Raw genomic sequence first — 144,179 nt, forward strand, 5'->3', positions numbered from 1 at the left:
TGTGTCAAGGTGTGGAAGTGCAATGGACACTGACAGTAAATGAGGTCCAGGGGACTCGGGGCTGCATCTCAATTTCCCAGTGTTTTAGTTACTCTTTGCAGCCTCTGCTCTGATACAGCAGTGATGATACCAGCCAGACTTGGCAGAAATTACTGTAAAAGCTATAACTTTTTATAATGAATCCCAAGTTCTTACCAGAGGTTGTAATCATACTCTTAGTACTTCTACAGCCCCTCATAAAAAAAAACATTCTGCACCGAGTTGTTCTCTATTAAATTGTTAGACAATCTTTTATTAAAACAGTGTGAAAGCTTCCTGGAAAGATTAAAATGAAAGAGTGAGGTAAGCTTTAATCCTGGGCTGTTGGTAAGGTCAGCATTTGGGAGGATAACCCGTTTAACCAGCAGGTGCAGTGCTGAGGGAGGGAGTGTGTAACAGCGTTAGCACCGTACAACCCACAGTGCCTCATAAGGGTTTGGTGTGCCTCAGCGAAAATTCATTCCAGAAGAATTCAATCACTTCTTGGGAGAACTTTCTGACAGGTGAAAATAATTGAGTGCTTGACACCCAGCTTCAGAGGTCAACCACTGAAAAGGCAATATCTTGGCAATAAATTGGGATGAAATTGTCGAATTTGAGTTGCGAGGCGAGTTTGCGGTTTTTGTGGAGCAGATGGTTCAGATGATGTGGGGTTCAGGGAGTGATTTCCTGCTCAGACAATAGCACACCAAAAGCAACGTGTTTGTGGGGGTTTTCCCATCTCGTGAGGTTTTAAATTAACCATTTTAGGCTGAGCTGGAGCCTCACTCAAGACAGGAGAGACTTGCTTTTTTAAATCAATCCTGTCAGACCTCAACTTTGTGTGCTTTTTCTGTAGGGAAAAAATGGGTCTAATAAAAAATATTATCTCCTTCTCACAGTGTGGCCACTGGGTAATAATAAGCCACTATTATGCACTCAGAAATTATTATGGCTGTGGAATCATAGAATTATCAGAGTTGGAAAAGACCTCCAAGATCATCAAGTCCAATCCTCAACTGATTGCTACATGCCCAGTAAGCCATGCTGTAAAGTCCCACATCTACTCAGTTTTAAACACTTCCATGGATGGGAACTCCAGCCCCTCCCTGCACAGTCTTTTCCAGTGCTTGGCCAGCCTTTCAGTGAGGAAATTTTCCCTAATATCCATCCTGAACCTCCCCTAGTGCCACTTGAGGCCTTTCCCCTTGTCCTAACACTGGTTACCTGGGAAAAGAGCCCAACTCTCTCCTTGCCATAGGGAGCTGGAAAGGCATCTGCACTAATTCAATTGCAGGTGTTATCTATTCTAATTCTGGTGTTATTTTGATTTATGAGTTCGTAAAAAATGTCATAGTAATCAGGTATTTCATAGGATTTCTCGAGTGACTTTTTAAACAAAAAGTTTGTGCAGACCCTTGCAGACACAAATAGCAGCTTTAACATCTCCTTTGGTAGGTTTCCATATTTTATTTGACTTTGTTCCTTCTTTGGAAAGGGAGCATATAGAAGGTTTAGTAATTTTTCTTTACCAGCTTAAATGGGATTTCTACCCATCTAGTTACAATCCTAGAGCAAACCAACATTCTCCAGTCTGCCCAGTGCCCTGCTGCCCAACCGAATTGTGGAACAGAGATAATACTCCTTCGTGTAAATGAATTATCACGTATGTCCTGCTCACAGGCAATTTCAATCCTACTCTACAGAAGTCCAGAAGGGGGAACAGCAGGTTTGTCTCTGCATCCTGCCATAGGGGAGGTACTCAGGTGTATTTGACGCTGCTATTAGAAAAGCATAAAAAGCAATAGTATTCCTTTTCTATACTGTAAAAGGCCTGGAAGTAAGGAATGAAGGAATTTGTTTTTGCTGAGTGACATTTTCCATCTGCCAATCGTGATGGAAAAGGCAGGAGCAGTTTTAAACTAAGAGAGGGAAGATTTAGATGGGATATTGGTGAGGAATTTTTCCCTGTGAGGGTGGGGAGGCCCTGGCACAGGGTGCCCAGAGAAGCTGTGGCTGCCCCTGGATCCCTGGAAGTGTCCAGGGCCAGGCTGGATGGGGCTTGGAGCAACCTGGGACAGTGGAAGGTGTCCCTGCCCATGGCAGGGGTGGCACTGGATGGGTTTTAAGGTCCCTTCCAACCCAAACCATTCCATGATTCCATGATGTAACCAAAACATCAGTACAGATTGCAAATGATGAAAGGCTGTAATCCTATAGACCAAGGAATATTCTTAAAAATTCCATCTAAGATATGGAGAATATTTAATCAATGGAAATTTCACAGGTCAAGAAAGGTGATCCTGTTCTTTCAGAAAAAAAATTGTCTGTGGCTCTTTTGAGTACAATTTTTCTGGATTTTTTAGACCCTCAAAGGATAATCTGACATAGGAAACTTGAGAATTCCCTATTCCAACATCGCAGCTTTGATTTTCTGCTGAATGTAAGAGTATAATTTCAACTTTTTATTTTATTTTTTTTTCTAGTAATGCTTTCCTGTGCCTCTCATGAAGTCTTCATTCATCCTTACCTGAGTTTAAATGTGAATTTGGACTGCATGGCTTCAATAATGCTATGTGTGGTTTGTTTTTTTATCTATTCCATTACTTAAAGCAAATCCTTTGCTTTTTCTGGAAAATATCATAAATTTCATTTTCTTAACCTTAACCAGAAGAGGTTGTTTTTTTCTCCTTTGGGGATTAGAGTAACATTCAGTGTTGACACCTGTGACTTTTTTCTTGCAACTCCCATTGCAAAAACAGCAACAGATAACAATGTGAAAAGCCCTTTTTTAGTAAGAACCCTCAATTATTTTCCATGGCATTTCAAGAGTCCTGTTGTTCAACTTTCAAAGCTTGCTGTAGAATCCAAATTCAGAAACTACCAGTGCAAATACTACATCTAATTTTCCTATCACATTCACCTCAGCACAAGAAATCAATCCATCAGGAAGGGGAAGATTTGAAAATGGACAGCAGTGGCAATCCAATAAAAACCATAAATAAACAGGGGGAAAAACCCTGTGTCAAATGTGGATTTTCAGATTTACTAAATATATATAAACAAACCTGCATTGTGACTTGGGTGGCACTGAGATCACTACTTCAGGGGTTTCAGAGCATATAAATTCAAAATTGGGAAGAGGACAGAGAAAAAATAGTAAAAAAAAAAAATTACCCCAAATTCTTGAAATCACTAGTATTAATAATAATAATCACTACGATTTTATCAGGCTGGTAAACTTTAAAAACCTAATTAATAAAAATATCATGGTAACTACGTTTTAAATGTTTTTTCCCAAAGGTTTTTTGAGCAGCAGAGTTGCTGGGGGCTTTCTTTGTTTGTCTGCTTTTTGCTCAAGAAATCCACAATATCCAAAAGAGTCCTCCCGGGATTCCATAATGCAGACAGTTTCTGCTCCAAGTACTTCCAGCAATTGTTGGCATCTTTTAGGACTGTCTGGCTGGAATTTATTAACATATATAGCCAGAGCTCTCTCCTCTATTGAAAGGCAATATAACACACGTTCCCTGACAGATTAAAGCAAGCTGCACTATAAATTGTGCAGATTGAGCCCTCTTACACGGCTTATCCTAATCATAGTTCTGCCATTTGCTTCTCATGACAGGATACAAATAAAAGTACCATAAAACTAAAATAAAATAGACAGCCTGCCATTCCTCCTTTAGAAAACATTTGTCAGAATCTCCTCAAAATTAATTGGGAAGAAAATGTGCTGAATTCTACAATCTATTGAGTCATTTTTAAAGCTTGTCCAGGCATGTTAAAAGGCTGCATTCTTTATATCAGCTAGCTTGGGAGAGGATGTATTTTACATTGTCAAAGCCCTTTCAGAGGTTTTTTTTTTTCACCCTTAAGAATAAGTTTCCCTTGACTTTAAACTCAAATATTTATCTGGCGAGCAAAAATCAGTGAAACATTTGGGTTCACTCACTGTGCCAGCCTTCAGTGATCTAAACCCTGCTTTCCCCTGCAATTTTTCTGTAGTCTCACAATTTACTTATTTTTTTTTTCCCTTTCTGCAGTGTCTGCATTTGAACTGTTGCTGCTAAGGAAAGCAGTGTGTGAAAGTCTTCTTTTGCCTGAGATATACATATTAAAAAGGCAGCCTATGACATATTTTTCAGCCTTTTATAAAGAGAACTCTGAAACCTGAACTCTGCTGGCACCTTCAGCAAGGGCAGTTGCTTCCCTTGCTGGTAAGGAAATGGTCACTCTGCAAAGGATGAATTCTGGAAAGTCAATATTCAGCTGTAATCACAAAGATTGACACCCGGAGGTGTTGTGACAGTCCAGTGACAGATATATTTAAAACAAGGGTTGGTTTGAATATCTCTTCACTAGCGGGGGTGGTAGGGAAAGAGGCGAGCTCCAGAATTGTCCATTTGCTGCACCAGGAGAAGGCGCGGTGCTGTCCCTGGGCTGTGAGCACAGCACATGGGATGAGGAGTGCAGCTTGTGCCAGCTCAGCTCAGCTCTGTGCAGCAAGGCAATGGCGTGGGCACAGAGCTATCCCCGGGATGGACATCCTCTTCTGTGCTTTTCCTTACCAAAAGGAAATAAATGCGTCTTGGTAAAGGACAAAAAGCACCAGGTGTAAGGTATTGCTCCTACAAAGGACAGATGGTGACATCTGCTTTATGACATGGAGATTTAGATGGGATATTGGAAAGGAATTCCACCCTGTGAGGGTGGGGAGGCCCTGGCACAGGGTGCCCAGAGAAGCTGTGGCTGCCCCTGGATCCCTGGAAGTGTCCAAGGCCAGGCTGGATGGGGCTTGGAACAACTTGGGCTAGTGGAAGGTGTCCCTGCCCATGGCACAGCCTGATATTTAAGATTTCTTCCCCCCCAAACCAATCCATGACTCCATGATACCTACAATACAGTTACTCTGTGTCTGATACAGAAAGCAACAAATTAAACAGCTTTGTTTTGGCCTTTTCAAGGGCCAAGAGTGGCTCAGTACTCGAGAGCTCACCATCAGATGTCCTTCTTCACAACTGCAGACAACATCCATTCATCCTGGTTTTGGAAAACCTTCAGCTCTACCAGCACTTCTGTAAGGTCTTGTGATCAAAAAAGGTGCAGTTTTGTCAGCTACACAGGATTAATCTAAAATAATAATTTACATCAATCTAAACTGCTTGAGCCACTTCTGTGGTACTTCAGTTCCTTCTTTTTACTGTCCCTGTGTTCAGGAATCTGCACTGGCAACCTTCCTTAACAATTTACACTTTCCACACTGCTCCAGAGAAACTGAGCAGAGAGGTTGGTGTCAGCCAGGGTCCAGCATAGTCAGAACCCTGTAATGACACCAAATCAGCAAAATAATTGAGGCAGAGAATAATAAAGGCAGCCTTACTGGTGCTTGGCTTCACTACAGTTTGTCACAGGTGACTGGATGAACGCCTCAGCCAGGAGCTGCAGGCAGGGCAGGGAGTTTAAAAGGAGGAGCAGTTGTGAGACAGGACTGCCTGCCTCATGTGCAGAAACTCTGCTGGCATGGAGGAGGTTCAGATTATAAACACAGGAGCTCTGCTTAGGCACTGGAAATTGGTCACATGGACCAGGCTGGGAAATGCACGGGAATGAAGGATTGGTGCTGGAGGAGCTCAGCACCCACCTCAGTGGCTGCAGGTTCCCTTTGGCCGAGCTCAGGAGGATTTTGCCTTTTCCTTTGGAACAGCCTGGCACACACGGAGCCTCTCAGCCCACACCACTGCCCTCTGTGTGAGCACCAAGACATTCCCAGGCTCGCAGGGCTGGGCTGCCACCCCATGGGCTGCAGCTCCTGCCAGGCCTGCTCAGGGAGCCCGGGCAGCTCTGCACACATCTCCTGGCAATGGCTCCTTTGGGAGCAAGCAGGAGCCCGAGGCTGCACACACAAACCAAGCGGCTGCTTTGCTCTGCACCCCAAGGACAGGCAGTGTCCAGCCTTGCAGACCGTGGCACCCTGCAGTTTCCAGCTGGACAATGGCTCTGCCCAGCACGCGTCCTCTCAGCCTCGCCGGCTCAGCAGATTTTCACCAAGGCAGCAGGAGCTGCATTTGCAAATGCATTTTAGTGCTGCAGCACCTCTGGGGGCTCCTGACACAGCGATGGGATCCAATCTCCTGGCAGGAAAATCACTGTGTGCCTCCCAACCATTGTATTGCTTATCAATTCCTGTGGCTCTAGAGAGCTCCTAGAAGAGTGAACTACATCTTTGTAATGCTGTTAAACATTCTTCATTCTTCTTTCTTTACCTTCCTGGGAACACAAATGTAAATGTTCTAGCACAAATTTAATTGTGATTTAATAAAGAAACTGACTTCTAAGTCCTTCCTCCAGTGCATCATGGTACACGATCTTTTTTCCACCATATGTGATTTCGCCTAGGAGTCAGCCCCACTAATTATTAGCAAAGGATTTCTCAAGTTAATCATCTTCTTAGAAGACTTTTGGGACCTTAACCAGTGTTTACTGCAGGGCCTTTTGAAATGCAAATCACTTTTGCAAACTTCAGAAAGCCCCAAACTCTATTTGGATTCATTTGTAAGTAGTTAAAGATCAAAGTCACTCCAGCCTAGAGAGAAGATACAACATCTTTTTGTTCCAAAATGTTGATTTATTTTCCCCACAAACTTTCACAGCAGTGTTTGGTCTCATACTTTTTGGTACCTGCAAACAGCAGTCAGAAATCCTTCTGGCTGTTTCTCTAAAGATTAATGAGTTGCAAGATGCATTTCTTTATATGATAACCTTTACTATCACAAGAGGTCACTCAATCTGTGAAGGTGACAGCTTTGGACATAACTTTACAACATTAAAAATGTGTGACCCACAGTAAATTACACAACTTGTTCTTTTTGTGGGCAGTGCTGTCAGTGTTTTTCATCTGTGGCTTGTCTGCAGACCGGGAGAGCTCTTGCAGCCCCATTTGTCATGTAGAGAGCTCCATGGTGGAGCCCGTTAAAAAATTCTCATGGACCACTTTGTCAGAAGTGTCTGAACTTATCCATTACACAAACTCAGGAGGAACTGTAGCTGCTTGAAAATACATCAAGTCATTTTAATGCAGACCCCTATTTGAAGCTATTCCACTAGTTCCTAATAGGCATTAGAGAAATCATTCCAGCATGTGAGTTCTGGTGCCATCTGGATTAATTAATTTCAACATGCTACCCCTGTTATAGTTTCAGACATAATGATTCAGTTGTTGGTACATTGATTTTCCAGCTTCTTTTTCACTCTCTACTAAAAAGAAATGGCTGTGAAAGTCTTTATATACAGTTTGGATTATTTTAAATACTAGAAACATCTGAAGTTGTTATTTGTAACTGTTGTAACACACAAAGGAACCTCCTGCTGCACCTGTGAGAATGGTTTGGGTTGGAAGGGAACTTAAAGCCCATCCAGTTCCACCCCCTACCATGGGCAGGGACACCTCCCATTAGCCCAGGTTGTTCCAAGCCCTGTCCACTTGGACACTTCCAGGGCTCCAGGGGCAGCCACAGCTTCTCTGGGCAATGTTATAGGATGACTGAATCATCCAGGTTGGAAAAAAGACCATCAAGCCCAAGCTGTGCCCCATCCCCACCCTGTCCCCAGCCCAGAGCTCTGAGTGCCACGTCCAGCCCTTCCTAGGACACCTCCAGGGATGGGGACTCCAACACCTCCCTGGGAAGCCCTTTCCAATCCCTGACCACCCTTTCCAGGAAGAAATTCTTTCTAATATCCTCCCTCAAGGCTGTTCCCTCTCCTCCTGTCCCTGTTCCCTGTTCCCAGAGCCCAATCCCCCTTGGCTGTCCCCTCCTGTCAGGGAGTTGTGCAGAGCCACAAGGTTCCCCCTGAGCCTCCTTTTCTCCAGGCTGAGCCCCTTTTCAGCTCCCTCAGCCTCTCCTGGTGCTCCAGCCCCTTCCCCAGCTCTGTTCCCTTCCCTGGACACTCTCCAGCCCCTCCAGGTCTCTCTGGCCATGAGGTCCCAGAACTGGACACAGCACTCAAGGTCCCTCAGCAGTGCCAGCACAGAGGGACAGTTGTGACAGGTGTGCAGCCTTTCTATAAAGCAAAACAGCCTGGAAGTGGGAAAAAAATGGTTTATGAAACTTCAGTATATGATAGTTTTAAATTAAAAAGAAAAAGTGGAAAATGTCCATAATAAAAATAAATAAATAATTAATTTTAGAGCCCATTTATCTTAACCAGAACTCGATTACTCTATTACTGAGTAGAGGGGTGGGTTTTTAGTCCTGTCCAAGTCACTGATGCCAAACTCAGTAGATTAAGCCAGCAAGTATTTCAGGAGGCATTATAAAACTCAGATCAGAGAAGAAAAGAAGAGGATATAAACTCCAGGTCATTTCCATGCATGGATAGGAGACTGAGGTACCAGCTATAATTAGCTGAGACTAGAAAGCATGGCTAACTTTCCTGCTGGAATAAATGGGCACAGATCTACCAAAGCCAGCACACCTATGACATTCACACTGGCAGAATATGTGACCCACATTCCCCCTGGTCCCTTCATTTTGCTCTGCTAACTCCATTATTTCCATCCATCCTGCTGCCATCCTTACTGCTGCCTCTCCATCCTCCCATCTCCCAGCTTTTGCCATAGTAACCCCATTTACAATCCATATTTACCTTCCTTGCTGGGGGATAGAGCAGATGGATTAGCATGATTCTGAACAGATAATTTCAGGGACATATCTCCTTCAAAGAGGATATGAAAAATGGTGCAGTAGAGCTGGAAAGATACTTCTAAAATAGCCAGAAAAGACAGTCAGTGCTCAGCATGGGGGGGAGGAGGGAGGGTGGAAAGGTTAATACACTCCACAGAGCCATTGCTTAAATTAAACCTGGCCTCTGAATGCTATCTCGCTCCAAGATACACCGGATACTATCTCAAATTGCCTTGGCCTTGCTATTTTCTACTCTCCCTTTCATCCATTCACTGAGTCCTGACTCCTGTCAAAGGCACCTGACAGAAAGATTGAACTCCAAAGCGTTCCCAGAAAAGAGCTCAGATGAGCTTTCTCCCTCTCCACCCCTCTCTCTTCCCCCTCTCCCACACATTTTTCCACTCACACCTTGGCTGCAAGCTGCCAATTCCTGAGCAGGAATGTTCAGCCACAGCTCTTCCTGGGAAAAGCAAAACACTGGCAAGCACCTGGAAAACTTAAGGAGCAGGGAAAGACCAAAGCAGGAAGAGAGGAAAAGTGAGCAAAGCTTGCTCTGATTGCACAGGTAATACATGTTCAGCTGACCCTTGATGTTGAGGCACATGGAAAATCTAGGGACCATAATGAGTTTTCTTAATTGGGAAGCACTGCACAGCATCTGAATAGTTACTCTGGGGAGGAAATCACTCAGTGCTCTAATTGCTTGCTGAAATTGGAGACCTCAGCTTGGGCACCAGGAAATTCTCTGGGTGTGTCTTCTTTTCTCCTTTTTCTCGCTTCCCCTTCTCCCAGAGGTCACAGAATTACAGAATATCCTGAGTTGGAAGGGAACCACCTGGATCATCCAGTCCAACCCCTGGCCCTGCCCAGACACCCCAGCAATCCCACCCTGTGCATCCCTGGGAGCATTGTCCAAACACTCCTGGAGCTCTGGCAGCCTTGGGGCTGTGCCCATTCCCTGTTCAGTGCCTGACACCCTCTGGGAGAAGAATCTTTTCCTGACCCACCTGACTCTCCCCTAGGACAGCTCAGGGTGAGGCAATCAGGAGCTTGAAAAAGTTATCAATAAACTTCATGGGCTCAGTCTTCCCATGGGCATCCAGAAGGTTATGTGAGCCACAAAAGGCTCCTCAAATTGTAGGATTTCCGAGCATTTACAAACTTCCTAATACCCACACCATAGCTAGCGATTCCAAGATAATTATGAACTGACAAACATCATAAAGTCCAATTGCTGGGATTTGAATGGAATAATCCATCTCTAATTCAATAAAATTGCCACACTTACAATAATTAAATATTATGTGCATGTATAATTAATAGATGTCTAAACCATCCAGAACAACAAATCCATCTTCATTTCAATTTAACAACAGAGGGCGTTTAAATGGAAGCTGATTGATGCAATGGAAACTGATGGATGCAATCACAGTATTTACCTTTTTTTTTTCCCCCAGTTCTTGAAAGCAATTCTTTACAAGCTCATGGCAATGAGAAACTCCACTTCCATGGAATTTAATGGCAAAATTCCACACGAGATTACCATGACAATGGATAATGACAGCACAAACCCAGTGCTTTGAAAACTCCATCCTAATGTTTCTTCCAGGATGTGTACAGGCTCTCACAATGGGAATTTTCATATCCAGTGGCTTAGTTTTATGACATTTTTATACTCAAGCTATTACCAGCTTTACAATGGCTACAAGTATTGGACAGAGATTCCTGAGAAACACACCTGATTCAGGTTACAGCTCAAATTAATGCAGGAAGCAGGCAGGCTTCCATTCACGCTGATTACATTCCAAATGGGCCTTCAGTGCATAATGATTAATATTTCACTATAATTATTTGTTCCAATTAAATGTAGCATGATTAAGCGACATTTTCCCCTGTGAAGCTAAACTGCATTTTTTCTTCTTAAAATAAAAGCAATGATAAAATTAATTAAGGGAGGTTGGACTTGCTTATTTTGCCATTTAAACTGCTCTTCTTTTTCCGTTGCTAATTGAGAAATTTAATTTCTCCAGGATAGTTCTATTGTACACAAACGAGGCTGCAATCTGGTAATTAAAAGGAAAAAGGAATATTGCTCCCCGGAAACATTAAAAATAGAGAAAAGCCATTCAAAATGATAAGACCAATAATAGCTCCTGTTGATTTGGTCACCAGCTTTAGATTTGACAATAAGTTCTGAATACTTGGTTTATGAAAGGTATTCGATACCAGAGCAGGAAGAAACAGACTCTTTATACCATTATTTGAAATTTCCATGAAATAAAAGTTGAGTAACATGAAAGGTGCTTAAAACCCCCACATGTTCTTAGTACTTTTCTCAGACAGGAACTTCTGAAGAACTGTCAGAGTGGTGTTTTTTTTTTTCTGGAAGAAACCTCAATTGTGACTCCTGACTACACAAAGCAGCAAAGAGGCTCTTTAGCAGAACTTTCACAGCAGAGAAGTTCCAACTTGCTCTGGAACTTCATTCCCTTGGATATTCATTATCTTCTAGCTGATATTTTTAAACCTGCCTATGGGATTTGGATGCCCAATTCCCATTAAAATTAGAACGGGAAATGAGTAACCAAATTATTAATTGAATTAAAATTAATGAGAGCTGGGCATTCATATCCTTTAGGTAAGTTTGAAAATTCCAGCCAGTCAAGTTTTTTAGGACAATGCATACATTTCAGGACATTTGTATGTGCTCTGGATGTACATTGACCTAGAGGAAACAGGGAAAGGTGTTTCTGCCAGACAGTGAAAAACACTTCTCTCAGTGTGGGAAAATATCTCCAAACACTGACCAATGCTAAAAAACGACAGAATTAAATCCCCTCTATATCTACATTCACATCCTAGGCAATGGCTGTTTGTAATTCAGATAGTAAGAACTATCAGAGCATGATTTAGAGCTGCAGTTTGATTTTTAAAGAGGGATTGTCATAATATATTTAAACACTAGTATATATTATTATTCAGAGCTTCCCACAGATTTTCCTGTCACTTCAAACATTATTATTTTATATTTCTAGAAGAGATCAATCACTTCCACTTAATATATTTTAAATTACTGATTTCCACCCCCCATACCCTGCATATCTCTCCTGTCATAAAAAACAGGCCCGAAAGTTTATGGGTCAGCAAGAAGCTGGCTAATAACACAAATCATAGATTTATATTAGCACTAGAAATAGGATTTGGATCTCCCAGAAGTATTTATACTTTTGCTGACAACTAAAATCACACAGCAATAGAAACAGCAATGTATCTGTGGCAGCCTAATGGACTTGGGCTTACTTTGTTTTGCAGTTTTTAGAGTGAACTCTCATTTACCAGAAGACTTTAAACCGAGTTTTTAACTACTCCACTCTCATTTTTGGTACAGTGAAGAATTTAATGGATGTTCAGGGATCTTACTACCAGTCACCCAATTCTTAAAACAAATTCCCTTCCTGTCAAAGCAAAGATGTCATATTTCACTGACACAAACAGAATTTTTCTGAGAGCTGAAGGTATGGCAAACGTGAAACCTGTGTTTTATCAAAGAAAAGAACTTGCTATTAAATAATCCAAGTATTCATGGAAATATAATAGTTGGTCAAGCAATGTATAGTTAATGTCTTAACACTGACAGTTCTGTCTCTAGGTAGAACTTCAGATTTCCTTCATGCCTTTCAAAGAGTCTCTTAATCTTCTCTAACTTGAAGTGCACATTGGCAAAGCAGCTCCAGGTGAATCACTGCATCCAAAATCCTGGATGTGCCCACACCTTGTGCTACCCCTGGAAGGGGTGACTGACACCAGCTTGGAGGGGGTTTGGAGCAATCTGGTCTGGGGCATAAAGGTCATCCAGTTCCACTCCCTGCCGTGGGCAGGGTCACCTTCCATACTGCAGGCTGCTGCAAGCCCTGTCCAGCTGGTTTGAACACATTCAGGGCATGGCTTATAGGTACTCTCCTCCCTAATCCATTCACATGCAAACCCAAGAACTGCTGAGTGGGACACATATTGAGAAAGCAAGAAAATTACAGCCTGAAAAATATTCCAGGCTGGAGCTTCTCAGCTCTGTTCCCAGCCTGATGAGCTGGTCCAGCTCAAGGTTAGGGAGAATTTCTCCCAGGGTGATGATTTGGTCAAAATAAAAAGGAATTAATAACAAAGATAGAACACCTGTTGTGGTGTGTGCCCAGGCCCTGGCAATGGGGTGTCTTCTCTCTGAACCAATCATCCTTTTTCTACTCTTGGAATTGGGAGTCATGCTATAAAACCAAGTGTGTTTCTGAATAAACTTGGCTTTTTCTTTCTATCATAAAAGAGAACCATGTAGCTGTGCATCTTATTTCCTATACACTTAAAGGGTTAAAACCCCTTTCCACAGCTACACTGCTGGTGGAAACAAAAACCTTAACAAAATTAAGAGAGTTTAGGAAAAATCCTGTAAAAACACAGAGGTTATTCACTGTCCTGTGATGACCTGTGATATACATCATTATTGGCTGCATCTCTCTGTTCACTGCCCTGCAACTTCTCCAGCTTTCTCTCCTTCTGCTCCATGTTTTATTAGTTTCTTTTTATCACCACACGCATCCAAACAAGAAGCTGTGTCCTATTAAGCACTTTACAGGATTTACATTATACAGCCATTACTGGAAATGTTGAGTGTCATTAATAAAACTGCTGCTAATTTTAAATAAACTCCACTGTTTCACAGAGGAACATGAGCAGACATAAAACTTGGGAAAAAAATCAGATTTATAATGTCATAAAGGATAATTACCGAGAACATTATCAAGGCAAAATTTCTACTCTTCTCCTTGTAATTAGTGTCCAAGGATCTATTTAGAACTTCTGCTTCCTCAAGGTAACATAACAGTGGTTTCGAGGATACACAGCACAACTCATTGATGCAGATCTGGAGGGGAATTTGTATGAGGAGTGGCTGAGGGCACTTGGCTTGTTCAGCCTGGAGAGGAGAGACTGAGGGGAGACCCACTGAGTGCTGCAGGACACAAAGGAAGGGCTGGAGCTGTGCCAGAGAGGCTGGAATTCAGAAAAATGTTCTTCCCCAGAGGGTGCTCAGGCACTGCCCAGGCTCCCCAGGGAATGGGCACAGCCCCAAGGCTGCCAGAGCTCCAGGAGTGTTTGGACAATGCTCCCAGGGATGCACAGGGTGGGAGTGTTGGGGTGTCTGTGCAGGGACAGGGGTTGGACTGGATGATCCTGGTGGTCTCTTCCAATTCAGGATATTCTGTGATTCTGAGATTTTTCAGTGCTAGAGAGATAGAAAACAAATAGTCTCCCAAATAACTTCCACTTCAGTTTTCAGCAGGTCCAAAGATTATTTGGGTTTTTGTTGGGGTTTTTTGTATTTTTTTTTTTTTTTTTAAGAATCCCTGCACAGGAAATGATGACACCCACCAATGCAATCACCGAACAAAGCTTGGCAGTTGTCAGATACAATAACCTAAGAAGAAAGCTGTGAAAATTTCTCCTTTAGAATTTCTGTATTGTGCTCCCAAGTGGCTCTAAGTTGTTGCAGATGTTCTTTGCAGTGCCTTTGTTAATTCTTCACACTGCCCTGGGCCAGGCACTGCCGTGATGGGCTAAAAAAGGGGAAAATTACATTCTCAGCCAATTCACATCACCACTTCCCTAAATTCCTGGGAGACACTGGCAGGGTAGGATCTGCAACAACAGCCTCTCCTGGGAGAGCAGCAGTTAAATGTCCATAGATGTTCCAGTGTTCCAATCCAGGCCGATCTGTAGGGATGACACTGCACTCACTAAGCTGATAGCAGCCTGCGACAACCCTCCAGAGACCTTTATTTACTGCACTGTTATTCTTCCCAGAGCCCACATAATTGGAGCAATCCAATTTACAGTCTGTCTGACAACAGAGAGACGTGTTGGGGTGTTAGAGGAGACCTTTGGCTTGACCTATCAGTGAACTGTATCTGTATTTGAGGAGAGGTTAAAGCCAAGTCCAATCTGCATTTTCCCTAGGGAATTTTATGGTACTTTCCAAACCACAGACTTGTCCCATATTTCACCCTTGCTGCAAGCACCAGCTGATTTATTCACTAAACATGCTGCTTAACTGTTTCTTTCCGGCTCTTTCACATGTGCCTGTTGCTTTTCCACCAGCAAATCCTGAGACATTGTCCTTAGGAAATCAGCACAAAATCATTGCAGTGTCCACGGTGGAAAGTGTTTCCTCATTGCTTGCACACTGGCTCCTTAGTCCTGTGCACTGAGGGCACTTTCAATTTAAGAATATTGGGCAGAATGGAAGATTTGGACACGGTTTATTAGGGTGATCCTCCTGCTGAGTCACAAGGTGCAGCAAAGACCCCGTGGCTTCCCTAAGTTCTTCTCAGAAGGAACTCTGGATGTGGCTGGATCCAATCCCAGCCCCAGGCTTGGTTTGTCTCAGGGATTGTACAGGTGTAATTGAGCCTTTTTATGGGATGGAAACCCAAACATAGCTATATGAATAATAAAATTACTTATTCAAATTGATGTTGATAATAAATACCTTAATCAGAATTATTTACTACAAAGTGTAGTAGATAATAAGTCAGCTCTGACTATGAGCACAGGGCACTATTTATTGAAGCAATAGAAAAACAATTATTAAGTAGGGATTGGTGTCACTCACCCATCCCAATGACCAAATCTCTTTCCTCAGCCTCAAGGAATGACCTTGAGGTTGTCCCCACTGCAGGCAGGAATCTCCACACACTCCTAGAAGGGAAGTGTTACACTCTCGTGTTAAAAAGTGGGGCTGGGTTTTTATGGCCTAAAGTGACTGATGTCAGTGTTTCCCATAAATTCATCTGACAAATGCTGAATATTTTAAAATATTAAGAAAACTATTCAATAACAGAAGGGCTCAGCCTAGATTTTGGCTTTATATCAGCAGATATTTTTTCCTAAGTGTGTGCACACAAGACCAACAAAACAGCCTCACATTGTCTAATATATGTTAATCAGCAGTGCCTGAAACCAGCTAAAAGCTGAAAAACAGGTATCTGAAAGAGCTTCTCTCTGTCTCAATAAAAACATCTGATAAGTAATAATTTTCCTAACAGGGAGCCTGCTTAAAAAAGCTTGCATGTTCCTCGATCACCTCTGTGCTCTTCAGAGATTTCTCTCCATATTTCTCCCAGAATTTTTACACAAAAAGTAGAAGACAATCAAGTTCTGGTTAGATTATTTTTTGTAGGCACAGAAAATGACAAGTCAGGTGTGATGATGCCTGGACTGATCTCACACACCTTGACCATGCTTTTGAAGAACACAGCATCCTGTAGATCCTCATCTTTGTGGAGCTGACACAAAGTGTAACACCTTCCAGCTGCATCTCAACACAACATCCCTCACTTTTCCCATCATATCTCTGTGTTTTGGTCAAAATAGAAACAGATTTATGTAAAATTTATAGAGAACATGGAAAAATAGAACAGAATCATTCCATTGGAAGGAACTGGAAGTGCTCATCTTGTCCAACTTTCTCACCAGTTCAGGGCTGACTGACAGATTTGTGAACAAGCAGAGGAGGTTTTACACCAGATAAAGACCTTTGAACATCAGGATGAATCTTACTTGGTCCAGCTGTTCTTATGTCACCAGAAGAAACTAAGTATTCCAAAGTCTTATTTCACTTATTATGAGATCATAGGAATACTTATTTTCTTTCAGCATTTTTCTTTTTATGACTACAAGCTTATCCAGCTTATACCTTCCCTTTCACCTCCTTACACTGTCGCCTAGGTTTAGGGTGAGCATAAGTCAAAATAGCTCCATACATTTATTTTTATTACCAAAAAGCCTTGAAGGCTCAGGAAATGCAGCACTTGCTGTGGAAATGCTGGAGGTTTTCATACTGGCATAGTCACAATCTCTAAAAACTTTCCAATTTGACATAATGAAAAGTGTAATGAAATACTCGATATAAAAGCATGGCATTAAACTGTGATTTTTATTAAAAAATAGTACTTCAGGAAGCAGTCAAATTTGAAGTTATAGTTAATTAGATTATTCAAGTCAAATTGCTTGTTCTAGGAAGCATGAGTAATGAAAGCATTCTTGTTATATTTTAATTTTTATACAAGTCAAATATTTGTTTCAGAAATTTCCCAGATACAATAAAAAGGCATTAAGCCAGAAAGAAACTCTAAGAGCAAAATTCAATTGTTGAGCTGAACCTATTTCTTCTCCAGCTTTTTGGTTTTTCGTTTTTCCTGCTTTACCAACAATTCTCACCTCATTATTGATGATTTTTCATGATTTTTCACTTTAGCCAATGAGCCAGAACAGTCAATCAGCTTTACTGTCCTTCCAAAATCTTTGAAGTCCCAGAAAATTCCAGCCACGGATATTGAGCAATTTGCTCAAGGTCACAGAAGGAACTAGGAAATTATTTGAGTCACAGTCCAATGGCTTGGACCTCCTCCCTCAATAGACCTCATTAATAAAAACTGGCTGGATTATATTATTAGGAATTAATTTTTTCCAGGCTGGAGATGCATTTGATAGGAATAGGATACAACTGGCTCTCTGTGGCATTCCTAACCCTTAACTAAAATATGTGTGTGTCAGGCTGTGACAAATGAAAGGACTCACGTGAGCATTGCTCTGAGAGAAAAATTAAATATGTAGGTCAAGAGGCAAGCAAAGATAAACCAGGTTCATGCATTTGGGCCACACAGTAGAAGTTTTATTTGCTCAAATTGTATTGTTTTATTTGCTGTGCCACAACAGGGCTTTTATGCAGGCTCTCCCTCATGCCTAATCACTAATGAATTTATGACAACTATGGTGTGACAGATGAACATCATTCAGCATCCTTTGACATAGCATCATAATGGTCCCTTTGGTTCTGTTTTACAGTTTGAAGCTTCTATTTCAGTTTCCCTGCTCCTTTTTCTGCCAGCCTTTTCTACCCAGCAATGTGCATTCTGTGCCAATTAATAAGCAAATTGCCATGACAAAAGTTCCTCTGCTTTTAGTTTAGAAATTTCCCATCTAGATTTCCTTTACCTTCTTCTCTGAGCTAATGACAGCCCTTATCAGATTTTTTTCCCTTTGTCAATCAGTAGATTATGAGCATTCATCTGAGACAAGAGTTACTCACTAAAGCAGACAGGAGTTTGAATGTAAACAACCTGCTTAATTTCTCCTGGTAAGAGCCTGCCTGGAAATGCCCATTCATTAAACTGGAGGTTACAGAACCTGTTTTCATCCAAAATATCAAAACTCTCCCCATTTCTTATCCATCTCCCCACCATTAGTGCAAAATCCCAGAGCATACAATGTGCTGGCACAGATTATGTCTATAAAAACTGCATACTGAGTCTTGTTCTAAACTTCCTCCGAACTTAAACTGACTTCTTAAAGATTTTAATGAAATCAGCTTGAAATACCCCAAAAACTAAACCAGGCAAACCCAAAGATCACCCAGATATGACTGAAGTAACAGGGCTACTAAAAGTATCCAAAATTAAGTAAAATCAGATTCTTCCAAGGTTGCCACCACACAACCATTGAGTGGAAGTTGGCATTCCCAAAGATTCCTACCCCAGTGGTGAGATCTCCATCATAACCACAACTCCACCCAAACACGTAGGTTGCAGTTAATCACTGCTAATCTCAAAGTTAAGCAGCTGTCTTCCACTGGGGGGAACTGGGAGGAATTCTTTCAAAAGTAGAAGGTCTAGGACGAAATTGAATCAACTGAGACAACCTCATATATGAGAACCATTTATTGGTAACGAAAAACCAACATTAAAAAGCAGTTGCTCTATAAAGAGCACTAGAGAAGACAGAAAAGGAGGAAGGAAAATGGAAAAGGCTGGATCAGAGGCAGGCAGGGTAGGGACAAAGCAGGCAGGGTGCTGGTCAAGGACACAGAGGCAGGACAGACACAAGGGTGAGAAAGAGCCAGTGAGGGCAGAAGAGACAAAAGGTGTTGGATCTCAGGAATCTGGAGTGTCTGAGCTTTCTGTGCTTCCAGGCACAGACCCCCTGGAAAACACTGCTCTGGACCTGAAACCTTGGAGAAGGCTTGGAAATATAAATGAGTTAGAAATCACAAATGTGTAGTGATGCATTTTAACTTTGAGGTTTTTATAGTATAGTGGTGGATATGGGAGAAGATGGAGAATTTGGGGTGGTGTCTTTTTCTTTGTGCATCTTCTTCCTTCTTCCTCACAGAACTCAGGCAGTGATCTTTGGTTGGTCAGTCAAAAGTCACTCTAAGGGTTGTGGGAATCTATTATTGAGTCAAAAGGATAAATAATGTAGGTGTTAAACTTTTATTGGTTTGTTGAGCTTTAAAAGGCCTTGAAGCAGGCTCAGCTGGAGCCATTTTTCCCACTTTTAGCAAGGAGCTGGAGGTGCTGTCATACTTTCTGTAATTTCTGATAAGATGTAATAAACATCCAAGCCTGAACACGAGAATCACCTCAATCGTGTTTCTAATAACCCTGGCTCAGAGGGAAAACAGAGGAGACTGATGACAAACCACTAATGAGGGTGCAAAGCCCAGCACACACCCCCACAAAAAGGCAGGCTGGCACCAGGACAAAAAGGGCAAAACCAGTCTAGGGTGAGAGCAAGAAGGAGACCTCAGCAGGCTGGAGCCAAAGCAAAACCACAAGACCCAAAAAACCCCCTAGTCAAAAAGCCCAGAAGACAATACACTAAAATAACCCAGTCACCAAGCCCCCAGAGCTTCTGATACAGTCACTTTTATGGCCCTGTCTCCTCCCAAAGTCTTCCTGCTGACAGGAGAGCACTGGCCCAGTCTAGCCTTCCCCTGCAGTCCCTTGGTGGAGAAGCCTCTCTGGAGGGTGCAGTGCTCTCTGCTCACTGCCTGTCCCATGTCAGGGGTGGGATGGGTGCTGGCACAGCCTCCTCAGAGACAAGGCTCCCTCCCATCTTCTCCTGACTCCTGCAAGTGGCACATGTGCAACCTCTCCTCCACATGCCTCTGACAATCAGCCTCCAGGAACAGCAAACCCGAATTGGCTCCTCACAGTATCCCAAACTTTCCAAAGTGATAGAAGAAAGTTACCTTTTGATAACTCCCTGGGCCCTGTAATTAACTTTCCTCAGTACTGCCCACAAAGTGTAAATCTGTAACCACTGATACCTTTAGTGCCCTGGATAATTCCTAAACATTAAGAGCGCCCTGGATAATTCCCAGACATTAAGCCTCTCCTACAGATGATAATATAAAGAAATATAAGGCTTGTGATTTTTTTTTTCCAGCTGATTTAACACTCGATTCATTCCCAAAACACTCAGAACTTTGAGAAAGTTATTATTTGATCCCACCCACTTCAAATACTTGGGAATTTGAATATCTCTGCCCATCCATATCTATAATTCTGGCTCTTTGATCACTGCTGCACACTGGACTAATGGATAAACGATATCAGAAACAGAAAACCTGCTCCAGTTTTCTTTAAATGTATCTTAATGCCTTCTTCTGAAGGTCTTTTTCAGCTGCATAAACAAGAAAGGAATTATTTGAAGTTTCTCCACTCCAGAGCACCGATTCTGCCCCCAGAGCAAAGTTTTCATGTCTTTGTTTCTGTCCTAAAGTAACTCGTGTTCTAGAGTGACCAACAATTTCTCATTTCTATCTCTGCAAGATGAGTTTGTTCAGTAAGAAGGGAGATTTTGAGTCAGGCTTGATTATATCAATGAGATAAACTCCTGCCTGTGTTGTCTCAGATGTAAGCCCATAATTTTTAGCATATTGTCATTCACACCTCAGCTATAATAAAATATTGGAAATAATAATAAAAAAATACAAAAAGGTTGGAAAAGACCTCCAGGATCATCAAGTCCAACCTTTGAAATTACCTGAAGTCACTCTTGCCACAATGCCTAACTATATCAGGACTCTTCAGGTATGAGAGAAGGAAGAAATGTCTGGGATTCAACATGGCCTTCAAAATTACTTCCTTTTTAATTAAAAAGGGCTCTTCTGTAAGGTCTTCTAAAAGGAAAGGGTTTAATTAAAAAGAAAAACAAAGCAACGCTTTATTCCTTTTGCTTCAACTCTACCTAACAATTTATTTCCAACACTTACTTCACCATGAACTTCCTGTTTGGAATGACTTAGCTATTAGGAACAGGTAAAATTACATGTCCCTTTTTTCACATAAATACACACCCAAAGTGCAGGTAACATAGAAACAACTTTCTTAATAATTGTCATATCAATTTCTTCCTCCCCAAATAATTCCATATTGAAAGACCTTCCTTACCTTGTGCTACAACAGAGCAGGGCTTTGTTTCCTCTTGGAAATCACTGATTTGGTTAAGACTTTTAATCTTAAAACCAGCTAAATTGTGATAACAATTAGGTTTATTTCCTTCCCTCTGCAAGTGCTATACAAAACCCCATCAATCAAGGTGTATCTAATTATGAAACTAAGTTAGGAGGTGTTTGAACAAGATGGCTCAGGTTCTCAAGGGACCCAAGAATTGAATTGGTACTCGAGATATATCAAATTAGTTAATGATTTGGGGACCTTTATTCTGCAAGAGCATGGAAATTAAAAAAGAATAATGAAATTCATTAAAGCTTGGGAACATGCAGAAAGGAGGACATTTGGGCCTCGCTGCATGTGAAGTTTAGGACCTACTTTATCTTGGTAGAATGACAAGTGGTGGTGAGGGGAGCACTCCTGGTCTCACAATTCACCTTACAGGTGACCACAGCACTGCTCACCTCATTAATTATCAGATTAACAACTCAGTCCTCAACTATTCCAAGCACTCACAATCAACCACGGCTTGGAGCTGGGGGGGCTTTTCCCCCTTTTTAAAGGAGGAAGAAGGAGAAGCTGATTCCAGCCAGATGGCCCCAAACAGGGCTCGTGTTAATCTCACATTCCTTGCTGCTGTACTCACTGTCTGCTTTATCAACTGAGCTCACTCTGTGCCTTCATTTTCTGGCACTGCATGCTCTGAGTCTGCACAGCCCCTGCAACACAGAAAACTGAGAATTTCCTGGTGTTGAGGAGCAAAGGGCTTCGAACAGGGCTGGAAATCTCTGCATTTAAGTGACAGGGAGTCTGGTGAAACATTTTACCTCACACTCTGCACCGAGTCCATTTAAAACACCAAAATATCTCCTAATTCCAAATTCAGTCCTTCAGTTTGGGAATCTTTTACCTGATCAGCATCTCTTTTAGCAATACAGAATCATGGAATCCCAGAATGGTTTGGGTTGGAAGGGTCCCCAAAGCCCATCCAGTGCCACCCCCTGCCATGGGCAGGGACACCTTCCACTGTCCCAGGTTGTTCCAAGCCCCATCCAGCCTGGCCTTGGACACTTCCAGGGATCCAGGGGCAGCCACAGCTTCTCTGGGCACCCTGTGCCAGGGCCTGCCCACCCTGACAGGGAACAATTCCTTCCCAATATCCCATCTGACCCTGCCCTCCTTCAGCTTAAAGCCATTCCCCCTTGTCCTGTCACTCTTGTGCTACTCCTGAATTACAGTATTATAAAAATGAATTTTTTAAAAAAAAGTTCCATTGCCTATGTTTTTTTTGTTTGTTTTTGTTTTGTTGTTGTTGTTGCTTTTTAAACTAGAAAATGCAACATATAAAGTTTAGCCAGAGCTCAGAAGTTGCTTTTAGATGAGGAAAAAGCAATCAGGTAAAAAAATTCCTTGGATAGTGGTACCTGCTGTAATAGACTGGTGCAGAAACACTGTTGGTATCAGTTCATACAGTTCCTCTGAGTAAAGTAGAACAATTTCAAACCACAGGAGTTTTAGAACTTGGTCTTTTTAAGGGTCTGTTGTGACTAAGTATTTTGGGCTTAAAATTGGGCTTTTACTATTTTTCCTTCAGCAGAATCCTGAAATGTTGAAAAACGTTCCCATTTCAGAGACAGATTCCTCCAGCCTTACAAACCAAAATCAGATTTCAAACAGTAACAACCACATTCCTCTTTCTCAGGCCATTCAGAAGAGTTTTCATAATAATAATCTTGTAAATGACATATTTACAATCTACTGAGCTAAAGCTGAAGGTTCAGGAGGGTTTTCAGATCTTGGGGTTAGCCTGAAAAGCCCAGACAGATTTGGCAGAATTTAATGACATGGTATAACACCAATTTCACTTTTGAGGATCCTTCACTTAGGTCAGATACATTTGCAATACTTGGTTGTCTAGGGTTATCAAAAACATCACAAGATTTATTTCCCAATAATTTTTCTTTGTAAAATTAAAGGCAATTCTTTAAGTGCCTTTTAGGAAGACATTAAACCCAGACATTTCATACACAGGGATTTAGAGCATGGGCAAGGAGCTGCTCACACAACTAAACAGTCATTGCTTGAAAAATAAGGATTAGAGAACCAGCAAAAAATAACCAGGCTAATTAAATCTGCTAAAAACCAGGAGAACAGAGGACAAAATTCATGCAGCCAGCAGAATTGCACACAAGGTTTCTAAGATAGATGAGGTGTTTATTGAGAGTGGCTTGAAAGGTTTTAGCCAAAGCAAGGAGTTTTAAACATCTGCTATTTTCTTAATTAAATATGTTTAAGAAAATTATTACAAAAGTCCATTTCTGGTAGCTTTGGAACTCATCCAGAAAGAGCCTGCTGAGCAAACATGCTGTTAATCTATAATAGCTGAAAAGTGTTTTTCAGTCCCCAAGCATGCTGTCATCCACCACCTTGCCTTACTGAGGAAAACTAACTTAGGTGGCTTGAAAATCCCCTTTCAGCCTTAAACCTGGTCCAAGGGTGGCAAAGATGAACCTAACACCATCAAGGGATCAGTAACAGAATTAATTGAGATCATTCCCCTAGGAGCCAGATTTCACTGTGTTATTTGGTCTTAATTTACCCAAATGCTTTCACTCCCTGGGTGTGCAATAATGGCTTGACCTGGTGCATCCCCTCACACTGAGCTTTCCCAGTTGTTTCCTTACAAAATCATTAAGGCTGAAGAGACCTCCAAGGTCATCAAATCCAGCCTTTAACTGAATATCCCTGGGCTCATTTTTTTGAATCTCATCCACTTCCATGGATGGGGACTCCCTCCCTTCCAATGCCTGACAGCCTTTCCATGAAGAAGTTTTTTCCCAGTATTCAACCTGAACCTCCTCTGGCTGCAATTTGTGGCCTTATTACCTTATCTATCACCTTATCTATCACCTTATCCTGTCCCTTGTTCCCTGGGAGCAGAGTCTGGTCCCCACCTGGCTGCACCCTCCTGTCAGTGAGTTGTGGAGAGGGATCCAAGACTCCCCTGAGCCTCCTTTTCTTCAGGCTGAACTCCCTGAATATTCCCAGCCACTACTCAGAGGATTTAGGTTCCAGACCTTCCCCAGCTTTGCTGCCCTGTTGAATGCCATTTTCTAATTTTATGGATTCTTTTTCTCTTTTTTTTCAGGATGACCTGACAAGAAGTAGGATGGATATTGGCATTACTAAGCTGTGTTAAGATGTAAAATTGTAAAAATTTTGCCATCTTCCCTTCTCTGTATCTATTTTCGCTCAATACTTGAAAAAGGTGTTCTTTTTTTCCTACAAAAAACCTAGCACTGTGTTCAAAACTCCTGGAACAGAATCACCACAGGCACTGGGAGTTATTCCATTTTCTTAGGGTAAAGAACTTGAGGACATAGAAACATTTTTCCCTGGCATAAATCAGACCTCTCAAACAAAAATTTCTTTCCCCCACTTTTTGATATTTTGTTATTTCTTTTTGTGGAGACAAATCATGCACAAGAAGAAAGTTGAATTCCATTATAGTAACTGAGACTAAGAGGATAAAGATACCTCACATTTGTTTTTATCTTTAATGTTCTCTTTAGCCTAAAGGGATATAATATTTGTATAATATTTGTAGTTTTGAGATAACTCATTCTGGGGCTTAGAAGAATTTTGAAGAGAATCTTCGTATACATGAGTAGAAACTAACATCGTGCAGTATTAGAAAAATCCTCTCATTTCGTGGTTTTGCAAACTTCTGTATGAAATGCATTCTGATAAAATGTTCTAATAATGCTGCACTGAATGCCTTTCTTTGTCTCAATGTATTAATATTTATTTCGGGGTCAAGCAAATCACTGAGTTTGCTGTACCTGTGGAGATTTATCAAATATTCAAGACCAGGTTGGATGGGGCTTGGAGCAATCTGGGATAGTGGAAGGTGTCCCTGCCCATGGCAGGGGGTGGCACTGGATGGGCTTTAAGGTCCCTTCCCACCCAAACCATTCTGTAATTTTGTAATTTGCTAACATTTAAAACATTTTCATAAAACTTATCTTTTTTATAAGCATAATTCCCTTTCATTCACTCATTGACAGCTATCGAGACACAAAGTGAATTTGTATGGTGAAAATCATATTAGCTGAAATATATACAAAATTACATAAATTAAAATACGTGTAATAGGTAAAAGTACATTAATTAAAACAAATTGCATAAAATACTGCATTTCATGAAATAAATATGTTTTCACAGGACTCCATGCCCTGGCCCTGATGCTGCTGAGACTCAGCACTGTGAGTCAGGAAGGGAGTGCTGCCAGAGGACAGCCCTGCTGTGGAATTTAGGAGTGCAGCTTGTCCTGGGGTGCAGCTCCTGGCAAAGCCTGGAAATACCCTTCTAGCCAATATTTCACACTGTCAAAGAGAAAAACAAATAACGATTTTTTAAGCACTCTTGCCAAGGCTAGCAGCATAATGTTGAGTGCAAGAAAGGCTTAATTTTGTTAATTAATTCTAATTTACATTACTGTTCTGGGCACTGCTTTGTAGGGTAAAGGCTTCCCTAAATTTCATGACTACTGGAGATGGATTCTATTCTAATGGTGTTCGTCTAGAAAGAAAAGATAGGACTATAATATAGTCCTCTTTTATTATTATAAAATAAAGCTAGAATTCAGCATCATTAATAGTAGTAGCAATAGTACTATCATCATTAGTAGCAGTATCTGAGCATGTTGCTGTCTGGAATTGGGAACTGAAAAGAACAGAGACATTGTTTCTGTATTGGTTCTCCATTAAAACACTTCCATGAAGATACTGGAGGTGAAAAAGAATCTGCTTTTTGAACTAAATAAAAAGACAGGTTGATGAGTTGGCCTGAAATTGGCAGAACCTTTGAAAAGGGTCTGTGGAGGAAAACCCTTCTTCAGTTTGTTCTGAAAAGCACATTTTGTTTCATGGCCAATCTGAAAGGGGCAGAATGAGATGGGAAACTGCAATTCCAGCAAAAGAAATCAATTTTCATATGCAAATATAAACAATAAAAGATCTCATTTTGCTTCTTTTCCTTGGATCCTCATCACTCAGAGGTTTTTCCTTCGTTTCTCTCTATTCACGCTTGAAAAGCAGGAAGATTTGTACTGGGACATCTGACAGATGTGAAGGATTTTGGGTGCCCTGTGCTGTTTATAAACATTATTGTATCAAAATTTGTTTTGCCAAAGGCAAACATTACCTCTGGAAAGAATTCAGCTTTCATGCGAGGAGGAAAGCAGTATTTCAGGAATTATCTACAGAATTTCCATTATCCACGGGCACACCCCATGGATCTCCAAGGTTACCTGCTCTGCACATTGCAAGGTTTCCATGTTCCTGACAGGAGCAATTACAAATGCCATGCAAGAATAATTCCATACAAAGAATTGAAACAGGCACCAGGAACTCTCTGAGGTGGCATTTATAAATGCTAATGCTAACGATGCAAAACCAAAAGAGTGACTAGGAATAAAGAGGTATTTATGGTTATCTTAGAACTTAACTGGAGGATTTTATAATAGTGCATGAAATAGGTGCTATGTGACACAGAAACATGGAATTCTTTAGATTGGAAAAACGGGATTATGCAATGTCTTTCTCGTCATGAGGGATCCAGAGCTGCCCCAAAGATTCCAAGTGTGGCCTCAGCAGTGCCCAGCACAGGGGAAAAGGAATAATTTTAGTAACAATATTCACCTTTGGATACAAACTCTTCATCCTGAGTCTTTTCCAGCAGCACCAGCGAGAGCTGCCCAGAGTCCCCTTCAGACTGGCACCCATCACACCAGCACTGCTTGCTGGAAAGCAGAAACACGGGGACAAGAGCAGCTCCTGTAAGAGCCAAAAATGAGGGATGTGGGGCTCCGGGCAGCTCTTTAAAATGCTGTTTATTCTATCCAAATAATACAGCAATTCACAGGTCATGGGTTACAAGAGCCCAGCCAGAGGTGTCAGCCTCAGCTGTGGGTTTGTGTGAAGCCAGCTCTAGTTCTGGTTACAATTCATTCTATAATTTCATTGCAGAGCATCTTAAAGCATGCCAACCAATCCATACCTTTACTATTACCTACAGCCTATTGTAACTACTAACAGCACCATATTCATGGCACTATTTTCCAATTACAAAAAGTTGGTATGTTCTAGTTTAAGCTAGAAGTTGTTTTCCAGTTTTCTTGCAGTGGAAAATTCTGAGATCTTTTTTCTACTTGCAACATTGGCTTTCTTGTTTGTCTGTGAAAATCTTTTTGCTTGGTAAAAACATCTTTTCTTTGAGGTGGATTTATCCTTCGCACTAAGTCAGAAAAGCCCCTTCCAACTCACTTTGCTCTTTGCCTTCTAGTTACCCAGTCAGACTGGCTCAGCAATTCTTTTTTTCTATATCAAAACTTGCTATCATTTCTATTCCTTCTTCAGATTCTACATTCAAAGATCTTTCTGTTATACAGACACCTGTCTGAGACCTTCCTGTCAAATCCTTATCCTTCCCAACAAGCTCCCTTGGATCCCCTGGGATCTGCCAAGCTGAGCAGTTAGTGCACATTCCCTCCATGGGATTGGATTCCTGCTTCTTCTGCTGAGTCAGTGTGTGGTTTATAATTCCTAACAGAGCAATGGGATATGCAGAACACTCAAGTGCTGTGTTAGCCTTCTGCAGGAATATTAAGAAGATATTTTAAAATATATTTTGAAATACAGCACTATGAATAAAACATGCTGTTTTTCACCAACTATTTTCTTTCAGACAGAGGATATCCCTGGCACCATAGATTCATTTTGTAATTTCGCTCTGGACAGCTCCAGGATATTTTGGCACTTTTTTCACTGCCTTTTCCCCTCAGCTTGTGTGTCTGTGGAGTGAGGGATAGCCAAGCAGAACTCTCCTTTAATAAAGGACAGAATTGGAGCATGGAAGATGGATAGGTCAGTGCTGACATAACTTACCTGATCCAGTCTGGGCATGCTCTGGAGGTTACCAGCATTCCAAGATGAGGTGGAAAACGGGCACTGAGGGCTGGTAAAGGTGCACCAGCACATGGTCTAAAGACAAGGTTAATGGAACAGCCTCTCCCACCATACAGGACAAGGGGGAATGGCTTTAAGCTGAAGGAGGGCAGGGATGGATGGGATATTGGTGAGGAATTGTTCCCTGTGAGGGTGGTGAGGCCCTGGCACAGGGTGCCCAGAGAAGCTGTGGCTGCCCCTGCATCCCTGGCAGTGTCCCAGGCCAGGCTGGATGGAGCTTGTCCACCTGGGACAGTGGAAGGTGTCCCTGCCCATGGCAGGGGGTGGCACTGGATGGGCTTTAAGGTCTTTTCCCAATCCATGGATCCATGAATTTAGCCTATTTTCAGTCATGCTTTCCTGCATTTTGCATTCTTTAAGGTTCACCTATTTTTATTGCCCCCCACCAACCACTTGGTGCAACAGAATTTTCCCAGAGCAAATCAAGATCTCGTCAAGAAAGTGATGGCTTTTAGAAGCTGTACAAGTTCACAGGAAGGCTCTGTGGGATCAGGGAAGTTTGGGATTCATAGGGAAGAGAGAAACTTAACTGCACTCTAACTGGAAAATGAGAGATCCCATTCCAAGAGTACCTTCATCCTCATCTAGAGAGGGCCATGAAGCTGCACATAGTGATGATTTCTGATTTCTTGTCAGAGATGGAAGTAAACCCTTCTACATTTAGGTTTTTTCCCTTTTTATTTTTTTTTTGTGCCATTATCTCTTCTCTAGCAGCTCTCCTCCCTCATTCACTGCAGGCAAGCAGATAGAATATTCACATTTTCAATGCTCCTCAATTTTTTTTCCTTTTTTTGGGAAGGAGTTTATGTGTGAAGCCTCCCACACATGAGCTACCCAAGCTCCCCAAACATAAAGCAGCATTTCTCAAACACTGTATTAAAATCCCAGCTCTATTCAAAAGGACATAATAGTAACCCTGCCATCTCAGCATAACAAACCAATGCCAGTTTTATTTTGTTAAGAAATCTACATTCTGCAAGGAATGTAGATTTGGTGGGGGGGACGGACGGGGTGAGTCAGCCACTGGGAACTCAAAGCCAGTTTTGAGCTGCAGCATTTTTTAACAACTTAAAGCCTCTCCTGGAGCTTTAAAATTTTTAAACCTCAAAATATTTTCTTTTTTGGCCAATTTACACCCCAATACGCATTAATTTCCACATTTAAATGCAGCAGCATAAACTTTATATACATTGACATTGTCACCTGGGAGGAAGCTGTGAGGTCAGCTGATTTTCCCTTGGGAAATTCACAGACCTCCATTGTTTCTCATGAGCTTGGAAATTCCTGAGGAGGATTTGTTCATCAGCATTCCCACAAACTGAGGTGAGCTGACTGGGCCATATCCTGTTCTTGCCCATCTTCTGAAGAATTAAGAGTTTAAAATTTCATAGAATCACAGAATCATTAAATTTGGAAAGGACCTCCAAGATTCATCAAGTCCAACCCTCAGCCCATCATCAACACCATGTTCACCACTAAAACCTGTCCCCAGGTGCCACATCCACTTGTTTTTTGAGCACTTCCAGGGATGATGATTCCATCACTTCCCCAGCATCTCCTTCCAATTCTTGACAACCCATTTACAGAGGGAAGAGCAATCAGGGACAAGAGTAGACAGTGAAACTTAAGATTCCTAGACAGTATCATTTTATTCTAATTTACCATCTAAATAAAGAGTTTTAATTCTTCTCTGTCCCTTTGCTAGCCCTCACAGGATTGCAGGTACAATATATTCTCCAGTCTCACAGTACCACCTGTAAAGCTTCTGTTTTCAGCAAACACACCACTCAGGTAACAAGGACACCAAGTAACTCCTCCTCTAGCCATGTTTTCCACAGCCAGACACTGCATGAGCTTCCCAGCCTTTTCCAATCCTCCTGCATGTACCCCTTGGATGGGGCTCCACCTCCCCCCATCTGGATGGGATCATTTGGGAATTGTTTCTGGCCATAGCCCCAGTCCTTGTTTAATGTAACCCCAGTGAATCCATTCACTGCAGGCACCTCTGAAGGATAAGCCAATTGAGGTAAATCCAACATCACCTGCAAAAATTTATTCTTCCACCTACAGTGGCAAAAAAAAAAAAAAAAAAAGGAGGGGAAAAAAGGATTAAAAAAAATCAATCAAAATAATAAATATGTTGTTGACCTAACCTTTAGTCCCTCTTCACAGAACTGCCTAGCTGCTGCCTGTTTGCCTGGGAGGGCTCAGGCTGGGCTGCTGCTATTTATGAGAACCTGAAAGCTCAGTCAATGAGTAGGCAGCAGCTTCCTGCCAAACTCCCTCTTGTCTTGAGTTTTGGAAACTAATAGTTTAACATCTTCCTTATTTTTCCTAGGGAGCATCTCGGGATGAATAAACCATTCCAACCCAGGCTGAAGCAACTATCTCGTTTCCAGTAGCCAGACTTCTGAACCCTTTTCTCCCCAGGAGCTTCTTTCTGCACTTTCTCTGGTTTAATTCTGTTCATTCAAGCAGGATTTGAGAGGGTTTGAAATGTAAGTACAGGAACAAATACCTCCTGCTTGTTTCACAGTTTCGTTACAGAGCTTTGACATCTACATGGAAATTTATTCCAACGACTTAATTAGTTTTGAAACAGGTAGGTTTCAGATAAAAGCAGCCCATTGTCATTATAAGTAGCCAAGAGACGTTTTAGTGGTGCAGAAAAGTTTCTAAAGCCAGTCTCACTTGTTAACTTGGGATTACTGTATAATTTTAGTGTCTAAGTGCAGCAAGTAATCCAACTAATCAGGCAGATACTGAGAGAACACTGTTTTTGAAAATTCACACGGCACAAAAATCTGCTCTGTGAGTCTTCCATGAAAGGAATAAAAAGCCAGCAGCAAAAATCTGTTTATTAAATGCCTAGAGATGTTCCCAAAGATGGTGTTTCAGAAAATTCTGTTATTTCCACTGGCACCCTGAAAGATTGTTTTGATGACCCTGGCAAGGATATTAATCATTTATGGGTGATACTGTACAGGGAGAGGAAGGATTTGCTGATGTAAATAATTCCTCTTCCTTTGCTTTTTTGCATTTTGAGTGGCTTTTTTTCAAAATGTACCACATCAGCTCATTGTTCCACAGAAAGTCTCAAGAGAGAGGATGTGGAGCTGGTGGAGCCAGGATGACCAGAGGGATGGAGCAGCTCTGCCATGAGGAAAGGCTGGGAGAATTGGGATTGTTCAGCCTGGAGAAGAGAAGATGACCTAATTGTGGCCTTCCCATGCTTGAGAGGAAACTACAGAAAACATGGAGAGAGACTCTTTACAAGGGCCTGGCAGGGGAGAAGGTCTTCAAACTGGTGGAGTAGGTTTAGATGAGATTTTGGGAAGAACTCCTTCCCTGTGAGGGCAGGGAGGCCCTGGCACAGGGTGCCCAGAGAAGCTGTGGCTGCCCCTGGATCCCTGGAAGTGTCCAAGGCCAGGCTGGATGGGGCTTGGAGTAAACTGGGACAGTGGAAGATGTCCCTGCCCATGGCAGGGGGGGAGCTCTGAGGTCCCTTCCAAACCAATCTGAGATTCTAGGATTATAAATGTAGTAGATTTCCTGTTAAACCTGCAATTTTCCATGGATTAATGGGCTATCCTGTGTTTTTCCTGGACACTCCTATACACTGATAAGCATTTGGAAAATGTGTCATAGGACAATGTATTTTAGGCACAGATTTTTTTTTATGTTCAAGAATCCACCGTGCCTTGAGTTTGTTTGCTGCTGTCAGCATCTAGAAATGCAGGACCCACTCCCTTCGAGTGCCTCCTGTTTTTTGATCTCAAACATTCATGGAATAGTCAGTTGTATATTTTGGATATCTTGTATTGACCCACAGGCACAATGAGATTTTCTTTAATAAGGTAGAGCCTCTTTGTTCCAGCCAGTCAGAAATAAAAAAATCCACGTTTAATGTTCTGTTTTGTTTAGAGAAAGAGGCTGAGGGTTCCTAAACCTTTCAGAGCCATCTCAGGCCAGACCAGTGCTCTGGGACTTTCTTATGTCCCCCCAGATTTGGTATCTTTAACCCTGAGGATTAAGTCTCATTTCTCATGAAAATTCAGATAAATGCCAACTATTTTTTTCCTCCTTATATAGGGGGAAAAATTGTATCACATGTAAGACGTTGTCATGTTTTTCTACTTCACCATCTGCAGGATTCTCACAGTCCACAAAAAGCTAATAAAGGCTAAAATCAGCAAAATGGTCTGCTCTGATAGCTGATATTTTGTAAAGATTAGATCTTCTCTCAGAGTGGGTCTAAGCAACATTTTGGCTCCAGCATTAATTTTGTTTAAGTTATATGGGCATTATTTCTTCACTAGTGCAAGCCAACGCTTGATGCCTGCCCTGCTTTCGGATATTAAAAACCATCTTGCTTATCATTATCATTTCTCTTATCTAAAACTACAGCTGCTCATTTCCTGCCCCTCACCCCTGGCCTGACAGGAGCTGGATGCTGCAATATCAGGGTCCCTCTTCTGGAATCTTTGCAGGCCATGGCAGGGCCCCAGCCAGATGGAAAAGAGAAAGCAAGAATTAGATGGAACAAGCCAAATTCCCCTTGAGACTGATCCAAAAATTGGAGTCTAATCACACTGCAGGGATAGATCCGAATTAGGAGAGATCTGAAAACAGGAACAACTCTTTTCCTTTGACAAGCTGATCAATTGCAAGAGCGTTCAGCATTCACTTTAATATCACCCTGGTGAAAGGAACAGGGGGAGAAGTCTCAGGTTAAAAAAAAAAAAAAAAGAAAAAAACAAAGCAAAAAAAAGATTTCAGTTTCAGTTTGCACTCCAGTCACATCTTGAAAACAAGCAATGATTTCATCTTTGGAGATAAAAGCTTTGATTTGAGAGTTCCAGTGTAGAAAAAAACATGAAAACAGCACTTAACAAGACAGTACAAGCCAGACCAATCTGACTGACATGGGACAGGCTGAGCAAGTGAAAAGACATTATTTACAAATGGGTCCTTGTGGGTTGGAGCCTGGGAAAACAGAAAGGAAAGAATTAATAAAGAAAAGTTGCACCTGCTGTTGTTGACATTGTATGTGTGTGAGAAAAGCATGTTTTGTAAGAGGTGTTGCCTTCCTTGGTCCAATAAGCTGATCCTGTTCTTGGTTCAGTGGAGTAGTCTATAAAATGTGTGTAGATGTGTGTTTTTCTGGAATAAAGAGCTTCTTCTACCCCTGAGGAAACCATTGGGTTGCTGGGTTTTTCTTTCCCTGCTCCTACAGCAATAGCAACAGGTCCTGGTAATTTATGTCATCCTGTTTAATTAATGGACAGAGCTGTGCTGACACCCCAGCTGTGACACCCAAGCCAAATTTCCCCTGCAGCTTGCCCCAGGTCTAACACTCTTTCTCATGTGTGCATGGCCTCCCAACCCAGCCAGCTCCCCAGATGCACACTGACCAAAGAGCAGCTGCCAGAATCTCCAAGAAAGAGGAATTCCCATTCTCTGCGGGTTTACAATCCACATGTGGAATCCTTTCTGACCTGGTGTTTCATGGTAAAATAAATGCCAGCCGTTTTGTGGTGTCTTTGCTGTGTGAGAAGCCAGCCCTGTGTTCCCTGAGCCCTTCAGGATGGGTTGGGAACTCTGTGTGTGTTTAATCTGTAGAACCCAAACCTACATTCTGCACAGCCATGCTGGGTGATAGACAATTACACCAAAAAGTGTTTTCTAATTTAACAGCCTGTCTCTTGCAGATAAGCATTATAATAATGGTGCAAAAAGAAATAACAACTAAACCCCAAACAGAAACCAACAGCCCTGCAAGGCAGAAAAAGAAGTGCAGTTAACAGCCACAATTAAGAGTTTAAACTTCGTTTTAAATGTTATACTTTGTCTATAGAATGTTTTTATCAGGATTAGGAGGGGTGAGACATGCTGTCTGTTCCCCTGCAAGAAATGCCACACAAGAGAGTGGAGAGTTGTGAACAAACCCCAAATTATGTCACGTTATCATATTTAGATTACTAAAGTGCTCAGCCCAGTAGGATGTCTGGGAAAACATAATGTAAAATTGTCAGTTCCACGAGGTGAATTCAGGGGCCACCACTGAGAGTTTGCCACATTTATCCCTAACAACAGCAGGAAAAAGGAACAGAAAACCAGTGAAGACCACTGGGAAAATGATGGAGCTTAAGGCCTGTACTGGAGCAGTCATGACATGGGCTGTAAATGAGTCATGGCACAGAGCAAGAAGATTTAGGGAGATAAAGTGTATTTTCCATACAGTGGACAAGGCCATGAAGCCTTTTCAGTGTCTTTAGCCCATTATTAATACAGTTGTGTGATTTTTGAACACGAGCTGTCACTCCAGGAGGGAATTTCTGGAACTACCTGGCTTTTCACTTGGGAAATTACAGTGATAGAATAGGGATAGAGATGGGAAAACTGAGAATATTTCTCACGTTTCCTTCTCTCCTTCATTTCCAACCTAAAGATCTGCAATCCACAAAATAACAGAAACATCTGGTGCATGTGAACACCTTCATAGCACCAGGATTTGTAAGAGAGGCAGTCAGAGACATTTGCTATGCCATGCTCCCTGCTTTCATGACCTGCCAGCCTCAGGATTCTTTTCCAGCATTTTTTTCCTCTCTAGAATGGTGTGGGCCTCTGCTCTATGCAAGTGCTGCACGTCTGTTGGCAAACCAAAGTAGAAGGACTCTGTGCAAGCAGGAATTTAAATACTGGTGGTTTTGGAAATAGAAGAAAAGAGCACAAACAGGTTTCTAAAACATAGCCCTTACAGGCCTCTTAAGGGGGCTAAGTGGCAGAGGGAGGGGGTTTTATTAGCATGTCCCTCTGTTTTATATCAACATTCCTGTAAAGCAGTGTTGAGACTAATGACTCAAATGTATAAACCTAGCTCCCCTTCAGGAAAACCGATTTAATTAAAAAAAAAACAAAAAAACAAGCACTTAAATAAAGAATCACTGCATGAATTTCCATGTACAATCCATGATTTAAAAAGCCTTAATTGTATCTACAATACAATTGCTCCCTAAAAGTCTGTGGTGAGTTGACCCTGGACAGCTGCTGGGCTCCTACCCAGCCACTGTCTCATTGCCCCTCACAAAAAGGTTAAAAAGGGTTGGGGTAAAGACAAAGACATAACTTGCTGATTACCTTCATGGGCAAAACAGGCTTGACTTGGGCAAAATTAATTTATTTGATTGCCAATACACTACCTTTGGATAGTGAGAAGGAAAGACAAACTAAAACATCTTTCTCCTAAAGCACCTTATCCCAGGCTCAGTTTCATCCCTAAATCTTGTTTCTCCTCCCCAATCCCAGTTTCAGTTTTAGGCCACTAAGCTTCAGAAAGCAAAACCTTTACAAGTTGTGAAAGACACACTAAAGGAGCTCCTCTATGAATTAAAGTTGATAGAATAATTTTGTAGGTTTAGATTACAGGGATTTTCAAGTTTGTTCTCCCCAAGCCCTTCCTTCCCATAGCCATGAGAATCAGCATAAAACTGCAAAATAATCCTGGCTCTCCTGCCTCGCTCAAACATGAAACACTGCTTGCATGTGGCCTTCAATTAAACCTGACATTTCCCGGAGAAAACGCTGGGTTTCCTACACGGAGGCAGAGCCAAGCGGGAAAAGAATCCCCGGGGAGAATTAAAACTGCGAGGCTTGCTGGAGCTGTTAGGGATAAACCAACATTAGCTCATTTTCTCTCTGGGGGTGGGCTGGGGCTGCTGCCTGGTGCTGCTGTTTGCTTTTGCTGCCGTGCCAGCTGGAAGACGAGCGGGATTCCCAGCGCCAGGGAGGCTCCCGGCAGCAGCAGCCGGGATGCACGGCTGCCTGGAACAAGCCCTGGCTCACAACTCCCCCATCCCTCCATCCTGCTGCCCACTGTGAGCTCACACACAGCCACAGCTCTTCCCTCAACAACTCAGCTCAAGTGTGGCCAACTGCAGCCAGCAGATAAAGAGAGGGAAAAACAGGAGGATGAGACTGGATGGGAACATGGCCAAAGAGAAAATGTTTTATGTTTCTGCTCCAGTTTGTCAGCACTTCGCAGGTGGAGAAGGATCCATCCTGCCATGCCTGTTCCATTGTCTTGGGGAGACCTCAGACTCGGAATGCTGTGCTTGCCTCTGAAGTCATCAGGATAAATTTTTCAGGATGTGTTTCTAAGAAAACTGCCATGGAAAACATCTTCTTACCCCACTGTTGAGCTGAGGCTTTTGTCCTTGCTGTCTCCTTAGCCATCTTACAAGGATTTTTTCTGCTTTGCTGATCTTGTCCTCCAGATTTGGATTCCCAGGGCTCTGTCTTGGCCCTGCCTGAACACCATGGGGTCATTCCTGAATGCCACTGCCAGGAGACCTCCCTGCTCCCCTCCCTGGGATAGTGGCCCTGGGTGGGAAGAGCACTGCCAGCCCCTCTGCATCCCTGGCTCTCTTTGCCTCACACAGCAGCCAGCTCTCACTGCTTGCTGCTTTGGCATTTCCCAAAATTCATGGGCTGTATCCTCACATCATCTTCGCCTTGAAAGTGGGGGACAGGTACCAAGAGACTCAGGGAATTCATTCCCTATTGAAATCCTCAGTGTTATCCATTCTGGTAAAGTTTCCCATCTCTACAATTTATTTTCTGGTTCTACTTAAGCCATTTCTCAGCAAACTGGTCTAGCAAAAGAAATCTCTTATTCTGGGAAAAGGGGAACCTAATATGGAAATAAAATAATATAATAAAATGTTGCTGGAGATGCAACAGGACCGGACCAGCTGGTGGCAAATGATATAGGGACGAGTCTGATTAAGTAAGCCCAGAAAAGAACTTTAGTAAGCCCAGAAAAGAACTTTAATAATACCAAGACAACAAAAGAACATAAGCTGAACACAGTACGAGGCAACCTCAAGAAGACCAGACAATGGGGTGAACATAACAATATATAACCTTCACAACAGAACTTTGAACTAATGAACATTAATGTTACTATGTAAAACCTGATTAACCAATCAACAACAAGAACTCAGAACATTACCTCATCTGTAAACAATATATTAACATATCTACTCCCATAATCCCATCCTTCTCTCCATGACCCAACCAGATGTTTCCCTTCCTACCATCCTGCCTCTCAGGGCCTCAGACTGATGTCTACTTCATGGTTGGCCAAGACCAACTCACTGTCAATCCCTACCAGTCCAACTCCCACAGTCAAATGTTCCTATGCAGGAACATTAACTGACATGGTAAAATTGCTGTAGCAGTATAGTCCCATTGAAATAATTTTTTCCATGTAAAAACATTAATCTTAGAATGGTTTGGGTTGGAAGGGGCCTTAAAGCCCATCCAGTGCCATCCCTGCCATGGGCAGGGACAGCTTCCACTATCCCAGGTTGCTCCAAGCTCCATCCAACTTGGCCTTGGACACTTCCAGGGATGGGATTCTTGTGTGTTGGCATCCTCAACTGAGGTGATTAAACCTCCTGAGCTTTCCTGGTGCCACCTGCTTCCTAGGAAGTCACACTGGGAGAAAGATGGACCCCAGGCTGGGAGGAATGTGGCAGAGATTCTGCATTTAAGCTCCTGCCTAAGTAAAGCAAATTATATTGACTTTATGTTTTAGTGCAGGGTTGCTCAGTTTGCAAAAGTTACACAAAGCCTGGGCTCTACTAAACCAATTTTTTTCATCCAGATCTACCTTTTTGTTCTCAGCTGAACACACCAGCCTCAATCCTTCAGCACATGGCTGCAGTGCTCCTAAGACAACTTAAATTACCTGAGCATGTGGCAGCTGCTCACCTCAGTCTAGACCTAATAGAAATGCTTAGATTGGGATGAAAATCTTGGCTGAATAGTGGAAACCACCAATACCAGCAGATTTGAGGCTCAGCTAGAGATTTATATGTTTTTAAATAAATAAGAAGAATGAAAACAAAAGTAAGGATATGTAGTTTTTGTTACTTGTTGTCTCATGGGCAGCTGGAGTTGATATTACCTATCATATATCATCTGGGGGCCAAGTCACTTTGCCATGAGGCTCATGTGAAAGGAAGGCTGGCAAAGTATTTGATTTTTTTTTCCCCTGTGACTGGGGGAAATTGTTACTCTTTCTTTTCCAAGTGTGTCTTGCTGACAGAAGCCCGTGTGGCCCTGCCTGAGTGAGAGCCTGGTGCTGCTCCACACATCCATCAGCCCAGGGTGGGTTAGAGGGATGCTAAGGGAGATGGATAAATGGAAAAGGCACTGCTGGAGGTCCTGAATCACCCCAGAGAAGGACATTTAGAACACGTGTCACTGACGAGGCAGCATGGGACAGGTCACGTAGTGAGAACTCCCATGTAAGGAAATGCTGTGCCTTGAAAAGTGTATAAAGCTCATTTCTCTGAATAAATTATTCAGACTCTCTGCCAGTCTGGGTCTGTGTCTCAGTCCTTACACTGCACTGTGCTGTTGGCAGAGAGACTGGACGTGTGCTGCAGCATCAGGGAATCAAGGAATAGCCCAAGCTGGAAGGGACCCACAAGGTTGATCCAGTCCCAGCCCTGGCCCTGCTCAGACACCTAACAGTGCATCCCTGTGGGATTGTTGTCCAAACACTCCTGGAGCTCTGGCAGCCTTGGGGCTGTGCCCATTCCCTGGGGAGCCTGGGCAGTGCCCTCCACCCTCTGGGGAAGAGCCTTTCCCTGATCTCCAGCCTGACCCTCCCTGGCTCAGTTACATCCCTTCCCTGGGGTGAGCAGTGCACGGCACACAACACCAAGCTGTTTCTGGAATCTGCTGAGCCTGCAAACAGCTATTATGGGAAATGAAAACTGGATACAGTGCCAAAGTATTTTTGTTTGTTTTCAAATGCTTTCAGTGATCATTTATGGGCAGGTATGCATGCCTACCATGCTGACTTCCAAGGGATGTTGACTGCAGCAGTGGCCAGGGAAAGGCACCTGAGCTGGAAGCAAAGCCACCCTCAAGTGGTTTTCTCATTCCTATATTATCTGCTTTTTAACTTGTTTGTGACTCCAACGCCAAAAGATACAGGGGGAATAAAGCCAAACTGTGAAACAAATAAATTTATAAACTCTCCAAGCTTATGGATGTCTTCTTCTAGTCCTCACAGTGTGTCTTAAATCCATGTTTGTTCCACTCATATAAAACACCTTCCTCTCTAATTCCCTGCTCTTCCCTTTAGCAGTAGCAGGAGACTTGTTCAGTGTCTCCTTGGGGAATTTGCAGGTTTCACTTTCCTTCCATGCCTTTATCCATTGCTCCCAATGAGTTTGTTTGCTGCAAAGATTATTTTTTTAACAGATATAAAATGCCTGCAAATCCCACAGCAGCCTGTCACATCCATAACAGTCACAGATGTCATAAGGTCATTGTAGGTTTTATTTACAAGGGTGTGTTTTTAGAGGACAAAAATAAATGCTTTAAACTGAAAGAGAGGAATTTTAGATTGGATATCATGAAGAAATTGTTCTGGCACAGGGTGCCCAGAGAAGCTGGGGCTGTCCCTGGATCCCTGGCAGTGTCCAAGGCCAGGCTGGATGGGGGATTGGAGCAGCCTGGGATAGGGGAAGGTGTCCTGAGCCCTTGTGCTGCAGCTGCTCAATAATCTCAGGGGAAGAAGCTGTACCTGGGGCTGTATTAAACCCACAGTTCTGGGGACAATCTCCTGTGAAAGGGAATTACATCAGTTATATTAATTGCCAGCTGCAGTAATTAGAAGCCCTCAGAAGTTAGTGATAGTCCAACTCATAAATCTGAATGATGTCCTTTCCCTTGAACATTAAGGCTGCCAGCCCCTCTCAGGGCTCTGTGTTACCTAACAGGGATTAATTGCTGTGCAAAAATGACAGCAGGACAAGGCCATAAACTCCAGTACATATCCCAAAAAACTAAAGAGGATGAAAAGAACCCAGAGCAAGAAATCATTCCTCCCCCCACAAACAGGAAAAAAGCACAAAATAAACAGGAATACAGGCAGGACATGTTTTACTCCATCAAGATTTAATTGCACCATTACTTTGGCCCTTTATGGGCCAAGATAATAATCTTTTTAGGTGCTTATGGCAGGTGGAATCAATCATTAATTTATAATATGTGTTTTGTAACCTGCTTCTCATTTCTTAACTATCAGTTACCTGAATTGCTCCACAATGTTAAATACATAAATATTATACTGCATCTCCTCAGGGTGCCAGGGATATTCTTAGCTGTTAATCAAGCTGCCTCATTTCCTGATTTTATTTTTCCAGTAATTGTTTGTTTGACATTAAGATGAGGAGTTTAGAGACCAGCAGGTGACACTGGTAGCAGCAGCAGCAATGCCTGCTAAACACATAGAATCCAAAAACCTCTCATTTCTGACATGAGAGAAAACACTTCCTGCTATAATTTTAAACTCTTTAATGGAAAAATAGAGTTTTGAGGAGATGTTTGTTTCTTTTCCTTTAATTTCCCTTATTACAGTTCTGTTATCAGGGAGACAGGTAGTGAATTATAGTCCCATATTCATGTTCTCTATCCCACTCATGATTTAGAAATCTTAATCCTACCCCAAGCCTGGAATGTCATTCCCTGCCTTTGATGATCCTTTCCGCCTCCTTTGCTCATTTTCCAACTCTCTTCCTTTTTTTATTTTGAGGCAGGGGATCAAAACACAAATAATACTTGAAGTGCAGGGACAGTACAGTTACATGCAGTGCAGCAATTACATATTTTGGGAAGCTTTTGCCCATCTGTTCCTTTCCTAAAAATTCTTAACATTGTTTGATTTGGTCTGTCATTTGTGAAAAAAATGATGTGATGATTTCATAAGCATACACATCATAATCTTTCATGGAGTAATATTTTGGAGCTCAGCATTGATGCCTGGACTGTTTTTCTTGCGTGCCTCACATAATATTAATAATTTTAATCCTTTCTGGATTTTCTCTACTCCCTTGGAGAAGTGCACACATCTGTCAAGTACAAGACAGCTCTATAAGAGCCACTTGGACTATATTATTTTAAATTTACCCATGAGGTCCCTAATTTTTTTCCTGACTCTAGAGCCAAAAACCTGAGTTATAGTAACTTTCTCAGTCATGGGCTGAGAGAGTTAATGTTTAAATTTTGTCCTCACTGGAGCTCCTGCTTTTCTTTCAGCATAACAAACAACACAGGGAAGAAGTTTTGAAAGTGCAAATTGAAAAAGTCTGCTTTTTTTCTTTTTCCAAAAAGGAGCTTCTAGCATTAATATGAAGCCTGTTAATTTATCTCCAACAAGGAGTAGTCACACTTACCTAAGATCACTCTTCACCAATCACTATTTGAAGACTTTTAAAAACATTATCGTAAATAGCACAAAACACTTTTTCTTCCCAAATACTCGATTTTCTCTACTGTAAGACAGTGACTATTTCCCCAGACACTTCTCTTTCTATTAACACATTAAAAACATCTTTTAAATGGGCATGAAGTAGTGAATTGCTGATTTTTCATTTTGCTTCATTTCAATAGAGCTTTGAAAGTAATGCCTGGATCAGGTTTGTGTGAAGAACTGAAAGGCTGTGGAAATAACAAATCTATCTGGAGAACCAATTAAACCTTCCATAAGGTTATATAAGGTTATTATGCTGAAAAGAAGTGTTGTTCTGCACCTTTTTTTTTCTTTTTTATTTTCAAATTTACAAAAAAAAAGCCCTAAGGACTGATATTTAAATGCCTTAATACCACCTGCTGAGCAACATCAATCGCAAAGTGAAATGTTGAAAAGAGTGTCTTGGTGGTTTTGGGACTGTTTGATATTTGAAGACGGGATGTATTTACCTTTTTCTAACACGATAAATGTACACGTTGAACACTTCAAATTAGAACTGAGTTGCTATTTATACAGGACTGCAATAGCTACAGGCAAAAAATCTTTGTGGTTTTTTTTTTTTTTTTTTTGAGACACAAGAGACTTTCCTTTCCTTTCCTTTCCTTTCCTTTCCTTTCCTTTCCTTTCCTTTCCTTTCCTTTCCTTTCCTTTCCTTTCCTTTCCTTTCCTTTCCTTTCCTTTCCTTTCCTTTCCTTTCCTTTCCTTTCCTTTCCTTTCCTTTCCTTTCCTTTCCTTTCCTTTCCTTTCCTTTCCTTTCCTTTCCTTTCCTTTCCTTTCCTTTCCTTTCCTTTCCTTTCCTTCCCTTCCCTTCCCTTCCCTTCCCTTCCCTTCCCTTCCCTTCCCTTCCCTTCCCTTCCCTTCCCTTCCCTTCCCTTCCCTTCCCTTCCCTTCCCTTCCCTTCCCTTCCCTTCCCTTCCCTTCCCTTCCCTTCCCTTCCCTTCCTCTCCTCTGGGTTTTCAGTGCCTCAAGAGGCTCCTTTCCCTTGCTCACTCACTCATCACAGAATCATTAAGTTTGGAAACAACTTCCAAGATCAGCAGCCTGACCTCTGACTGAGTCCCACCACGTCATTAAATCATATCCCAAAAATAGCTACCTGCTCGTTTTCTGTCTGTATGGTGACAGCCTCCAGGACAGAGGCACTTTTTCCCTGTCTGGATAAATCAGGCCACACTGGATCTGGGTTGCAGGCTGAGGCTCCCACCAGGAGATGCCAGGGAGCTGATGGAAAGCTCCCTGAGGTGCCCGTGCAGACTCGCAGCTGCACTGCCTGACTTCTCACAGGTACTGGAGTGACAAGACACTCTTGCTTCATACTGAATATATTTTTTTTTCATGTGTGGCCTCACACGCAAAAATATTCATAATATTAAATAGAAAAGTACCTTTTTTTTTCACCCTTTAAGCGGAGAACAACCAACCAAAGAACCAAGACATCCCTCTCTTCCTCCTCAATACCCCCAGATTATTGCTGGTTCCAATTTTGATAGGAAAGCTCATCAGCCATATAAAATTTAGGATGTTATTTAGAACAACAGCCACACCAAAGGAACTCTTTTCAGAGAAACCTCAAATGATTTATATTGGATGGGACCTTGCAGCCCATCCAGTGCCACCCCCTGCCATGGGCAGGGACACCTCCCACTATCCCAGCTTGCTCCAAGCCCCCTCCAACCTGGCCCTGGACACTTCCAGGATGAAGAGGCAGCTTGATCTGAAGAAGCAACTACTGCTCCCATTGTAAGCAGCAGAGAAAAATCACCAATTCATTATTACACAAGGGAATAAGTAATCCCAGACAATAATTCCAGTGTCTTTCCCTCAAGCCAGTCAGACCCACCCTGGCAGAGGCACAGGGTTCCTCACATGGGACACGTGTGGCAAATGGGGCACATCAGTGGCTCTGGCAGCTTGCAGAGTTCTGTCCAGTTGCCTAAACTGAAATTTTTAAACTAAGTGAATTTCTGTGCTAGCCTTTCAAAAGTGCATTTGGATTATTCTCTGCATGGTTTTGTTATAAGTGATATATATTGTATAATCAAGAGGAAATAAATTTAATCAATTTGATTGTTTTAACTGATACTAAGAGATCTCTTTTCTACAGGCTCATGAGTTCTTGGGTTTTTTGGTAATTAATTATTTACATATATATATTTTATTTTTTTTAAGATGTGCTAATTTGAAAGTTTTTTTCTTCCCTGTAATCACAGAGGATATTGTAAATAAATTTGGGCTGGACTTGGCAGAGCATCATCCCTAGTAGCTCCTTCTGGGCACTGACTGCTTCTAGAGCTGTGTTTCCCTTTCCTTCCTGTTTGTTTATTTGCCAATCCAGCAGCTCCAATCTCAATCCACTTTCCTCTAAACCACATCCTTTTGGATGTCTGCTCATAGTTTTTCTGTTCTTTTGGCAACATAATTTTTTTCTGCTTATATTGATACATTCTCCTAGAGAATACACAAAATGCTTTTAATAACATGTACAAGCACTTAGTGAATTCAGGAACTACAGGACTCAGGGGAGGGATCCTCTTTTGTTGGTATCATTTTTAGGTAGGGCTGTTTTCTATAATGCAGCTACAGCTACAGAAATGTAATGACCATGGAGACCCAGACTGGAGAGGTCAAAAACATCTGTTTTCTTATTTGCCTCACCCATCTACAAACAGCACAAGGTTTCTCTCTGCTCCCCATCCTCAGGAATTTTAATTTTCCTCAGTGAAGAATCCCCAAAGACCCCCTAAAATATCTATGTGCAGTTAGGTCAGTTCCAGCAATATGTTAGGACTTACTGTAAATGAGAAAGGGGCCCTTGGAGGATCGGAGATATTGAAGTGTTGCCTTTCAGGCTTATTGTAGCTAAATAAAATTCAATAGTTTTCTCTGACTGACTGCTCTTAATCCAGCAGAATGAAAAAGCATCTTATTAGAAGGTATTAGCCCTCTATTGAGCACATGATGCACTGTTTGGGGGATTCCAGCTGACTAAAAACTGCTGAACAAACCCTTTACTTTGTTCTCACCTGGTACAGCAACTCTGGATTGTCAAAACTTGCAGAGACATCCCAACCTCCATTCCCACCCCAGAAACCACCAAAGCAGATTTTGTCTTGGGTTCCTGGTGACTTAGGGATAGAAATGCTGTTCCCTTGGCTCTTCCAGCTTCCAAGAGAGGGCAAAAAGAGGAGGCCATTGGGCAGGGCCCTGCAGTGGTGCACCCAAAGGTTCAGTGAGTGGCAATGACACCTAAAAAAACACAGGAAACAGATCATCTTCCTTATCATGGAGTCATCAAGGTTGGGAAAGATTTCTTGGATGGAACCTGCATAGTCCTGTCCCTAAACTCTCCCATCTCCTTGGGTGGAAGCTGCACAGTCCCACCCCTGCCACTTCCCTGCAGTGACATCCATCACCTCAGGTTTCACCAGGACAAGAGGACAATAAAGTTGTTGTCTTCAAAGAACGTGATAATTATTTCAGCCTGTTATTTCAAGTCTTGATGTGGCAGCTCTTGGAAAGTGCTTTTTTTCCACAAGAAATGAGTGGGCACAAAGCCAAACAGTGACTGAAGCTTGCCAGCATTTGGAAATGGAAGGAAGCACTGGGCTGATGTGGCTCTGGCTAAACCTCCAAGAACACACAGCAAAAATCCCAAAATAAGGTAGGAAATTACAGTCTCAGTGTGAAAAGCTCAGTGTTGGATGGCTGCAATCTTTTTGGGTATCAGGAATCTAAATCTGTTCTAACAAACAGCCTTGACATTGTGACCACACTCACAAGGGGCAGCCCAAAACTGCAGTAACCAGAGACAGCTGAATGTAACAATTCTTTCTGAACTGAATTGCAGCACAACTTTCAAACCTCCATGAAGAAATGGCACGTTGGGTTAAATTTAAAATATTCAGTTTGTCTTGCACGTGACTGCCTCACAGTTTCAGGCATATGCACAAATAAAACAAAGATGATGCCTTTTATTCAGTATATTTGTGAAGCAGTAAAGACTTGTCATAGCAAATTCTCCTAATTTGACCTCTCTTACCTCATGGTTATGTCTGTTTGCACATACTCAGAGTAGGCTAATCTAGTAGGTGGGTAACCTCCCCACATCCACAGCTGAGACAGCTCTTGGTTTGAGCCTGGGCTAATTCTGCAAAGTGCTGCTGATTCTCTGCTGAATCACTGCATTTTTTGAAAGACCAGACAATGGCCTTTCAAAAGCACTAATGAAAGCAGATGGCTCACATCAAACATCCAAGATGCCAACATTTCAGAGGAGAAGAATTCAAAGAAAAAATCCTATACTAATTAGCTATGGGATTAAGAAGGAATTCTCCCATGTGAGTGTGGGGAGGCCCTGGCACAGGGTGCCCAGAGAAGCTGTGGCTGCCCCTGGATCCCTGGAAGTGTCCAAGGCCAGGTTGGATGGGGCTTGGAGAAACCTGGGATAATGGAAGGTGTCCCTGCCCATGGCAGGGGGTGGAACTGGATGGGTTTTGGGGTCACTTCAACACAAACCATTCAGGATTCTGGGATTCTGTGAATTCCAGTGTGAAGAAAATAGGTCTAGGATACACATAGCAAAACCTAAAAAATTATATTTTTGGAAGGCTATCAAGAGACTTTCTTTTTGACCATATGTGATGAAAAGAAATTTGTGTCAACCACAGGAAAAAAAAAGGGGGGGGGAAATAAAAAGAGAAAGGGATAGAGTAAGAAAACGAAAGAGAAAGGGAAAAGGAAAAGGAAGAGGAAAAAAGAGATTTAAAAAAGAAAGAAAGGCAAAAGACTGGGAATTCTCTTAGCTATAATAAAAAAACAGAAGGAAAGTGGCTGTATGTGATTAAATGGATGCCACTGTTCTGCCATTTGGAGGAAAATTGATCCTAGACCCTGAATCCAGTCACATCAGGCCAGATGTCCTCCTGCTGCATTGGATAATTCTCTGCTCTAGGAAGCAATGGAGGTGCACCCACTCTCAGAATTCCTTCCAGACATCTCCAGAAGGAGAGTAACACAATTTGCAAACTCCTTACCTGACACTTCATCACATCCTGGCAGAAAGGCACAGTTTTCCCTCTCTAACACGATTTTAAAAGGGTGACCAGTAATGAAAGAACAGACACAGGCACACGCACATCTCTCAAAGTGACAAATCTGTGTTAACCCCCTGCTTTAACAACCATTGATCAGCAAATAATTCCTTCCTTGGAAGGGCTCCGTAGGCTGGACAAGGTGTCCTTAGGTTGGCACATTCTGTCATGCTTCAGATTAAACTGCAGAGAGACATAAAGATACCTCCTGTGAAAGTGATGCTTGTGTGGTGCCTTCCTCAGCTCAGGGGATGTCCTTGAAAAATTGATTTATCTGTGCAAAGAAACCTCAATGGTCCTACAGGTGTGTGGGGCTGAGATAAGGCATCAGCACTGGGTGGGGCTGACCTGGACATTATCCACTGCACACAAACACAGCCCCAACTCTGCCCTCCCACACAATTCCCAACCTAAAGGCAGCTGGTAAAGGACAGGCACAATTTTAATATATCAACATATTCCTCAGTGGGCTGAATAGATGGAGATCCCTGGCTGGACTTTATCAATACAGCAGGTTCTGGGCAGTTTATGGTAATGAGCCACCAAGGTTTGCATTTGATTTACCATTTGTGTGGCACCAGAATTTTAAGACTACTGAAAGTCGTATTTCCAAGAACTCAGTGGCTTCCCTGAGCAGTGCAACCCTCCTGTAAAAACCTCCCAGGATGCAGTAATTCCTATCAAGACCAAAAAAAGGCTGAATTAATTTAAATCATTTGAGAAGCTGGTTTATATGTTGAAACCCAGACAGTACAAACTTAATGAAGCTGTTCTATAACTTGGACAACACAACTTCTCTGTGGCTGCATTTTTGGGAACTGATAGGGGCTGAGGTCACACAGTGCCTCTCCCTCACAAAGGTTTCTCACTGTCACCGACTTTCCCAAGACTTGCAGAAATTCAGGATTTTTGGTCTGTGCCCTACTGTTTGTTTGGTTGCACTTTGAAGTGGGATCTTCCACCCAGCACCGTGCTGGGATCTCTTTGCTCTTGTGTGGCAGAGTGTGATCACAGTTTTGGGAAAAAGCCCCTCATACTTGTGTTGTAAAGGACATTCCTTCCCAAATGTCCTTCCTGTGGGCACCCCCAGAAGTGTCCAGAGTCTTTCCCCTTTCAAAATCAACCTTCCCCACCAATGCCAGCACCTTAAAAATAAATCAATGCACGACACGTGTTGAAGTGGGAAGTGCTGGTTCTTTCCAGTCAAGCACGAAAGTGGTTGGGTGATTTCAAATTACTTAACACCACTCTCAGACTCTCATTTCTCCTTTTCAAGATGAGCAAACACAGATTTACAATAACTTGTCATAACATCTCAGTCTAATGAGAAGAGAGCAGGAGCAGCTGAATATACAAACAGAGTTATGACCCAGCTCCCCCGAGCGTGGCTTGTGACAGAATTCTATACCAGTTGTGTCAAAGAAGACAAAAACATCATACATGAAAATGTGTATCTTACTACCTGGAATGGCACTTTCCTTTCAATGTTGTAAACTTTGGAATATACTGAAAATGAATTTAACTCTTGGAAAGCCCCTCTTGCAGCAGAAGCAGAAAAGTAGCTGAAAAATGTCTGAAAACGATCTTTAAAAATAATTTCAATTGTAATTAAACAAACGAGTATCCAGGCAAGAGGAAACATCTGCCATGTAGAGAAAATGTTGCACCCTTAAGTACCTTCACTGGAAATTTAGTTTTCCTTCATGGCACGGGAGCAACTGGAGCTATAAAAGCATAATTTAGCATGCCAGTAAAAATAAATTGTAATGCATTTATTCCATATCATATTTATTATGAATGGTGCTGCTCAGCGGGCTAGTTAAAAATTAACATACTGTAAGTCACAGAGGGGAAGTTTAGGAGACAAGAGGTGAATGTGTCCTTTGCCAATAGATCTAAATTTTAACAGAAACCAGGCAGGCTGCTGAGATCTGACTTTATTCCACCAGGAAAAAAAAAAAAAAAGTGGAAGTGTCAAAGAACTCCAGGTTTTAGGGTTGAAGGCTACACAAACTCTGGTTTTCCATGCATACATTGAGGTTTTGGCTGATAGCAACAAACAAATCCATCCTATGAACTAATCCAGCCAAAGCAGCTCCTGACACAAACTTTGCTGTCCACCCTGAGGAGGACTGAGGGTTTTTTGCACCATCCCAGAGCCCCCAGGGTCAGTGGTGCCTGGACTTCTTCTGGAAGCCCTGTTGAGATGGAAAGAAATGCAAAATCATGGATGGTGACTGCTTGGGCTGTTAATGACGAGGACAGTGGAAGGATGAAGATGAAGCATAAATGAGAAATAAGAAATTGATCCTGTTCCCTCATCTCTGTGTCCTGCTGTGCAGCTTCTCTGGTTGCCTCAGGAATCAGCTTCTGTTGGAGGGAATTGGTGTAACTCTTTCAGTCATAAAAGGAGTGGGGGCACTTGGCTGGTTGGTTTAGGTTTTGTTGGGTTTTTTTTAGCTGTTGTTTCACCATCTGGAAATTGTAAAGCGCCTCCCGGAATGCTGAATTTCCCAGATCCAGCACAAGAAAGGACAACTGGGCAGCAACTCCAGAGCTGTTGGCCAAGGGCTGACTGAGGAGCCTGGCACTGTCCCTGCAGCCATCCCTCTGTGTGCCAGGGAAATCCCTGAAAAATAATGACATTTAGACCAACATGATGCCAACATGAAATTCTGTCCCAGAATTACATCCAATATCAAAATCAGTAGTGTAGTATTTATAGCCCTGGAGTAAAGGAATAAATAAAATAATTAATAGCATTAGAATGATGATTATGATAGTGATGATATTACAATAATAATAGCAATAATAAAATAATATTTCCAACTCATTTTTACCACCCAATTCTGCTAATTTCACTCCAAATGCAAACTTATGCCAGCTGGATGTTTGTTTGCAGCAGAACACCCAAGGAGGTAGGGTGGAATTTTGTGAAAAAGATTTTGATTTCCCATGAGAAGAACAAAGTAATCTTGAATCACCTTCTACCACTGTCTCTTCAGGAGGGTGCTGGAGAAAGTATCAATCATTTAAAAGCTGGATTGCTCAGAGCATTTGGTTTCTCATAGTTTCTTCTGACTTCTGGGAAGAAAAAAGCCTTTAAATTACCTTCTGTTTTTCTCTAGTTCCAGGCATATCTTTTTGTGCTTTTTTTTCCCCATCTCTGCTTTTATTCATGAGTTGTTACAAAAGTAGGAAAACAAGTAGAAAACAAAGAAAAACAAAACAGGAGATAGCTCTGAGAGCTTGACAACGAGCTCTGCCCCAAGGCCACTAGTTCAAACCCATCAGAAGTCAGCAGCAGCTCAAGTATCTGAGATTTAATGGTTGTTTGACGACCTCGGTAAAGTGTGGAGCCTATTGGTTTCTCACACTGTCACAGCAAGGAAGTCTATGCAGAGAATTTGGAAAGAGCTCTTGCTGCGTAGGTGATGCTTCGGGTCAGTGATGAGGAATGTGTTATGGAGAACAGGTTAGAAAAGCTGGTGTTCCTCAGAAAATACACAAAAAACACTGCTCAGAAGCCTGGAGCACAGCTAGGCTCACCCCACATAGAAGGAATATGTAGAGAGGGAGGTCAGAAATTAATATGTATTTTAAAAAAGCAAACTAAAACACAGAAGTCAGACTCTTAAATTGGTTTTTAATTACACTAAAGTTGCTGTATTCCACCATGGCTCTAAATGCCACTAAAAATATGGGATTAGTAGGAAAGAATCAATGTGCCAAAGGAAACTGGAATAAAGTCTTAAATCCCTGCTTTTAACTACACTTACAATACAAGTCAAGACAGAACTGGCTAAGAAAGTAAAATATAAATAATTTAAAAAACCAAGAGAGCCCAGTCCTTTCCTTTACTAAAGTTGCCATCTCCATTCTAGTGCAAGGTGTCTCATGGCAGGGGGTGGAATGAGGTGAGCTTTAAGATCCCTCCTAACCCAAACTAGTCTGGGATTCTATGAGGGAAATAATTTTTTTTTTTTTACTGAAACAGCCTCTCTGCTACACTATAATCCTATTGATAAAGAGCTTTATCCTGCTTTAAAAAATCCCATATAGGAATATCAGTTCCTGCCATGGGCACAGACATTGTTTCTATGGGATTAAAGCCTGGTTTCCATCCATGTGCTCAGGAATGGAAGCAAGAAGAGCTTTCCTCTGCACAGGCACGTCTGAGGATTAAGTAAATCCTCACCTGGACTGTGCTTAGTCTGTCCTGGAAGTTTTCTGGTGGAAATTGCTAGAGCTCAGCTGAGCTTCCCAGGCTCCCAAATGAGCTAGTCCATCTCCAACCAAATGAGATGCTTGACAGAGGAATTACTCTGCCAGCTCCGTGTCTGTGTGATCTGGAGTGCAGATTGGTCTGTCATAAAGGTGCTCCCTGGCCTGGAGACGGATGACAATACTCAGGGCACAATTAAGCTGCTTTATTGCTGTGTTACCCATGAGTTGATTACCAGGGCAACATTTGTTGGTGGCGTTGTTACAAAGAGGGGACTTTTATTAGAGCTCTTGATTTAAATAATCTGCCCATTTATGGTCACGAAGGAAAAGCTATGTGCCGTCATTAAATCATAGTCTGAAATGCCTTTTGCTGTCAGGCTCTGTTATGATGTAGTGATAAAAGTGGATCTGATTATTAATTAAGCACTGATGAACCCAAGGAGACAGACAGCTCATGTCTAATGGCTGCTTCTAGGGCAGCACGACTCAAACACACCAGTTACAAATCCATCCTACATCACCACAATCACGAGGAGTCCTGTGGCAGCAGTGATGTCCCAGTGCCTCCACAGCTCCAGTGTGAGGTGTAGATACAGGGATCCTTTCTCCTGGCTCTGACAATTTGTGTGTCTCCCTCACACTGTGGCCTTTTCCATGCTTTCCTCACCGAGGGAGGTTTTTAGGATATAGGTCCTTTGAATTCCAAAGGGCTCATCTTTTGGATCTCAATGCACTGTGCATGGTCATGTCCCTGGAAAAGAAAAAAAATCATTCTTGGTACAAAAAATAGACCTCAGACTCATTTCCATTCTCATAATGTCCACATGCTGATTCAGTCTCCAGCTTTGTCAACCAGCCTCAAAGTCGTTTAGCTTTGTGTCATGCTCTTCTTTTGGGAGACCATGCCCTTTACCCACCTGTGAAGGGGTCCTGGGGAAGGCTGATGGCATTCCCCTTCTGGCAGAGTAACACCAGTCAGCTGGCATCAAGAAGGGAAATTGGCAGTGAGCTTCTCTGGGCACCCTGTGCCAGGGCTTCCCCATACTCATTGCCAAGAATTTCTTCCCAAATATCCCATCTAAACCTCTGACAGTTTGAAGCCATTCTCCCTTGTCTTGACGCTCCAGGCCCTTGTCCACAGAATCCCAGAATCATTAAGATTGGAAAGACTTTCTCAGGTCATCAAGCCCAAGCTGTGCCCCATCCCCACCCTGTCCCCAGCCCAGAGCTCTGAGTGCCACGTCCAGGCATTCCTTGGACACCTCCAGGGATGGGAACTCCAACACCTCCCTGGGCAGCCCCTGCCAATCCCTGACCACCCTTTCCAGGAAGAAATTCCTCCTGGTGTCCACCCTGAGCCTCCCCTGGCACAGCCTGGGGCCATTCCCTCTCCTCCTGTCCCTGTTCCCTGGGAGCAGAGCCCAATCCCCCCCAGCTGTCCCCTCCTGTCAGGGAGTTGTGCAGAGCCACAAGGTCCCCCCTGAGCCTCCTTTTCTCCAGGCTAAACAACCCCAGATTCCCTCTCCAGTCCTCCTGTAGGCCCAAGAACCTTTCCCAGGAGCCTTATTACATGGATGGAAAGCAGCTCCAGATAAACAAGCTGGCACTCCTATTTTCGAGAATAATTGGCTTTATCTTTTGCCCATGAGCTATAAGCCCTACTTTTAGCTTACTCTTTTTCTTATTCACTTTTTGATGTAACAGTTCAACGAGGGTTTAAATTCCTTTTCCCATGCAGCTCTTTCATCATGCTTCTAATTACCTCGCCTAATTGCTCTGAACTGGTATGAGCCTGTAATTCTTTAAAATTATTTTCTTTAATTACAATTCTTTACCAAAGAAAATGTCACTGAAACACATCTTACTGAAACGAAACAAAACAAAACAAAAGGAAAAAAAAAAAAAAAACAACACAGAAAAACACCCCCAAAAAAACCACTGGAATACATTTTCCAGCCTTTTGGATAGTTTGACACACCTTATCTTCACTCTGAGTTTGTCCAAAGTTATGCAGAACCACATGCAAAAAAGGGCAAAAATGTACAAAGTATTAAAATAAGAAGGATGGAGAGGAGTGCATGTGGAATATTCTCTAAACCTTGGTGTCAATATTTTTCCTCTTTGAAGTGCAAATGCCATCCTCTGTGAGGGAACAATGTCTTCATTGTGCTAAGGCGAGTCATTGGATAGGTTTGAGAATCAATGGGTGTTAATTGGGTGTGAACAAAGCACTTGACATTTCCAAAACAAGACCTGTGGATGAAAATCAGCAACTGCTTCTTTTATATCAGCAGAAGACAAGTTCGTTTGTTTTATTTTTTTTTTTTTTAATCTATGAAATGTTTTCATAATTCTGCAACCAAACTTCAGCAGTGAGAGATGCTCACATGGGGGTAAGAGAGTTGTGATCATAATTTAGGATGACATTAGAGAAACTCCTCTGTAAGATACAGGTCACTGACAAAAAATAAAAAAAGAATGTTTAAAAACTCAACTTCAAATTAAATCACATCCAATACAGTGCTGAAAAGAGGTGCCTTGTTCAAAATCTCCATAGCCTTGTGCTCTGGAAATTTGATAATGCCAAAGTGGTTTATATTTACATTTTAAAATGGAACCAAAGAGATTTTCTGTTTAAGTTTGTGAACAAACTGAAGTGTTGTCTTTCTCCATAACCCAACACGCCGCCTGCGATTACTCCAATACAAATCCCCAGAAGGGAAAATCATTTGTTTAATGGTAGTGAAACTCTGAGGACTGAAGCATCTTTATGTACATGTATTGGCTCATTTATTGCCTTGCAAGGCTTAGCCTTAGCTTTTCCATTAGCCTCCAGCACAACAGATGACATAATTTCTATTTCCCAGGATATTTTGGCTGTCACTGCTCTGCAGAACAGTCGCTCTATGAAAGATGAATGTCACCCCTCATCGATATGCTTTGCAATTTAATTAATTTCTCAGCAGTGAAATAATTAGGCAACAAGAGTAGCCTGGAACTTCCATAAATGAGATGAGAAATGGATAAAAACTGTCCTAACTCAGCAAGGCAAGGCCATGCATGAGGATGGTGCCAGTTTCTTCTGAGGAACACCCATTGTGTAGCAGAAGAGGCAGCTCAGCAAATGCCCAGTGCTTGCTAAGTTGGACACTGGGATTTGTCCTATCTAATGACCAGATTCCACCCTAAGAATTGGAGAATCTGCTGCTAAATGTGGAAAAACTACCACCATGCTGAGAGGGAAGAGTCCAGCCTTCAGGGCTGGGGAAAGAACAGAAGCCAAAAGGTGAGAAACCTTCCAAGAAAGACAAATTCAACCCAATCCATGGCCCTCTGATGAGCAGAGGCTCTGAAAACATTCACTGCCCACCCTCAGGGCAATTCTTTCTAGCACAAGTTTTATTTTTTAGGAGAGAAGTGCTGAAAACAGCATGTTGAGAGAGGGTTTTAGTTTTTATTGCCATGGCCATACATTTCCTGCAATGCCTGCAAACAGGTCCTTGAAACCAGAGTCCATCTCCAAAAGAGACTCTGAACTGCTTGACGGGGCAGAGAGCAACAGAGAAAGTGTCCTGGGCTGATGTGGTCATGTCAAGCCCACAAAAGCTGTGGGATTATAGTTCTTCAATACTTGGGATATGCTCTAGTCCGAAATTCCCAACATTATGGGGCTCTCAAAGGGAAATCATTGAATCACAAAACCCCAAAACAGTTTGGCTTGGAAGGAATCTTGATCTCCATCTCACCACACCTCTCCCATGGGCAGGGACACCTTCCACTGTCCCAGGCTGCTCCAAGCCCTGTCCATCCTGGCCTTGGACATTGCCAGGGATCCAGGGGAAGCCACAGCTTCTCTGGACACCCTGTGCCAGGGCCTCCCCACCCTCACAGGGAAGAATTTCCCCCTAATCACATTTTTCTTACTTACATGGCTGGATTAATATGAATCCACAGGCATAAAATGGCACAGCTCAAGTCAGTCACCCCTTCAGAGAAAAAATAAAATAATTAAAGAAAATGAAAAAATCATTCCTGTTTATTTGGGATCAGCTTCATCTAAGTTTTCTTATAGGGCTCAATTTGAGGGCCCCAGTGATTTTCCTTCCTGGAGACTCTCAGGACAAAACAAATGAGTTTGGGTTTTTTTTGTCTGAAGTTGCAGTGAGCATTTTAGTGCTTCTTGCATGGTAGACTGACCCCAAAGCTAACAGAGAACAATTTTAAGAGTTGTTTTCATTGTTTTAAGCAGGATGCAAATAAACATGAAGTGCTCGGACAATTGGTTCTTGAGTTCTAAGAGAAATGAAAAAGATTGCTCAAGTGAGAAGGGTCCTCTCATCACACTCAGAGTGTGTCCTGCTAAAACAATAAACCCAGGAGGGGTTGCTGTGGAATCCCTGCTGTTCCATGATCACCACAGCCCCTTGCAGCACAGCCCAGGCTGGAAGGAGAGCTGGGAAGCCAAGCCAGTCAGACAAAAAGGCACAGCCACCACAGCTGGGAGGGGAAACAGCAGTCATTAGGAAATCGCTGCGGTGTGGAACGATTTGCTAATTGCTCCTTCTGGTTTTGTTAGATTCCCTGGAGTGCTGGAAGTCTCAAGAATGCAAAAAAAAAAAGCTCAACCCAAAGAAGTTGGTAGCAGTGCAGTACTGACGGTGTGTGTGCTGCACAGGTTCTGGCAGAGTATTGTCAGCTGATAAGAACCTACTTTGGGGCTGTGCTTGCCTTCGAATTAAGCCTGTGAGGATACCTAAAAATGGCAACAAACCATAATTCTGGCGGCCGGGAACTAGCAGAAAAGTCATAGAATCATGGAATGGTTTTAGCTGAAAGAAAAACCTCAAAGCTCATCTCATTCCACCCCCTGCCATGGGCTGGGACACCTCTCACTATCCCAAGTTGTTCCAAGCCCCATCCAACCTGGCCTTGGACACTTCCAGGGATCCAGGGGCAGCCACAGCTTCTCTGGGCACCCTGTGCCAGGGCCTCCCCACCCTCATAGGGAACAATTTCCTCCTAATAATCTACATCCACATCTGCCCCCTTAATAAACATTAATCAGAACAAGCAGAATTAGCAAACTATGACTTGTGACCCAAGGCCTTTTAATGAACTAAAACCACCTCAGTACTTCACCTTTTAGTGTAAAAATAACCAACTTAGAAACTGCATGGTACCAGGGGCAGCTTCCAAAGGCATCAAAATCTGGAAAGCCCAGAGGTGTTATAGATGGGGTGGAGGGTACAGGATCCAATCAATTACAAGGATAGGGAACAAAACCATAGATGTAGCTGGCAGCCAGCCAACCATATATCAAAACCAGGGCCAACACTTTATTTGTAACTAACTGGTTGGCACGTTAGTTCCCATGAGAAAACTCTTCTTTCTATTCTCCCACCACGATGTAAAGGATGTCCTTCCTCCTAGCCAGGTGTCCCCCAGGGTTTGAAGCTGAAGCTCTCTGCATCTGCAGGTGAAGCCTGCTCCCTGTCCACCCCAATTTCCACAATGAACTTTCTTTAAAGCAACAGAGAAAATAATCTGTGTGCCCCAAAACTTCCAACCTCAGCAAAACCTGGGTCACCATGAGGGCAAAGCCATGTGGAGGAATCAGAGTTCTCTATTCTCTTAGTGTCTTTTGAGAATAGCAACAAATAATGGCTAAAATTAGCCCAAGTAATTTATTTGGATTTTCAAATGCCTTTTGTCGAGCTCCCTGGGGAACACTCAACTCAGCAGCCTTTCAAGAAGAGGTAAAATAGCAGAAAGGAATGATTTACTTTAATCAACCGAAAAACCAGAACTCTTGGGACCTGCAGAATTTCCATACTCAGACAGAAAATGTACAGACTTAATTGTTTTTTTTATGAAGGGAGGAGCAACAAGGTAGCAAAGTTTGCCAATTATTTGTGTAAGTTCAGATGAAAGGAGACACATTAAAGCAATTCAAAGGGATCCAGCAAGTCTGGGTGAGTGGGAGAGGCACTGGCTCCTGGGCAGGTGCTGCTGATGGAATGAACACTTGGAGCTATTCAGACACATCCCTGTAAACACAAAAAGGAACCATTATTCAGAGGAAGGAAGATGGGGGGAATTTATTAATTTTTATTTTTTAGCTTGCTCACTCGCTCATTGAACTGAGGTGTTGTGCTGCACACTATGCATAAATGGTCAACACTTTTAAAACCTAATTTCAGCTATTGCCAGGCAGGCAATATATTATTGATATGATATGATGTGACATGATATATAATATAATATAATATAATATAATATAATATAATATAATATAATATAATAAATATAATATAATAAATATAATATAATATAATATAATATAATATAATATAATATAATATAATATAATATAATATAATATAATATAATATAATATAATATAATATAATATAATATAATATAATATAATATAATATAATATAATATAATATAAATTTTCCACTCAATGACCAGCTTGTCACATCTTAGATTTCCTTGGATCCTTCTCAGCCGTGCCTTTGTTGCTGCTTGGAGCCTCTCCAGGTGAGTGACACAGCACAACACAGCACATTCCTGCAGGGAGGGGGCAGGGATTTATCTGCAAGACCCCTCAGGAGGGCAGGCTGAGCTCCCAGCAGCTCCCAGTTGAGGGCTGTGTGAGGGCAGCACCGAAATTTCCCCAGTCCTATTCATGACTGGATTGATGCTGTGCCTTGCTGAATAAAATACACAGCACCAACTGCTTGAGCTCAGTGAGGTAAACCAGGATTGAGGAACAGCATCAAAACATCCCATACTTACAGAGCTGTTAAGCCCCAGCCTTCTAATATTTCTAAACAATGAAATTCCAGTGCTTAGCAAGGTTCAGGGCTTTGTACTTTTCCAACAAAGTTGCCAGCAAAAGCTGGCAGATGGGAGGAATTTCCTACACTGGGTACCCGGAAAAATGTATTTGCAATTCCTCTGCTGCCATCTACCCTCAGAAATGTCTGTGTGCAGCCAGGCTGGTCCTATCCACAAAGCCTGAAAGTCATTAACCAAACTCTAAGCCCTACAAACAAAAGGTCTTAAAAAGAGGCAGCTGTGTTAATTTGCATTTTCTTAAAGATGTTTTTGAAAAAAAAAAACAGAACTAAAATAACACTGAAATAAAAATTAAAAGGATGACTTGAAGCATCATCCATCACAAGGAAACTCCCCAGATAAAAAACAATTGCAGGCATTTAACACATAAAATGCTTTCTTTTTAAAAGCAGAGACAGCATGTTTGATTCTGAGGATGTGCCCAGAAATTTTGGTCTGATGAATGTTGGCAAAAAGGTTTATAAATTTTCTCTGTGATTTCATTGCCTCCTTCAATTTGTCCCTTGTTTGTGTTGTGCTCAGGCTCCATAAGAACACTGTATAAAAAAATTCAGTCTCTATTTTTTTTTTTTTTTTTTGTCAAAAGAAACATTCTGCTGGAATGTTAGTCCTGGGTTAATGACTTAAGGATTCTGTAATTCTGGGGTGGAACACCTTTCTCTGCTCCCTTGCCAAAAAAACAGGTGTGTAGGGATGACAAGAACGTGGGGGGTTTTTCCATATTCCTGCTTCCAGATATTTTGCAAGCATCAATACCCTTTTCCATAGAGGAGTGACCTTTAGGTACCCATTTGTCCAAGCAAAGGGGGCTGATAAAGATGTTCTAGAGATGAAGCTAAGCCCTGTGCACCCCCCTGTTCTTTTCTCTGAGAACACAGGGTGGTGAGGCAGGGGCTGCTCTCACCTCTCATCTGAGAGGCTTTCCAACGGGAAAAACTGGGATCTTCAAATCAGACATGTCTGATCCACGTGGCAGGTGGCACTGATTGTGGTGGGTCAGTTTATGGTCCCTTAGCAGTTTGTCTCAGAGGATCTCAGAGTGTTCTGAGCTGGGAGGGATCCAGCAGGAACATCCTGCCTTGCACAGACATCCCAGCCATCCCACCCTGTGCCTCTTGGCTGGCTCTGTGTGGGGCTGGGGATTAAACTTATTACAAGATCTTTTGGAATCATGTTCTAAACCAAGGTCAATGACACAAATAAAATCAATAAAAATTCCTAACCCCCTTCCCCCTCCAAAAAAGGTCAATCTTAGCAGATAAGTATGTTTAGGAAAATAAAACATCCAGGCACACTGAAGGGCTGTGGCACTGGCTGACACAAAGCCCAAGGTGACACAGCTGTCTTTAGCTTCCTGAAAAGAACAGGTCAAATGCTTCCTTTGGGGGAGCTTTTCTCCTTTCTTGTATTCAGTCACGCTGAAATTGAAGAGGAATTAACAATATTTTTAATGCCATATTCCTAAAGCACCCACACCCCTGCAGAAGGTGTCACGGGAAGTCAAGACTAAAGCCAAAGAACAGTTTCTATTGTGTATTTTTAACATTTCTCCTTGGTATAATTCAGTACTAATTTTATTTAAATACAGTGGCCCATGCTGCTGCCCTTCCTTAAACATACCCCTCTCACCTGCCACAGGCAGAGCAGACCCAGCTGCTGCTGAGGGTGATGGAGAAGGGAATTTACTTTCTATACCAGTAACAAAAAATCTTTGCTGTTTGTGCTAAAGTTTGATCCCTGGCGCCTCTTTCCTCTCACTGTTTTCTCAGTCTGACTTCAAGAAAATACTTTGTAATTTTAGAAGACAGATCCTACTAATCAATGTCCAGTTGAAAATGCACTGGTCCACATATTATATAATTGTGTCATATATTTAATTGCTATTTCCTTGTTTCTCCATACTCCATTGAATAAAAACACCAAATAGTGTTCTATTGAATTAACTGAGATACCAAAAAGCAAATTCACCCTGGCCCCATCTCTCCTCCATGGACTCCTGGCACTGCAGTAAGTTGCCAATGAAATAAGAAAGAAAATTAGGTATAATTAACTTAAAAGTGAATTATATGCTCTGATAAGTGAATATGCTCTGATAAAATCCAACAAAGGAATCTGACTTATTTCAGATGCTCTATCACTACTTATGCACCTATTGCTGCCAAGAGCTGCATTGCCAAAAGACTGATGGAAGATTAAAAAAAAAAAAAAAAAAAAAAACAAACAAAAACAAACCACACCAACACCTTCTGCTGCAGAAAACCTCTGCCAGAGTGTTTGCTCCATCTGGACTGAGATGCCCAGCTGAAGAGGGGCTGCTGCTGCTCCATCTGCAAAACAGGACCCACACCAATTGCCTGACTTATGGTAGATTTGGAAGGCTGTTCTATGGAAAAGATGTGCAAAATAGCTTGGCCTTTTCCCCATCCCATCCTGTGCTTTCCTTTTTCTCCCTTTTTACAGAGATCCTCCATAAAAATGCATTAATTCTGGCCTGTTCCTGTTCTGTGTATTCTCGTGTCAGCTGATCCTTGATGGAGAAATGGGTGAAATGATTCACTGGACAATTCATTTTCAAGAAGACTTTCAGATTTTCCTCCTGTCATTTATTTTCCACAAAATTTTGTTTTGTCTTCCTTCTGAATCCACAAATGTATATATACTTGATTTTAGTGGTGCGAGCAGGGAAGGACTCAGGCAGAAAGAATTTAAAATCTTTAATGTTGATGTTTATTAGAAAGAATTTTCCAACACCCTCCTAATCAATTGTTTGAAATCACAGAATTTCAAAAAGCAATTACATATAATGATAAACTGCTTTTTCAGATGGGTTGCAGGTGTCACATCTGAGGCAAGGTAGAGAAATTTAGAGTATGTGTACACTGTTTTCCTTGTACACAGATCAGAAGCATCTTTACTTTTCTTGTTGCTTGTTAAGGGATATATTATGTGAACAAAATCCATTACTAGCAAGAACACAGTGATTAAACATTAAAAAACCAACCCAACAAAGCCCTTACATTTTAAAATGTCATTAAATCACACTTCTTCATAGAGATCCACAAGCCTCAAGTGAGTCCAGTGGGAGGAAACAGGAGGGGCTCAAGTAATAGTCGTTAATAACAAGTTAAATTCAAAATACAAGCAGCAGCCTGACCTTACTGGCTAATAACAACTTTCTTAAAAAAAAAAATCATAATAAGGTACCAGATGGGGCAACCAATCAATATTCATCATTGTGTGCATCCCCAGAAATGGTGTATCTATAATACGAAAAGATAACAGACCATATGTGCTCCAGAAATTAACTAAAATAAAAGACAGCTAATTCGCTTCATTTTCATTTAACTGGGCCCATCCTCTGAGCTTTAATTTGCAGGCTCTGAAGGTGAAAACTCAAGCTGCTAATCTTAATCATTGTTATGTGCATAGCAAGATTTATGATTATACAAGTTTTTGGAGAAACAAAGATGATAATTTACAAAAATGTGGTGATACAACTTGCATATTATGCAGAGGGAAATATTATAGTGGGAACAAGGAGTGGGATACCAGAAGTCCTTGGTTCTGTCATTTGTAACCTGTTTGAAATGAGGTTTTGGGACAAATATAAACAGACCTTCTGAAGTCCTGACAGGTGCTTAATCCTTCAGTGAAGTTGTGCTTGCAAAGGTATAGAGACATGAGGGAAAGCAATTAATATGGATCTGGGCATGAAGGTAGTCAGAGTGAAAGTTGGAGCGATGGAGGAATTGGGATTCTGAAGGATTCCAGCATTGCCTTCAGCAGCACCGTGTCCCTTTCATTGTCCTGTCCCTGCCATCCCCTGGGCTGGGGGAGCAAGGCCATGCTGGTCACCTGAGCATGGCCAAAACTGACACCTGGCACAGAATCACAGGATTACAGAATTACAGAATTAAGACCTCCAAGATCATCGAGTCCAACCCAAGCCCTAACACCTCAACTAAACCATGGCACCGAGTGCCACATCCAGGCTTTTTTTAAACACATCCAGGGACACTGACTCCACCACCTCCCCAGGCAAACCATTCCAGTACTTTATCATTCTTTCCATAAAAAAAACTTTTTCTTAATATCCAACCTATATTTCCCTCTGGAAAAAAGTCACCCCTGAGTCTCCTTTTCTCCAGGCTAAACATTCCCAGCTCCCTCAGCCATTCCTCACAGAGTTTGTGTTCCAAGCCCCTCCCCAGCCTTGTTTCCTCCTCTGGACATGCTCCAGGTCCTCAATGTCCTCCCTGAACTGAGGGGACAGAACTGGACACAGCACTCGAGGTGTGACCCCACCAGTGCTGAGCACAGGGGAACAGTGACCCCCCTGCTCCTGCTGGCCACACCATTCCTGATCCAGGCCAGGGGCCTTTGGCCTTCTTGGCCACCAGGGCACACAGCTGGCTCATGTCCAGCCAGCTGTTCACCAGTACCCCCAGGTCCCTTTCTGGCTGGTCACTGTCCAGCCACGCTGTCCCCAGCCTAGAGCATTGCAAGGGGTCATTGTGGCTAAAATGCAGGACTCAGCACTTGGATTTATTAAACTTCATCTTATTGTGCTCTGCCCGTCCATCCAACCATTCCAGGTCTCTCTGCAGAGCCCTCCTCCCTTGCAGCAGATGGACACAGGTTCCCTGCTCTGTGTCATCTGCAAATTTGCTAATGAAAGACTCAATGCCCTCATCCATGTCATCAATAAAAATATTGAACAGGACTGGCCCCAGCACAGACCCCTGAGGGACACCACCAGTGACTGGCCACCAGCTGGATGCTTTAGGTCCTGTAGAAGTGAAAAATCATGGAATATCCTGAGCTGGAAGGGACCCACCAGGATCATCCAGTCCAACCCCTGCCCCTGCACTGACACCCCAACACTCCCACCCTGTGCATCCCTGGGAGCATTGTCCAAATGCTCCTGGAGCTCTGGCAGCCTTGGGGCTGTGCCCATTCCCTGGGGAGCCTGGGCAGTGCCTGAGCACCCTTTGGGAAAGAACTTTTCACTGATCTCGAGCCTAAACCTCCTCTGGCCCAGCTCCAGGCATTCCCTGCATCCTGTCCTGTGGTCACACAGAGCAGAGATTGGAGCAGCCCCTCAAGAGGAGCTGCAGCCCCTGCTGAGTTCTGCCCTCAGTCTCCTCTGCTTCTCTGAACAAGCCAAGTGCCCCCAGCTGTTCCTCATTTGTCCCCTCCAGACCCTACACTGTGCTCAGATCTGTCCTGTGGACTCTCCAACAGCTTTAGATCTTTCTCATATTGTGGCACCCAGTACTGGTGCCTTGGTTTTGCACTGATGCTTTTTCACATGTTCACATCCTCCTTCTCTGGTCCAGTAGATAAAGATCCCATCCACTTATTTCTGGGCAGATTTCCCCCAGGGTGACCTCCTGGGATCAGACACTGAACCCACAGTGAGAGAGAAGGTTCGTTAGAGGAGCTGAGTGGGAGGAATCTGTCTCTGCTCCACTTGCCAGTGCTTCCAGACAGGATTTCAGTCATGCCTGCATGTCAGCAGCCTTCCTGGGGATTCTCTAAAGAGCCTATCAAGCTGACCACCTCAGACAGGCAGGGCCAGGGCCTCTCTGCTCTCCAATTCCAATGAGCTGTGCTTAATGCAGCATCTGCCTTGTCTGTCTTCTGCCTGCCCATGTATTAACACACAGCTTTGTGCCGCTCCCCGGGTCTCTCAAGCATATAATAAATAGAGTTCCAGCTCACTGGAACCTCCTGCAGCAGCTGAGATTGTGATTTGTTTTGCTGTGACTGCTCATTTGGAAGTTCCTGGCTTTGGCAGGACGGCAGAAGTATCCACAGTTGAAAACACATGCTTGGGAAGTCGGTGGTGCTCCAACATGCTCCTGCTAAAGCTGGAAGAGGAGCACCCTGGCTAAGGAGCCCTCCTGGGGCAGAGAAAGATCCTGGGGGGAGTCTCGAGCCTGGGGGGAAAGGATGGAGAACACAGGTGCATGCAGAGGATACAGGTTGCTTTCCTACTGGTCTGCAGTATTCTGCCACTTGGTAGCAGAAAACAACAAGGGAAGCCTTCCCTTCCCTTCCCTTCCCTTCCCTTCCCTTCCCTTCCCTTCCCTTCCCTTCCCTTCCCTTCCCTTCCCTTCCCTTCCCTTCCCTTCCCTTCCCTTCCCTTCCCTTCCCTTCCCTTCCCTTCCCTTCCCTTCCCTTCCCCTGAAGTCAGAAGGATTATTGTAGCAAATTTTCCTTGAAATAAGAACTTATATAAGAACTTATGCTGATCCCTATCTGTAATCTTGAAATAAACTGCTGTAAACAACAGACAGATTTCCAAAGTATCTTGCTCCATTATCCAAAAAAAAAAAAAAAAAAAGATCTTATTCTCCATCTTCTGCTCAGCAGAGAGACTTATAGCACCTCATAGCTTTATTCAGACATTTGTTTCAGTGACACCTGCAGCAAAGTGTGGGTGAGAGATTTCTTATATCCAAAATACCATGGAAAGGCTTGGGTTGGAAGGGAGCTTAAAGATCATCTCATTCCAAATGTGTAGGGGGAGGAGGAGGTGAGACAGGAGCTCTGGCAGACAGTATTCTCCTAGCAGCTTTTTCCTCAGGGCAACCAAAGCTACCAAACCAAGCAACACCCCCACTGTGACACAAAAAATAAACCCAGGGTGCCAGCCTGGGTTTCTTGGCTCGTTTAAATTTGGAGTACAGACATCACAATGTATGGGTAAGATGAAACCTACGGTGTCTACCAAATGCAAAATTAGGTAAGTGCTGTCTCCTGGGTAAGAAAAGGAGTGTCACAGCCTCCTCTCACACTGTGGGATTTAACATAAAGGAGCCTCACTAAGCTCTCATGAGGAAAAATCCATCCTGGAGCTACACCCCTGGCCACTGCAGGTGTTTCTCCCCAGCACACTGGTGCCCAGAAAGCTCAGCACCCCAAACCCAGCTCCTGCCACAGATGACTTTTTGAGTATTCAAATCTTTTACGGGCTCCAGAACTCAGAGTCCAAGCTAAGAAAGGCTGACCCCCTCCAACATCTGTCTCCATGTGGCTTAGGGGGAAAAGAGATGGATATCTCCTCATCTTGCTCCCAAAGTCATTCGGAACTGTGAAGATCTGTTTAGTACATCCACATTTTGGAAAGTCATCACAGACCCGCAGGTGAGGTTATTATTCTGTACAGCCAACCCTTGCTGCTGGTGCTGCTTCTCTTCCTCTCCAGGAAGTTAAAAAAATCTGCTCCCTGGGCACTTCAACAAATACAAAGGGAATAATCTACCCTCTTGTTTTCCAGCTGCCTACAACAGTTAAAGTAAAAATCCATGAGAGGAAATTCAACACAAACAAACCAAAGCTGAAAATCTGGAAAAGTAAATGTAACACCCACAAGCCAGAGGGGTTGGCAGGCAGGAGCAGCCCCACTTTGTCATGTTAACGATTCATTCACTCCAAATCCCTGCTCTGACAGGTGATCTCCTTTTCCTCCTGCTCCTCCTCTCTCTGGAAAAGCCCCCAAGCAGAGTGGCTGCCAATCTCCAACATTCTTGTAATGCAGGGGAATGCTGGTGAAAATACACTGTTCTGCTTTTGTGTTTATTCAAGTGTTGCCTGCTGGCTTTACCTCTGGCTCAGGAGACCAGGATATGGTTCTCAGAGCTATTTCTTTTGGGATTGATCCCAAAACACTCACAACAACCACAGGCACGGGAGGAGCTGCTGCTTCCCCCAGGAGAGAGAAAACCTCTGTGCTTGTGGATTCTTGCCTGCAGAGCCCACCTGAGATCCAATGTTATCATTGGACAAATATCCTCATCCTAACAATCTTTGCATGGCAAATAAAACAAAACAGGACTATCAAAGACCAAAACTTCTAAAGCAACAGCGTGGATTTGAGACCTGCTTTATTTCCTTGCCTCAGGGCTTTTAATGAGGGTTTCTCGTTAGAGGACATGGCTGGGGCTCCTTGTGCACAGTTTAAAGGAAAGTGAACACCACTGAAGCCACTGCAGTTTGTTATCTCCTCCCCAACCAGGGCTATTTTATTTATATTTAGGGCCATCACCTAAAAGCTTTGCAAGCTAAAATAAAAGTTGTTTGGAAGGAGTCGTGAGATTGCTGTGAAAAGGCAGCTTGAAAACAGATCCTGTCTGAAAGGAAAACCTCTCCTGGGAAACTTTCATGTCCTGATGTGAAACAAATGTGGAGGGTTTGCTTTCAGCACCTGCTGAGCTCTTGCAGGCTCCGTGGGTGTTAAAGACCCGGGTGTCACACAGACCTGCTGACACTGGGAAAGGGGCCTGGGTCACTCCCTGAAAGCCATCTTTCCACAGGAAATAAAAAGGTGACCAGAGGGGACAGTGCCTCACTAAAAGGAATTCCCAGTTGCAGCTCCCCAGGTGAAAATGTGTCTTTTAATCAACGTGCCTTTGAAACCCTTCCCATCTGCTCCCACCAGTGCCACAGCACAGGAAAAATTTCAGGACTTCCCAGATCACAATTATCATTTACTACCTCAAAAGTCTGTCGTCTCCAATACTCTTTCCAGATTTTTCACCTTGGAGCTGCTTTTTGGGAGCTTCATTATTTCCTTCTCTCCCACTCAGCACTTCATTTGTCCTTCCTTCCCATCCTGGTCCATTTTTCCCATGGCTCATGTCCCTTCCACTAAACCAACCAACCTTCTCCTCTAAATCATTTAATTAACCTTCTCTTCTAAATCTCATCCTCAAAGCTCCTTTTCCTGCTGCAATCCCAGCTGTGCCACACTGGCTGCTGTCTGTGATGTCCTCAGTGCTGTTGCTGGCCACCATCTCCCCTCACCACTGGCCACTTCAGAGCCCAGTCACCTGCCTGGATGTCCTTTTGAAAGATCCAGGAACATCCTGAAGGTTAAAAATGAGCATTTTACAGAGCCTGCATGGGTAGAGGTCTGGGATAGAAGGGTATGGTAGCTCTTCCCAAATATCCATGCAGGGAAAGTTTTAGTGCTGGGATGGCAGGAGGTGAAGCAGCACCACAAACTCTCACTCTCACAGCAGCACAAAGGGAACAAGGTCTGCATTTTGCTGCACACTTGCTCCCATCACCCATTCCTCAGCTTTTCCATGTGCTGGACTGAGGTGACCTGAGCAGTGCTGAGGGATCCCATGAGCTTCCTGAGGAGCTCACATCAGGGCAAAAGTCAATAAACCCCGAAAAAGATAGAAGTTTGAAAGACAAAACTACTTTTCAAGCAATTTATTTCCCACTCCTTTCAAAACCACCTTATTTCAGGTGTGTTTGACTCCTCCTTGTCCTCTGCAGAAAGTGCAAAATGTGTCAGGAGAGAGAGAAAAAAAAAAGGGGAAAAAACCATTAGCTCTAACTTCATTTCTGCAAGTGTCATTTACCAAGTGGAATATTATTGGGAAAGGCCCCTGTTGCAAATGCACACACGTGGGCCATTTAGAAGTCATTTCACCCGTGCATGAAATGCTGCTTCAGGTCATGGGTGGCTTCTGGGCACTGATTCCTACCATGACATTTTTCAGTCCTTTTCTAGGGAAATATGAAAGCCAATCTGCTGACATTCAGAGCTTCCTACTCAGATATATTTTTGCCTGGAAGAAAAAACAACAACTGTGTGTGGTTTAATCACTAATCAAAGACATAAAAAGTTACTTACCCACCAGAGGATTGTTTTATCCCATTAGATCTGTGGAAATATATTCTTTTTTTTTTTTTTTTCCTATGTAAATCAACATGGAAAAGTCAATGTTTTTGTTTTGGTCCAAAAGGGACGTTTTGCATATTTTCCCTATTATTCCCCAAACATTTGATATCTTAACATGAAAAGAAGTGATTTCTTAACAAAATCAAAATTTCCTTCAGGGAAGATCTTGTTTCTATAAGATACACCTGTTTATTAATAAAGAGGTTTCCCTCCATGAAAAACCAACTGGTTTGACCCTAAATTCCTTTCCAGCCTTTAGAGGCCTCTACCTGTTACAGGTGGAGGCAGAGGAGAGGGATGGGAACGTGACACTGGTTGGAAGGGAAGAACTGACAGCAGGAATTGCTGCATTTTCCCTTTTCTCCCCTTCTCAGCTTGCCTTTGTCGTGTGTCCACACAAACCAAACTTGGGTGAAAGGGCCTCAGAAGTCCTCAGACAAAAAGTGAACTGGGATCAGAGCCCAGGAACTTCTTCCTGCTGTGCCAGCACCTCGTGTCACATCCCTCTCCGATGGCAAAGGCTGTGCCAAGGGGTTGGGACGTGTGCCCTGTGGCCTGGGAAGTCTTTTATGGGACAGGAGGAACCATCACCACAGGCTTCTTCTCTTCTCTTCTCTTCTCTTCTCTTCTCTTCTCTTCTCTTCTCTTCTCTTCTCTTCTCTTCTCTTCTCTTCTCTTCTCTTCTCTTCTCTTCTCTTCTCTTCTCTTCTCTTCTCTCTTTATTGTTTGCTGTACTTTATTAGAAAAGGAAATCTTTCTGGAGTGATTTAAGAGTATTTATAATAACTCCTCACAAAGTTGGGGGCCACATTTCATTTAGGTCTGAAATATAAAAAGAAGCTTGTTTACCCTTTTTCCATTGGAATCAAATATGCCCTGTTTCCATGGCAACTCCAACACTTCCCCGCTCTAACTGTTGCACAGCCAGGAAGTGTTTAACCCTTAGAAGTGTGTGGATCTGAATCTTTTGGAATCAATACCAAAATAATTACCTTCTATTCATTGTCAGTCTGCCTCTGACTGGAGTTTTGTCCTGGTTGTGAAAAATACCCTGCCCAATATTTGTGGCTTTATTAACTCAGGTGAGGAAGAAAAGCAAGGAGTCATTGGTATGCCTGGATTTATGGCCAGGGTGATGTATCAGTGATAAAAAAAGGTTTCAGCATTGAGAACTTGCAGTGTTGAATGTCCAAATCTAAGAATTTAACTTAAAATATATGGGATCCTTAACAAAGCCCATGAGGACAAGTGTATTTTTACAATAGCTTGATATCACACAAGCCCCAGGTTGGAACCTGCCATACCTGGCACTCTCAGTGTGGTCACTTCCCTGCCAAGTGTCCATATTGTGAGAATATCTTCATAAAAAACACCTCCTTTTCTTACTTCTTCTTCCTTCCACCCTTCCCTCCACACAATCTCATTCTTTCACAGCTGGACCTGAAGCAGCCCCTGGGACATTTCCCTTCCTTCTCATTGGAATTCACCTGTTCCCAGCTAGGTAATGCCATGCAGATAACGTTGGAAAAGATATATAAACATTCTAAGCCTTTAGGATGGTGGTGATATGAATGTAAGGGCTGTGACTAAACAAAAGTCTCAAATATGCAGTGTCAGACCACATCTGGTTATGAAAAATTCACTGACAGTCGATTATAAATCTCAATTTATGTAATCTCAGAATCCCAGACTGGTTTGGGTTGGAAGATGCCTTAAAGCCCTTCCAGTGCCACCCCCTGCCATGGGCAGGGACCCCTCCCACAATCCCAGGTTGTTCCAAGCCCTGTCCAACCTGGCCTTGGACCCTTCCAGGGATCCAGGGGCAGCCACAGCTTCTCTGGGCACCCTGTGCCAGGCCCTCCCCACCCTCACAGGGAAGGAGTTCTTCCTAATATCTAATAAAAAATTACTCTCTGTCAGTGGGAAGCCATTCCCTGTGTCCTGTCACTCCAGCTCCTGATGAGTTGTCCCTCTGCAGTTCCCTGGAGCCCCTGCAGACCCTGGAAGTTGCTGTGAGCTCTGCACACAACCTTCCCTTCTCCAGGCTGGACATTCCCAGCTCTCCCAGCCTGGCTCCATAGGGGAGGTGCTCCAGTGCCCTCACCAACTTCACTGCCTCCTCTGGACTTGCTCCACATCCTTCTCACACTGGGGGCACCAGACACAGCACTGTAGGGGGGGTCTCACACACTCATAGCCAGAATTCCCTGCTCCAGAAATCAGCCTCACTGCTGTCCTTGATTTCAAACAGAGGGTGGAAGATTTGCAATGTTTCTGTATTTGTTGCTTTCTGAACTCCAGAGCAGGAGGGTCTGTCCTTTCAGACTTCATTCCATCATGGAAATCGTGTATTGCTTTTGGGAAACATCACTGTAAAAATAATGTCTTCGGACAGGGAAGGCAAAGTAGGAAAAGAATAAGAAAACAATTGAAAAGGAAAAAAGCAATTAAAGAGTTAAAGCATCCCATTTTGAAGTATAATAGCAGGAGTGAGTCATGAAGAGCCCTTTTCTCTCTGAGCTAAGCTCAGTGTGTGTGTGGCTAGACTTGCAAATAGTCTGTCCAGAAAGAGACCTGTTTAGCATGATATTTTTTTAAAAAACAAACATTTTCAGAAATCTATATTAATCTTTTCACATGTGCTGGAGACTTCTTTGTTGTGTCCAGGCCTAGAGCTCAGAAGAGCTGTTGATGTTTGTTTTGTTGATGTTTGTGGCCACATTCCTGTCCCTCCGTGCCCTCTGTGCTCAGGCCAGAAAATCAGGTTGGCACCTTCCCCCATCAGCAGTGAACTCCAGGCAGTGGCCACACCCCAGCCTGGATTTGAAGAACAGGACAGCAAATTTTCCTTGGAGAAAACATCCCCACTGTAAAGAAAGGGCATTAATTTTGCCATCTCTTTGCTTACCACCTGCAACTCCCGTGGTAGGAAGTGCAAGAGGAAATGCTGCAGGAACCAGGAGGGAAACTGTCCTTGGATAATGCCTTATAACAGGGCTTGTGGAAGGACTAAAGCAGCTCAGAGAGCTTTTCTATGAGCTTTTCAGAGCTTTCCATGAGGTATTTTTCTTCTACAGGTCTACAGAAGCTTCAATATTTATTGAGCTGCTTGTTCCTTGTATAAGACTAAATAATCCCTATCCCCAAATAATATCCCTCAGGCGAATTTCAGTGACCACACTGCTAAAGAAAATAACATTTTTCTCAAAATTTTAAGCACTGGCTTGAGGAAAAAACTTGCATTCTTCAAAGTCATTTTATAATCTTTGTTTAGAGCATGGTGCTGATGAGTTCATTACCTGTATGGGCCATTCACCCAAGAGTTGGATTCAATGATCCTTGTGGGTCAACTCAGAATATTCCGGGATTCTGTTGCTGGAGTCAAGGCAGAAAAAACAAAAGGAGCAAAAAAAAAAAAAAGCCCCAAAGTGGGCAATTTGCAATAGAATTCTATACATTCTGCGTGGTCACTGGGTGTTTTTTAAATACCTCATATTTCAGAACCAAAGAAACAAAGAGGATGAGGAATTACAGGCAACACTCCAAAAAGAAAGAAAAGCCCTGCACAATCACAACACCCTGAATCCATACACACCATGAATATCCCAGCAGAGCCCACTCCAGCTGATTCACTGGATTCACAAATATTCCCCGGGAATAATCACAGGTTTCCCTCAGACTCTGTTTTCCAGCACTCAGGCTGAGAAGGGTTTGAAACACATAAATTCCAGTTTCCTGGCAGAAGAGCTGAGGACATGACCCTGCAGGTTGCCAGTGGGAGGATTGCATCCCAGTGCAGTGATTCCAGACTGTGAGTGCAGCAGGCAGGGGTCAGGATAAGAAGCAGTGGTTGTTCCCTCCTGGACAAATGTGAGAAGAGTAGGAGAGTATCCCATCCAACCCACAGACCTGAAGCTGTCTTATTAGCATTCACAGGAAAGGCTTGCAGGGAATAAGGGAGGAAATGAAAGGAAAATGAATGTATAAATAGCTGCAAAGCCCACCAATTAATGCAATTTTAGGGAGTAAAGATGGAGCTGCCTGTGGATTTGCAATGCAGAGGTATTCAGGCAGCATTCCTCACTTTCACTGCCAGCCAAAGAGTCAGTGCAAGACAAATAAAGTGTCAGAGGGATAAATAAAGAAGAAATTACTATTAGGGACCCTAAAGGGAAAAAAAAAAAAAAAAAAAAAAAAAAAGAGACCAACACACAAAAAGCAAAAATGTCACAAAATTACCAAAAGTGACAAGATAAAATTGGTTGCACAACTGAAATTATTCTTTAATGCTGTGATCTATAAGGATGATAACCAAAGTATGAAATTAATCTGGAAAGGCAAATCTATATTAAAGACAAAGTGGATTAATAGGGAACCTGTCCTTATATGGTTTTTCTGGAGTGGAGGTTTAGCTGAAGCAAAACATATCAAAATACTGGATATTCTGATGTGACCAGTGTTCTCTGATTCATCTCTGAGAGTGGATTTCAGGGTAAAGTTTATTTCCATCAAATCTAAAATGTAGATGGTCCTGTACAAAACACACAGAGAATGTTTTACCTTCTACCTCTGAGTCCAGAAGAAAGAAAAAAACATTTGACTTTTAAAAGTTCATTTTAAAATTCAAGCCATGCCAAGTATTAGCAAGAAGGGTTTGTTTTCTTAAAATATGTGGGCAATTGGAATGAGCATCACTGCACTACAGCAACCTTTTCATTGAACCCAGACTTATTGAGCTTAACTGCCTGTACACTAATTAAAGCATCTCTCATCCTGTTTGTCCTATTCAGCACTACACTGCCAGCTCAGAATGGCTTTCACAAAGCCCAGGCAGTGATAAGTGTTAATGGTATTTTATTATTTCTCAGCTGCAATGAAGATATTTCTCTGGCTGCGGGCAAAAGCCTCCACGGAGGAAAAGAACCAGCTAAGAGTGGGAACATGGCCTCACAGCAGCACTGCTTCACCAGTGCTTCACTGCACTCTTTCCATGGCTGCTCAGGCTCTGGAAAGACACCCGTACATTCCCCTGGAAGATGCATTTGTGCACTGTGTCTCTCCAGAGCGGCGGCCTCTGAGAGATGTGCAAGGAGCAAAGTGAATTATTGGAAGACCACATGAAGGAATAGGCAATGAAGCTGATTCAGTGGCTGGCGACAGGGGGAAAAATGACAGAATCCCTTGGGCCAGGCAGAGTATTAATGGGATGCTGTTGGATATAAGTAAGAGCCTTTGGAAAAGAGGCAGTGGTGACTCATGAGATCAATAGGAATGGCCCTCTTGCTGTCAGTGGTGCCAAGGAACCACTCAGCAACCAGGAAGCTCAAAAGCAGGACAGAGAAAGTCAGAAGGAAACAAAGAGCAGGGAAATTTTCCCATGGGCTCTGCAGTGCAGCAGCCCCAGCTTCTGGAGGTGTCCAGGGCCAGAGGACATCACTCCCTAACCCTGCCACCACCTCCAGAGAGGCTCCCTCATGTTCCACTTCCTCTCTGCACAGTGAGCAAACTGTCTGATATGCTGAGATTGGCATTATATAAACACCAGACATTGAAAATTAATTAAGGAACTATGAAACAGAGTAACATTTTGTAAAAAAAAAAAACAAACTGCTGTCTCTTAGCAACCCAGCTTCTCCAGTCTCAAATAAAGAATTAAAATCTGACAATGTCACATTATTTTCCACAGTAGATTTGAAATTTGGCTTAATTAAAGCTTGTGCTTTAGCCGGATTACCAAACAAGCAACTGGCAGCTACAGGGAGAAATCGTTTTTGTCCATGTATGTGAAGGGGATAAAAGTTCTGTGTTCAACAGTGCTGTGTATGAGACACAATTTATTTCAGGCAAGGATCTGAGCATTTCCATCACCACTGAAGGCCAGACCAGCTCCCTGGTCACCCTGAGTGTGCCATGTTCAAGGACACACGTTCAGAGACCAGACCTTGAAAATGTAGAGATTCAAGGGTGGATGCACTGATAGAAACTTTACTCCCAGGACTCTGTAAACCCAAACTCCCTTCAGGGTCTAACAGCAGTAAATGTCAAGGAGTTCCTGAGAGCCCCCTGATTTCCACTCCTGTCACATTATAATAACCTTTTGCTTGGAAGCTTACACATGATACTTCCAGTGCCTGAAGGGAGCCTACAAAAGGCTGGAAAAGGACTTTTCATCAGGGCATGGAGCATCAGGATGAGTGAAAATGATTGTAAGCTGAAGAAGGACAGAGTTAGATGGGATATTGGGAAGAAATTCCTCCCTGTGAGGGTGGGGAGGCCCTGGCACAGGGTGCCCAGAGAAGCTGTGGCTGCCCCTGGATCCCTGGAAGTGTCCAAGGCCACATTGGATGGGGCTTGGAGCAACCTGGGATAGTGGGAGGTGTCCTTACCCATGGAAAGGGATGGGACTGGATGGGCTTTAAGGTCCCTTCCAACCCAAACCATTCTGGGATTCCATGATATGACCTAAGCTGCTGCATATTCTGCAAAATCCTATAGAGTTATCCAAACATAACACAGTTCAAAGCCTTCAAAATGTAATTCAGATTAAAATGAAAATAAAATTTCTTAAAGGGACACTTTCAGAATCAAATTCAGCTGTGTGAAGGCCACTCACAAGTCCCCATGCTGTAATTTTTACACTGGTATCTGCTGGCACCCATGTAAGTAGAGCAGCTGAGCTCTGGAGAAGAGTGAGCCCAGAAGATTCACAAAACGAAGGGAATTTCACCCCGAAACTGGATTGTCATCGACGTGACACTTCTCTGGGTCCCCCAACAGAATGTTTATCTTGGTGTACAAACAGGGACAACTTCAAAGCCAAATCCCACAGAGATGTAAGACCAGCCCCACAGCTTTGAAATAGATCCAGAAACTGCCTATAGCTCTCCCAAGCCCAGCTTAGCACTTCACCTATCCAGTCATTATCCCACCACACCATGGAAATAAAACCTCAGTGCTCGTCTCCAGATAAACAGACATTATTATTCCCATAAAAGAAAATGAAGCAAAGGAATTACCACAATTCTCTTGCCTATGGCACATGAAATATAATTTAAAATCCTCATCATAAAATCTCATCATTGTTTAAAACGGTAGAAGATACAGTCTTTGAAACTTTTAAATATTTAATTTGCATATTTCTAAATCAAAGGCAAAGTTTGGATTGCAAGGTGCAGTGAGGAAAGGGAATATTTTTTGTTCTGGTAAACACAAGCGTAGCCTGTTTCTAATGAGTAGCAATCAAGAGACACTGCAGGGACACAGAACATAAAATAGTGAGAGAATCCAATATGCTGCTATTCCTGGCAGTTCTAAAAATTAATTCAAACCTGCATCCATTACAACAGTAATGGAAAAGTAGAGCTCCATGTCTGTAAATATTAGGAGCGTGGCTGATAGTCTCATTTCCTCCCCCATCTCAATTAAATATGGCACCTTGCAGCTAAATTACACAATGTGGCCACAGTCTGTAAACAAAACAATCACTGTTACAAATGTTTGTGCCTAATAAATAGATATACTGCTGTATTAGGGAGAGTTATGCCTCATGCAATAGATGTTCCCTTCCAAACAGGTAGATCTCTTATTAAGCATTTGATGATTCATTTCTCCCTCCCCAAAACGATAGCACAGAAAGAAGCCTTCTGCTGGTGCATCTTCTGCAAATCTCACCCAAAATCTTAATAAAGTAGCTCCCAATCTGCTTCAGATCTAATTCTCCCAGGCAGCTGTACGTTGTCAGCCTCACCCAAATGCTTAAAATGCATCAATGTTTATTCTTTAAACTGGAAAAAGCAATCATTGAGGATGATAATCCAAGAATCAGCCCGTGCCCCACTGCTCCTTGGTGGATTTGACTGCCTGATCTTTTCTCATCCTTGTGTAACCCCAGCATCCCTGCTTCATTTAATTCCTTAAGCTTTAATTAAAAAACAGCAATGAAAGCCAGCAAGAAAAAGCAGCTGAAAATTCCTTTATAGCTCACAGAACAGCCAATATTGCTTGGAGAAGAGAGAGCAAACACCACAGCTGAATACAAAGGCAGCCCACTGCAGCTTAATCTCTCCTCTGTTTTATTCTGCTGAGGAATACTTCACAGAGCTGGTCTTTTATTTATGCTCTGGCACCAGGAAAAGGGAAAACCATTAAACTTGTCCAGGAGTTTGTGCATCACAGTCACATCCTTTGCTCTGGTTCTCTCCTCCTGGCTTGGCACTGTGAGTGTGGAATGTCACTCAGGGTGCACATCTCTTACAACACAAACTCCACACCTCAGGGACTCTCTGTGGTAAAGCTGGAGGTGCTGTTTTGGTTGGGAGCTTCCAGATGTGGCCAAACCCAGTTTCAGTGGCCAGCTGAGGTCGGTGTCAGGGAAGCCCAGCTCATTATTGACGTGTGGGTGTGCCGAGGACAAAGTGGCTTCAAACCCAAGCACAAATGCTCTCCCACCACAGGGGCAACAGGAGAGTCCCCAGGGAGACCCAGACTGTGTCAAGAGCAAGTTTTCCTCGTTCAGAAACTCTCAGACCGAGGAATTGCCCATGCCCATCCCAGAGCAGAGGCCCTTTGAGATGCTGGCCACCTCACCTGACATAGCACTTCCTCTGTGTGCTCCAGCTCTTGATTTTATTTAAAGCTCCAGCAGCTGGAGAAGCAGCTTTGATCATGTCCTGAGTGGTTTTCGTTGTTTCATATGAAGTTATAATCACTGAAGATGGGCAAGGAATGGTTTCTCCCCATTTCAGGAGCCTTTGGATGGATTTAGGTTTTGTTTTGTCACCTGTCTACAAATTCCTGGCTAACTTTAGGCCAAGGGAAAGGTTTTGTTGGAGTTTCTTTTCCATATTTTTGCACATGTTTTACATTTAGCTTGCAGTTCAGAATAAAGTCATAAATGAATCAAGAAAATTTAAATTAACCTTTACAAGTGTTTTCAAGCAATCCTTAAATGGAAACAAAAGCAAACAAAAACTCCCCAAAACAACAAACAACCAAAACCCAATCGAGATGCTCATCAAAATCAGACTTTACCACAAAATGTCTGTTTTGACAAACAGATGCATTTGGATGAAAAGGAATAACACAAATAAATCTAACCAAGTTCTGTAATTGTTATAAAGCTGTATGTGGCACTACTCAGTGGGCTCCCAATTCCCAAAAGAAAGCTGCCTGCTTTTGGAGCCACAGTTTCCTCACCCACCACGACCAATCCCGTCTAAAATGCTGTCGAATGAAGTGGTTTCCACACAATTGCATTTAAGGCCACTGAAGCCAGAAGCAAATGAGGCACAGCCTTCACTGGGCAGTGACTGATGTTCTGTGTCACAATGATGGCAGAAAATAGGGCAGAAGGCCCCAGTGTTTTATGTATTCTAATGCAAGCAAAAGTGTGCAGCACAGCAGTGAGCTCTCCCCTGGAGCACTGCATCCAGCCTTGGTGTTCCAGGAAAGAAGGGCATGGAGCTGTCTGAGCAGGTCCAGAGGAGGGACACAAGTGTGCCCTGAGGGCTGGAACAGGCTCAGGGACTTGGGGTGTTCAGCCTGGAGAAGCGAATGGTTCGGTGAGACATTATGGCAATATTTCAGTATGTTAAAAAAGCTTCTAAAAAGCACATTTTAGCAACTCCTGTAATGACAGGACCAAGGGCAACGACTAGACACAAGGAAAAAAATTGTTCCAGATGGTGGTGGGGAGGCCCTGGCACAGGGTTCCCAGAGCAGTTGGATCCCTGGAAGTGTCCAAGGCCAGGCTGGATGGGGCTTGGAGCATCCTGGGCTAGTGGAAGGTGTCCCTGCCCAGGGCAGGATCTTCAAGGTCCTTTCCAACCCAAACCACTCTGGGATTGTATGATTCTGACCTTTCAGTCCTCAGAATTGGTGACCATGCCATAAATTGTCTTTTTTTTCCAACTGGCTTTGGCTGCAATATGCTGACACTGGAAGGAACTACACTTCTGCATTCCATTTTTTATGCCTTCCTTAGCTCAGTAATTTTATGGGTTTCAATCTGACTTTTTATAAAAGAGTTTATAGTGTTTCACCTCTCTCTAAAATGAGTAAGTCTGTAAGAACTTTGCTGTTTGATTAAGTTATCATGCATGAAGAGCCAGAAAAATTTAAGACAATTGTTCATTTAAATTGCTGTTAATTACATCCTCCTGACATAGTTATTGTACTTTACGCACACTTTGGATAAAACTACTGTAGTATCTAATTGAAGTCAAAAATATTTCTGACATTTTAATGAACACACCAATAAGTTTTATTCTACAAGACTTTTAAATGAACCACGGAGGATTAGAAAATGACATTCAAGGTCTGCATATAATTGAAATACATAACACAGGAGGGGGGAAACTTAGTGTCATGTGAAAGGGATAAAAAGGGTAGGAACACGCATTTGAGATGTGTTGGAGTAAATAAGGTCTTTGTTGAATAGAAGCCATTCTTTTTTTTAACCACCAAAGTTTCAAGAAGTCAATGGAATGTCACAGCATCATTGTCACCAGCCACAGATAGCAAGCCTGAGGACTCAGAAGCCATTATCCTGCTCCTTATCAGAGATCCCATTTCCATTTCACTTTTCTAGAAATTTTACATAATTATTTGTGGAAATCAAGTGGAACTTCACAGAGTCAGTGGAGCTGTGCTGGAATGAACCAGAAGTGGGAAGACAAAGAGTTGTCTGGACTTCAGAGCATTCCTAGTGCTTGTGAGGCTTTCCACATGAGAACTGAGGTGGAGAGGAGCAGGAATTGAAGGCGTTTAAAGCAGTTATTCAGACATATCGATCCCACAGTTATCCAGCTGTCTGCATGCATTTTACCAAGCCACAGAAGAAGAAGGCAGGATCACACTTGTGTTCCATGGAAAATGTTCTGTGCCAGGGATCCCTTGCTGCAGCAGTCAACTCTTGTCAAAGGAAAGAGGAGATGGTCAGACCAGCCCATTTCCCAGTGATCAATAGCTGTGTAAAACAATAAGGAAAGTAGAATTTCAAGTGCACATCCGCATTTTAATATGCAGCAAATTGTGCACCCAGAAATCTTTAGTCTCTGCAGCAGTTCCTCAAAGTCTTGAAGTTTCTTCCCAGGTCTTCAGCCTCTCTCTGTGCTCTCTGTGCTGCAAGAACTAATCCCAAAAGCAGTGTCCTGGCTGCACTGGAAGTGCTGTTGTGGAGCCCAAAGTGGCAGCTCAGCCTAACAGGTCAATAGGGAAAGCAAAAGGTGAGCACACAAGGAAATCAAACCAAGGAATTCATTCCCTGCTTCTGCTGGGCATGTGTGCAGTGGCCCCAGGAGAGCAGGTCCCATCCCTCAGAACGGTGACTTGGGAAGACAAAAACCACAAAAACCTACATACTGAACATATGAAATACTCCTTGAGGCACTTAGGTTCACCTGTCCTGGCTGTCCCCTCCCAGCTCCTGGTGCTCCTCCAGCCCCTCGCTGCTGGGAAGGGTGAGGAGCAGAAAACGCCTTGGCTCTGTGTGAGCACATCTCTATGTCACCAGCTGTCCCTGTGTCACCAGCTGTGCTTCCATGTCCCTGTGTCACCAGCACTGCTTTCATCACAGATCCCAAATCCACAGCCTACAGTGGCCTTAGGGAGGAAAATGAACTCTGCCTCAGCTAAAGCCAGCACAATGAGACATAAAAAATAATTGCTCTCCTTATCACCATCCTTTGAATTTCTCACAGACTGGCATTTGCTCCCATTCCATTCTGTGAGAATAACTTGGTGTGCAAATATGCAGTTCCCTCCCTGTGTGTGTCTTGCTACCACCACAATGGGGAGTGACAAAGCAGGCACAGTTAAGAGATGAGAGAAGGGGGAAAAAAAAGGAAATATCAGTAAACTTGGCACAATATTCAATTATAAAAGTGGATGCAAAATGCTAACAATTCAATGCTCAGAAGAACTCATCTGAATTTCATTATCATCTAAGTAGAATCTGGTATTTGTTAAAGGGGACAAATGTTCTTAAAAGATGTGCTGCTCACAATCATCTCAAGATATAAAAACATGAATACAAGTTACCAGTTGGTCCCTCTGCATTCCAAAGAAGAAAAGGGAAAGAGAAAAGAATGAGAGATGACTTTTCAACAGATGCAAAGCATTCTGGGGGGCTGTCACTGAGAAAAATAAACATGTGGGATGTCAGGATGTCCTCTCTAAATCCATTAATGCCTCTGGAATTAGTCCAAGTGTAGCACAGCAGGTTTGGACAGCACTACACACTGGGCGATGAGGGGTAGGGGAGAGGGGCAATTCCTGCAAAAGGACAGGAAAGACATGGAGTATTAGCCCAAAACACTGCTCCCAGGAGAATCAAAGAACAGGATTTTGCCCTTTTTTTTTTTATTAATATCATCAGTAAAGATAATATAAATCTGTTTCCAGCAGCTTTTTTTTTTCTTTCTTTTCATCTTATACCAAATAAAATGAAGAGGATTAAGGAAAATATTGAAAAATTTAACTATGGAAAATTAGGATTGGAAAAATGAAATTTCAAAGAGGAAAATATTTCTAACTTTAAAAACCCCTATTTTCATTAAAAGACAGATTTGCCAATTTTTTCTGTGAAAAAATAAGGTGTTCATTCTCAGAGATAGTGTTTGCTTGTTTTAGATAATGCATCTTCATTACATCCCCTAAAATAAAGAAGAAAGGGGGGAAAACCATGGCTAGAATTTTAGCTGATGTACCTGCATGGTTGGTAAAGCTGCTACGATTTTTCAGATTTTTCAGGACAGTGATGTATCCCTAGGAAATAACTTAACATTTTCACATTCATCTGTCTCAACAAAAATTAGGAAATTAATAAAAAAAAAATTCCTTCTAGAAGTAGAGAAAAATTCAGCATAAGCCAGATAAGGTAAAATAAATCGATAGCTGCATTATCTCAGAGAAACGAAACTGATCTAATTTGTCCTGGAATTAGGCATCTGCCATCATCTTTAATTTGCCAGATCCCACACAAACATAACATCAAAAAAGTCCCTAAAGCAATTTCACATCCTAATTTGGATAATTTTATATCACTAGAACCATGGAGTTTTGCTCCTTATCTCATCCAAAAAGTAGAAGAGTAGATCTTCTATTTTAAGTTAACTGCCTTTACTTTTCTAAGTCATTTGGCATTTCCTATATGTAGAGGCAACTATGCAAATTTAAAGCCTGATCTTTACTCAGCGTCAATCAAAAAAGCTTTACCAGGGGAGGAAGAAAGTATAAAATTCCTCACTGAGTAAGATTCTGTCACTAAAGGCATCTCACCATCAAAAACTGCCAAAAAGTTCTTGTTTTCATCTAAAACAATTCAGAATATAATAAATATGGCTGAAGCGTGCAAATCTGCATATAAACCTCAAAATTCCCTAAATCAAATATCACTTTTTACATTGCAAAGCAGAGGCTGCAGCCAGAAGCAACAGATTTTCCAAAACTATTTCCTTTGTATGCATTTTCACCTTGCTTAAAAGCAGTTCTTTAAAACTCATTTCTTGTAATGCTGGGGAGATCAATAGAGATTTTTTACGAGATATTTGGAATTCACTGTACAAAACAAAGAGGCATTAAAATTAGATGTTAGATATGAGTTATTTAGAATTAATCTTACCTATCTCAGCCTATGAATATTTGACTATTTAGCTGTGCTTTGACTTATTTTCACACATTGCATGCAACACAAACTTCAAGTCTCAAATATGTTGGTGTTTATTTCTTATTCTTATTTTAGCATGTCTAGTGCAGACACACTTTCTCCAGAGCCAAACGCTGAGCCCATTCCCAGTGAATTCAGACAATATATATTTACCATATGGAGCGTGAAGTCTGTAAAACAGGAATATTTCTCACCCCTTGTTATTTGACTGCTGCATCAAAGAAGTGCATACCTGACACTAAAATCTGCTGTCCCATTTTTGGCTCTCCTTTCTCATCATGTTGTGCCTTGAACCCTGAACAGTGTTTGAATTCACAGGATAATCTGAGTAGAAGGGACCAACTCACTGGTGACTTGCTCAGGTCTCAGATGAAATTTCCAGCAGTGTTCCAGGAAGATCAAAAGCAGGAATTCTGAGGGAAAAGATGGGATGGCATCAAAAGTCACCTGGGCTGACCGAGGGCACTGGCACACACCAATGTCAGATTTCCAGGGACAGACAAAGAGCCTCGGCCATCCACCAGGATCCTGATCCCAGCCGACCAAGCCCAGAATGCCATTTTATCCCTGGATCCTTTCTCCTGCCTGTCAGGAGGTTGTGGTTGGGGATGGGAGCTGCTGACCCTCCAGACAAGGCTGCCAGCAAGAGAAAACCAGGATAGCTAATCCATGGCACAGCCAGGCACTCTGGCATGGGGATGTCGGTCACCTTGCAGGGCAACAGAGCAAGGTTTTGGGGAAAAGAAGGAGAAGTTGTGGTGGGGAGAGGCAACAGGAGCACCAGTGTATGGAGATGTGCTCTGACAAGAGGAGTCTGTAGTGAAGAGCATCAGGGAAATCAAACTTAGGGCACAGACACCCCCATCCTCACCACTCACCCCTTCCACGCCAGACCTTCCCTCCCAGCATTTCCCTAAGCACCAGTGGCCTGTCCCAGCTCCTTTCCTGTGCTCTGATGTGACAGGGCCAAAATTATTTCCCCCCTAAACTTTCCCCACTTCTTTCCACGCTGCCAAATTGAATTTCACCTGTCCTGCCAAGCAGCCTGAACTGCTGCTGCTAAGGAGGCTCTGCCCCACCAGAGAGCAATCCTGCTGCTTGGAAAACCAGGTATTCAGCACACAGCAGGGGCTCAAGTTGAGCAGCAGACAGCAGGGACGTGAGTTGACTTATTCATTCCTCCTGAGCCATCTTGCAATTGGAAGGGATGTGTCCGTATTTCCCAACTCCAAATGCAACATAAAACTCAGAGGCTGCTGTGAAACTATGATAAGGAAGCTGAAATTTGCCATAAAAGCAAGGCAGGCCACCAAATATCAACATGGACAAATCCCTGGCAGTGCTAAGAAAGGTTCAAAACACCCAAAAGACAATACAAGCACTCAGACATCCTCAGGGGAGGTCGCAAGGGCTGCAGGACCACCTGAATGTGGTCATTTCCCACCCTACGCTCCCATCCTGTGACACAGCAAAGTACTTGGGATTTGCAGCCAGCTGGATGAATCCGAGTCCTGGAAGACAGCGCTCCTGCTGGTAAAGAGAAAAGTCGGGTTTAAGTAAATCATCACCGGGATCTGTTTGTGCTAATCAATCCACGAGAGAAAAGAGTTTAACTTTAATTTCAGGCAATGGCACTGATGGATATCAGAACCTGCACTGAGCCCATGAATAGATGAATAAAAATATACTTTAAAAGCCCGGGATGTATACCTGTCAAACACTCAGATGACTAATGCAAGAAGAACCAGATAAAGACATTAAACATGCAGTAGACACTGGCATGGGGTGGGAGGACGTCTGATTCTTGTCAAGCAATCACAAAAGAGAATTATTTAAGATCCAAAAATATGGTGTGGGGGACTGTAATTCAATTGCAAAGGCACTGAAGACAGCAGCTTTTGAATACAGCCTTTAGTTAGAGTTTAAGAAATCAAAGCAACTGTATTATTAATGTGCCTTAAACACCAAGTAAACCAGCAATTTCTTCCTCTTCAGGCACCTGGTGCTCCTCACAAAATAACACCGTGTTTTGACATCCCCCGTGCTTGGCACGGGCTGCCTGTCAAGCAGAGGAGGTGACAACAGAGGGATCCTGGTGTGTCTTTCACAGCCGTGGCTGTGAGCCCCGAACAAGAAAGACAAACCCTTAGATAACCCTGGTTTTCCTGGGTGCTGGCACCTTCCTGAGTTTAACTCCACACCCCGGCTCTGTCTTCCCGGGACAGGGATAATCCAGCCTGGGTGACTCAGAAACATCCACCTCTGCTCCAGGAGTATCCTGAGACTAAAAACTCTCTTCCCAGAGGAGTCCAAAGGAGGGCAGGATAAACACTTTAACCTCTGTGTGTCTGCTTTGTAGGGAACAAAATGCAGACATAAAGTGTAGAGCCGGGACCGTGTGTCCCAACCGTTTCCCCACACCAGGAGAATATTTTGAATATTAGGATGCACAGATACACATATTTTTCAGCTCGCAAAAAAAAAACAAAAAAAAAAAAACCAAAAAAACCACCTCTGGAGTGCCAAAATACCCAGGTTTTACAGAAATGCTCTGGCAGCTTGTCCTCTGTGTGTTTGGACCCTCTCGTTATCAAAAGATCCTTTAATTCAGACATTCATGTAATTACCTGAGCAATGAAACCCCAGCAAAAACTTTGTCTCACTTCCACTGTCTCTGTGAGTCCTGCCCAGCTCTCCAAAACTAAAATTGCAATGCTCTGCTCTCAGAATAAACTCAGGATGCCATAAAATGAATCAACATAGTAATATTTTGCAAAATCCCATCAATGTTTGCTTGCTTGTGCATTTAAAATCAGTTTGTGGAAAGTGGGAGGTTTGCCTAGAAACTTCTGAGCTGGGTGAATCTGGTTTCTCTATGAAAAGACTGTTGCACCTGGAGATGTTAATCTCACCTTTAATCTTAAAGGCACATAAAGGTGTTTTCTGACACCTTTACCTTTTCTAAGCATCTGCCTGTACTTTGGGTTTTTTTACAAAGTTCGATGGTCCTTTCAAACTCCAACATCTAGATAGTTTCCTTCGTAAGAATCCTGTCACAGATGGCTTCAGATGGACATGTCAGCTTAATCTGAGACAGCAAGTCAAGCAAAATAACCTACATTGTAACCATTAGAGAAGTTTTCCTTCCTGCCTTGCTGCTGGAACGTGCTATTATAAAATTAACAGAAGTTTTCACAGGGATATTTCTCCAATCGACTTCAGTTCATGTCTATCAATGCTTTCCAGCAGACTGAAGCAATATAAATTCTGCACACAATTGCTCCCTGTCCTCTGCCACAGAAGCACTTCCCTTAACAAGAAATTTCCAAAGAATTTTCAGTCGGAGGCACCAACAATGGTTCCAGTTAATGGCAATACATTCCTTAAGATTTATTCTGCGAGAGGCACCTTTCATTTTAACAAATGTACCATGGTATGAGGAGTTTGTGATGGGTGAACTCAGTCAGCATGTGCTGACAGCACCACCCCCCCGACAGCTGGAGGGCTGTGCAAAATGTATGATTTGAAGGCTTGAAGTGTGTTATTCTTCCCTTTGTTACTCAGTTGGATTCAAGTGCTAAAAAAAAAAAAAAAACACCTGGCCCTAGGAAATCATCTTTTCCTCTGGTGAAATGTGTGCTTTGCGTTTGAATGGCAGGTTTAATGGGGAAAAGGAGAGGAAGTAACTGCAATGTTAGCTGGAAAGGTCTCCTCAAGAAAGGTGTTCTAATTTCTACCCCAATAGTGGACCACGAGAGGGCTGAGAGTCACCAGCAATATTTTCTGCACAACTGGAACCATCAGTTTTAGCAGAAGCCCTTTTAGTGCTTACTCAGTTTGGAGTGATGGAATCTGAAAATCTGCATCACTTTCCATTTCATCATATCCAAGTTATCTCCAAACCAGCAAAAGTGGGATACTTCTTTTTTCCCTTTCCACTCTCATTCTGCAATCGCTTTTCTACCTACATTCCTCTCACTGGAAATACTAATTTTCAATTTTATTTGCAAATGGCAAGCATTCTGTCTTCAATGATGATGAGGCAGCAAAAGCTGCAGAGGGAAATCCCACACTGCCTAATCCAAGCTCTGGTAGCTGAACCCCTCTCCAGTCACTTAACACCTCAAAATTTGGATCTGCAGAAGGGGGGCCAACTGATGAAGACAGATCTCTGCATTTTAATGAGCAGTCCTGCAATATTTACTTGGTTAAAAGACAGTGGATACTTCATCTTGCCTGTCATAACAAATATGCTCCTCCTGGCAACTCAGCATCTCGTGTTTAACACTGCACTGACAAATGTACCTCTCCTCTTTCGTGATGAAAGCAGACACAATTTTAGAGGGAATAGGCCTGCAGGTTAAAGTTAAATTCAAAGCCACGTCAACACTCTCCTTGTAAATCCTAAGCTTCCTGCACGGCTCAGTAGCAGAAATGAATTGAAATGCAGAGGTTAATGGACAAATCTGGAGTCAGGTAATAAGGCCCAGCTTCCCAAACTGCATTTGCCCTGCTAGCTATGAGGACAAAGTGATAGCTCCTCATACGTGGAACTGATAAAAAGTATTCCTCCATCACTTTCCCAGCATCATCTCCCTCGCTGACCCCCCAAAAAGGACGTGAATGAGCTCAACACTCACACTCCTCCGCCCCTCAAACTTGTCAGAAGGGTAAAGAAATCTGTCGTTCTTGCCTTCCTTTCTGTTCTTCCAGCAAGTTTCCCCTCCCCAAGGCTTGTTTTACATCACCTGGAGCATCTTGGTCATGTAGAGGTGGCTGCAGGAAAGGGCATCAGAAACTGATGGTTTCTGAGACACTTTGACAGTGATGGATGAACATCACATATCCTGACATTACTTCCCACTATTTCACAGAGGAGAGTTAGGAATGGATTCATTGAGCAATGTTTCCTCCTTTCATGATCCATCTTGAGATGACAATCCAATTTTCAGGTCAAGAGAAAATTCTTAAGAGATGGAAAAGTCACAGGTGGCAAGAATAATGGCTGTGGGTGATGGCAGAAGGAGGAATGGCTCTGGTGTGGGTTTTATGGTTGAGAAACACAGGATATGATGGAGGAAGGAGCAGATTGTGGGAGCACAATGAAGCAGTGCAGTAGTTGGCTTGTGCACAGCCAGCCCTGTTCTACTCACAGATCACACAAAAAATGCACAGGCATTCCATTCTCCAGACTTTTGACAGCAGAAATAATATAAAAATATATCTGTGAGTATTCAATTTTCCCCAGTCAAAGTCCAGAGGAACTATTTATCATCATTTATTCCAGTAAGTAGAAGCCACACCCAGACCAATTATCTTACTGTCAGAGCTTGTAAATGGTGTTTTGGTATCATGGGATTCCTATTGAGGAGTTTTGTTTGGATTCTGAGGCCTCTAATCTTTATCAGATATTACACCCCACTCATCACTGTCAGGAGCTAAAGCAGCATCAGCATTCGTGGCATTGCTAACAGGGCTGTCTTTAGCATGTGAATCATCCCGTACATTACCCTCCAAATTCCTACTTGCCTGAGAAAAATTAACTCCACATGACCAAGACAGGTTGGATGGGGTTTGGAGCAACCTAGAAGGTGTCCCTGCCCATGGCAGGGGGGAGAATGACATGGGCTTTAAGGTCCCTTCCAACCTCAATCAGTCTGGGATTCTGGGATTTTGGTATTCTGACACTGTGGATATCAGTTGTTCTCTGCCTTCCATGGAATAGTGGGTTAGGGAATGGTTTAGTGAACAATAAAATTAACTAACTGGATGCTTTAAAAAATGTTTTCATAGAAACAACACGACTGTGGCCAAGCAAAGCTTTTGCAAGATGCAAAGAGTACAATTAATTTACAGAATTCAGGCTGGTTTGGGTTGGAAGGGAACTTAAAGCCCATCCGGTGCCACCCCTGCCATGGGCAGGGACACCTTCCACTGTCCCAGGTTTCTCCAAGCCCCATCCAGCCTGGCCTTGGACACTGCCAGGGATCCAGGGGCAGCCACAGCTTCTCTGGGCACCCTGTGCCAGGGCCTCCCCACCCTCACAGGGAACAATTCCTTCCCAATATTCCCTCTAACCCTGCCTTCTGTCAGTGGGAAGCCATTCCCCGTTGTCCTGTCAGTCCAGACCCTTGGAAATACGTTCTGTCCATGTATCCTGAAAGTTCCCTTCTTCCTTGTTCACAAAAGAAAGAGGCCACAGCACTTTCAGAGCCACTCCACAACAAAAACTCATGCCAGAGATGCCTGACATGGTGCTGGTGGGATGCACCCTCTGTGCCTGGCAAAGCAGCACCTGGCAAAGGGATGTTCTCCCACACAGCCTGCCCAGCTCTCCCTGCCAGTCTCATTGCACTGTGCAAGTCCTAGCCTAAAACATCTCCAGCCACCCCACCTGAGGCAAATAACAGACCATGTAAATGGCTCCATGCTCCCACTGGATGAAAATCCATGCTAATTCCCATTCCAACTTTCTTGTGTCCCAGTCATCAGTTTAGGCTTTAGTTTCTGCCTTCCAAATAAAACTGCTTTATTAAACAGCAGGAGTTAATTACAGCAGGGTCTAAGCTTGCTGAAGCACAATGTGAGATTAAGGTGACTGGTTTCAGAAGGAACTAAGAGTATAACAAATAAGTGTACTTCTGATTATAAAACTAAAGTATTGATAACCATTTTTCATCCTAATAAGTTTAGCAAAAGGGATATTAATGATGGGGAAGAAGAAAAGGAGCAGCTTATTAGTGAAAAGTCTGATGTCCTGGTTTGCTTACTTTTTTGTGAATAATTTAATTATAAAAGTTCATTTTCTCAACCTCTTACATTTCTCAATGAAGACAAAACAGAGGAAAAGAGGGGGATAAAAATATAAGCTGCTTTGCAATTACTAAACTCAGAATACTCTGGGTTTGGGTTTCATTTTTATAATTCAACAACAGAACAAAAAAAGCCACTTTGAGATTGAGTGAAAGCTTTGATCCTATTCATAAGGAGAAAAATGAAAGAAAACTGCCCTAGTTTAAAGAAAATATAAAAACATAGTTTTAGCTTGAAAAATATTATGAATCTATAATTCTTGATTTGGATTTAAGAAGCAAGCTGCTTGTGGTAGCTTCCTTTGCCCTTTCTTCAACACCATCTAAGCCAATGGAGGCGGAAATAGAGCCTTTAAAATTTTCCCAACAGTTTAGCCTGCTTAACCTTTTTTTTTTCCCAACAATTAAACCTCTTTTTTCAAGCACGGTTTTTCTGTGGTTCCAAGTACAGTTTTGTTGGGGGTTGACTCCAGCCAGGAGAGTTGCAATACCCAAAGAGCCCCATTAACTTACCTTGACATCTCATTTCCCTCTCTTTATTTGACTCTGTCACTCATGACCCTCCCTCTGCAGCTCAAGCATCTGTCAGAACCCAGAACCTGGAATTACATTATAATAGATATTGAATATGAGTCACTCCTGCCCACCTCTTTTCTCACTGCAAGAAATACCAGTGCTCAGTTCATACCTCCAGGATGACAAGTGAGTTTGGACGCTTCACCTTAAATTGGCAGAGTTTTGTCTTGTTGCAGGACAGCAGCAACTGCAGAAATGACTGTGAAATACAGAGAAGGGAAACACGACAGCATAGACCCCTTGGGTTTTATTTCTGTGCTGCTTTTCCTCTTCCTAGTGTATCAGGAGGGTTTATTTGTATCTGGTTATCACATGTATTCTGTGTGTATTTAAATATTCTGTATATGTAGGAAGCCTGATTCCATGCAGGATGCAAACAAGTGGGATTGTCACTCAATTGGCACCATAGGGAGGCTCAGCTCGTCAGGGAGAACTGAGCCTGGGATGTCTCTTATAGTCAGGTCAGCTTGGAAGGGGTGTTGGATCCATGCAGATCCCTGTGACAGATCCCTGGTGCCAGAAGTTAGGGTGCTGTGGCCTTGACAAAATGACAGGCTCAAAAAAAAATCCAAAGCACCGATTTTCCACATATGGAGTCTCACAACCACAGCCCAAAATTTCAGATCACTCATTAATAGGGTCAAGAGTTGGACTTGATGCTCCAGGATGGAAACTGGGCTTCCACTGCCATGGTTTGGCCAAGGAGGATCCATGCCCTCATCCTCCCCAGGAGAACAGGTCTCAGGACACACCATTTACATTTCAGTCACACCAGGCTGCACATTTTCACTTTAGAAATGAGAACAGTGGAAGAGGGTTTTAGTACCATTATTTATTAGACAAGTTCCCTAGATTTTTATCATCCATAACTCATGCCTTGAATGGATTTGCTGCCGATTCCCCTAAGTCATGTACAGAAGGTCCTGGAGTAGAGTGTTTCTAAAATACCATTTTTTAAATTTCACATTTACATGCATTCCATCTGCACACCGAGAGCATTAAATATCATAAATGTGGAGTTAATGTCTCATTTTTTAAAATTATGTAGTTTTGTAATTACATTAAATGAGGGGATACTGACTTTTAGAAACTAAATTCCAAGTCTCTTTCTATTGCCAAAGCAGCCAGGAATATCTTTAAATAAGTTTATGCTATAGAGACCCTTTAATGATGCATGTGCTGAAAGTAGAAAGAAGAGGGAAAAGTGGTTGAATCATAGGGAATGAAACTTCTATTCACCACACATTAATAAAAGCTCAGCTATTGATAATCAGTGAGTCATTAATGAAGTTTTAGAAAGTTATATCCATTTACACTCTTAAGAACAGGCTGCCAAGAGTTCTCTCCAACAGGGAAAGAGACTTACAGATGGGAACGAAGCATTTCTTACACAAGTCAATCTTTCATGACTCCTGACCTGGAAATCACTATAAAAGTCTCAGAAAGTTGTTTAATTTCTCTGTGACTGATACAATTTTTCAGTGTTTACCATATCATACTCATTTTCACAAGCACAGAGACTGCACGGATACCTGAATCACAGAACCATGGAATTGTTTGGGATGGAAGAGAATGAAAGCCCATCCAGTGCCACCCTCTGCCATGGGCAGGGACACCTTCCACCAGCCCAGGTTGCTCCAAGCCCCATCCAGCCTGGCCTTGGACACTTCCAGGGATCCAGGGGCAGCCACAGCTTCTCTGGGCACCCTGTGCCAGGCCCTCCCCACCCTCAACAACAACAGCAGCAACAATTCCCTCCCTATATCCCATCCCTACCCTCCAGCAGTGGGAAGACATTCTCCCTTGTCTTGTCACTCCAGGCCCTTGCAAACCGTCCTTCTCCAAGCTACATTTGTCTGATTTTGCTCAATTTCATTTTTTTTCCTCTTAGTATCTGCAGGGTTTACATTAAACCCTTAGTTTTAAATTGCTCATCTCTCCAAGTCTTTGGGAAAAGTCTGGGAACAGTGCAGGTATCTATGATTTAGCTAAAATCTGGTCATTGGGGTTAGCACAAGAGTAATTGTTCAGAGTCTGTGGATGACCTTACAGTCATTTCAAGGCTGGCACATATGCTCCACTTTAAAGGTGCAGCATAACTCTTATGCCGAGTTTATTCTCCAGGTTAAATATAATTCAAATTAAAGGCAGCTACAGGGACTCTGTTCCCTCTCAGCCGGCAGAAGAACCCTTCATTGTAAGTGGGCTCTCAGATTTATGGGGAGATTTGCAAAGCAGTAGATTTTCCCCCGATTGCTTTCTGACTGAAATATATCTTCAGACCAAAAGGGGTTCATGCAATTTAGCAGTGCTGCCATGGCAAAACAGCTTCTTTGGCTGAAACAAAAGCAGAGATAAGCAACTTTGACTGTGAAGCAGAGTTTGGTCATGCTTTAGGTTGTTTTACAACATCCTGTTTGGATTTAAGACTGTCTTTTCATATTTCACTGAATCACAGAATACCTTGAACTGGAAGGACTCACCAGGATCATGGAGTCCAAAACCTGTCCCAGCACAGACACCCCAAAAATCCCAGCCTGTGCATCCCTGGGAGCTTTGTCCAAACTCTTCTGGAGCTCTAGCAGCCTTGAGGCTGTGACCATTCCCTGTAATATTTAGGAGAACCTCAGTTACAACTCTCTGAAGATGAAGGAGTTGGAAGAAGTGGTTAATGTTGTCAAGCAGCCTGACTTAATTAAGAGTTGCATGTTTCCTAACCTTACATGTGGACTTTTGCACCTGTGTGCAGGTATGCATGGTCACAGGGACAGCCAGAAGAAAAGGATAATTCAGCTGAGCTGGTTTTCCTGTATTTGCCAGCTATGAATGTTAAAGCCCTGGAAATTCATGGCTCTGTCAAAGGATTCTCATACTGCAGTCGATCTGTAGATAACCAACAAAAGAAGTAACACTCTAATCTGAATAATACCATAAGCTGAGTAAGGGTATGGAGTTAAAACTGAAAAGTCTTTGACCTTCAGTTGGAGAAAAGGGCTGAATTTTATAAGTCAGAGTTCAGGAAATTCCACTATTTAATGGCTGTAGTCACTGAACTGAGAATCTGGGAATGTGTTGGGTTGGAAGGGACCTTAAAGCCCACGCAGTCCCACCCCTTGCCGTGGGTAGGGACACCTTCCACCAGCCCAGGCAGCTCTGTCAAAGCCCAGCACAAGCCCTGGGGCCAGGTTGTTGTTGTGTGCACCTCCCTTTCCCCCATGTCCTCATCACCAGCCTCACTTTCCCAACTCCTTCTTTTCCCCTTCTCTTTTTCCTAGTGCTGCTGCACAACTGTAATGGTACATACAAGGAAAAACATGAAAAATACCCAAACTGGGAGCTGTGGCTGTGAAAATGATGCTTTGAAGATGAAAGTAGTCCAGGTCCCATCACTTGGTACCACAGGCAGATGTAAAAAGCCCAATTAGAAGGATCAGAAAAAGTTTGTTTCACTGCTGTGAAGATGTGGGGCATGAGAGCAGAAGGGGGCTGGCCTTCAATAGTAAACAAAAGCAGTTTAATTTTTTTTTTTTTTTAATTAAAGTGTTCTCCCTGAAGTTTTACAACCTCAAAAAACTCTGGCATGTTGCACAAAATGATGTGAAGGGATTGTTTTGTCAGGGCCTTACCCACAATGCACTCCATAAAGATGCCTTTAAAAGAGTAAAAAGTTTAAAAAAAAAAAAAAAAGGGTTTCAGAGCCCATTTTCTAAGATGTTCAGAGTGTGAAGTCAGAAGCAGCAGCAGGTAGGCACCACCTGAGGACAGACAGGAATGGACTCAAAGCCCTGAATACAAAAGGGGTTTTTCCACCCCTTTTTCCAGTTTCAATGGAGCTGCCCCCAGCAAGCTCTGGTGGCTGATGATCTGCCACTGGAACAGAGGTTTGTCCCACTTGGGATGCACTATATATACAGTGTCTAATCTTTCCAAATGGCCCCAAACTCAAAGGCTGGTGCAGACAAAGGAGAGCCTTTTCTTTTTCCTTCTCTGCATTTCTGTAATTAAAGACCATCTCTAAACTTCTTTGTTTCCACTTGACTCCCATTTCGGACCTGGCTTCCCAAAAATGTGGGAGACCCACTTTTACTGCAGCACTGGACAGGTTTTAAGTTATTCATGACCTCAGGTTTCCTGAGGAGCAGACAGCAGGCTCAGCACCTGGCAGAATCAGACCTGTATTTCCCTCAGAGCTATAGGGGGTTTGTGTGGAGTTTCCAGCTCTGAATAACAAAATAGGTCACTTTAATGCTTTTGCATAGTTTGCAAGTCATAATCATTCCACCCTTCTCCTGATGTGATGTAGACTGACAGCAAATCAGCAAATTATTATTATTTTTCAGGTTATTTTATACTGTTAGTTTGCCTCTTTGTTTTTTTAGGGTTGGTTTGTTTTTAAGTTAGGTTATCTCTTTAGAGGAAAGAATCTTCTTTTCCATTCTCCTTCATCTGTGCAGGGCTCACAACACTATCACAGTCTTTTGAAAAAGATTTGTTGATTTTAAGGTCCTAATGAGAATAAGACACAAAACTTCCCTGAATTAATTTCTTTCATCAAATCCCATTGAGTGTCTAGGGAAGAAATCTACAAAAATTGCACTTTTGGTGTAAATATTTTCTCTGATATTGAGTCTGCTGCTATCAGCAAGATATTCTAGTGGGTTTTTACTACAAAATGCAAGACCTTTACTTTGTCTCTGTTAATATCCTTTGCAGCAGCTCAGTCAACAGAAAAATGAAGGTTACATTTTTATCAACTGTCAACTTTGCCTCTTTACTCTTTGCATTATGTATCTTTTATTTCCCCCTCTACCAACTGAGGTCTCTCTTCCAAATAATTGATAAAGGCAACAAATTGCTGTCATGGGGTGATCCTTCCCTGAAAGCATTGCTCAGATTCTTGAGACCTTGGCCACACTTGTCCAGCTCCAGCTCATGAGTTAATTCTGACATGTACGGGGAAACAAAAACGTAATTTTTTTTTTTTTTTTTTTTTGTGAGGAAAACCTACCCAAAAGTTCTGTACTCGCTCTAATGATTTAGGGATTCTGGAACCTTCTAATAGATATTGGGCAGGGGTTTAAAGGGTGATAGTGACCCAAATACAGCAGGAATTGGCTCATGTGGGGTGGGAACAGAGCTCTTGGCCCAGGTCTGTGAGGTCTTGGCAACCAGAAGTGTTATAAAGCACTATACAGGGAAGAGCAGGACCCTTGTGGGATTATCTCTACACAGACTTCAAATGTCAGGGGTGGGTCCAAGCCCACGGTGCAGAAGTTGGGCAGCATCCCAGGAATGGACACATCCAGCAGTGGGATGAGCATTCCTGTCCCCTGGGTCCCATTGGGGCAGGGACAGGGGCAGGACTGGGCAGTGTGAAATTTGTGTGTCCAAGGATAAAAGTCACGCAGCAGAAACCTTATAAAAAATCACAGCCCACCTGCTCTGCCTATCCCACTTGATAAATTATAGATGTAATGTTTCTGAGTGGTGTGGTTCTGTTCTTGGGGCTATCTCATCCCTAAATTCCCCTGAAACAGCATCAGAGAGCATAACACAGCCCTGCTCAAATACCCCCATCCCCAAGAAGCCTGCCTTGGTTTGCTGCTGGATGTGTTTGGGGGTTTTGCTTTCTTTTCTCTTACATGCAGTTTCTTTCTTCCAACTGAGACTGACTGACTAAAAAGCAAGGCAAAACAATAATTCCATAAACATTTCTTAAGAGTTCCAACTAGAAAGAGCCAAGTTAAAGCATCTTTTAGGATTTTCAACTTCACTCAACTATGAATAACACACACAATGCAAAGAAATTACTGAAGTGTAAAAGACATTCATCTGAGCAAGTAAATTACAATGGCACTGAGAGCAAACCCGCCTGCAACTTCAATTGTCAAAATCCTTTTCTGCTTTTTCAGGGTTCCAGCATTAAAGCAGAAAAGCCAGAGTCAGGCAATAACTCAAGACAGCGTGCCTGTCTCAGAAGCTTTTGTTGCAACGGTACACAGGAAGAGAGATTGGGTTATTGATGGGAAAAAAAACAAATTAGGAGAAAGTAGAATGTATCTAGAGAAACCATTTACATCCCCTACTGCCTGGTGACAGGAGTGATCCTGTCTCTGTTTTCATTCCTATGTCTGCCAGTGTAAATTAATGATTTCACTGATTTCAGTCGAATAATTCCAATGTTTAGAGGTAAAAATGTGTCAGACAGAGGAGCTTTCAGGTTTCAGAGAATTTTAAGCTCTGAAAGCCCCCTACATCTATTAACTCTAAAAAGGTTGTAATTTTCAAGTGTCCTTTTTCCTTGTCTTCTAGTGTAAGAACAAAAAATAAGGTGCAATATCAAATGCTGCCTTTGTTAGATAAATGTCCCTGCATTGGCACTGTGACCTTCCTTCCCTATATTACTCCACAAGGGACATTTAGGAGCTCTGCAAAACCAGGGCTGAGTTATCCAAGGTGTTACCTGCAGCAATTACCAAGGCTTTAAGGGCAAGTGCTCCATAATTCTCTGAGCTGGGAAAGGTGTTTCTGTAAGATAAAATGGCCCAGTTCAGAATATCAGAGGTTATCATGCAGCTGGAATTGTTTTTAATGCCTCACATTAGCAGCACCTGAAGGCTGCAACCCAGCATTTATTGATTTAATGTGGTGCTGGCAGGGACTGGAGAGCCTTCTAACCCTCCTTTTGCCAATAACCCCCTCCAGCCCTCACAGCAGTCACCAGACCTTTGTGCTCATCTTTCTCCTCGAGCCTTTGGTGGAGTCATCAACTCAGAATTCACTGAGACAAGAGCTACTCATTATTTCTGCTTGTGAAGCATCCTGCACGTGGTGCCCTCAGTGTTTAGGGGTGTATTTCCTGCTGCTGTATAAATAAATTTGAGGTTTCTTTCCACACTAGGGTTGCTGGTTGTTTTGTTGGGATTTTTTTTTTTTCCCAGAGAAATGGTGGACACAATTGCTGCAGACGCAGTTGAGTCACTTTAGTCATCAAAAATCCCAGTCTGAAGTGGAATATTCATTTTACAGATATTTTAACCTGCTGGCAAAGTCAATTGCAGTGCATTTTAAAAGCGTTTCTTTCCTTTGAATTGAAATAATTTCTTAAATAGGAAAGCTATGTGAATAGTTGCCATCTGCATGGAGTTAACATCCCAGAGAATACACGGAGCCACAGGTGGATGCATAGAGATATTTGTTCTTTTTAGTCACTAATCTTAATTTTTTCATTTCCCATTTGACCTCTCTTGACTGGCAGCTAAAAATTTCAATTTAAACAACTGGCTGAGATTCATTTGCTACAGGTTATTAGTAGGAATAGTGTTCTGATTAGCAATGAAGCTCTCACCCTCTGAAGAATAAAGAGGAATCAGCTTTGAAGGAGGGTATGAATATGTATCCAATACCAAAGCTGTCAGACAAAGACCAGATTATTGATTGAAATTGTCTTTGGTTACTTAACACACTTTTAACAAGTTGTGCAGTTTAGAAAAGGGGGCAAACGTGCTCCAAGTGCTGGTTTTAGGCAGGCAGCAGACATTACACCAACTTTAGGCCTGGTTTACAGCCTTGCTATTTTATCTATAAGCATTTTCCTCTTCACCCATCACACTGCTGATTTTAATACAAAAAATTCACCAGCATATTTTAGTTTGAACGCCACAAGATTTGCAAAATAACTGAAAGAGCCTGAAAGAGATAACCCCAGACTTCATGAGATCTCTCTTTATCTGAGTCATTAAGGTAGGAAAACACTTTTAAGATCACCAACAATCAACGCAGCACCAGCACCATATCCAAAATTAAACCATGTCCTCAAGTGCCACATCCACAAGGCTTTTGAACACTTCCAGAGATTATGATGGTCATAGGGAATGACACTTCTATTCACCACACATTAATAAAAGCTCAGCTATTGATAGTCAGTGAGTCATTAATGAAGTTTTAGAAAGTTAGATCCATTTACACTCTTAAGAACAGGCTGCCAAGAGTTCTCTCCAACAGGGAAAGAGACTTACAGATGGGAACGAAGCATTTCTTACACAAGTCAATCTTTCATGACTCCTGACCTGGAAACCACTATAAAAGTCTCAGAAAGTTGTTTAATTTCTCTGTGAATGATACAATTTTTCAGCGTTTACCATATCATACTCATTTTCACAAGCACAGAGACTGCACGGATACCTGAATCACGGAATCACAGAATCATGGAATGGTTTGAGTTGGGAGAGATAGACATTAAAGATCTTCCAGTGCCACCCCTGCCATGGGCAGGGACACCTTCCACTAGCCCAGGCTGCTCCAAGCCCCATCCAGCCTGGCCTTGGACACTTCCAGGGATCCAGGGGCAGCCACAGCTTCTCTGGGCACCCTGTGCCAGGGCTTCCCCACCCTCACAGGGAACAATTCCTTCCCAACATCCCATCTGACCCTGCCCTCTGGCAGTGGGAAGTCATTCCCCATTGTCCTGTCACTCCATCCCTGGTAAACAATCTCCCTGCATGTTTCCTGCCAGCCCCTTCAGGCACTGCAAGGCCACAGTGAGGTCACCCCAAAGCTTCTCCTCTCCAGGCTGAACAATCCCAACTCTCCCAGCCTTTCCATCCCTCTGATCACCTTGGTGCCTCTTCTGGACTTTCTTCTTTTGGCTCCTTCCAGCCCAAGATGTTCTGAGTCTGCTCTGTGATTCTCTGATCACATGGATGAATCTATGGATATCAAAAAACCTGCAGTGGAGTTACATCTAAATGGTAACACTGAATGCATTTTCTCATCCGAATATAATTTCATCCCACTAAAAACCATTTATTAATGTGGTCATTAAGAGGATCTAATTGCAGCAGCTGACAAAGGCAATCCTGGAATATGAAGAGAGATATCAACAAAATGTTATTATGAAAACTGGCTGTGTTGCTGTGATTCCCAAAGCAAAGTGACCACGCTGGGATCTGTAGGAATAAAGGTTGGGACAGCCAAATTAAGCTGTCCTGGGCACAGCGTTTGCTCTGCTCCAATCCACAACCCCTCATTCAGCAGTTTTCATGACACCCTCCTTGTTTCCTGGGTCCTGCAAACACAACTCCTGGGCCACAGCCATTAATGCCAATATCTGTCCCCTGCCTGCACAGACAGGGGTTCAATATTCGTTATTTGCTCTCCGCTGTTTGCCATTTGTTGTTTTAATTATCTTTGGCTAGAATCATTCCAGCTGACTGGCCGAGGAGCAGGCAAGGCCCTGAGGAGAAGGTGGCATGTTTGGAATGACAAACACTCCAGGAAATCAGAGATTGGTGTGGTGAACACTGCAAAAAAAACCCCACATCTATAAAGAAAACCCCAAAACCGAAACCAAAATGTGTGAGAATAATTTGACAAACCAGCACAGAACAGTTAATACCTTTAATAGTTATTCTGGACCTTTTTTAATTAAAAAAAAAAAAAAAAGTAAGTGGTTGAGTACTTTGTTCTTTCTTTTTGCAATTGTGAAATATTCAGACAAAAGGTTACCAAGCACTTTGAGCACTGCCAGAGTCAGCTCTTCACCTAAGAGCACCATAGAAACATCTGATTTAACTGCTTTTCCTCTCTCCCAATTTTTTACTGCTTTGAAGATTTTAAAATTCTCTGTACACAGGCAAAACAAGGTTTTTTTTGGGGGGGTGTTTTTGCTTGCTTAGTTGGTTGGGTTGCAGGTTTTTTGCACTAATTTAATTGTTCTTTTAAAAAAAAAAATTAAAAAAAGGCAAAAAAACCAACAAAAACCCCATCACCACTGTTTCTCACAGCACTGCTGGACTGTTGCTCCTGGGACACACAGAGCCAGACTAATGAGTCAAACATAGCATCTAATTTTAGTTCAGCCATAGAATTGCAAGCACCCGAGTTATTAAATCATGAAACAGGTGTCCTGAAAGAAGTGTCAGGGTGTGAAAGCCTCAGCACTGTAACAGCCAAAAAAGCCAGCTCAGTTTACTTGGTCTGATCTAGAAATCCAGCTTTGCCCTCCCTTTCTCTCACCACCAGCTAAAGGATGGAGCAGAGCTGCCAGAAGTTTGTCCTTTATCATACCTCCAGTAATTGGCTTACCTGGACTGGAAGTGCAACATTAGGCACTGTCACACAATTGATCCTGTAGGTTTCTCACTGTTATTTAATAAGATTTTTTTTTTTTCTTGGAGGAGATGAAGATTGAAGCCTGTTTGGTGCCAGCACACAGACACTGCCATGTAAACATCATAAATTAGAGCTCTTTCTTTGAGGAGCTGAAAGACAAAGGCTCACGGTGTTTGAACAGGTAATTATAAAAAAACAGGGATTTATTCAAACAAGGTCTTACAGATAAATCCAAAGGTATATATCCAGCCAGACCATTTGCCTGATAAATACATCCATCTTCTAATTTGCCTCTTTTCCTGATGAGGGCTGAACAACTCTTGTGCCTGAGCACATCATCAGTAACCTTGAAAACTAAAAGTCAATATTTGGAAAGAAATCCTCGCACCAAGATGCTGGAAAACTTCAAGCTGGAAATCTCAGCAGGGACACCTGCTAGCTGATGACTGGGCATGTTTGACATGTTGTTATTTAAATAGGATTAAGCATCCAGAGCAAATGATGGGGAGGGGGGAGGTGTTTAAAAGTTCCCTTCTGCAGGAAAATTCCTCACTACTTTTCCAGCCCTTTGATCATCCCAGTGCCTTCACTGACTGCTGCAGATCAGCTCCTGCAGCCCAAAAACGTTTTAACAAGACAACTCAGGGAGGACAAGGGTACAGAGTGGAGTATCCTGTCACTTGGCAAAGCAAGTGCAAATTGCCTTGGCAGGACCAGCTGCTGAGATAGCAATTTGTCTCTGTCAGGGGAAGAGCACATGGGTGGAAGCACTGCTAATACAGTGTGCCTTTGAAATAAATCACTTTATGCATACACAGATCATGTTGTGAGGCTTTTCTTTTAGGATGATGCTTCTCCGAGGGCAGCAAAGTAATAGAAAGTTTGCACCCACGAGGAGTTTGGGGCTGTTTGCCCCATTAATCAGCAGACAGTGCAAAGGAGATGTGCTAATAAAGCCTTCACTTGCACAGGCAACTGCAGTGCTCTCTGTCTCACCAGGATAGGGAGAAAACTGTCTTGATGGATGGAAAAAAAAACCCCAAGCAGATCTGGGGAGGCAGGGGGCTGAGGCTGTAACTCGGCCCAACAGTGATGCACTGCTTAACCTCCTGAGGGTCTGCCAGCAAAGACATTTTCCAGCTGAGCAACCTTCCCGTGAAAAACAGCAATTCAAGGGAAGAACAGCACTCTGAACGCTTTGTAGCAGTGTGTTGAGTACCTCAAGACATCTGACAGCACAAAGCAGAGATGTTTTTATCGGAGAATCTTTTATTCCTCCTGTGAAGGAAAGGCTCAGGGCTTTCAGCTCAGCGTGGAGAAGAAGGAACTCCTCTTCCTGCATTCCTGCAGGTCCACAGGTTCGGCAGCATCCCTACCTATTGACTTGTGGGTTGCAGTACCTCACATCTGGGATCTGCTGTCCTCCTGGCATTTTAGAGCAAATTCTGGGCTCTGGTTGCCCTCCTACCTGCACAGCATGCTCAGTGTAAGGCTGGAGTTTGTGATGTTGCTCTGGAAGCATTTCTCATGTCCCTCTGCCTCTAAAGCCAAGAGTCTGAAGCACCAGGGCTCCAGTTTTGCTCCTGGGCTCCACATTCCAGGGACACTGGAATGTGACAACAACAAAGAGAGGTCTGGCATAACTTCCCTACCCCTAGAACTGCATAGTGAGGACACCTTCAGGCACAAACACCTGAGAACTTTGGGAAAACACAGAAGTGTCAACAATAAATCCTTTTAATTAAAGGTATTAAGGTAAAGTTTCATACTTGAAAAGAACAGTGATAGGTAATAATGATTTCTTTAACTTCAGAATTTATAATTCTATCAGTCAGATGGCAAAATCTCAGATCAAATAAGTGACAGATATTATACATTATTGGCAGATTAGAGAAAGAACTGATACCATGGGTAGACTGCTGTTGTTACTACAAGAGTTTTTGCCTAAATAAAATTTGATTAGTGCTCTTAACCTGTTCACAGCAGGGAGAGATTTTCTTATTCCACTTCATTCTGCTGTGCTGATATTCACAGCTTTTGTTTATCAGCAGCTGCATTATTACCAGCCCTAACATGCTCCAGTAGCCTCCATGATCTGAGAGCACAGGAAAAATAAACCCTGGGAATGACAATGCTGGCAGCTGAGTGGAACAAAGCCCACAAGCTGGGCTTTAAAATGGCAATCAATATTAACTTCCATCATGCTTTAGAAACAAGATGGATTTGACAAACTGCATCAAAACCGTACCTCCAATCGACTTTTGTAAAGGAATGTTTCTCCTATATTACATTTATGCTTCTAGAAGTTACTGAAGTTGTTTAATAATGTTTTCATGCCATCAGAGAATTTGTTATTACAAGTGAATATTTTCTTTTTTGTGCTCAGAGAAAGGAAACTAAATGCAGTGAAAAGAACCCAAAGATATTGAAAAGATATTCCAAAAGGCTCAGTAACCTGTAAGTAACCCGGAGACATCAACACATTGTTTTCTGCCATTACAGGAGAGCTTCTTACTGTCAGATGAAATTCACTTTATCATCCAGGCAAAACTCTTCTTCATCAAGATACAAACACGGAAATTTATATGTGATTGCTTCTTCACTAAATGTGCAATATTAATGGTATAATTATTAATTATTTTTCCATTGTAGCATATATGATACAGAGTCAGCACAGATCAGGCCAGAGCCCTCCTCCAAAAAACTGAAATGGAGTTACTCCTTTCTTTAGCAGTTTAGTGACTACTTTCCACTAGTGGACATTGTCCAGGGATTTAGAATGAGATGATTTTTAAGGTCCCTTCCAACCCAAACTATTCCAGGATTCTATGACCCTGTGATTCACAAATATCTGATTGTGAAATTCCCAGAAAAAGACTTTCTGAAAAGCGCACTGGGAATGTTATTTAAGTTGAACTATCTATGAGCAAACTTTACAGAGCACAAAGAAAAGTTGCATGTCAGAATTGGGGAGGAAGAAGTGAAAATATGTGTGATTTTTGTACATACAAAGATGTGTGTTGCAGGAAAATAAATATGGAAAGACTGAGGAAGGGTTACAAACCCTCTATATCTGCTGTATTCCTCTTGTATATATGGACCTTGGTCTTTAAAACATCCAGCAACTGAGATTATATAATCTTTCTAAAAAATCAATTCCAACACATATTTCAAACTATTAGAAATTTCATAATAAGCCTAATGTAGCTGCATTAGATTAAATTTGCTGCCATCCAAGCCACCTCACGTTTTGCCCCTGACATGGGGAAGAAACTGCTCAACATCCACAGAAATGCTGGGAGGTTGGGCCATTGTGTTTCCTTTCTGTCTTTTCTCCTCTAAAGTTAACCCACACAATAACTTCAATCTTTTCTTCTGGGTCTTGGTTTCTAAAGCTTGACTCTTGTCCTCTGTCTCTGGACTCCCTCTGATTCAGTCTCATTTTCCTGCAGTTTGGTGCTCAGCCACTGCCACTAAATGCAGCAAACTTATTCCACTTCTGAACCATTCCCCTATCTGAACATCCACATCTCATGTTTACCTTTTTCCAAAAGCATGATCCACTGGAATTCCCAGCTCCTTTCCTGAGGAACTGTTGCTAGTGAGTGACTGCTGGCAAAGGATAGACCTTTGCAGTGTACTTACTGGATGTCAGAGCCTAGCTGGACTGGAAATTTATTCCCATTAAAGCCTGAGCAAAATTTCAGGAGGAAAATCAAGTGTGCCAATTGGAAGAAGAAGATTTCATTGATTGCATGTCTGCAATAATAATTTCAGTTATGCAGAAAATGATCTATGACATACCAAACAACACTGTCTATAAACAGATCAGCCACATGGACTTCATTAATGGACCTGCATAAAAATTGATATGGTTTGATAATATTGCTCTAATCCACCTCCTGAGCCTATTACACAGATTGGGTCGAACTTCTCATTGCCATGCATGGCCTGCAGTCCTCCACATCAATGGAAAAAAACCCCAGCAGAGTCCCAACAAATTGAAATGGCCCATAAGTCATACTGAACCAATAGAGCCAATTTCATGAGGCAGACGTCAAAGAAAAATCAGTGCTGCCCTTCAGATTGCTCTGCCCTTCAAACTCAACAAGGCAATCTTGACTTTTAACAGTTTGCAAAGGTAGATGCCAAAACATCAGAATATGAAGTAGCAATGTTAATGCAGAGACCAGAGAAAAGGCATAAGAAAAGCTACAGCACAAAAGTGGGATTTACAGCCAAACCCAAGGTAGATAAATGCAAACTGGCTTCAGAAAAAAGAGTGTGAGTGTAGGATATTCACACAGTGCTCTGCACAAATCCCACACTCCTGAGGTTTTCATCCTAAGGTCAGGCCTAGATCTGATCTTTACAAACGGGCACATTTAGGAGCAGGTCCTAGAATCGTGGAGTCACAGAACTGTTAAGGTTGGAAAAACCTTCCAAGATCATTGAGTCCAAACATTAACCCAGCACCACCATATTCACCAGTAAACAATGTCCTAAACCATCACATCCACATGTTTTTTTGGGATGGTGATTCCATCACTGCCCTGGGTGGCCTGTGCCAGTGCTTAACAATTCTTTTTTGTGAAGAAAGTTTTCCCAATCTCCAACCTGAACCTGCCCCGGTACAAATTGAGGCCGTTCCCTCTCCTCCTGTCCCTGTTCCCTGTTCCCAGAGCCCAATCCCCCCAGCTGTCCCCTCCTGTCAGGGAGTTGTGCAGAGCCACAGGGGCCCCCCTGAGCCTCCTCTTCTCCAGGCTGAGCCCCTTTCCAGCTCCCTCAGCCTCTCCTGGTGCTCCAGCCCCTTCCCCAGCTCTGTTCCCTTCCCTGGACACTCTCCAGTCCCCTCCAGGTCCTTTTGGTGCTGTCCTGCAGGATGTGGGGAGCAGGAGAGGTGCTGCAGGTGCCATGGGCTCTGGGACAAGGGAGGTGGATGGGCTAAGAAACCACAGTGAACTTGTACAAATGGTCAGTTCAGGGGCTTTTACATATTTATTTATTTACATATTTTGTGAACTTACCCCTTGAAAGCTGAGCAGATCTTGTCCTTTGGCTCCCTGTGACAACAGCAGCACCAGCAGCAGTGACCTTCTGTTTAAAGCAGGGACAAGGGCTCAGCTCACTCCTGGCCAGGAATGGTTTTGGCATCGCACAGACAGGCTCCAAGTGTTCTTATTTACAGACCTCCACCTGTCCCCCTGCAATTCCTGGCTCCAGCTGCAGCACGTACTTCCAACAGTTTTGTCTCCTGCCAGCCAGGAGCCATCCTACCCTAAAAATGCCATATTAATGAGCAGTGCAGTGCAGCGGGTCAGAACGTGTGTGGAGTCAGTCGAGAACACCTCCTGCTCCTCTCCCTGCCTTCACCAGGCAAAGCCACTCCTGCAAGGGCTCAGGAAAATGCAGCGTGGGGAAGAGCTGGCAGAGCCCCAAAATATGGAGATTTGACATCTTTTATTCCTTCAGGAGAGAGGCAGAAAGCTGCAGAAAGCAATAGAAAGCAGGCTTTTTGTTTCAGAACCCTTCCCACCTCTCTGTATTTTCCTGAGCCTTTCCCATCTCTCTTTTGAATGCAAGAAAAAAGGCTACAAAAGCTGAGTAAATCATATACTGCTGTAATTATCATCATCTTTGCACTGAAAAAGGTGAAACAGACTTTGCTCACCAGGGATGTCTTTTCTATTTACTTTGCTTCCCTTTTCCACTTAAAACCTCTCCTCATCTACATCTCTCAGAACAGAACCTGGATTGCTTTTATCAGTATTATTTTTGTCCAAATTCTTACCTGTTTTTCTTCATGTTAATTATAATGTGACTTTTTTTTTTCTGAATTAGAGTGAAATAACACTGGTGGCAAACATTACAGGAAAGATCTCTCTGGATATCTTAGCAATGCTTCTCTTACATTCTGTGGTTGCTCTTGTTTCACTGATTCATTTTTATCAGTCACAAAATGTGATATAAAATCTACAGACAGCCATGGATGTTAAATTCTGAGCTCATCTAATTTCCTCCATTCTTGTACCCAATTCCTCTAGAAACGCCATCCACAGAACTCTTAGAAAAATCCCAATATTTGGTCTCCCAAATGCTCCTTGATTCTCATCCTGCTCCAGATTTCCCCCTAAGCAAATATGCACCTTCCCATTTCTCTCTGTAGGGACTCCCCCCACATCCACGATGTGATGTCTGCATGATGTCCCATCCCATTTGAGCCTCCTATCTCAGCTGAGAGCCAAAGTGGGATTCAGCACCACTGTCAATGTGTAGAGAGCACTGGATTTGATAGCAGGTGCTCTGCCACACCAAGGACACCAGTTTTTAATCCCACAGCACCCACCTCCTCTCTTTGTGCTGCAGACACAAACCCTGGCTGCCTCAGGTAAAAGCTTGCTCTGGAGTTTTTCCATTCTGCCCTGGAATTTCTTGCCTTTCTTTTTTGCTCACCCACCACACAGGTGAGACCCCTGATTTATGTGACCTTTGCTTCAGCAGCTGGGTTTGCTGCTCTTTTCACATTTCTGGACATCTGCTTGAAGGCTAAAAAAAGTGGGAAGCACCAAGGAGTTACTTTTACAACCTAGAGCACACTGTTTTCCTGGCATGGCCCTGAAGTGTTTTAGAGTGAATTTCAGAACTTATTCAGGCACTTGGAGACATTGGCTTGGCCTGCTGAAGTTCAGGTCAAGACAGGATTAGGTCCTCAAGTTGTGAAGTTCCTCAGCTTCAGCCCAAAGCAGTTACCTGGTGAAACACAGAGCAACAAGACCATTTAATTAACCTGAAATCTCCCACTGGCACAGAATTAAAGTTCTTTTGCCAGAATCATTAGTAATTTGCAAGAAGAGTAACAGATCCTGGATCAAAGGTGCCTTTCCAGGAAATGACAGCCCCTGTGCTGGGGAGGAGAAGCACTCCAGAATTTATCTGACCAAGCAGAGCAATTTAGAATCTATCATGCTCCAAAATCTGCTACCCTCACTGTCACTGCACAGAACGTGCCACAGGAGGAAGATGCTGCTGTGCTCTCCTGCCCCCTCAAAACTGCCCTACAGCTTGGTTTGAGATGTGTTTGAGCAGACACATTCTGACCTCATGCACAGGCAGTGGCAGGGAGCAGAGGAAACAGATCCCTCACCATTTTCTTCCTCTAGTCATATCCCAAAATTGGAAAAGCACTTATGCTTTGCATATATAGTTTATCCTGGAATCGTAGGGTACTTTGGGCTGGAAGGGACCTTAAAGTTCACCTCATTCCACCCCTTGCCAAGGGCAGGGACAACTTCCACTATCCCAGGTTGCTCCAAGCTCCATCCAGCTTGGCCAGATATTGCACTTGGGCAGTTTTCATTTTTCTTTATTGAGAGACATACAACTGAAAAATTAACATTGCATACCTTATGCATTTGAATAGCCCTTTTTTCACCATATTGCTTGGAAAAGAAAAGGAAAATTTTCTTCACTGAAGGGCTGGTTAAGCATTGGATCAGGGAAATGTTGCCTTCCTATCCAGGGAAGGGTCCCCATCCCTGGAGGGATGTAATATCTGTATAGATGAAGCATTTGGGGACATGGGTGAGTGGTGGCCTTGGCAGTCCTGAAAGGACAGCTGGACCTGACAGTCTCAGAGGAATTTTCCAAACTGAATGGGTCTGTAATTCCATGTTCCATCGAGCTTCTCTACGGGACTGAGAGCAACACTCAAAGGGGAGCCAAGGTGTCCCAGGGAGTCTCTGCTGGGAACAGCAAAGGTGACATCACAGGATGGGTTATCCCAGCAGCCCCACTGCTGGCCACCCCCCAGCAAACGTAACAGCATTACTTCCACTTAAAAAGTTTTGTTTGGAGACTATCAAAGAATAAACCTTGACAAATGGAAGCCACACTTTTTATTTTCACAGGAAAATGTAATGCTCCCTTTTATCTCCTGTAAAAATAAAAACTTATTCAAAGTGCTGGCAACCTCTGCAGAAGAAGTCTTTTCTGGAGGTAAATTTCTAAATTTAGGGAGCAAAAAGACTTCTAGGAACTTGAGCCAGAACAATCTGGAGCCCTCTGTGACAATGCCTTGCAATGTGTATCAGTCCAGCAGTTTGTTGTAAAAATTCCTTCAACAGAGGAAAAGGGAATAATGGACTTAAAGCTTTTCTCTTCTGATTATTGAGTATATCAGCTGCTATGGCAAGGAAAACTCCAGCACAGTTTAAAAGGGAACACACACAGATAAAAAAAACCAAGTGCATGGATTTATATCAGTGTGTTCCTGCTATGTAGCAGACCTGAGATGAGGAAGAGATGGAAAGATCAAAAAAATGGCAAATCTGGAAATCATTGTGATGAACTTGCTCAGAGTATCTTGAAGTAATAGGTGAAATAAATGAGCCTCTTTGAAATCTATAGTTTCTTGTCAAAACAAGTAGAGGTGAGGCTGGGCTGCCAAAAGACAATATTTGCCCTGTACCTTTACAAGGACCAAGAGCTTACAGTTAAGCAGAGCTAAAGATAATTGAATTATAAACCTATAGAAATGTCAGCTCTGTAATTTGAAAAGGGGAAAAAATGGGTTGTTATGAAGATGATTCAGGCAGATTTTAATTTTTTTTTTGCTCAGATGAAGAATTTTAAGTAGAAAGCAGCCCATGTTCCTGCTTGTGACAGCTCGCTGCTATGATAGCATTTTCACATTTCCACAGATTGGATGTGGCTGCCACAGCTCCTGACTCCAGGACATTGTCGCTGTCAGGTTGGATCAGATCTCCACAGCCCTGCTGGATCCACAGGTGGATCATGACTGGGATATCCACCTGTCTGCTCAGCTGGAACATCCTGGTGATATGGAGAGCTGTCTACTAACATGTGATTTAATCTTTGGGCTTTAGTCTAAAATAAATTTACAATTGCTTTGAGTTTTTTCCTGAATATCTTAATTTAAAAAATTAAAATAAGTTACTAGCTCGGTACTCACCCCAGTTTTCTAAATGATCACAGGGTAATTCAGGCTGGAAGGGATCTCAGGAGGTTTTTGGTTTAGGATGCTGCTGCCTGAGCACTGTGCTCTCCCCTGCTCTTCTCCCCAGAGCTCCCCTGGCCAAGCAGGCCCAGCCCAGGGCAGGGCTTTGCACCTGTGAGGACTTTGCTGTTGTGGTTTAATGGCTCACAAGGGTCCTCTTTTTCAGGATGAATAGCTGAACCTCAAATTCCCCCAGGCACAGCCTTCTGCTCCTCCTGGCCTCAGGTGGCTTGGCTAAAGATGTCCACACTCCATCCCAGTGCAGCCACCTGGGTGTGACAGCACCCTCAGGACATGCTCTAGACCACATTCTCCCTGAAACAAAGCCTTAGCTCAGCCTCCATGTCTTCCATAAGCAGGGAAATCTTTTGGGGTGCTCTCAAGCCCATCCATCCCTGTCCTACAGAGCTTTCCTGTTCCAGAGCTGCACTTTGGATGTTTAGGAAGCAGAAGCTGAGTGACAGCCAGCACAATTCCCCTGTGAGGCTCAGCCACCTCCCAGACAGACACAGCTGGAGTCTGAGCAGAGGAGGGACCTGGACCAGTTTTCCCAGGGCTCCATTAGTGCTGTAATTATCCAATTATCCATCCACTCAGCTTGGTACCCATCATAAGAACCAGTGCAGTGTTTGAGCTGTGAGGCAGAAATCTTCCCTTCCAAACCACCACTGGAAACAACTAATGCTGATTTGTTTTTTATACTGGCACTTCCTTCAGGGAAAAAAAAAAAACAAACTTGGGTTTTAATCTAATGAAAGTTTTCATAGAGAATATATTTCACTTCTACCACAGCTATCCAAAAAATCTATTTCGTTTCAGGTAGAATAAAAGAGGTTTTACTTATTTAGATCAGAAATTACTTCCCTGGACATTTTTATACATTTTGTCTTCAAATTTACTCCTTCCTACTGCCTGCCCACCATTGGAGTGGTCTGAGAGTGATTCCACATCATCAAATAAAATCTTGCCAGTTCTTGCAATGCTCTTTCCTGTAAATTCAACAGCCTAAGGGATGATGCACTTTCCAGAAGAAAACATCTGTCTTCAGTTTCTGCTCTCTCTGCCCTTTCCCTGTTCCCCTTTCAATGTCACTGCAATTACAAAATATCCAAGGCCAGGTTGGATGGGCTTGGAGCAACCTGGGCTAGTGGAAGGTGTTTCTGCCCATGGCAGGGGGTGGCACCAGATGGTTTTAAGGTCCCTTCCAACCCAAACCATCCCGGGATTATTTTCCAGCAAGGCACAACAAGCCTCCTTATAACACAAGTATAATTAAGCATCTCATTTTTTATCTAACTTCTTAATAGGTGACAGTCTTTGCACTGAAAGGAGGATCCAACAACCCCAAAAATACCATGTTGCTATTTTTTTAATGGGAAAAGATGAATATTATGTCTTTGGAGCACTCTATATACAGCCATAGGAGTTATATTTATTCATGCTGCCGCCCCAACATGGGGACATGAAATTAGTACAAGAGATAAAAAAGGATGCTTTTATGCATATGTTATGAAATTTATGTATGCACCTTTGCTCACATTGTTCCAAAGGGAGAATTTTTCACAGTAGGCATCAGTTGCTTAATTAGCACAGAATAATTAAAACTCACTGCAGGGAAAATTCCATAACCCCACAGCAATTATATGGGGAGAGTTCGTGGTTACTGCATCAACAATGCAAAAATAACTTCTAGGTAGGTTACCAAAAAATACCAGCTATTCAAAAGTGCCTTGGAACAGAAAGACTCCTCAAACTACTGAGAAAATTAAACCAGAAAAAAAAGCAAATATCTAATAGCCATCAGTAAGGTCCAATCAGGCAGTGTATTAACTGCTTTCACTTCATTTTTCAGACTCAGTTCTTCTATTGATTTATGTAGATCCCTGAACCTTGAGAAATACATTTGGTATAATTAGACAGCAATAGCAACTCCAGACTTCATTAATAATCATGAAAGAGTTCATTTGCTACCAATAGGAACTCATTTACAGTGCACTGTTTTTTTAGTGCTCATAAACAAACATCTATCAATGTTCAGCACATCTTAGGCTTTAAAAAAATTATTTAATGACCTTTCCTGGTCTAGAAAAAGTCAAAATTCTCCTCAGGAAAATGTTTTTACCATTAGAATGGTTGACAGAAATCATCTGTCAACACCAACGACAAATCTTAATTAGACTGGGTTTGGTGAAATTTAAAAATTAGGGGCATTCATGGATTTCATTTTGCACTTCCCATTTTAGTTTGGTACCAATGTTCTGATACAAGACCTCTTTATCATTTTGTTTCACCTTTAGTATTTCTTGTACTTGCACCAAACCCTGTTTATCCAGGGTTGTCCTGGGGGTAAGGGGCCAATGGGATCCTGGGGAAAGCATTTCCAGAAGATCAGGGAGTGACCCTGTCCCTGTGCCCAGCCCTGCAGGGCTGTGTCCAGCTCTGGATCCTCAGCACAGCAGGGACAGGAGCTCCTGGAGCGGGGCCAGCAGAGGCTGCAGAGCTGAGCAAGGGCTGGAGCATCTCAGTGCCCAGGAAAGGCTGAGGGAGCTGGGGCTGCTCGGGATGGAGAGGAGCCCCAGCTGAGAGGGGCTTCAGCCCTGGCTGTCCCTGGCTGTCCCTGGCTGTCCCTGTCTGTCCCTGTGTGCAGGGGGAGGCAGAGCAGGGCCCAGGGTAATTTTTCAGGCTGTACACAAAAAAAAAAACAAAAACCACCGAAAGTTTTCTTCTTATCTTACTTTATCTTTAGAAAAAAATTAATAACCTCACAATATGTCTGGACTTGATGCTCTTCATGGGTCAAAAGTTTTCACAGACTTTTTTTTTTCCAGTGAAGAAGTCGCTGCATGTAATTGGAGTGACTTTGGGAGAGCCTTCAGGAAAACAATGAGGAGATGTTGGATCAGTGCAGGCTGCGCCTGCTGAGTCTACAGATAAGGGGTGGAAGTGACACAGAACATTCCACTATTGGGGATTTTTAAAACAAATAAATGTTTGATGGAGATCAGGAACTATGTTCTACCTTTGAGTTGGTTTTAGTAGTATGGCAAGGAGGAGAAAACCAAAAGAGAAGGAAGAGGAGGAGTTAAACTGGAATACTGTCAGTGTGCTGCTGTCATGAAGCCACATGGAAGGGGATTGTGTTTATTCTGCCCAACTGTGCCAGCAGAAGGTGGGAAAAGAGGGCTCGGGGTAGGTTTATTTAAAACAATTAATAGAGCATTCAACTCATTTCTCCCCAAAGTGGGTCTCTAAAAAGCCCAGGTTCTGAGGTTAATCTCAACCATTAACAGCTGCTTTGTCCAGCCTTTGAAAAGGCATCCTTCTGCATCCCAAAAAATGCCATAGAAGTCTCACTCCATCCTTCTGTCCTAAATATGAACTTAAGTCAAACCTTACACATCTCCTTGATTCAGCCCCTTGCCTGTGAATCATTTAGGTTTCCTGCATTTTCATGAATGAGTCCAGAATGAAAATCAGCAAGAAAAATGTTCCAAAAACACATTAAAAGTCTTATTTATGTCATTTATTAATGGCCACGACATCACTTCTTCATACTGGAGTAAATTAACAACTAAATGGGAAAATGCAGTGAAAATTCTGCCTGCTGCAAAATAACACGGAGGACTTGCTTTATTAACTTCTTCAAAGCTTTCAGGGAATTGAAAGGGAAAACAAATCCTCTTTTCAGGTCATTTAAGCCAGTTTATAGTGGACAAAATTACATCAAGCCACCATAAACAGATTTGTACAGGTGTAAGTGAAGTAGAGCCTGAATTACTGTGACATTTTCAAATTCAATTAAATGACTGAAAAATATCTTTAATGTGAACCTGTGTGCTCGGGTCCATTACACGGTGGACTGTATTTGCTGTTTTTGTAGAGGATTGCTGTGATACATAATCCATAGCCAGCAGGATGGATCAGAGGCAGGGCCCCTTTTTCCACAGGTCTGCTTTCATTAGCTGACATGGAATTGCTCCTGTTTACACCACAGTTCTGGACACCAGGTGACACTTTCGTTCTGAATATTTGAGAACTAAGGATACTGAAGATGACTTCACTGTACCTTTTATTAGGCACTGTAGTTGTGACTTGGGAGACATAACACAGGCAGTGACAGATTTGCAGACACACTAAAAAACAGCAGCAAGAGTGGAGTTCAGTCAAGGCAAATGCCAAGGTGATATACTGGGAAGATAAAGAGAACTTCTGATAGGGCAGGAAAGTTAAACCAGTGGAATAAATCTCCTACCTGGGGTAATGTCCCGAAGCAGAAGGTTAGCTGATGAGTGAGTATGATCTCCATCTCGGAATGCAGCATCAGCTTCATGCCCCACCACACACCTCTCTGGGTGTTATTCAACACCACACTCATCACTTCTAAGAGAGAAGAGCCATGTTCATTCTGTCAGCGTCCTTTACTCGAGATGTGCCATTCCTGAACCTATTCCTGAGTGCTTTTTTCCAGCCACTCTAGGAAGAGTGTGTAGGAAGCCATGGCTAGTGACTGGCAAAATTTAATTTGCTGCTCTTCCCCTTACTGCAGCCACTAAAGACAAGTGGTCCAAAAAAGCGATACTTAAGCTGGAGAAAATTCCTTAGGTGCCCCTGGATCCCTGGGAGTGTCCAAGGCCAGGTTGGATGGGGCTTGGAGCAACCTGGGATAATGGAAATTGTCCCTGCCCACAGCGAGGGATGGCACTGCATGGACTTTGAGGTTCCTTCCATCCCAAACCATTCAGGGCTTACATGATTCTTCCAATTCCTAGGGAATGGACAGCTCCAGTCTTGGTCCAGTGGTCTCCCATCAGATCAAATCCACTGAGCTCACACGAGTGTGGTGATTCTTATGGATTCTGTAAAACACACTGGGAAGCTTTACAGAAATGAACCTCTAAAGAGCACACAAATTCTCATTCTGGCAATGGAATGTGCCTAACTGCCATTTCTGCCTGAAAAATCAAATAATTTTTGTGTCTGATAGCATGAGGTAGTTACTATAAACAATGGTGTTCTTTTCCTGTTATTATCAAATAAATCTCTCTGAAAGGATGAATTTCAAGATCTGAACCTCAGTACCCTGCTGGAAGAGAATCACAGAACCCTGAGATGGGCCAGGTTGGAAGGGCCCTCAGTGGCTCATCTGGTGCCACCTCCCTGCTCCAGCAGGGCCATCCCAGAGCACAGGGCACAGCAGTGTGTCCATGTGGCTCTGGAACATCCCCAGGGAGGAGAGTGCACAGCCTCTCTGGACAATGTGCTCAGGGCTGGGCACTGCCCAGGGCAGAAGCTCTGCCTCCTGTGCAGGGACAATTGCTGGGCTCAGTCCAGGGGGTGACCTGGGCTTCCCTCTTCCCTGAGGCTCATCACTACTTTAAGTTTGAGGATGTAAACAAGGCTGCCTAACCAGACTACGAGAGTGAAAAATGTTAATAATTTAATGACTCTTCATGAGAAGTGAGCCACGTCAGGATGAATCATCCCAAAAGATGGATCTTGAAGCCCAGCATCAGGTGGTGAGTGAGGGATACAGCCCCCAGATCCCATTCCAGGGAGATCTCATACCCCTACACAACTTAGAGGAGTTTGCCAAGCTCCTGCTCTCAGGCCTTTGTGTGTCTGTCATTCCAGTGATGCCAGCAGCTCAATTAACTCTAGCAGATATTATCCATATGCTTAAGCTCTTTATGGGATTGCAGTCCAAGCTATTAGCAGCAATATCGTTTACTGACTGAAATAGATTTTTACTTTGTAAATATTCTCAAATGGAAAGGCTCAGCTTGGTTGTGAGCAGGGGAAACCTGGGCAGGGAGCACAGGATAAATACTCCACAGTTTGTGTTTTATATTACATAATTCAAAGGAAAAAAATCTCACTTATAATATAACAACAACCCCCTGGCTTTCCCATACTGAAGCCATTCCAAGATTAATTAAGTTTCTATTAAAAAAAAAAAAAAAAAAAAAAAAAAAGAAGAACACGTAGGTCAACTCTCCATACCACTCCACCCAGGCAAGTTGACAATGAGAAAAATAATTCTCTCTTAAAAAGTTGTAAATTTTAAACTGTGAGCAAAACTGTTTTATTTTTAGTTATTTGCAATAAATAGGAGCCCTAACAAATTTCAATAAATAAGCAGGGCAAGGCAGGAGTTTGGGGGCTAATTTTTAACATAAAGGTTTATTTAATTCTGAAATACAACAGAGTGAACTGTGGTTCATCTACAATAAATCTAAACTGAAAAATATGGTTAAATTGATAAATAACAGCAGGGAAAACAGCATTTCAAAACATTTTTAACTGCCCCAAAATATGACATTATCTACTTCTACTTATTTTGCTAGGAACAACAACAAAAAAAATCACTATTTCATTGCACTGAATTTTAGTGTTGCAGGGGAATCACAGACTTTGGCTCCAGGGCTAATCCTATATGCTTGAGAGAGGTAAAGGTCCCAAGCTCCTTATTAGCATCAAATAAATCCATTTAAATCCAGTCAGGCCAGAAAGAACAGGTGCAATCAACTAGCATGATTTTATGTACAAGAAAAGTTTCCTGGTTTTCCTCTAGAGGATACTTTTCAGGAATTTTCTCCAAAACAAAATCTAAAAGCCCTGATAGCAACAGGGAAAATTGCATTACTTTTGCTATGTGACTGCTCTGCTACTAGAAATAGACACGTGTGCCTGATTTTCTGAATTTACTTAGTTTAGAGGAGAGGAATTAAATGTATTCAGGATTTTGCTGCTTCTTCTAATTTTGTGTTTGCCAGGGAACATCAGCAAACATGGCCATAAAACCCAAGTGAAACATTTAACACCAGACCTGACCTCTCAGAACTGCACTTGCACCTCAGCTGAATGCAGGCAGAAAGGGAACATCCTTTAAACACCCCTGTTATCCAGCAAAGGTTGTTGGAAATGTCCCCATAAAACATATGTTCAAGGCTATTAATTGTATGGCAGGAGATGAAAATCTCAGTAACATGTCCCCATTATGCACAAACCCCAGATGTTGTGTCAACAAAACCAGTTTCACCCAGTGCTGGTTGGTGTAACTACCCAAAATCTGCAAAATGGCTTTCCAGGGTGCACTCACTGAGACAGGAGAGTTCAGCAGCTCACTGGCAGGTTGATTTGGAGACCACAAAGGGATGTTTTAGAGCAAAGAGGATGGAGCAGAAAGGCACAGGACCCTACAAAACTTGTGAAAACACCTGTGACATGAGGGACAGTCAGTGCACTCACACTTCACTAACATCCAAGAAATTTAAGTCTGAAATTAAACACAATTATTTTTCCTGAATGAGGACCTACAATCAGACTCTATAGGGTCAACAACTGATGTTCAGTTTGAACATCTTTAAAATTATTAAGCTGTGGAGGATGCAAAGTTTTTTGGCCACCTGAACTGGGCTTTCCTCCATGTCAAAGATACCCCATCTGGAGACAGATTTGAGAGCCATCACTTTAAGGTTAATGGTGCAAAATGAAAGGAACTGCTGGATTTATGGGGATTTGGGCAATAAAATGGAAACTATCAAACTTAAATGGACCTGGTCAAAAGAAACACCAGAAAGAACAGCTGGGGACCTCAGAGCTGAGGGCACCAGCACAGGAAAGGCAGGGATCTGTTGGAGCAAGTCCACAGGAGGCACCAGGATGATCAGAGGGATGGAGCAGCTCTGCTATGACAAAAGGCTGGGAGAATTGAAATTGTTCAGCCTGGAGAAGCTTTGGGGTGACCTCACTGTGGCCTTGCAGTGTCTAAAGGGGCTGACAGGAAAGATGGAGAGAGACTGTTTACAAGGGATGGAGGGACAGGACACAGGGAATGGCTTCCCACTGACACAGGGCAGGGTCAGATGGGATATTGGGTAGGAATTGTTCCCTGTGAGGGTGGGGAGGCCCTGGCACAGGGTGCCCAGAGAAGCTGTGGCTGCCCCTGGATCCCTGGAAGTGTCCAAGACCAGGCTGGATGGGACTTGAAGAAACCTGGGCTAGTGGAAGTTGTCCCTGCCCATGGCAGGGGAAAACTGGATGATCTTTAAGGCCCCTTCCAACCCAGGCCACTCCACAATACTACGAGGATTCTATGAAAGTCATATTCTTCTGCACTGATAATATTTGAATAAAATAAAGGCAAAGTGAATAAGGAAACATCTGGGTGCATAATCCATGAGATCACACTGGAGATTTCCAACATCTGCACAAGCTCTGCCAGATCAATCTCAGTAGAAAATTCTCCTGAAGGTGCCCAGGGAATGAACCCAGCTGCCTGTTAACAGAAAGAACCAAGACACAAATGTCACTGTGTGCCAAAAGATCCAGGCATGGACCATACGCTGGATTCACAGGAGAGCTCCTTTGTCCAGGGATGGTTCCACACCACCATCAATGTGTGTCCCTCCTGATGCCAAGCCTTGACCAAGATTGGATTTGTTTTTAACAAGATAGAGTGATGTCATTATGTGAGTCATCCTCTGAGAACCAGGAGTGCAAGGAAAGGGAAAGAGAGATGATGATTAGTTAAATGTTTGCATTGTTTCATTTTTACGTCTAGGTTCACATGCTGGATCCCATCAATTAACTTACATAGCACTTGAATTGTCGTTTATACCTTTTAGAAAACCAAGTTGTGTTTATTCTGCCTCTTTCTTGAACTTTCTGGAAAATGAAGTTCTAAAGCACAGAAGTGGTACAAAAATAATTGCAGTGACTTTCTGTGACTATGTGCTTTTTAATTGCAGATTTTTTTCTTTCCCAAATCAGAGCAAAAAAGAGCAACTGATGACTACAGCTGGATGAATACTGCAATCATTGCCCTTGTTATAATGATACATTTCAATAACAACCACAATTCTTGATCCCCATGGATGGCTATATAATGACCATGGATTATGCTGAGAAAATGCTACTCCTAATTTTATTGTTAATGGAGTGTGAAAGTCTTGCACTGTGGTGGAGGCTAATTGTCACTTTAGATGTAATTCCCATCACTCAAAGAACATGTATGCTCCCTATATTAATTACAGGATACCACAATGGCTTGCATTGACAAGAGATGGTGGATTTCAGACTTCCAGCCAAATGGAGCAGTTCCCTCTCTAGAAAAACTCACATTATCATTTACCAGCAGCACATTTTATCATAGGTAGAATGTGACCATGTTCGTGGCCTTCAGAACATTTGGTGTCTGCATAATTAAACTAATCAATTGCAGAGCAGTAGTCAAAAGTCAAATCTTAATGAACTGGAAAAATGATACTTCAATTTGCTGTCTCCAATCCCCAAATTAGCATAATAAACACAATGTACTTCTAATCTGTGAAAAAATAGAGGCTTTTTCCTTATTCTTAGATGGTTACTGTGTATTAAAGACATTATTTTCTGTGGCTTTGTAAACAATCAGCTAGTTTTCAGTAATTTAATAAAAAGAATGTAAATATGTTTTGCAAAACCCACAAAATCTTGTTATTTTTGCTGAAAATACAATTTTGTTCCTTTTTTTTTTTCTGTAGTAAATCTTCCATTCTTTTAAATCCATATACAGGGCATATTTCCCAGTGGGCAGGCACCCACTGGGAGAGAGTGAGTGTTCTTAAGGAATCCATGGTGTTGACTGGTGGAGGTCACAAGTGACTTTTAATGGGTTTTTGCTTCCGCCCTTGGTGCATGGAGAGGGATTTGATTGTGATGAGCACGGTGATAAAGGTAACAGAAATCAATGTTGTTCTCCATGCTGCAGCCATGTCCATCACTAGACAAGTTCCAAGTCCATCCTGCCTGGCTCTGCTGGAATTCAGGTCACAGCCTCCAAGGGCTGCCTGCGGCAAATGATGGGAATTGATTTTTCCCCCCTCATTTTACTTATCAGAAAATGCAACAGATCCATTAGACATTGTTTGCTAAGATGGAACTTGAGATCCTCCCTGTCTGCTCCGCCCTGGTGAGAGCCCACCTGGAGCATTGTGTCCTGATCCTTCGTTCTGGTGACCCAGACACAAGGGCATGGAGCTGTTGGAGCAAGTCCAGAGGAGACCATGGAGTTGCTGAGGGGGCTGGAACACCTCCCTTATGGAACTGGGATGGGAGAGCTGGGAATGCTCAGCCTGGAGAAGAGAACTCACAGCACCTTCCAAGACCTGACAGTGCTACAGGGAAGCCAGGGAGGGACAATTCATCAGGAGTGACAGGACAGGGAGAATGGCCTCCCAGAGGGCAGGGTTAGATGGGATATTGGGAAGAAATTGTTCCTTAATTGTGAGGATGGGGAGGCCCTGGCACAGGGTGCCCAGAGAAGCTGTGGCTGCCCCTGGACCCCTGGAAGTGTCCAAGGCCAGGTTGGACAGAGTTTGGAGCAACCTGGGCTAGTGGAAGGTGTCCCTGCATGGGATGGCACTGGATAAGCTGTGAGGTCCCTTTCAACCCAAACCATCCCCTGATTCCATGATTCCATAACAGAGGCCAGGGATATAATAAGAATCAGAATCCTGCTGCCTTGCCTGAAAATGTGAAAGCACAGAGAGCAAAATTTGGCTCAGAGCAATATTGCTACCCCAAATCAAGGGTAGAGAAAAAAAAACCCTAAAATAAATATTAATGAAAAATAGCTCAGTCACCAGAAGGTTATTACCTAAGGAAAGAGGGGTGCTGAAGAATCCTAAGCCAGGTTGCTGGGACAGACCCATAAAGGATCATCTCCTGTCTGCAAGCACGTGGAAGTGTGAATATTCCATCAGATCTCCACAACAAACCTAATCTGTATTGCACCAGTGCCCTACCTCATTTTAGCAGTGCAAAATAGCCAAAGCTTTAGAGAATAGCTCAGCCATCTGCGCCTGCAGGTGTTTACAATACAGAATAAATTAAGAAGTGACAAGGCATTGAGAAGGTTACAGTTGAATAATTACCGAGGAAAACTCAAAATCTTATGCACCATTTCAACTCCTGAAGATGGAGTAGCTTCCTCTATCCTTTTAAAATAATTTTCCACTCTTGCTTAGTTTGCCCTTCTGTCTGAAGGACACCTCCCTTTTCAAATAGAGAACTTGCAGAAGTTATGTCAATACTTGTGGTAACAAGGCTTTTTATTCCTTTTTTTTATTTAATTGATGTGAGAAATTCAACTCCCAATGTGGAGCACAAAGCCATGTCCCATCCATGTTCTGTGACAGCATCTTCTAGCTCTGGTTTTCTTTCTGAAAGCCTCTAGAAAAGTTCAGTTTGGACATTGTGAAAATAAATACATAGAAATATGTGGGATCTGGAACATTCCCAAGGTTTTCTTCCTGATTATGAGCCTGTTCCATGGAAGGCAATAACATTCTTAGAGGGTGGTGAAGCCCTGGCACAGCTTGGCCTGAGAATCTCTAGAGGCCCCTGGATCCCTGGAAGTGTTGGAAAGGAAAAGGGAAAGCAAAAAGGGAAAGAAGAAGAAGGAAAAAGGAAGAGGAAGTGGAAAAGGGAAAAGAAAAAGGAAGAGAAAGAGAAAGAGAAAGAGAAAGAGAAAGAGAAAGAGAAAGAGAAAGAGAAAGAGAAAGAGAAAGAGAAAGAGAAAGAGAAAAAAGGAAGAGGGAAGAGAAAAAGAAAAGGGAAAGGAAGGAGAAAAGGGGAAGGGAAGGGAAGGGAAGGGAAGGGAAGGGAAGGGAAGGGAAGGGAAGGGAAGGGAAGGGAAGGGAAGGGAAGGGAAGGGAAGGGAAGGGAAGGGAAGGGAAGGGAAGGGAAGGGAAGGGAAGGGAAGGGAAGGGAAGTTAAAGCCTTTTAACAGGGAGATAACTATCAGAAATTTTGCATAACCTCTGTGGTATTGAGGCCTATGTCTGGCCATGGCAGTGGATTTCAGGATCTCTGGAGGCAAACCATACACAGGGCTAAATAAATGAGTAATTAAACGTTCTGGGCTCCTCCTCATGTGGCACCAGCTTTCTCTGATATTCGCAGAAGTCTGGGAACACACTTAGCCACAAAGAGCTCCTGTTCAAATCCCTCTTTCAGGAGTTTCAACCACAATACCAGCTTGCCAGAATAATTCCCTGTGTGTAACAGCCTGGAAGAGGCAGAGCCCTGGGAAGAGCACTGCAGGGGAGCTGGCAGCTGCTGTTATTGATGCGTGGGCTGAGGACTCAGAAAAACCATTTCCAGAGGGGTAGAAGAGGAGTTTCATCTCCCACCAGGTGTAGTTTGGCACAGGGCAGTTATCCCTCCACAGCATTGGCCATCCTGGAAAATGAGACTTCTCAGAGCTAAGAACCCAGATTTTTTTTTTTTCTGAGAGGTAAATAAAACCCCTGGGGGTTTTAATTTTACAAACCTGCAGTGTTGCAATGAAGAGAAGGCCAGGATCTGTCACCTGCAGGAAAGGGAGGGGTCTGTAGGGTCACACATGCTTTGCAGAGCTGCACAATCAGCCCCTGGGCTTGAGGTACTGACTTGAAGGGACAGGGTTTCCCAGCTCTTTATTCCTTTATCCCAGACTCATTAAACCCATATTTTGGTCAGACATAAAAAAAGGGGCAGATTTCTCTAGCACTTATAAAACAAGGCAGTTGGTAGGATCGTGGCTAGACACCAGTCTGGGTGAAGCAGAAGATTTACCTGGGTCAGAAACACAGCAGCACAAGCTGGGTTCCCTCCTGCTTCAGCTGCCAAACCAGGAAAGAAAAATACTCAGAATTAAATATATAACATACATAACAGCAGACCTGGACATATGTTATCTTTGTAAAGCAGATGTTTTTATTATGTCACATACTGGCTGGTGTGCAGAGGAACTAATAAAGTGATTTACAGTTGTAATTACACTTATGTTATTATATGGGGTGAACTGCACTGAGATGCAGATCCAGCAAACCCCACTGAATATTCCAAATAAAGGAATTCAATCTCAGTCTTGAGCAACTGATGGGTAGGGGTTGACATATAAAAGGCTACTTTTTATTGATTTAGCATATTCCTCCCCAAAAGGTGAGCAGCCAGATGCAGCAGAGGATGCTGAATCCAGCAGCCCATATGTGGCTTTTTGTCCATAGGTTTATCCAGAGCTGAGAGTGTGCTCCCAGTTGGCACATGTGTATACACACAAATTTAAAATGTTTCTTCCTCTCAATTAGCAACATTGAATTATTTGGTTCATTTTTTGCAGCTTTTGGAGTGCAACTATGATGGAATGGATTAAAAAAAGAAAACATGTACCCATCAGCAGATTTCAGCAGCAGTTTTGGGGTTTGGTGTTGTAGCACAGGGCTTAGTCAGTCTCAGAGAATTGGGATTATTCAGTCTGGAGAGGAGAAGCTTTGGGGTGATCTAATTGTGCCTTTCTGGAAGGAGACAACAGAAAAGATGGAGTGGCAGGACAAGGGTCTGGAGTGAAAGGACAACTGGAAATGGTTTCTCACTTCCAGAGGGCAGGGTTAGATGGGATATTGGGAAGGAATTGTTCCCTGTGAGGGTGGGGAGGCCCTGGCACAGGGTGCCCAGAGAAGCTGTGGCTGCCCCTGGATCCCTGGAAGTGTCCAAGGCCAGGCTGGATGGGGCTTGGAGCAGCCTGGGATAGTGGAAGGTGTCCCTGCCCATGGCAGGGGTGGCACTGGATGGGCTTTAGGGTCCCTTCCAACCCAGTCATAGTCATGCCATGACTATGATAAATCAGGCAACAGGTAAAAGGCCTAGAAAGGTAAAGATATTTCTAATTCATGTGTTTTCTTCTAAGGTTTTGAAATGAAACTTTATTTTATGGTCAAACCCAAGCAGAGTAGGTCAGTGGCTCAGTTTCTTGCAGTTCCTCAGCAGGCACTGAGCTTGGGGGAGCTTCATTTTTTTCCTACCTAACACAGTAATCTGGATCTTATCCTAGGAGGAATCTCTAAAGAGGGCAGGAATAGCCACCTCCTTCTTCTCTCAGACCTTCAGTGGTCAAGAGGCATGAAAAAGCCACAGCCAATCATAGAGAAACCAGCTATAGACATGCAGAGAAAAGTTTTCCTTCACTTGCCCAGCTGTCAGGCCAAGAGACCTCCACACCACTCCAGTTTTCGATTCAACCTATTTGAGCAGTCAGATCAGTTCTTGAGCATTTGTAGGATTATCCAATTAAAATGTTAGCAGGCAAATTGGACAGCATGAAATCACTCTACAGAAAATTGCATAAGGCAGGGTTTTTTTTCCCTAGTGTAATAAAGCTTCTCCAAAGGCAGGCTGTCCTTTCATTCCTTCCTGATTGTTTCATAAAGCTTTTGGTGTCAGTCTTTGAAATCCGAAAAACAAATTTTCTACTCAATTTCTTTTCCTCCTTCTTGCAGCATAGAGTTTGCACTAAAATAAAGTAGGGGGAAGGAGGGAGGTGTGAGAAGTAAAAAAACCTCACTTTTAAACTGTTGTTAGAGTTGCTCAAAAAGCCATGGCACTAAGACAGCATAGGATGTTGTGGCAAGAGAAGAAACAGGTGACAGGTGAGGTGAAGTAAGAGTAAATAAATGCTGCAAAGTTTTCTTGTAGTGAAGTGTGTAAACAACCATGACCACAAAGCCAACAAGTCACAGTTTCACAGAATCTTGGAAAGGCCTGGGTTGGAAGGGATCTTAAAGCTCATCCAGTTCAAATCCCCTGCCATGGGGCAGAGGCAACTTCCCCTGTCCCAGGTTGCTCCAAGCCCCATCCAACCTGGCCTTGGACATTTCCAGGAATCCAGGGGCAGCCACAGCCCCTGTGGGCAACAAAAATTTGCTGCCAGTATTGTTCATGTAATTTTAACAATTAACCTCTTGTTTTACAGTTATGGAGAAATATTAATTTGAGCACCGAAGATTTGCCACAGCATTTCAGGTTTTTTAATGTCAGACAGCTGGCATTTTAGTAGTGTTTGACAAAGCTCACCCAGACGTGGGGTGTAAATGGAAGTGATCATTTAGTTTTGCTGCACAAAGGCCAGTGAAAAACCAAGCAGATTTCCGTGTTTGCTGGCAGTGGGGAATATCTCTGCATGAGCAAGTTCTCATCTTCTCCCTCCCATGCCGTAATTTCGCCTGCTTCATCATCTTGGCTTGTCTGACTCATCTCAGATCAACGGGAGCTTGAAATTATCTCCAGGTCCATTATGAAATCCATAACAGGGCTGAGAAGATTCAGTGAGGAGCAGGGTGGGGGGCAAAGCTTTTGTTCCACCCTGGCTCTGCACAGCCCACTCTAAATCGTGCCATCACACCAAGCAAATAAACAAGAAGCAGCATTTTTGTGCTTCCTGCCTCTTGGGAATTTTTATTTTTCACATGTTTTACTGCAGCAGAAAACACAGAGCTTAATCAGGCTTTTTGTCTGAAATGCAATTGGAGTTTGGCTGTTTTCACCCGTTTTAACCACTTTAAACATGAAATTGCAGACTCACGCACTCACGTGGACTCTGAGCTCAGAGGGCAGATGTGTTGGCTTTATTCCTGACACAGACCCACTTTGGACTCGGAAATACTTTCATTCAGGGAGGTGCTGTCCAGGAGGAATAGAGAGATTGGAATTTGGCAAAGATCTGTGGGTTTGCTGCTGGCTCCCAGGGTTAACTGGGATGAAATGCTGAGAAGCCTCATGTCTGTCCTCTGATCTGCCATCACCCAGGGATGGCCACGCCAGGCTCATCCTCTCTGCTCCCTGAATACTAAAGAGAAATAAAATATTATTTACTGCTGCAACTTCTCTAAATGCAAGAGAAAATGGTACACTATGCACATAATTACTGTCTGGTGGCTCTAAGGCACAGTTTTTTTCCCAGAAAAAGTGTATATTCCTGCAAGAGATCAAAACCAGGGAGGACAGAACTATGGCAGAAAAAGAAATGCACACAAATAATTGGACTTAGCAGAAATGTGATATCTCAGACAAACAGATAGAGGAATCACTTTGTGAAAAATAAATGAAACGGAGATACAAGGGAAACAAACATAAATAAAAATAGATGGCATCAGTGTAACAGGCTTAGACTTACCTAAGCTTATATGTATTGACTCTAATGGGAGGCTCTGACTACACCCCGTGTTTAAAATTGCAGGACTGGGACCTGTGTGTTCCAAATCATAACCTTGTCAGTCCACCCTGAGTCAGAATATCCCCATAGGCACCAGATGATTTGGTTACCAGGTTTAGAGCCTCTCTGCAGTCTGGACAGCTTTGGGTTGCTCTGGGTCTGTTTTGAGCATAGGGATTCCCTCTTGTGCCATCACAGCACCAGGAAAGGACATATTGAAAATGAAGTCAGAGCTCCAAAACTTTTCAAACTTCTGTGGAAGACAATATATAGGGTAAAAATAGACAGAGCTTACCAAGGAATGCATAGCAACAATGGGAAGTTTGCTTTCTGGAAAAAAACCACAACATTGATAATACGGATCTATTTATAAAACTTGGGAAGACAGAAAGATTAAAAACAAGTTCCTAAAATACATTTGTAAAGAAAGTTCAGACTTCTGTTTCCTCCTGATTCTAGGAAAGATAAAAGTTTGTGAGTATTACCGACCTCTATAAAGTTGGTCTTGGAGATTTTTTTCTCTTTGGGTAGAAAGAGAAAGATGAGAGGCATTGAAGTGATGTATGAAAGGGGAAGAGCTCATCCATTCTTCACACAAAACACTGGGACTGAACCCGCTCAGGTGGATTCCTGCCCTGCTGCAGAGCTGTGCTCCTGCCTGTCCCTGCTTTTGGAAAACATTCATTACACCCTTTCTTTCCAAAACTTTGAGCTTTTCTCCTCAGCGAGTCGAGGCTGTTCAGACGTCAGGGGTACAGTCTGGGAATTAGCTCTGGAACACAAATGAGTCAAACTTCCCCTGCCTTTGCTTTCTCTGGGTGTCTAAAGAAAGAAGAAACTGGATTGATCCTGACTCCTGAGTCACCCTCAGCAGCAAGGTGACTCACCAGCACAGAGGTACATGACCATAATGCAGCCCCAAAAACAAGGTGATCCTCTGGGTCTGCTTCAGCTTTGCCTCTGCATGTAAGTGGAGTTTCCAAAGCATTAAGGCGAGCTTGGTGCCAAAAGCAGAGTTCCTTGGTGCTCTCCTACTTCTATAATCAGTCAGACAGAAAAGCACTGGCATGGAGACACTCCCCTCAAAATCAGCCAAATGCTGTGAATATCCCAACAGATCCCAAATTAACCAGCAGCCCCCCCAGGGAAGGCTCCTACCCCCAGAACCTTCTACCTCAGAAGTTTTTGAAGCTCTTTAAATGCTTCCTGCTGTCTCTGCTTATCTCTTTGCCCCTGGCCCAGCGTTCACCCTCCCGCTCTCCCTGCACAGTCCTTGGCAATGTCTGGCCCAGCAGATCCCGGGTTTGTCATCCCTTGGACTCCCAGCAGATCCAGCACACTGGCTGTGCTGGGGTTCAGCTCTCTGGCACAGACACCTTGCAGCCTTCATCAAACAAATGAGGGATTCTGCTTTTCCACAGAAATATCCCTCAGCACAGCAGTTCTCTCCATAACAACCTCATCATGTTCAGAGGCAGATGCTCTAAATTAGCTGTGCTCTACAAACAGGAGCAGCATTGAGGTGGGGGAATGGAAAGGGGATGAGAAAAACGGAAACATTTTGCCAAAGGTCACATTTCAAACAACTTAATTTAGCTTCATTTGAAAGGGCTTCTTGCCACAAGACTCCATAAGAATATTTTTTTCCCTTTTTTTTTTGGTAGCATAGCAAGAAAATGGAACCATCAACAAATAGGCACTTAGGCTTGTCATTTCAGCTCTTCTCTCTTTTCCTTTATTTTCAGTCAGAAAAAGAAAGCAAGAAAACCTGGAAATGAGGCAAGTCTCAGCCCTGGGAACTGCTGAGATTGTTTAAACTCTGCGAGCATTTAACTTGCTTAGTTTTTTGGGTTTTTTATCAAAGATTAATTTTTGATTAAAGTTTTTCAAAAATATGTTTAATTGAAATCAATCCTCCAAGCAATTTGTTGAAACTCTTTCCTGATCAAAACAAAATCTGAATAAATGACATGTGATTTAAAAATAATTACATCCAGTGATAATTAGCGTGTTCGCAGGGAAATTTAACAATTTATGTGTAGTAGAAGACCAGGAACAAAGTCAACATGCTTTGAGCAAATATAAACACAGCCTTTTCAGAAGACACCTCATAGATGTGAAACCAGGGAAAATTGGATGTCTCTGTAATGAAAGACAGATGCAAGAGACAAGTCTGGCTGAAAGGAAATACAGAATATGCATCACACATGTTAAAAAATGGATAAAAAATCCATACCAGGATGAATGCCTTGGTTTGAAGAGGCATTTATCTTGCACTTCCCCAGCATGGGATGTTATTTACTCCTAAGACTGTCTAGTTTATAAGAAGGAGGAAGAAGCAACCTCAACTTCATTGAAACTCATAAATAAAACACCTCTCCACTTTCACCAAGTGCTGCTGTGCTCAAGCGTCACAGAAACTCCATGTAAAAAATGCTCTCAAATATTACAAGAGACAGCTTTGTTTTCTTGCAGCGTTTCTCATGTTTTATCCACATCTTTCAGCTTCTGGGGAGAGCTGAAAGCTGCCAGGTGAAATCACAAGATGCAGTTAAAGGTAGCCAAAGCACTCCATGAGAGGGAGCTCAGTGTGACTAGAGGAGAAGTGTCACTGGCTGTCAGAGACATTCCAGCTGTTTGGGGCCCTGCACATCTGTGTGTGGCATGGATTAGCCATTTCTTACTTACTCCTTCCTTCAAGGATCAGTCTGAAATGCATCCAATTCTGGCTGTGCTCAAAATTTCACCTGAACAGATTTTTAAGGGAGAAAAAAAAAAAAAAAAAAAAAAAAGAGAGAGAGAATTTTAATTTAAAAACTGCAAAGGCTTTCCCTCATGTAAAAAATACTTCAGAAGGCTTCAGTGAGGACTGAAAATCAATAGTGTTTTCTTTTTGCTAGGAATAATGGTTATTTCTGAGCAAAGCCCTGGTGCTGGAGAGGGCAGGTGTGGGAGATGTGCACATCTATCCCATGGATTCACGAGGGCTTTGTCTTTGGCTCCCATTTACACAGCATTAAATTCTGCTGTGTTGACTTTGAGCTTGACACGCCACTAAATCTTCAGTCCCCAAGCAGAGTCCTCTCCAAATCATGGTGTTTCACTGGCTGCCTCAGACCACAAGTGTCACCTTCATTTGAAATTATCTTGTCCCAAGTGTGCTTAAAACATTCTCATAGCTTTTGATGAGGTTGGGCCCCTTTCCAAGGCCATGGCCAAGCCAAAGCCCCTGCAAGGGAGGGGGAATTTTCCTGGCTGCTTTCAGGAGGGCTCTTTTCAGGTCTGCTCAGTCCCAAAGTAGGTCTGTTATTATGCAAAAGCAATTTAAAGGGATGTGAGTTATGACTGAGAGGGTCCATGCAGGTGTTCATGGGGTTTAATTAATGTGTTCACATCACACCTTTAATTAATTTGTGACAGCAGTCTTGAGTGTCACCCAGGCAAAGAAAGAGAACTTTGCTGCCCAAGGCTCACAAGAAATATAAAGGATTTTGTGCCTTTTGGAGGGATGAGTGGGCAGGAACATGAAGTACCTGGACCAGGATGGTGTCTGCGAGCAGGAGTGACTGCACAGCTGCCTGCAGAATTAAAATAAATATGGAAATGATCAAAAATTAAATTAGAACCACTGTTATCAAAATAAGAGACTCTTAAATGTTCCCTGAAAGTGGGAATGGATCCTGTGGTACCAGTGAAACACCTCTGCTGGATCACAGAATTAGGGGATTCCAGAATGGTCTGGGTTGGAAAGGAACTTAAAAATCATCTTTCCAAACCCCTGCCATGGGCAGGGACACCTTCCACTATCCCAGGTTGCTCCAAGCCCCATCCAGCCTGGCCTTGGACACTTCCAGGGATCCAGGGGCAGCCACAGCTTCTCTGGGCACCCTGTGCCAGGGCCTCCCCACCCTCACAGGGAACAATTCCTCACCAATATCCCATCTGACCCTGCCCTCTGGCAGTGGGAAGCCATTCCCCTTTCTCCTGGCTCCTGTAAACAGTCCCTCCACCTCCCTTGTAGATCTCTACACCTTCATCTGTTTGATGAAATGTGAGAGTGAACTCATTCTTTTTTCATCAACAGGCTCATTTTGCAGATTCTGCCTCAAATGCCTTTTTAATCTCTTCAGTTCAGTCTAGCAGTAAACTCAGTAAACTTCCAGAGCTGTGTGTCAGCATTTGTCTCCACACACAAATATGTGATTTGCTGATAAGGCAGATCGGAAGCTGGTTAATTGCATCGGATTTCTCCCTGAAAAGCCTTTTTAACTACCCTCAAATATCATCGAGGCTGAGGCTAAGTACATGTTTGAATATTTTCTTCAGTTCTCTGCTGACAAAACTGCTGATGTGGTTGTTCTTACATCTTATGATTGATCAAAAAGAAAAAAAAAAAAAAAGAAAAAGAAAAAAAAGAAAAAAAAAAGAAAAGAAAAGGCAAAATTTTAATCCTAACACAAACACACAGATGAGAGACTCTCCAAAGAAGGCAATTTTGTACAGAACTGATTTTCATAAAGATTTTCAAGCATTTCCTCCTTCATCAGTGTTTGTTCCTAAGCATCAGACACTAAAGTAAATTGAAGTTTCTCCTACTGATGTAATTTGAATTTATTTTGGTGGCTTTTAACCATCTTTTATCTTGTGATTTGTTCCCAGCAGTAAATATTTGGTGAACAGTTGCTCCCTCAAAGATATTTTTTGTCAGGATATCAGACTTGTCTTGATTATTAATTTGCCCTGATACCTTATTCCTGAATAATTTCAGGGATTATCTTTGTTCACCAATCATAAAATCCCTGAATCCCAGAATGGTTTGGGTTGGAAGGGACTTTAAAGCCCATCCAGTTCCAGCCCCTGCTCTGGGCAGGGACACCTTCCACTGTCCCAGTTTTCTCCAAGCCCCATCCAGCCTGGCCTTGGACACTTCCAGGGATCCAGGGGCAGCTCATTTGGTCCATCCTTTCCTTTTTCAAACACTTTTATAAAAGTTTCTGTTCTGTTGAACACAAAAGAGAAACAAATTGCACACAGAAGTACTCTGACAACCACCTTCCATCTCGGATTTGACTTCCTGGCTCTCTTCAGTGTCTTTTAACATTGCAGACTTTTTTTGGTAAACAAAGCAAGACCCAATTAACACCTTAGACTTTTTTCTGTCTTCTCTTCTGCCACCATTTACCACCTCAACACCAGGGTGACAGCAAGGAAAATTTGCTTATTTGTGATGCATTCCATCTCACATCCTGTAATCCTGGTGCAAAACTGCATTCCCAGGTGGAAAGGAGCACCAAAGGCAAAAGAGAGCATCGTCTCTGGCAACTCTGCAGCCCCTTGAATTTCCTACACAGAAATTCCCAGTTTCCTCCCTTTCTCTGACATTTAATTTGCCTGTAACACCGTAGCTTTGAAACAGCAAATCTCATCAGCTCCCAAATCCACAGGATTGGGTCTACAACGGCATCAATTGCTTCAGCTTTGTCACAGTTCTGAATGTCTAAGTCATTGTCTCCAAAAGTTTTCAGCCTGTCTTGCACTGCCATGACATCTTCTCCCATCTGCTGGAATTCAATAATCCCCATTTTATTTGCTGTGCCAACAAGAGTTGAATATCTGCTCCAAGTAAGTTCCCTACTTGACACAAAACTCATAAAAAGTCATGATGAAAGTTTAGGTCAGGAATGGGTAGTTGGGAATGGAGAAATCCCAGTGGAAGTGAGAGTACAAAGGGACAGGGATGGGGTGAAGGACACAGGAACCTCACAAGCCAAGTCCCCAGTGTGGCTGCAGAGGAAGGACCCAGGGATTCAGAGTGGAGGAGAGCCAGCTGAGAGAAAAATGAATCCGTAATTAATTTATGGCCTTGGATTAATGCTGATGGATCAGCTGTGACACAGAATTAGAGCTGGAGATGCAGAGTGAGATGCATTTGGATGCAGGGGAACCATGGCACAGCAGAAGTGGGTGAATCATCCAACAAGACACAGGCCAGGAGGAGGTGGAAGCAGGATGGAACAGGAAAGCAAACTCCTGGAGAAAGCTAAGCTGCCAGTGTGAGAAAAGGAGTTGGAGATTGGTAGGGAGTGCTCAAGGTGGAAGAAAATGAGACATACAGAGTTTAGGAAACAAAATAAAAACAGAGAGGTGTCATGGAAAACTTATGGTGTCATTCCCATTCTTCCACTACTCCCATCCCACCAAAAAAAAAAATGGGTGAACACACATGTGTGTGCTGAATTTAGCTTAATATTCAGCATGTAATATCACCAAGCAGATTTAAGCCAGCTCAAACTTTCTTTAATGTTTTATAACACTTTTTTTCTTTTCCTTTCACTTTTTCCCTTCATTTACAACTTTTTCTCCTTTTCTTTCACCCAAAGACAAAAAATTGTCACCCGTCAGTACTGAGCAATCCACCCTCCAGCTGAAGCAGCAAATTATGATTATTCACATAAGTCATATGGTTGTTTTTCTGCTCCTGGGTTTTGAATCCCAGTGAGATAGATAAGAATATTTCTCTTCTGGCTTTGGGCAGGAATTGATCACTTCCTACTCCTAAATACAAGTCATACTCTGCACTCATGTTGGTTGTGGGCACGGTGGGACTTTAAGCTGTGCAAATACATCAGAATTCATGCCACAGAAGATAAGAAAAATCAAAATATAGGAAAGAAATATTTCAATGCTTAGCAATTCAGGAGAAAAATACTCATGTTTATAGGGTTTAAAATATTTTTTAAAGTTTTTAATCCTTAAGGAAAATAATGAAAGCAAAAAATATGTCAAGAAGTCAAGCATCAGTTCATTCTGAAAAGCAACAGAGGACAAATTTTCCCTACTGTGAGGGTAATGAAAAATCAGCCTAATTACGTAGCAATTAGATACCATGCATGTAATGCTGAGTACTCATGGATTCTGCATATTGTGAACCCCTTTCAGCAGAATCTCCCAGCAGCCAGGATAAGATACCCAAGAAAAAGTGAATTAGTAGAGAGGGAGCCACAAGATTTCCCTCTTCCTGTATCACAGGAGATTTGTCACAGTCACTCACTGATCAACCAGAAATGCACTTGCCCTGTCACAGGGACAGCTGGAAAATAAACGTGCCCCGTTATTTTTATTACATGTTGTCATTGAACTGCAGCAGGGGACCTTGGGGGACAGGCAAATGGATCATTTTAATTAACACCTAATTGTGCTTGACACCTGAAATTCTGCTAAGCTTCTCCCCTGCCAGACCCAATAAGTGAAGGATGTCTGTGCAGCACTGTAGCAACAGGCAGGAGCTGGGAATTACTCCCAGCTGGAGGATGGAACTTCCTTGCCTCATTTTCCTGTGGAGAAAGCACAGAATTTTGGTTTTAAATCCAAAAGTCAGGAAGATAATCAGATTTTCAGCTACTAAAACCCAGGAATGTTTTCCATGGAAGTGAGGGTTTTCTTTGTGGCTAGAACAACTGAAAAGTTTCATAGAGAAAAAAAATCAATCAGTGGCTAAAAAACACACAGGCACCACCATCCTCCTCTGTGGTGAGGAATTCAGCACAAATGTCAAACCATTTAAAAATATGTAAATGTAACCTTGAGATGTAGTGGGGAAACTCGCACTGAGAGGTAGAAAACTTGAGGAAAGTTTATTTCTATGCTCTCAGAAAGGTATTAGCATTGTCCCACCTTCTATTGCTCTACTTGTATCATTAGCTTTTATTAGCATTGCACTGAGCACACCCTGCTTTATGACACTGCAACATAAATCAAGGCAGAGCCTCCCCAGTGACTCATATAAGCCAGCAAGCTCCATATAAAAGAAAGACTTGACAGATGGGAAGGCAACAGAAACCACAGAAGGCTGTTAAACTTCTTTTTTCCCCATTTTATACCAAAGTATACAGCTGGAAATGAGAGCATTTTTATAGGTTAAATGCCAGTGAAAGAAAACTGGGGAACACTATGAGTTCTCCATTACCCTGGGCCTCCCAACTGCTCTTGACACAAAGATCACACCACTTTAACAATATCACCATCCCCAAAACTCCAGTTTCCCTTGCATCCTGATATCCATGCTGTCCATTCCCTGGTGGGAAGAGGCTGAGGCAAGGTGATGTCCCTGTGCCTTTCCCAGCTCAGAGGGGCTACAGGCACCCAATCCCCCAAAAGGGCTCTGGTCCTCACAGCTCATGGGCACCCCTGCCCTTCCCCTCCCTCCCAAAGACATTTTAGCCAGCAGGGAAAGCTCAGAGCTGACCAACCCTCTGCAAATCACCTTCCTGCTCAGCCTGATGTGCCTCCCTTGCCCAAAATCAGAGTGAGAGGCACACAGGAGGTGCTGTCCCTCAGCAGAGCTCCAGCACAAGAAGCTCACCCTGGCTTTTCCCCCTCCAAGGGAAGATACCAATGATATTTCATGAAATGTTGCCTAAGCTGTGGTGGACCAAAGGCACAACCTCCTTAAAAATGGCTCTGCCACCTACAGCTGTAGGTGGCAGCTTGGGTTTAACTTAATTACATTAATTAGTTTGACAATCTGAGATGAAATGGTGGTTAGCAACTTTGGAGCAGAGGGGGATGTTAGCAAGGAAAGCAATGATAAAATCAAATTCCCTTATGGATAGACCCTTGCAAGCAATTATCTGAGATGCTGGCTGGCTGTGGGTAGTGCTGCAGAGCTAAATGTCTCTGTTGAGTCCGTGTTTCATGATATAAAAGAGTTATTTTGGTGCCCAAACTCTCTTGAAATTGTTTTACAGGGCTCAGCTTGTTGCAATCAGAGATTCTTTCCAAAAGTGCCCTCATATCAGGAAGGTTTTACTCCCAAAATATTATTTTTTAGGAGTTAGGTTTTTTAAAAAAATATATTATCCTAAAAGGTTAAAAAGAAAACAAAAAAGCACCCAAGAGATAAGAGTCTGAATTTCAGCTGTGATGGCCTGCTAACAATCCAAACAAAATTTGCAATAAACAAGCAATTTCTTGATGCTGTTTAAACCTCATGAACAGAAATCTTGTTGTTCTCCTGGGTAATTCCCAGAAAAGGGGTTCTTGGGATATTTTGTCTCTTGTAGTTACCCATCGTGAAGTTCTAACCACTGTTAGAGACAACGATTAAATTAGAAATTAGTGGAGAGGAGCACCGATATAACCAATTTTGTTTAAAATACCAGCTGGTTAAATTGGTACAGCTCCCTCATGGTTGAGTTGTGAGAAACCTCATGGACATGGATGAGAGACTCTTCACGAGGGCCTGGAGTGACAGGACAGCAGGAATGGCTTCCCCCTGCCAGAGGGCAGGGTTAGAGGGGATATGGGGAAGAAATTCTCCCCTGTGAGGGTGGGGAGCCCTGGCACAGGGTGCCCAGAGAAGCTGTGGCTGCCCCTGGATCCCTGGAAGTGTCCAAGGCCAGGTTGGAAGAGCTTGGAGTAACCTGGGATAGCAAAAGGTGTCCCTGCCTGTGGCAAGGGGGTGGCACTGGATAGGTTAAACCATTCTGTGATTCTAGGATGTTAGGATATAATAGCTAGCACCTAGGAGAAGTAAGCAAAGACTAAAGAATATGAAAGCTGATAATAAAGTTATCAGCTTGATGCAAAATATGAGACATTTAAATTTCCATTATTTTAGCATGGCTGGAAAAGCCACTCAAGCTGGAAAATCAGCCAAGATTTTTTCAGCTGTTTTGCTTTTCTCCCGTCCCTAATTTTGTCCCTGAAATGCTGCAGGGAATCAGGAGCCTTGAGGGCCCTGTGTTGTTCTGGTTGTGGTGAGCAGTGATTTCATGGGTATTATGCTCCTGGTGATGTGCATGACTTTGGTTGCACAGGTTGATTTAAATAAATTTTTTTTTTTTCACAGAAAATCTGTTTTCCCACATGCTAGTCATTTAGATCACGTTCCTCCCAAAGATTTTACCACCTCGCCCACCGTGGTGTGTTAAAATACACAATTCTAGCAATGCAGGAACAAAGCAACACAGACACCCTTGTGTAGGAGAAGGAAAATCAATTTATTGTAGAAAACATTCCCTTTTTATACCTTCAACTTCCACTGCACATAACCAAAACTGAGCAGAAGAAGAGCACCCATTGCTGACTCAGCTGTGGGCTGCTGTGCATGTGCCCCATGCCCCAGTGAGCTTCCCCCTCATATTCTGGCCACTCATTAGTGGTTTGTCATCAGTCTCCTCTGTTTTCCCTCTGAGCCAGGGTTATCAGAAACACGACTGAGGTGATTCTCCTGTTCAGGCTTGGATGTTTATTATATCTTATCAGAAATTACAGGGAGTATGACAGCACCTCCAGCTCCTTGCTAAAAGTGGGAAAAATGGCTCCAGCTGAGCCTGCTTCAAGGCCTTTTAGAGCTAAACAAACCAATAAAAGTTTAACACCTACATTATTTATCCTTTTGACCCAATAATAGATTCCCACGACCCTTAGAGTGACTTTTGACTGACCAACCAAAGGTCACTGCCTGAGTTCTGTGAAGAAGAAGGAAGAAGAAGAAGATGAACAAAGAAAAAGACACCACCCCAAATTCTCCATCTTGTCCCATAATCACCACTATACTATAAAAACCTCAAATCTAAAACCCATCACCCAGTGAAAACACACACATCTAATTCACTACACATTTGTGATTTCTAACTCATATTTCCAAGCCTTCTCCAAGGTTTCAGGTCCAGAGCAGTGTTTTCCAGGGGTTCTGTGCCTGGAAGCACAGAAAGCTCAAAAACTCCAGATTTCTGGGATCCAACACTCATAGCTGCCTCTAACCCCCCAAATGGCTTCCAGAGGTCCCACAGGGTTGTCTGGTGTTTAAGCTTTAATGACTTTAACAAATATAAACCCATATCCCACACACAGTCAATAAGAAAAATAGTGCATTTTTTTGAATAAAATAAAAAAAAAAAAAAAAAAAAGAAGAAAAAATCCAGTTAATTTTATCCAAATACCAATGCATGCAGGACTTAACAGAAACATCCCAGCAATTGTATTTCATCACCCCACCTGATATTATAGAGAAAAAAGAAGGACCTACAGTTGGCACCAAACATTTTGAAAATTCTGTTTCATGAGTACAGATGCAGCAGATTTTCAGCAAGAACCAGGCCCAGGCTGGCTGTGCTGGGGGAGCAGGGAGGTGTTATCCTCCTGAGGTTTTAGCAGCTACAGAAGATCTTGGAGCCCCAGCTGAAAACTAACTGGAATCCTACTATGAAATTTAATGAAAACTCAGCAGAAAAATCTCCACTGAATGGAGCCTTTTCCCATTTCCATGGTGAGGCCTCAAGTGGAGTGAGATTTTTCTGGTCATGAAAACATTGGGGGCTGAGGTATGTTGGGTTTGCTTAGGGAGAGGGAGAAGCTAATAAAGAACCAGTTGCCAAGATGACAAGGAAATAATAAAGTTTTCAAAGAAATAGAATTTAGAACATCTGCTGCTCCCTCTACAAATCCTCTGAAACAATCATTTAATCTGGGGACCATCCGAGGTTAGAACATTATTAAATAGAGCATGGCAAAAACGCATCACAAGCTCTACAAGAACTTTGGGAGGAAAATCTACCCTGAACTGGAATAAAAGACAGAAGTTGAGATATTTCAGATCTAAAGTTGCCTCAAGATGTACTGGATCCCTGAAACATTTAATTTCAGGTCTGTTAAAACAGATATTATTAAATCTCCAATTCCGGTTTTATACAGAAAACATTTTTTGTGTAAATGAGGGGCCCAAATTACAGGAATTTGTGTGCATTTTCCCCACTATTTTTACCAAGGCTCTCTTTTGTTCCCATAAATCACCAGGAGTGGCAAACTGCTCCAAAACATCTTCCAGTTTGAAGAAGTTCTGCTGTGTCCTGGAAATCAAGGGGACAGCCCTTGGAGGCATTACCTTGTCCAAGACACAGTTAATCATCAAAAGCAAAGACTTTTACAACACCTCAGAGCCTTCCCAAAAAGCAGTGTCTGGGCTTCATCTGGATTCCCAAAGTTATTCCTGACTTTTCACTGATGATCTGATGGCTTTACTACCCAGCACCTCACTGTGGTGGGAATTCCTGTTTCCACAACTCAGCAGGAGTTTCCATTGTACAAAAAGGTGTTTCCTCCTGCTCAGCCTGCCCCTGTGGAATACCCATTCACCAGGACCAGCAGCAGCAGCAGCATTTCCATCTTTCATTTATATTTTTTGTGATATAAACACATGGAAGTCTGCCACGATATATTTAATTCAAAATTCCCACAGCGGGAAGAACAAGCTGGAACAAGGAAGGAACAAGGTGGAAGAATGAACACTGAAAGTGTCCAAGGTCAGGTTGGACATGGTTTGGAGCAACCTGGGATAGTGGAAGGTGTCCCTGCACATGGCAGGGATGGAACTGGATGGGCTTTAAGGTCCCTCCCAACTCAACCCAATCCATAATTCCATTGGCTCCATCACCACATGGATGGCCCATACCTTCCAAATAACTGAGGCTATCAAAAACCTGAGTATCCAAAAGCAACATTGACAAAATGACATTTACAACTTCCCAGGAAGCAGCTTAATTGCCCAGTTGAGAAAACGAGAGGGGACATGTGGAAAGTCCAATAAAAGAAAAGTCAGTGAAATGTCTCATTCTTTCCAGTAAGTGGATTAGGAGTTCTGGTAAGAAAGCTGAGTCAAGCTTGATGACTTTCAAAGGAAAAACATCATGTTCTAGAAGCTTCTATGAGAGCTGAAGCCAAGTTTTTAATTCTATAAGCCTTTTCCTAATTCTTGCAAAATTAAAACAGAAACAAAGAGAAAAATATCAGTGAAAGTATGAAAAGAATGAATGTGATGAGATAATTAAGTGATTAAGCCCCAAGCTGTTCTTGGAACTGATCAGAAATGCCTTGGAAACATCATTCCACAAATCCAACTTTGCTTCACACCCTGTTACACTCTGAAATTGTAATTTTCACTTTTTCCTATTATCTGCATTTTCATGGATAAATTTTGCTTGACCCTTGGTTCTGGAAGCATTTGGTAAAATGCACGTGATTTTCCATAATATTTTGTTAAGGAGGGAAAAAATCCACAACAACCAACAAAAAACATAAAACTCCCAAATGAATGAAAAGGAGGGGAGGGGAGGATTAATTTTTCATTACTACACAATTTTTCCAACTTTCTATAAATAAACTTTGTAAAACATCAAACACAGAGCGACTTATTTACTGTGATTTTATTCAATGCGAATGTATTTTTAAATTAAATTTGACAACTCCAAATTCCATCTTGAATTAAATTTGGGGTTTTTTCAAAGCTCTAGGGATTACAAATATAAAACCTTACAATATTATTCCAGAGTCAGGACACTGCATTATGCAACCAGGGTAATTATGTGCTGGGCTTCCATGAGCCACGATTTCACAGTTTGGGATCCAAGAGACAACCTGTGATACAGTTCTCTGAAAATCTAATTTCCACTGTGCTGAATGAATGTCTTCAATGTGCTGGTCCAAGATTAGTATTAAATGAAAATTATATTGTTCAGCTTGAGCTTTAGTGATTTCAAATTGCTGTTCCAAACAGAGACAGTGTTCTCAGATAAATGGGGGGTTTAATTAAACATGTATGTATTAAGTTATTTACTTAATTATAGTATCACCATTGCCTCATATTGTTTTCCTGTGTATTAAATTCACTTTCTCACATTACTGCATTATTAGATCAAACTGGTAATTGTCAGTTTTTCCTTTCTTCAGGCTTATCTAAGCTTGCAGTGCTAAGTCTCACTTCACTTATCTCGTTCAACAAGGCAGTGATGAAAGCCTTGCACAGGAACCTTGGGTTAATCAGGGCTTCCCTCCCACCTCTCCAGCTTGCAGAAACGTGGAGAGCTCCTGCTACACTCTCAGGGCCTGAAGGCAGGGCTGATGCTGGAGCAGAAACCAAAATCTCCTGTCCTGGCTGCTGCCCTGGGCTGGGGACAATGACAGAACAGAGAGGGGCTGAGCAGGGGACCCCAAAAACCTGGGAAAAGCCTCTAGCTCGCTGCAGGCTTTATAATTTCATTTATTGCCAAGCTTCTTTTATCTTCTTCGTTTGTTTTTTTTTTTCCCCCAAGGGAAATTTTCAGAACTCCAATTTTTCATTCACAAATGCAGGAATGACCTCTCCCCCTTTTTTTGTCAAATCACAGATATCACATGAACAGAAAATCTCACCTTTGATCTGCTCCACCTCAGACAGAGCTAAAGCTACCGCAAAAAATCAGTTTTAAGTATAAAATATTTAAAGGAGAGGAGAAGCTATGGTTTTATTTAGCTCAAAGGTGGTCTGCTGAGATTTGTTGGTTTAGCTTCAGTAATAAATGAACCAAAGGTTTCAGCAACCATTGAAGTAATTTCAACATTCACATCCAGTGAAACCCCTTCCCCCCATCTCCAGTGGGAATCCTTAGGAGCCCTAATAAGCCTGAAAAGGCATTTTTCCATGCAGGATCAGTAAATCCAGCTTGTCAGAGGTGCTGGCCTTGTCTTGCACAGGCCAGCATCCCATTACAGGGAATGTGGAAGGCTCAGTGTACAATTGGGATCTCCTGACCAAGGGAAAGCTCTGGGACAGCTCACGTGGGATCTTCAGGCATGAGGGAGAACTGGAGCTTTTCAGGCACCTTCATCAGGTTGATCAGAATGACTGAGATTTTGTAAAGAAAGGAAGAATGACCCTAATTTAAAATTAAGTAGGAATTTACCTCACTTAGTGAACAGTAATTCTGTCACCTTGTAAGAGAATAGAGGGTACAGCACCAGGATAGATTTATCTCTGGTGTGACTGTAAAGTATAAAAAAAAATGAAAGAGCTCAGGGTAGTATGAGCACTGAATTCTCCAGGTAAGATTCCACCCTTTCCCTCTCCTGGATAAGCAGATGTTGCAGAGCTGGCAGGAAGGACTGTCTCAGCTGTAATCCAAAGCAGCAGATAAGGAACTCGACAGGAATTACACGGGCAGGAGATGGCTGGAAGGGCTAAAATGCACCTGACAGGGTGGGCAGAGCTGCTGTGAGCTCTCCTTGCAGCACCAGAGATGTTCCTGCTTCCCAAAGTGTTGCTGGTGGCGATTTCCAAAGCACTTAAATCTCCACGTAAAGGAGAAAAGGAAAAACTGCACTTAATTAGAAGAGTAAAATCTGCTTCACCACTGATCAACAGAACCAAAAATACCCCGGCTTTTTTCTCACTAATTTACAAATTACCAAATTAGAGAGAAAAGAAGACTTCTTGCCCTACCTATTTTGATAATTTTACTCTCCTAATACGTGAATTTACCAGAACATTTTCCTTCTTTCTCCTCTTTACAGAAAAAAAAATTTGAAGGGAATAACAGAGAATCTAGAAATATGTTAATGTCTTTCCTTCATCAAACAACCATGAATATACATGACCATACTATATTGCTATTTCCAGCTTCTTTGATTTATGTTATAGATAACATGTTTATAGAAAGCTAATCTCCACAAGATGCAGGAAAACAGAGAAAGTGAAGAAAAACAAAAAAAAACAGACCACCAGCAGCAGAGAAATCAAATATCACCTAAATTAAACTAATCTCCAAAGTAGGCCAGACAAAAACTCTAAAGCAGCCAGGATTTCTGAGGCACTTTATTACAAAGGGTTTTTTTTAATATCAAGATTGGTGAAAACACAATTTATAAAGAAACACAGACAAAACATTATTAAGGGTGAGGTTTTCAAATCAGGGTGAATGGAATTAAGCTGTCCTAGGAAAACTGATCCAACATTCAATTATTGATATTTATCACACTTGATTTCATGTCAGTGACTCCTAATCACATCCCCAAAAATTTAATTCAGTCAGAGCAATCTGTTTCCAACATGACAGACATGGAACTTTACAAATTGGTGCTTGTAAAGGTTTAATGCTGAATGGTTTTTGACTGCCCTTTAATTGGGGGTTTGTTTGTTCTGGTTTGTGCCATGATCCCAGGCTGTTGGTGCTGCAGACTTTGGCAGAACCACCAGAAGTGCTGTAGGTAGAAGAGTCCAAATGGCCCAAATGTTGCAGGTACAGATTTTTGGGGTGGATCAATCTTTAATCCAGTCCTCAGTGCAATCTAAAGAGCATTCTTCCCCTAGGCTCACTGATCCCATAGACAGACAGCATCATTAGTGCTGTCTAATGAACCTTATTCCTAATGATTAGCACAGACCTAATGACCCCCAAGCATGCAGACATGCAGCATGGAAGTTGCTGTATCCTTTTTAACAACTCTGCTTCCTATTTTCCCAGCCCTCCTTCGTTTTAAAATGGACATGAAATTCTGATCTGCCATAAGCCACTTCCAACCCAAAAAATTCCAGTTTTCCGTTCCTGTTTCTTCCACAGCTGACAAAGGACAACAGGAGTGGTCAGTGCAGTGAGATTTGGCCTTGTCACTTCTCCACTGACCCAGGCACATCCTGGTGCCATAAGGACCCCTCTGCTCTATGATCACTGAAGTTTGTTGTTACACCACAATGTCTTTAAGAGTGAAAACAAACCCAGCCATCAGCAGGTTCTTGGAACTGGCATAACCTTCTCAGACTCTAAAGTTAAACTGTGACTGCCCCAGGATCCCTGGAAGTGTCCTAGGCTGGGTTGGGTGGGGCTTGGAGCAACCTGGGATAGTGGGAGGTGTCCATGCCCATGGCAGGGTGTGGCACTGGATGATTCCATGACTCCTCAGAGTTCAAAGGGATTATTCAGTGTTTCTGTGAGCCCTGTACCAAGCAGAGACTGCCCTGACAGTAGCACTTCACTGGGGGCAGTGGTTTATCAAGATTTGTTTACCCCATTCTTGATATACTTGTATAACACTATATTGCATTGCAGAAAACAAAATTATTGCCTGCAATTATTCACTGAATCTTCACCAACTATTCGCAGCGTCAGTTTGATTCAATCAATCAATTCAATTACTCTCATAATATCTTTGAGGGGATTTCTTCCTATCCCCATTATTCTCCCAAACCCCTGAATCCTGACATGTAGTTTTTTTCTAATGCAATAGATGCCTTATTTATTCCACTGCCTCTGTATATATGACATGCACACTGTTCAGAGAATTGCATTGTTGTCACGGCAAATAATGATCTAAATGCATTCCAGGACTTCATCTATATTTCCCTGAGTGTTTTATAATGTGCAGGAGGCAGACAAAGATCTTCAAGTTATTTTTGAGGAAATATATATCACTATGTGGTGGGGATGTCTTCAGGCAGCACTTGTTCCCAGAATTCTTTCATTTACATTTCTGCTGTGTTTATGTGCTCAGTCTTAATGTTTCTTCACCTACTTTGGATATTAGCAAGTGAAGTGTTGGGAAGGACGAGAATTTAACGGAGGAGTTTTGCAGATAAACAGAAGGTTCTATAGGAATGATAGCAAGTTTTGATATAGAAAGAAAGAATTGCTGAGCCAGTCTGACTGGGTAACTAGAAGGCAAAGAGCAAAGTGAGTTGGAAGGGGCTTTTATGGCTTAGAGCAAAGGATAAATCCACCTCAAACAAAAGATGTTTTTACCAAACAAAAGGATTTTCACAGGCAAACAAGAAAGCCAGTGTTGCAAGTAGAGAAAAGATCTCAGAAATTTCCACTGCAGAACAAGTCCCAAAATTTAACATATAACTACTAACTCCAATGATTGGCTAGTCACTAACATAACATGGTAATTTTAGCAGTTTGGATAGGTTATATGTAAATGTAAAAGGTGTTGTGTATGATGGTGATTGGTAGCCATGTATTCAGATGCTCTGTAATGAAAAGTAAATAATGCATTGTAACCAGAACCAGAGGGGCTGCAGGACACACAGCTTGCCTGTGGCCAGCAGCTCTGGGCTCACCCACCACCCTCAACTGCTGTGACCTCGTCTGTGCAATGAACAGATTCTAAGGGCTGGCTGAAGCCTCTGTCTCTCTGTCAGGCTCTTACAGTGAAGTAAGAGATATTTTTATAAGCCTTATCCTGTGAAACAAATAAAAGTTAAAAATTGATGCACAATATTTATTTATATTTCGGTGCACAAAGAACAAAGTCTGATTTCCAGGACGCTCAGAAATGAAACCTTTAGAAATATAGACTCAGTCCTGATGGCCACGCAAAAAGTAATTCTGGTTTGTTATGATTATGAGGAAATTTCTGCTCCTCAAATAAATATATTATGGTGAGAAACCAAGTAATTTCTTTATTCATTTTTTAAAAAATAATATTGACATATTATTCTGGAAATCTCTCTTTTTATGGGTTTGTAAAAGATAACATCAAAGCAGATGGAACATGTGCCAAAATCATTGACTATTAACATGAAATATTCTGTAAAGAAAAAAATACTGGCTTTAGAAATGTTTTAACCAATACTTTTAATTACAGTTTTCACTGGGAAAAGAGCTATGAGCCACTTTTGAGAGAGGAAATTTTCTCCACCTGCACCAGTCTGGAAATGTGGTGCTGTTTCTCCTCCCAAACCTTCCATAAACCTCAGCTGAGCCCTAAAACACTCTCTGGGTCCAATTTGAAATAAGTGAGCAACACACGCTATTGGTTCCTTCACAGCATATTTTGCTGGCAGCTCTGTAAAATTAAGTTACCAACATTTGCAGATTCAAAGCATAAAATCTAATTAAATAGATAATTTCAGACCTACCCATACTGATTTGCCTGTTTAAACTTGCTTACTTCCTATAGCAGATTTTCGAGAAAGATGAGGGAAGTACATATAATTTTTCTTTTTTTTTTTAAATGGAAAATTTGAGAACATTCCTACCCCTCTTCCCTTCCCCGTGAGGGTGGGCAGGCCCTGGCACAGGGTGCCCAGAGAAGCTGTGGCTGCCCCTGGATCCCTGGAAGTGTCCAAAGCCAGGCTGGAGCAAGCTGGGCTAGTGGAAGGTGTCCCTGCCCATGGCAGGGGGTGGCACTGGATGGCCTTTAATGATCCTTCCAATCCAAACCAGTCTGGAATTCTATGATTTTTAAATCACAGCATTGCTCCCAGGACCTTTCTTCTCCAAATTCTATCCTGTTTGCTCTCCTCTGGGCAATGTCAGAATTCTTTCCTCTTCCCTTTGTTTGCTACCCACTGAAAAAGAGTCCCTTCTCCTCTCCCATTGCCACTGGCTCAGGATAAACGTTTCAGATTTTATCAGCTCCAGGACTAAAGGAACTGGATGAATGAAAATGTGCTTTTGCTCTCGTTTTTTAGGCATTATATCAGGGAGGAAGGGAGCTGCTTGTCTACTGACAGAAACTAAGTGTTCCTATCTGTGTAGCCTGCTCCCTTATCTGCTGCCTTCTATTGTTTCCAGAAAAACCCTCTTGTAATGGGCAAAGAACTCGATAAAAAGCACAGAACAAGGGCTGGAATAATTCAATGGACATTTTTATGTCCCTGGACGTTAAAGCCATGACCCTGTTTGTGAACAATGAGACATGAATGAGGTGTGTGGATGTTCAGTGTGTCACCACAGTGCAGGAAATATCAGTAGTTTTGTCAGATAGCCTGAGGGATAAGAGCCACAGACATGCTCCTGGCATGTCTAGCCCTAAAGAGAACAAAAGCTGCTGTACCTTCCATTTTCATACTTGAAATCCCCATTGCTGAGGCTGAAACAACTCTTTCTTCCACCTCCATCTCCCCCTGGATGCAGCTTGTTCACATTTGAACCCCTGTCCAGGTGTGATCAGCTGGAAAACCAAACCCATCTGGAAAGGTCACAGGCTGCAGGTTGGGCAGGGTTCAGCGCCCTGCTCATTGCAGGTTGGTCATGTTTGGAAAGAAAACATCTCTAGATTTGAAGGAAAAGAAGCTCCAGATCACAGTTATATTTGAGGAAATGCCTCCCTCCTGGCTGCTCCATCCCTGGAAGTGTCCAAGGCCAGGCTGGATGAGGCTTGGAACAACCTGGTCTGGTGGCAGGTGAGTTCCATGGCAAGGAGTGGGACTGGATGAGATTGAAGATGCCTTCAACCCAAACTGTTCTGTCATTCTATGATTCTGTAAAAGGAGAGGAAATGGAAATCACTCCAGAAGCTGAACAGGTACTTGGGGTTTACAATTGTATTATCATATATTATATTTAACATTTATTATTGCATGATACAGTATTACATTGTGTTATGTAGAATAATTATACACTTTATCATTCAAAATATCTTACATTAAACTCATTATTTATCATTAATCCATTCTAGTGGCATCTAGAGTCAACCTCAGTGCTGTCAAAGATGGGATATCATAAATTCAGGGGTTTCAGGCCAATCCATTGAGCTCAAGCCTCCAGTCCCAGCTGCACCAGCCCTTGCTGAGTGACTTTAATCACAGTGTGCAGACAGATACTGCACAAGGGTCTCCCAACAGATCCCTGACATTTTGTGGGCAGGGGACCAAACTTCTCCATACCTCAGTTTCCTGCAAAGTGCCATAATATTCCTTTCCCTTTCTGTCTTGTGAATTTGTTGCAATTTGTGAGTAGAGCCAACTTCTTGCAGCTGGTTGTGACTGGGGTGGGTGAGTGGTGCTGCCAACACCTCAAATGACAAGTGAAAGTTCAGACATCTGGCACTGGCTGCTCACTGACACATTTCCTTCCCGAAATTATAACACAGAGATGATGGATATAAAACAAAAGGAAGCAAAACTGACAGTTGCTATTGTACTTCCAAATGAAAGCATTACTTCAGGGAAGGGACTCTGCTCTGAGACAGCAGTTTCCGAAAATGGCTGT

At 42.6% G+C, this 144,179-nt stretch overlaps 1 long non-coding RNA gene across 8 annotated transcripts; it reads right to left on the reverse strand.

Moving 5' to 3' along the window:
* Positions 1 to 48,365: 48,365 nt before the first annotated feature.
* Positions 48,366 to 103,931, reverse strand: LOC148222867 (uncharacterized). 8 transcript variants are annotated; one of them, XR_015805534.1, is made up of 7 exons: positions 103,432 to 103,931; positions 90,775 to 90,897; positions 88,404 to 88,490; positions 88,229 to 88,314; positions 56,454 to 56,717; positions 54,599 to 54,656; positions 48,366 to 51,421 (listed from the first exon to the last, which is right to left on the reverse strand). It is a non-coding gene; the product is annotated as an uncharacterized LOC148222867 (long non-coding RNA). The 8 variants fall into 8 exon arrangements; XR_015805532.1 differs by having other exon boundaries at positions 54,599 to 56,717; XR_015805529.1 differs by having other exon boundaries at positions 48,366 to 49,072; positions 49,428 to 56,717.
* Positions 103,932 to 144,179: the final 40,248 nt, after the last annotated feature.

This window comes from Sturnus vulgaris, chromosome 9 (assembly GCF_052056855.1).
Source record: "Sturnus vulgaris isolate bStuVul1 chromosome 9, bStuVul1.hap1, whole genome shotgun sequence".
Classification (NCBI taxonomy): Eukaryota; Metazoa; Chordata; class Aves; order Passeriformes; family Sturnidae; genus Sturnus; species Sturnus vulgaris.